The following is a 122,790-nucleotide window of genomic DNA, read 5'->3' on the forward strand; positions in this document are numbered from 1 at the left end:
GTTTATGCCAATGAAGCTACTTAAATCGAAAAATGACATGTCTCGGAATTTTCTTCTATGGAAAGTTTAAAAAAAATATATCTGAATCATTTGTCATCATCAGAACCTCCACATCTTCTTTTTTTGTACACACTGAGACCACATCAAACTGGTGTGACTGTGAATGTGTGTGAGTAATGCTTCAATATTAACACTTCACGTCAGCATTCAAACCAGTGCATAAATTACATTTCTGATATTGGGATAAAAAACGCTGTCCTTCCTCCAGTGATCCGTGGAATGGGCTCTAGTCTGTTCCATCACATTTGACAGATAATTTCATGTGGTGAAACCAAGAGCTGCAAATGTGGTTTGTGGTTTTATGCATGAACTTAGATTTATGACCGCTGTCTGGAGCCCTCACATTTCTCTTAACACAGCAGCTCTCATCCATCGTGTGATGAATCCCTTGAATTAGCGCCTCTCTTTTAGCCACTCAGCAGGGATTAGGTGCTAGAGAGGAGCCAAAGCATCACCTCCTGTAACCTGCACTGCAACATGCTTTCTCTCTTTCACACCTACTTCCTGTGCCCTATTTATGCCAAAAAAAACATGCTGGAGAACAGATGTTCAGACCACAATTCCATTTTTCAGTTTGCACATTTTAAGTAATACTCAATTTCAAAGTGTTAGATGTCCTGCACTTGTATTATGCTCTATTTGGTCAGTACATTTTTCTGTTTGGTCATGTGGTTTTCTGTTCTGGATTTGAAAGTGATTTCTGTCATTTTAAGCATTGCTTGGCATTAATGTATGTATATACTGTATATGTATACATATATATATATACCCACAGTATATACATTTTTTATTTGTTTTCTGTAGTTTTCTTCCATTAGTAAATCTTGATTTACTTCCTGTCCCTTTGTGTTTCCTGTCTCCCCATTTGCTCACACTCACTATTCCCACTTGTTTTCACCTGCGGCTCGCTACTATCTTCCCGCACTTTGAGCTTTTGTGTTTTCCCTTTGTTGTTCATCTTATTAATTTGTGTCAAGAAATCCCAACCCAGCTCCAGCCTTTGTTCCCTTGTTTCTTGTTGCACTGTGTTCTAGGAATATTAAACACTTTGTTCTTAGAATATTAAACATTGTGTTGCATTCATCCTGCTCTGTAATTGCGTTAACACTTAACAGGGTTGCATTCCAATATCCATACAATAAGCTGTTATCTTGCCGTATTAGAAACGGGGAGAAAATGTGTAGTCGGTTTTAATAGGTTTTCCAAATTTAATGGCATACAACAGCATGTATCTGACAAAAATATTTATTTCCATAAAACTGAATTAAATAATTGATTGCAGCTTCATAGCAGGCTAAGGTGTAGCGACCATTAATCATATATTATTAGTGCACAGCTACAGTATGTCATGTAATTGACCTACTTAATAAAAATGACTAATTTGCTCTTATCTGTCTTCTTTCTTTCAATTTAGCTTCATGAGGACCAGCTGAAGGTGTGACAAAAAAACACTGACACTATAACAGTTATAAGGTGAGATCTTGTAAACAACCTGTCAGGTTTCCTAATTACACTGCCAGCTGGAATAGCTCTTTGTAGTATCACTAACTGTAGACAGAGAGAGAGAGACAGTGACAAAAATAACAGAGGTGCTGAAATCCATCTTGTTCATCTTGTTTAATGGTTCACACGAGCCATTAAACAAGATCACGAGGCGAAGCACACATTGATACAAGCCTGAGGAGCAGATCTAATAATAATAATAATCAGCTACAGTAAACCAACTCTATACATACTGTATTTATCTTCCTCCTCCTTGTTTTCTTCATTATCGTCATCATCATCATCTTCTTCCACTTCCACAACCATCCTGTGTTGTGACTTTAGCTTGTTTACAATGTCAGCAGCGCAGTAGTTATGATTGCAATTATTTAAGCATACTGCATGGTGCTATCTGCACGGTGACAATGAGTGTAAATCAGCGTAACTTCTGTTTTTCACACTCCGTGGTGGAAGATATGAGGACAAACATTGACTGATACATGGGCACATAGTAGAAAATAGACATGAAACTCTGTGTATCAGGGTGTATTTGTTAAAGAGGATAGGCATTAAACAAGTTTATTACTTTTGTGCGTCTATGTCAATCAAAGCATCATGGTTTTTTCTTTTCCTTCTGGCTGTGGCTGTCTTTGATGGCACAAACTATCAAAAAATCCACTGTCTTCTATTGAAACTAAATTTTGTTGAGGTAATTCTTGACTGCTATTTAAACATTCACCTCACTATCTGTTTTCCATATAAAAATGGAACATCTCCCCAGCTCCTTTATCATTTATAGGCTGTATAAGATGCTTGAAATATGAATGATCGACATCTCATTGGCTTTCTTGCAGCCAATAGAAGGACGCTGTCTTCCCAAACATTTGATTGACAGCTTTGTTAGCCAATGAGAACCAGCAGAACGTCCGGATGTGACGCGACTGGATGCTGCCTTTGGATAGGGTAATACTTCCCCTAGGGAATGTTTTGAGTGTAACACAGGAAGTCTGTCTGACTAGACAGTTTTTTTCACTGAAAAATCAACTTTTCACGGATAAACATCAAAGGTAAGAGCAAGTGTCGATCCTTGTCCACGATTTTTTACGCAGAACCTCTCAGGGTCCCCCAATTGGGGGACCTTTGGGTTTAATTATGAAGGAGAGGGTCCATCATAGAAGAGATGTCAAATGGACACTGAACATGGTCCATGTCAGCACGCTCTTATGACAGGAAAACAGACATGGCCCTGTGTTTTGAGGATGTAATGATTACTCTTATGTGCACGAGTGAGCTGCTGTTTGCCTCATAAGCTGTTCAGAGAGAAGATAACTTACCCACCAGCTTTCAGAGACAAGTCACATCAGACCAACACTGATGTTGACAGGAACGTCTGTCTGTCTGTGTGTGTGTGTGTGTTATTCAGATATCGCTCAAACCGATGGTCCGATTGATTTCAAACTTGACAGGTGTCTTGCTACGTGCATGAGTAAGTGCACTGTTTGACATTGTTTGGATAAGTATTGCAAGAGATATCGTTAAATGTATCGGTGAAAGAATATACACTGTAATTTAGAGTTACAGTGTATAAATGCATCCTCAGCAAGCTTTTAATTGTGTCCGTGTCAAATCACTTTAAAATAATTAACTGTATGAGGACACTCTGTCTTCTATTTCACCCTATCATCACCATATGAACAGAGAAATTACACTTAATAATATATTTCCCTTAATGAGGCAGCCTTGCATGATGTCTTACAAATGTAACAAGGATAAAATTATGTAAAGTGACATAAAGGGAGAAGGAGAATGACACACATCTCACACATGCATGCATTTATTTTTGCATTTGATATATCATTTTTGAAAAGCAATATAGGCCTATACTTGACATACAAACATCGTTATTATTATTATTAGTATTATTATTAATAAAAATAATAATAATAATAACAATAATAACACTAGTAATAATACTACTACTACTACTACTAATAATAATAATAATATTTAAAAAGCGTCTATCAAGTCACCAACACACAAGTAATTTCCTATCTTAGTTTAGGAGTCTTCAAACTGGCTTGATATTTATTTAAAATATCACTCACTATGGTGCAATCCACAGTTTTCCTTTGTGTGAAGGGTGACATAATCATTTGCAGCACCAATAAGAAAAGACAAGAACAGCCAGTATAGCATGATGTGTCTGTCACAGGTGAACTATTTGGAATCAGTTTTTTTATAAGCAGTAATCATTTATCCATCTGTGCTTAATGACCTACTGAGTGAGTGTTTTTCAGTTTACAAATTAAAAATGAAAGAATAATTCTACCCTTCATATTACACTGTTGTGCAGCAGCAAATAACTGACATCAGGAATAATTGCTTCCAACTTAAATGCATATTGAAGGTGGAGTGTGTACAAATTAGGTGGGATTATTCTCATTTGGCAGAACCTATAGATAAAATAATTATACTTAGTTTTGATTGACTGCATTGGTGTTTTTTTTATTATCCCAGAATGAGCCTTTTATGAGGTGAGAATATTCAGCTACAACCTGAGACTTAATCCATAAATGTTGCTACATTTTACACTCTGCACCTTTAAGGGAAATAATGTCCCTCAGCGGCAGAGGTCATGCACTGGATGAAATTAATATTTCCAATTTTGCCTTGGACCTATACTCCCCCCTGTTTTTGATTCAGGGTCATCTATACTTTTGCCACATTTGCAGTTTTCTCTTGCTTGAATGCTCTTGAATGTCCTTCTTATTTAATCAAACGTGAGAGGTGTTAACAGTGTAACAGAATGACAAAAAAAATAGAAAATATCTTTTAATACATTTACTGCAGTTCTTTTAGGAACCAAACACTGTAGTGTAAAATCTGCTATTACTCATAACAACCTTGCAAACTATCAATTTGACTAAGCAAATAACAAAAATACACCCAGGGGAAATGTTTGCTAAAGTGATTCAAATGTAATACTATGCAGGATGGCAAGATGCACCATGTTTTTGAAAGCCTGCCACCCATAATTTACAAAGTTATTGTAAATAATGTTTCAGGCAAACATTTCTTGCTGAATAAGAAGAGATAAGATGTGACACAGAGCAAGATAGGAAGGAGGGATGTTAACAGCTTTGTGTGTGGTTAAACTCAGAGTCAGAATCTGTCGCCATTTAGGTTTTAAACAACAAACATAAAGGCAAATTAGGTAAAGATAATTAGTGTAAATGATTATTGCAGACACATTTCAATTATATATTTAAAGAAGTATATAAACGCAGGACATGTAAATTAACAATATGAAAATGTGTGTATAGAGAAACAGTCTATAGGTACAGTATGTTCAGTGTGTGTGTGTGTGTGTGTGGGGGGGGGGCATAGGAAAACACAACAACAAATCACAAAATACATGCAATAAATACCCGGGGGAAGCAGCTCAAATTAATAGATGAACAAAAAGTCAATGAAAATGTGAAAGGGAAACAGATTTAAATTTTCATTTAATATTTCTTTTTCTCTCAATGTGCAAAAACCGGCCAAAAAATGGAAACTATGCTCCGGTGTTCTTCTCACTCTCTCCTCTTAGGCGACAGAGATGCTGTTTTGAGTGAAATTACCGTAATTACCAACAATGTTGGCTTTGACGTGCAACTTTTCAGCTTTCAAAAACCGTGTGGAATTTTTTCGGACAGCACAAAATGTCGCGTAACTACAGTAATGCAAAGTTCACTTGTGCAAATATGTCGTCAGTGATGCGCTTGGTTTTAAAAGGTTAAACTCACAAATCAGCAGAAATTCAGCAGATACAAGAAAACAAACGGGGAACACTAAAATAGCAAGGTTTCCCAAAATAAAAGGCAATTCTAAGTGCTTTACAGAGGCAGACAATACATTACAGAGACAAATAGAAGTTTGATATTACATTAAATACATTGGAATTAAAATACAATAGAAGCAATGACAGTGTGATTATCAAATATGTAAACACACAAGGCTTTGAATTCATCTCCCAAAAATGTATTGATTAGCTGCTTTAATTAGCTGCCTCATTAATTAAAACAGGTCAGGTGTGAGTCCCATAAAAATAAATAAAAATAGATTTTTTAATAAGTTAAAAAAAAATAAAGAGTGTGTCCTTCATGTACTTTAAATAGGCCTGACCTTAAGTGACCATGATGTTTTATTTTTTACCAACCAATCAGAGAGAAAGTAGGGTGGGTCTTTGTGGAATTGATAGAATTGTTAAAACACCTTCACCTTGGATCGAGTTTATCCTGATCTGCCCAGAGATTAGTGGACAATTTGCAGTGCCAGTGCAGGTGCTGTGATGTTGACAGATCAATCCACCCATTACCCACCACTTATCCATCACGGTTGGCAGGTGTCCCAGCTGACACTGAGTGAGAGGCAGGTGACACCCTGGACAAGTCACCAGTCCATCACAGGGTCAACCAACAGACACCAATGGACAAATGATAGTGAATACAGTTTTCCTAAACTGAAACTCTTGGGAGGAAACCACAAGAAACCAACACACAAATTCAAGACGAACATACAAACTCACTTGAAACAGACTTGAACACACATTTAATATCCAGCCACAAAAACAAGATAATGTGTGATATTCAACAGTATAAATATTTAGGGAGGAGAGCAAGAGAGACACAAAGTGGCCATAAAAAGCCAACAGCAAACGGTCAACATCAGCATTTATTGTTCCACATCAGGTGCAGGAGTCCATTCTGCAATTCCTCTAGTTAGCGACTAGAGGAACCTCAGCCACCTCAGCATGCACACACAAACACACACATGCCACATGCACAGCCACTTGTTACTCACACAGGTTTGTGTAGTTATGTTAGCTGATAAAATTGTCTTTGTAAGTCAATTTTCTCAATCCTACTTTTTTCGCCAGTATGGACATGAAACAAGTCTTAATTTGCGTTCATGACGGTCTTAAAAAGGTCTAAAAAAACCTGTTCTGTCTGTCTATGGCCTCTGTTATTGTCATTATAGACACATACTGTACATAGACAGTACATTTGATATTGTACTGTTCATTTTAATATGCAGAAGACATTGTTACATGTCTCAATGTTAGTATAACACTCCTGAATCTTAGCTGAGTATGCAGCAAATCAAACCCATGCATGATAATAAGCCACACAGGACATCATGTCAATAGGCGCTCATTAATTCTTCCCAAGGGCACATTATGCATTCACACTGCTGCAACAATGAAAAATAGAAACAATATCCTTAGAAATGCCTCACAATAACAAATAAGAACGAAACAGTCAGAGATCATGGGCCGTTTGAAGTCACCCTTGAAAGAATGATTCATGTACTTTCGCCTTTCTCATATCTCTCATTAGTTCATCATCCAGTCCAAATTCTGTTATGCACCTAAAGTGTGGAGATGAAGAGGATTAAACCAGCGGCTGAGTTTATAAGGAAACATGATTTAACCATAATCACATTGAGAGAATCCCTGTGGATACACTCCACAAAGCACTGACACTTTGTCTTGGTTAAGTCTGACAACACTACCACGTAATTCCACGCAGAGAGAAAAGCTCATCATCAATCAAATGAAGGGGAATAATCTGCTCGATCGCCGTAATGAGTCCCACAATTAGACCATGATACGTATGTCGTATTGAACTATACATAATTAAAAACAAAACGACGGATCTCTTTTGTAATAATACAGACAATACTGTACTGCAGTTTTTACTGTAAACGCTGCCTCTGTATATGAATTAACTCTTTCTAAAGCCCCTCGGAAACAAGTGTAAGTTTAATTTTGGTCAGTTTTATGTGACAAATAGAAACTAACAATGTTAAGAATTTAGCAAGTGGTGAATAATATCTATAATATATTTCTTTCTCTTACAGGCAAAACTAAATGGGTCACAAGTATAAGATCTTATCCTGAGAGGTTTGGTGACATTTCCAGAAACAGCTGAACACATTTTATTTAAACGGGAATGAACAGTATTTCTTGGGGAAAACACGGAAATACTGTCACAGACTTTGCACACACAGCAAATACTTGTGTAATAAGTTCATATGTTGGTATTTCTGTGGCAATTACTACCATTGGTCAACAGATGATGCTGTTGACCAATGGTAGTAAATTGTTTAAATCTTTGAAAAAGGCTTTAAATCTTTGAAAAAAAAGAAGCTTTTTGTGTGATTAGACACTTACTGGCTGTTGTTGAGTCCTTTTTATTTATTTGTGTAAGCGTTCACTCTGACTGTTTGGCAAGATGGCGGTCTCCATAAAAGCCCGAGCCTAAAGTATATATAAGAGGCATAAGCTAAGGTTACAAAAAACAAACTTTTTATTTTATTTTACAGTGATTACACACATATAGAAATTTATTAAAAAAACAAACAAAAACACTTTAATCAGTGTACATTAAACAGACAATTGTATTTCCATCAGTGCCTGGAAGCATTATTATGTTTTAATTTAAGCTTTTTTTTATGTCACCAGTTTCTTTTTTTTAATTATAGTCACATCTATTTATTAATAATTTAGAGAAAGGCAATATTTCTCCAAGTCAGGAGAAACCAATTATTTTAATTAAATTGATATTGACCTATGGGTTTTTGTTAATGGAAACTAGACATACAAACAAACATATTATACTATATAAATGTATGTATATAAACCGTGAGCTGCATTTTGTTTTTCCTAGTTTGTAAAACTTGAGTTTTTAATCCTTCATTAGTTGTCATTAATTACATTTTTTGTAAATTTATAGCAGTCAAATTCGAATAAATATAAATATATTAAGTATAATATTTAGAGGAATGCTAGATCAAAAATAAAAAATAAAAAGTATACCAAAAAGCAAAACAACCAAGCACACATGCTGTATGTCTTTAATAACTTCCCCATTTTAACAAAATACATGTTCCTTGTGGGTGTAAAAATCCATACGTGCATCTGTGTTGATCTCGTCTCTATTGTCCGTATAGCAGTGAGCTCTTGCATGTAGAGCCAGCAAGGCAAAGGGCCATCTGAAGCATTAACTGCAGAGTCTCGGGTTATTAAGCATGACTTATGAGCTTTGATTGTGACCTTTTAAAAGTTCACCATGCTGTGTCTGATGCAGGCTGTGGTGAAACCATTGATTCGTCTCACAATAATCTTCCCCATTGTTCACAAGCGATGTTTTTGCTTCCGCAGATCAAGCAGTTAAGCTTTAATAGCCCACGATGACACACTTGAGTGTTTTGTAATCTCCGACGTCCAGCGTGGTGTTTTTGTGTGTATTTCCACAGAAGGTTAAATTTGACATTTGGACACTTTGAAGTATGTGGCTGCCTGCACTGTTGCGCAGAGAGGCTCATTTAATCACATTGAAAATAAAAGTCAGGAAAACCATTTGCTTGTAAATTGTGTGAAATGAGGCATAACGGCGTTTCTATACATGTTTATGAGGAAATGAATCACTGCAGATTTCAGAAAATCAAGCCTCCACTGAAACATTTTGCTGTTATTCACAACTAGTGGTTAAAGTTTGTTGAGGTAATATTTAGCAAATAAAAAACAACAACTTTCCCTTAATCCTTTAAAACCGAGCGTGTCGCTGACGACACGTTTGCACAAGTGCACTTTGCATTACTCTAATTACAGTTGCATGTCAAAGCCAACATGTGGTTATTACAGTAATTTCGCTCATGCCATTTCAAAAAGCCAGCAAATCAGTGTCTTTGTTGCCAGAGAAGAGACAGTGGGAAAAACTCTTGTACATAGTGTAAATTTTTTGGCCTGTTTTTGCACATTGAGAAACAAAGACTCAAAAAATGTTCATGTTTTATACTGTTCAAACTCAAAATATGTTCATGTACAACTGCAGAGTTTTTCCAAATAAACCTTTTTGTTTTTCTTCATTTTAAAGTGTTAAAACATAATTTTAACATGCAGTAAATTGTAAATAACTGCCAGATATTGGAAGTTATTCTGGAAAAATGGGCAAAAGCATCGCAGGATATTTTTTGGTCCTTTTATGGTTAAAATAAGCAAATCAAAGGCCAAATGGACATTTTGAGGGTTAGGCATTAAAGGGTTAATGACAAATATCTGGAAGATGGTGGACCATTTTTTGTTAATCATGGCCACTTGTGTTTCGAAGCCATGCTTGTTATGATTTGTGGTTCAATTGGAAAACATTAAAGCTCCAGTGAGGTGTCGACCAAAATAGTGGCTGCCAAAACACCCCCTCACTTTGTCTCTACAAGGAGAGCAAGAGATCAGCAATCGAGAAACCTGTGCTGTATGCTGAGTGCAGAGCAGCGAATCAGACCCTGAATGTATTTTTCTTAGCTTCTCAGCGGTTATGATGTACAGCTCAAACACCCACACTGGCCTTCTGCAGGTTTGTTTTTAGTTCATGGTTGCAGCCATCTCACGGTACTCTATCGAATACAAGTGAAATCAAAACTACTAATAAATAATGTGTATTTTATACCACTTCAAAGACCTGTTGCTAAAGGTGAACTTTGACCCTGGATAAGTCCAAATGTATATACAATAAAGGTATTTCATATTGTATAAAGTACGAGAAGTACGAAGTCCAATAAAACTGACATCATAAACTACTACTATTTTCAAGACAATATATTCCTTTATTCCTCCCATATTATTTGCTGTGTTACAGCAGCCACAAATCATAACAAGGTAGAAATAGACAAAGAAAATAGAAGTATTAATAAATATATGCAAAGAAATATGTGCAAGACAGACAATATAAAAACAAGATGAACAGCTGCACAATGTACATTATATACTGTAGCTACAATACATTTTACTAATGTTTTATTTGACGTCAGTTTTTTTTACATGAAATCACAATGAGAAGATATAATTGTTTTGACGTATAATTTAACATTTTTCTTATCAGTATTTTCAGTTCATGTCGTGTTTTCAGTTAATGCTGTTGTGATGATTTGCACTTCAGGGTCACTGTAAATGTGTGTTGTCGGCGACCCAAAAAGTTATGAATGTTGGAATTTTCACAGTTACACCAAATGCCAGATCTGACATGGCAAGGCAAATCATAAATAAACAAAGTGAAATATGAGGAGCCACAGGCGTCAAACCATTGAGGCTTCTGATGGAGCCTGTTGAAGCCTAAAAGAGGCGAGCACGTTCTCCACTTTGTGTTGTAATAACCAGCTGTCACTGATTGAACCACTCTGCCTGGAGGAGAGTGCAGACAGATGCTCTAGTGATACAGAGAATGACAAACACGTCTCCAAACATCTGTACACACTGACACACACACACACACACCAGATCAATCCAACTGGTCTGCTGTGCTTCACTGAACAAAGAGTTTAATTCAGTGTTGAGCTGTTTCCTGCATGTTGAAACAGTAAAGTGTGTTTACATAGCAGAACTTTAGATCACGTATGTGACACTAATTTTCATCAAGAAAGAGAAAATGACGGTAAAAAAAAATCCCAACCCCATCACATACATATGAAACATGTTAAGCATGGAGCAGAAGCAAAGGTGAACGCTCAGCAAGCTTTGATTGCAAGTGAATGGCACAGGTCAGACGATAATCACATTAAACCCACATGGTTCTGAGCTATGAGCTCAACTGCATGGCAAAGATCAAGAGGATTTCCTCTTGAACAAAACTATATCAATTGCTATGTTCCAGTTTAGGATTTACTCGCTGAAGATGGTGAGGAGGGACTCGTGCGAGAATTCTCTTTGATACTGCGTATCCTCCTGGACTGTAAGATCAAAGATGGGGGGAAACACAGGCGTTGCTTTGTGATTTCTGCCACACACTTAAATTAAAACAGCTGCTTTGTTCAATCTTCAAAAAAAATCACCAGCATGTAACAATGATGTAATAATCTTACTTATTCTCTGGGCAGTTGATCACTGGATTATTAATGTTAATATTATTATTATTATTATATTGAAATTTGGAAAGGAAACTCCATTTTCTTTTGTGTGTATGAGAAATTGAACATTGAACACAACATGGAAATTGGGATAAGCAAAGGCTACCACTCCTTCATATTAAGTGGAGCTATTTCTGTATTTGGTAGCTTCAAAATAGTCAATGACACAACAATATAAATTATAGTGTTGACTGACAGTTGAATTTAAACCATGAAGCCTCCACTGCCCCCCCCCCCCCCCCCCCCCCCCCCATATGTAATATCCAAGCCTTAGTGTGATAGCATGTTTCTTAATTTCTAATAAATTCAATACTTTCTCTCATATAGCTGAACGATAAACTAATAATAAAGTGTCTCCATGATCAGACTGTTAATAAATTAATACATGTTTATTCACATTATTTCCTACTTTGCATCAGTTAGTTCAATCGTCTGCCAAAGCGATCAGATAATTAGATATCAGACCCACTGATCATACATTCACACAACTTAATGAAGTGGAGTAATTCATGTGCTCGCTATATCAAACCACCCAGACGGCACGACGCGAACGACAGTTTGATTCTCAGTTTAACGACACCTCACTTGTTTGTTTATGAAGAGTCGTTGATTATATGAAAGTTTGATTATTACAATTTTATGACAAATGCTTAGTGGAAGATAATAAAATAATGATGGTGACAAATAAAATAACGTTGATCGTTGAACACTGGCTGCACATTATTGCTAACTCCTTTATGTTAATATGTTTAATTTCTCAATACTTATAATTAATAATAAACAAAACTTTTTGGCTAATGATTAAATTATGATTTGATCATTAACAAGTGGTTGATTAAAGCAATTTGGCACAAATATACTAGTTGAATGAGCTACTTGCATGAGTTACAATATCTAACTTTTCATGAACAAATGATTAATGGATAATATTTGATCTTTTTTGGAGTCATTGTAAAATCGCTTTGCAGCTCATTCAAAGACTGCGTAATAAGCTTAATTATTCACCATTTGTCAAATGTCAAATATTAAAAGTGCCTTGAACTGTAAAATATGATTGATTCATTAATCAAATACACATGTTCTACATATCAAACATATTATTACTTATTTGGTGCTTGGTGTGACCAAGATGTTCTAGGTAATAGTATATTTTCATGCAGGTTCATCTAACAGATTTATTATTTTTGTTTGATTTGTTTCATAATTTACTGTTAATATACTTTATTTTTAAACGTAGTTTTATTGAGTTTTGTAAAAGCATAAAGTCTGCATTTTCCTTACAGTAAATATTCTATTATACATTTCTGATATTACCCAAATTATCTGAGCATTTTATTGAAATTATGTTTGTATAAATGACATCATTTGTATGTATTTATCAGACAAAAGTCACACATATGACTGGGGTCTTTTATGAAACACTTTAGTGTTATGATTTGCATCAGTGTGATTGTACATCACATGCAGTTTCTGGGAATGTCTTTGAAGGTGTGTATCATATCTCGCAGGGCTGTGATGAAGGCGGAGGAAATTAAGATCATTATCAGATCCAATATCTGAGACGGAGCACAATGGCATGTTAACACCATCCGCTCCAGTCAGAGAGGAGATGTAATTACATTTCCTCAAGGATAGCCCTGCACAGAATATGAATTTCCTATCTATCGGCCTGTATGTGGCGAAGTCCCTGTGGACAAATCAAAGACAGTTTCACCTTGAGCAGCAGCCACAGCTGTATGTTAAAACATAGGCTCTGTATTTTACCATTCGGACTGGGAAAAACGGTGCAGCAGATTCTATTTTCAGCCTCAGCACATGAGCTCCAGTTGCTGGGAGGGGGTGAGGAAACATGAGGCTGGCTGAAGGTGGAACAGCTCTGTTACACACTTGGCCAGAACCCATTGACTCAGTTTAACTAATCAGTGTGCTGGTTAATGAGAAGAGATGACACTGTGGTCCCTTAACACAACATAGCATTTCTAATCCTTTTACCTGATGGTAATGGGAAAAGTCTAAGCGACAGCAGTGGGAGGTTGTGTCAGCAATCCAAGAAATTGATTAACTGCAGTAACAGGGGCGAGAAGCGGAGAAGAGAGGAGTGGTCGAGGGATGACAAAGCAGTCTGAGAATTTGAGACGACAGGGACAAGGTGATAAAGGACAGGACAGTGGAAGGGAAGGGGAGAAGAGGTGAGCAACAGGAGTGAAGGACTGAGACGGGATTGGCCAGGACGGGGAGAGAACAGGACTGAGTCATCATTATGGTAATAGGGAGCAATGGAGAACAGCCCGAGCGTGCTGACTCACTCAAATGTACTTTTAGTGAAGCATGGAATGTCATCGCACACCCCAGGGAGAGGATTATCAGTCCAAGGTTAGAAAATGTACTCTGCATTTCATTTGTCTGTGGATCTGCTTCAGGCTAGCTCCATTGTTGGACTAAAAAAAAAAGTTGTTGTGGACCAAGCAGTCAAAGGAGAAAAGGACCACAGCATGGTGTTGAATAAATAACTGGATTTATTTATCCAAAATAACAAAATTACCTCTCAAATCTCATAAAATAGCTCTCATCAAAAATACTGGTTAACATGACTTTAAAGGTTTAGAACGTAACTTATAAAGTTGTGTCTGCATGTGACTACAGCAGCCATGGCAACTCAAAGACAAAGAAAGATGAATTAATACAACAAAACAACTGCAGAGTACAGTGTTGTGTCAAAGACAATTTACACCAAAAAGACACCAGAAAAACCTGTGGTAATGTTTGTTTATCTGTATATTGAGTGTGGTGGTATAGATTTAAAATGACCAGTCTGTTGTAATTGTGGATGTGGATATGGCCATCACATCACAGAGCGTGTTGACACAACATACAACCTTCATTCATTCTCTTTCAGCCCTGGAATTTGACAAAGGCCGACAAAAGGACACTTCCCCTGTAACCTGTGGGGGTTAAATAATGTTAAGGTTTGTTACAGCAGTAACAAGTTCACCTGGACTGCTGACATCTGCAGCTCAAGTTAAAGCAGGTGAATACATTATTTATCCGATTCCACACAGTCTGTTCTTTTTTGGGGGTTTCGGGAAGGCTAAAGAACAAAACACCTCCTTCCACTATGCTGCTTTCATGACAGCCACTTTGGATTCATGAGCAGTGAGTGACGCCTGCATAGTTACTTCAGTGAAGTCATTCAGGAAGTGAGATTATAGCGAATGGCCGGGGGGGGGGCAAATCTTTAAATTTGCAAAAATAACTCAATTTGAAAAGAAGTCTATGGGAAAATTAGTCAGTGAACACTTTCCTGAGGAACTAATGGTTAAATTGCTAGTTACAGGTCCTAGTAAATAGAACATGATGTCAATTTTGTAAATTGTGTTCCCATTTAGAGGAAAGTACATTATAAAGTGCAACAGATATGCATTTATGGGCATTTATTTTCAGTTACATGCATGCAGATCAGGGATTTTATGTAACAATTTTCAAAAAATAAAAGAAATAAATCCTAAAAGCTGGAGTGGAAGTGGAAGTGGAGAGAGATTCCTTGATTTTGAACTCATCGTCTGTGTGCATTCGTTACAAAGATATTTTCCTAATATTCCTGCAGTCTCAGCTGAACCATCGGCACTCTCCTAATGAGCTGCTAATGAGTGTGAAACAGAGTGTGGAGTGCCAGATGCAGTGCCCGTTGAACCTAATAACTCTTAATTGTGGCTCATACTGTAAATTATGGCAGCACATAAACTCATGATAAGTATCAATAAGATGCCTCAAGGACTTTTTCCCCCCAGTTTGACGATTAGCATACATGATTTCATGACTGTGGAAACACTTTGATGACTTGGCATTAGTGAGCAGGGATAATGTAAAATCAAGATAAGGATATTTGTTGGGCTGAACAGAGATCCTAAATTAATGCTATCTCCACGCAACATTAACTTGATACGATGATTCCTATTCTAACTGATTTAAACCTCAATACTTTACTGTAGACAGTGGTGGATATTACACCACAAGACCACACATTTGAATTGAAAATAAATGTTTTCTATGAACACTTTACTGACACATTCAGTAACGATGAAAATCTAAAGCTGACAACTTGACATACGTTTTAAACTGATGTGTTATGGTGATGGAAAAACACAACTTCCCACATTTAGCCTTCTATAAGCCCAGATGATAGACAGACAGATTGCTTATGGTGGATATTGCAGAGGGAATAAAGGATTTTTGGTAGATGTTCTTACAGGCCAGTGGCACTTTATAGCGTCTGCCTGATGCCAGTAACTGGTCGGAGGGATGGAGGGTGTGAGATGGGTCCTCTGTGATCAGGGTGGCTCTCCTCATCACAATGTTTGTGGTGAACCAATAATTTTATTGGCCTGATTAACCATGAATCGACATTCAGCATCTGTGTGTATATTGTACACACAGTTGCACTGTGTCTGTGTGGCAATCAAGGGTGCAATAAACTCAATATGATAGTATTTTTTGGATAATCATAGTGACAGTGCAGTGTCTTTAAATGTAACCCAGCCACTACATGCCATGCAAAATGCATTAAAAACGGTGTTCATGATCCTGCTGACAATATGACACTGGTATTTTGTTTAGTTACTGTTGTCATACTCATGATTTGTGCCAGTACATCCATGACTACACCCAAACACACCCATAGTGGTTGCCCTGAAAACAGTGAAGCACTTCTCTTCAGCCTGGTTGTACATTTTATGAACAAAGGAGAAACCTGTATTGGGATTATTCTCCATGTTTGAACGCTGGCCATCTGATCCCTTCAGTATGGCAGGATAAACCACAAGGGATTAGTTTGCTGGTCTTTAAGCATGGCACACATTTTGCTGAGGGTCATTACAACTGTTGGGTCTGGCGGCTGTTGACCTTTTCAGAAATAACTTCCGTCAAACCCGTCTGTGTGTGTAGTTTCAGGACATTTGGCAGGATTTAGCATCAGCGAATGGAGCCCTCTTCAGTGAGTGCTTTAAGCTGCTGCGAGAAAACATCTGCACAATCACAGGCAGGTAGGAATGAGCTGCTTACACATAAGCCTATATGGTGCAAGCATTTAATAGGAGCCTTGTCCTTGCCATATTGTTTCGGACAAAGTAGCTTATCTGGGATCTATACTGGGTCTCCATGGTGATGTCATTTTGATGCTAACACCATTGGAAAAGCTGCCTCTTTAGCTTCCATTCAGATGATTTTATCTTTACAGCAGCAAAGATCACATTGGTCTTTAAAGTGGCCTCTGATTATCCTGGAAGAACGACCAGCACTAGCTTAGCCATTTAGGCAAAAGGGGACGTAAAAAGAATCAGCTTGTGATTGGCTCTGGCTAAGCCACTGCAAACCTCTGATAAACCTTTAATGGCCTTTGTGTTGGTTTTTTTCTGCAATCGCTGAGGTGCTCCTACACATTCACCCACATTAAGGGGCATTTTATGAGCATTTACTTTGGCTGATAACCATTATTCTGCCTGAATAGTCAGTGATTTTCTGCCATTCTCAACAGCATCTCTCTTTCTGCTGCTTGCCCTGTCATCCTTTCCAAACACTTCAAAGCCATTAATGTCACAACATATTACCGAGGAAGACGACTGAGATTCAAGGTCAACAAAACAAATATGCACAAGAATAACAGGCAGAATATTATGTGACAGCACCAGTTTCTTTTTATCCTCTAGACAGATGGCTGAAAAAAAAGATTTAAAAATGTAAATATATGCTTATATATGCTATGTGTTGAAGTTTCTATTTATAAAGCACACTATGTGAACATCATTATCTTGATCTGGATATGTCTGAAACATATCCTCAAATTTAATTTGTTTTCCATTCTAATGACCAGTATTTATAATAAACTCAAGTCTGTTCCTGCCTATAGTAAGATAGGTTTCCCTAATCCAAACACACAGCCTGATGTGCCAATTAGTACTTTATTTACTCTGCAGAAAAGGATATTTTCTTACTTCTTCTTAAAAAATAGCTTTGTTTCATAGACATGGCATGGATTTTAATTAAACCAGTCAAAGCATATTTTGCTGACGTGTAACACTGAATTTAAAATGAGCTGTGTCTCAATCCATGGGCTGTGACTCTGACTGCTGGTTTAACCCCGAATCATCCGAAACATCCTAAAAATCTTATTTCAATGTAGTTGTAGAACTAATAGTATAGTATTAGTTTAGTTAGCGCCTTTTTCAGTCATGTCTAGTTTTGAATTTTACTAGTTAAATGTTATGTAATACTGGAGGACATGGAGATGCATCAACCCAGGCACTAATGTGTGTCAAGCATGTCAAGCAAAATAATTCACTTTAAATCTCACCATTTCATAAGGAAATGTTACTGACCTGGAATATTATTTACAAGCATGAATTATCTCTGCTCTGATTTGAACAACAGAGAGAATTTGTACAAAAACATACAACTCCAGAACAATAGATCCACAACAACATTGTGTATGTGTCAACTATTCAACAAATGCAGTCAAATCAACAATTATTAATTATTCACAGCAGAGAAACACGGGTAAAATAAACCTTCTTTTTCTATTTTTAATCCACAAATATAAATGATTCAGAACAAACCCTCTTTAGATAAGGTGAAAAAATAAATTAAATGATAAAAATGCTTCTAAATAATATATAATTCTATTCTTTTTTAGTATTGTGATTATTTTGGGGTTTAATTCATTAATTAATTGAATTTGTGTTTCCTAAAAAATAGTAATAATTGTTCTCCTCTTTGCTTGTATATGCCGTTTTAGCTGAGTCAATAGAATTTGGTTATTGTTCGCTACCTACTTGCACACTGATTTATAATGCCTGGTTATCCACCTCCAGGGTGTTACTTTTTATTTCTCGTGTTCCTCTGTGCACCCCTTGATCTTCATCATTGCATGTGTGTGCACGAGTGAATCAGACGACTCCTTGGGATCTCCTCTCTCCTTAGCTCTCCTCACCACTGGTAACCCTCAGTCCTAAAATATATTATTCCCCCCATTTTAGCCATTGTATCATATTTTAATAATTCATATTATTTTCATATTGCAAATAAAGATTATTGTTGGACGTAAATGTGTCTCTTGCTCCTTAGGCTAATGAACATGTGTCGTTTATTTGGTCGTTTGATTGTAAATTCCCTGTTGTATCACTACGTCAAAGATGGCCGGCTGCAAATTTATATGGACATTAGCAGTTGTTTCGTCAGCGTTACCAATTCTTATTTTCCTTCGAGAGCTCTTAGGGAAAAAAAACCCATCAAGCGTGAAAGAAAACAAAAAGCTTACACATCAAATTCGAGAAAGGCAGGTGTGACATGAGTCAATCAATATGAGACAAATGGCGTAGGGGCAGGGCCTTCAGATCACCCTTCTCTGTAACAAATGAGTCCAGCTTTGTGAAACAGACAGTGAAAACAAATACTTCACCTTCTGCTTCAGGCGCCGCAATTTTAGAGGTAAATGACATTCCTCGGAATGAGGGGAAAGAAAACAAAAGATAAATGTGTTATTGCATGGAAGACGGAGCACACGATGCTCACAGCCAAATGCAACTCTGGATTGGAGCTGGTACAAATCTACAGTGCAGGATTAGTGCACACTGGGTCATCGTTTGTCTGTCATGAAACTCTTTTTACAGTTGAAAGAACAAAAAGCAGAGCTAAATTACTATGATGCGAAATTGTAAATTACTTAAAGCCGCATTGCGCAACATTTGGTGATTTCTTTATTTTGCAGCCCTTCACCTGAAAATGGGCTCTATTGAGCAATGCTATCTGCATTTAAGTGCATACAGTGGCAGCGCAAGGGGTGGGTGGGGCCAAGAAGCTTTAATCCCATCAAACTGCTGAGCCCTCTGAAACTTGTCGAGGGCGCTTCTTTGTGTTTTCAGTCATACCCCAACCTGTTTGTAGTCATCTTGCTTTACAAGTGCAGTGTTGCTGTTCCCTTCTTTTGTGTTGACATGAAACAAATCACTTCCCGCGTGCAGCGCAGGAATGTCATCGGGTGACAAAAGATCTAAACACCGAAACGCGGAGGGTGTGGTGTGGAGCTGATAGGCTTGATCCGCATTGTTGAACTAATTTGATGACAGATTGAAAGTAATGGACATTTGTTTAATGTTTAAAAGGTATGCACTACAGTAGACACATAGATACAGAATGTGTTACACATAGCTCTTAAAAACATGACGTGTTCCCACTGTCCTTGAGCGATCCCCCATCTTATTAAGCACTGGCCTGCTTACCACCTCATTTCACTGTCTTAAAATAAACAGAATCAGATTTGCAGAGGGATGACATAACAATGCCTCATTTTGTTCCTCCTGTCCAATCTCTTTGGATTTTTTGCAACACTTTCTCTACCATCCTTTACACAGACTGTGATAAAACCTGTGCTGTCAGCAAGAGAGAGGGAATCTCAAAGTGTCACATGTGAGCGACTCTCATCCAGCTGCATTACCTGGGAACTAAACAGCGCGTTGACAAGGAGCACATGCTTCCAGGTAATGCAGACATGAACAAAAATGTAATGTCATCATTAGCAAGTGCCCTACGCTTGTCCATGATAAAATGAGTACATGGGCATGTTGATGGGCTTATTTGTCACTTTACTGAGGTTGAATGTTGGAATCTGTCAGCATTTTATTGCCTACAAGCTCTCTTGTTAACACATTTGTCCTATTTCTTCATCTCCAGTGTCACGTTGCAGATCTCAAAGCTGGATTTAGTCCATTACTAAAGCTGTTATGTCAGGGATGCAGTCATGATTATGTTCAGCATTTTCTCCGAAACAGTAAATATGTGACAGATTTAAGCATTAAATGAGTAAATCATTTATTAATTTGATTTATACCCAGTTAAAGGTATTAAACATATGAAAGTCCTCTAATTGTCTACCTCTCGAACATCTGTGAGAGATACCCAGAGGGCCAGCAAACACCACCTATCCTTCAACAACACCATCTCATAATGGACTTTTAATGGCACTGTAATAGGTTTTATGGAGTAATGAATTTGCTGTAATTGTTGCCTTGGGTGGCAAGAAAATAGCAGCTTAGTACAGGAATCCATTTTAACTGGTCCCTGATCACAGTCATATTCATATTCTTACTTCTGCACCGTGGACAGGCAGCAGTGTACACAGAAAGCATCAATGCATGTAGTGCACTGTGTCCACCTAAACAAGAAAACTGAAAGTAAAGACATCTGCAATGGTCTGTGAGATGTAAATGGTGTCATAGCAGGCTCTATAGCACAACACTTTCCAGTCCAGTTCCTGTCTCATGCATTGAAAATGTGCCTAAAATGTTGCCCATCATTTTAGTCAGGCACACTCAAGATGCTCATGTATGGAAGTCAATTTTAATTTACTTACTTGACACACACACACACACACACACACACCACACACAGTCTGCTTCCCACAACAACAGAGGACTTACATTATTTTCCTTTAACGGAACCGTAACCGTAACTAGCCTACTACTGGTCTAACCTAAACATAACCTAAACCCTTATCATAAAACCTGTCTCATAATGTAATAATATATGTGATGGGGACTTCCTTTATGTGATTGTGTAAACAGATTTAGGTCCCCACAACATGAGTATCAACTGGAAAAACACAAACACACACACTTGGAAAGAACAGATATAGCTGTTCACACTCCATGCTGTTAACCAAACTAATTATAGGTGGTTAGCCCTAGTTAGCGCTCATGTAATGTAACTTAAGTTCTTATAATGCTAGCTAAATTGGATAATTTCACTCAACCATAAAACATTTATTTTTTGCAGTCGCTGCAGAACACCATGGTGACTTATATTAGTGACTCCTACCAGGTTGGCTGGTCCTGATTAGAGCACTGCTGGTTTCCTCACAGAGTCTGTTAATCCACGTGATGAGACAGATGCTGTGAGAGCTGATTATGTATCCCCAGTGGCAAAATAATATAGTCTGTGGAGCCTGAAGGGGTTGATGTGGTCACCTGCTTTGGCTTCAGCAGCAGGATTTGGCCACAGACAAATTCAACAGAGATTAAAGCATTTTTTATTTGGATGAGTCCTCTAATGCATAAGCTGATAATTTCATTAAACGCACTGGTGTAGCTTAGCCGTATCACTTCAGATGATACAGCGACACTAAAAGGAAGTGGATAAAGTGAAATAATGTGTGCGGTTTGATCAGGGAAAAACAATATGCTGCTGCATCTAATAAAAAAAAAAAAACTTACTGAAAACATACAACCGTGATCACAGTGTAATGCAGGCTTCATTAACCGCTATATTGTGAATTAAAAGAAGGAGTGGTGGGTAGGGAGTGGGAGTGTTTCGAGGTACACTTAAAAAAAGGAGTGTTTCATTCAGAGGTGACTGACTGTGCATCCATCTGGTTAATAAGGAAAAAGGATTTTATTTTCTAGCTGCCTGCATCGTTTTCACAAAACATAAACATGGAATCTCCTAAGTTGAAGCATTCTGTTCACATTGGCATACACCAGTATACAGCATGTGTATATAGAGTTAATATACTTAGTTAGATGCAACTGACCTTTTAGGTAACCACCGGTGAGTGAGGCATACAATATTTATACAGATTTACTGAATGAATATTTAATAAATGTTATGTGAGTAATCTTTAGATAAAATGGATTCATTTATTAGACTCAAACAGACTCATTTATTCATTTACACTTTTAATTTGCAGTTGAACCTGCACTTTAGCAGTAATTTATTTAATGTCACCACCAAAACTGACTTAATTAGAATGAGATAAGCAAATATTTTAAACCTAACAACAAACAAATAAACAAACAAACAAACACAAATCTAAATGAGCAGCATGGATGTAAAGTATGGGCAAGACTGAGGGGTTATTAGGGACATTTAATGGTACTATTTCACTTAACCCTGGTTTGTCCATTCAGGCTGCGCTAGAAACCAGTGGCTGGTCTTTGAAACAGGGGACGTTCATTTCAGGCCAAGTTAATTATACATAAATTCTGCAAACAAACAAGGAAATGTGGTAATTATGCAAAACTGAAATGCTGTAATCCTGTTTTATTTAAGTGTATATGTAATAAAATGGACTATATCGCCGAGAAAATACCACACATTGGCCAGCTGTTTGTGTACAGACTTCCCTCACATAATCCATACAGGACTGAGGCAGAAAAGGCTCCACATGTCTGTATGTATGTTTCTCCAGCGCTGTCAATCCTCCAAATCATCGTGCAGAAACCCAGTGTCCACGCCCGCCCATTGACTCTGAGAGAAGCTGAGCTTCCATGGAAGTGACATTTTTTTGTCCAATCAACTTCGAGCTGACCGCAGTGAAACAAACCTATTCTGTGCCGTCCCATAGAGAACAGTTGAAGCTGAGCTTCAAGTGGTTTTAATGCGGACTAGTGACACGCTGTAATCGTGTTCTCGTGCACATTTAGTATTGATATGTAAATACAAGACACTACATATGTGACGACCTTTTAAAGAAAGCTGAGCTGGCCTTGCTGTCTATGTGCAATAGCCATTGGTAGAAACATGGAGGCATAAGATGTTGGCCTCTTTAAAACAAGGTCCTTTTCTTAAGTTCACATGAAAGGCTTATTTTAAAGCTATGGTTACACACTTATACAAACATACTTGAGGAAAGTATATCCAATTTCTGCCAATAAAACTGTACACACTGGAGCTTCGAATGAAGGAGATGCTTGAATGCTTTCAAGTTGTTCAGTTAGGAAAGAAGACCATTTTCTGCAAAGATGAACATTCCTTAACAACAATTGACAGCTTCTGTGAAGCCCAAACAATTAGTGTCAGTACAGAATGTAGCAAAAATAATGCTTATCATTTCACAAAGATCCAACATGAAAGGCCAGATCTTTTGTATGTGTAGCATCTTTGTCATCTGTAAAACATTACATAATATTTATAAAGGACCTTCTTTGACAGACTGGCAAAACCGTAGTAATATCCTCCCCCCAACTAATTTAAATATGTGCTTTGTCTTGTGTTGCTGCTTGCACTCACTCAAGTGACAGCACCCCATACTAATCAATCTTAGACAAGTAATTATGAACAAAGTCAGGGGGGAGAACGTGATTATACACGCTCCACTTTGCAGGCATTTCATGTCAGGACAACAACATTTAATAGCAAATCACATACACATTGCACACATGGCAAACACTGCTCCCTAATTTCATGCCAGCGTGCAAGCAAATATACACTTTTCATTCAAATTGCACTGGGTTTAATTGAATGAGTTCCCAACAAGCATGTATGTTGGACCCCCAGCATCACCATGTGTTGTGTCCCTGTGGAAAATAGTAGAAGCTGTGTTGAACGTCTGCCTTCATCACACAACGGTACTGTGTGGTATTCCTGCACTCCCGAGAGGTTTAATACCTTCACCTCTGCTCACCTGAGCCTCATCTGGTCTTACATTATATAAACTTAACCCTTAGTGCTCAAGCTGCACCGATCTGTGCCACAGGTGCACCGTGCACCCATGGTAGATTGCAGTGGGAATAATACACAACGCCTTATATGTACATCCTGGGTATGTGTGTTGTTTTTCATTGTTGAGTCAAACCTATGATTCATTTTATATCACATTTTTTAGTATAACATAGCAAAAGTTGCGCAGGAGTCACAAAATAGACCATTTTCTTTATAAAAATGAACCAGGTCAACTTTGAACTGTGATGTTTTTCCAATAATAGCTGAAAATGGATGTAATATCAACAAGTATGCAGTTTTGGATCATTTCTGTGCACTATTTTACTTAACCAGTTTTTATTTGCTGAGTTACTTTCTGACAGAAAAGGACATCTCTGGAAGTCTCACTTTTAACATCCTAGCACAGGCAATACATCTTGTCTTTGTCTCATATTTATTGACATTTTTGGTGTTGGTGTCGCCCATTCACACGCACACAAGCAAAAACATACAATTTTAGTATATGAGAGGTTATATTTGTATTAAGTGTCTTCCAAAAGATCCACTGCACTTTAATTAACAACAGCGTAGCACAATAGAGCATAAACAGTTACTAAAATGAATGTGAAAATGTCAGCAGTTGATTACATTAACTCCATTTTCTCTCAGACTCACATCCATTCGTTTCACTCTGTGGAAAGAGAAAATGAGCAACAACCATGTCGACATGAAAATTCATTCTCGTGGCTTCGCTGAAGCATTGCCGTTTGTATCAACACAAGGTGAACGATGCATATTTCTTGGACCGGAACTTTTCTCCTTTGGGTGTCTTCCTCCTGCACGTATTATTGATAAATCTTGGCACAAACCGCCAGCAGCTTTTTAAGAGATTGCAAGTTTTGAGGAAAGCCAGTAGATATTGATTTAATTGTATATCGACTGGCTCAACGATTTCCTGTGGCCCTTCATATAAACTTGATTACTATACCGGCAATCATTGTGTGGTCTGATTGGATCAGGTCATTCCACTCTTGTCCTCCCCCCCTCTCCCTCTGCCCCTCCCCGAGGTTCTATATCAAGCCGATTGATTTCTTTGTCTCCACATCCTCTGGACTCCTCTGTGTGCCTCAGACCAGAAAGCAATGTTTTAAGTGCTTGTTTGGATCAATCTAATGTGCAGTGATAGCACATTTACAAACTGCTGACTGGTCTGCGAAACTCATTAATTTACCGTACACTGTTTTCCAAAGACCTCAGTGCTTCATCGTGTACATGCAAGTTAACATCTACATCCTGGAAAGCTACGAAGCCCACAGATACACTTTCAGTGCTGCAAGAGCATATTAATGGACAGGCCGATTAAGTAATTGGAAATGAACTTCCATTTCCTACCGAGGTGTGGGTATGTGGCTTTTAACTCATCTCATACACAGTGAACTCACATAGCATTGCTACTGAGATAAAAAATAAATAAATAAATAAATCTCCCCATTTTGTATGATTCTTATGGGAAATTGATGTTCTATTCAGTGTACTTCCAAGTTTAGTTAATAGTTAATAGTTAATTTCCCTGCATGTCAAGAATAACATGCTTACATACCTCCACAGTTCATGAAACATTAAATGCCTGTCAGAACATTTACTGCAATAGTGTCTCAAACATGGATTTTAAAGAAGGCTTTTGTGTTTGTTTTTATAACAGTTGTAACGTTCACCAATCGCACACAAATTAAACCGCGATTGGCCATTCGAGGACAGACTACACAATATTTTGGTCTTTTATGATGCTCACTAAGTCACATTAGGCGACCACTGAGCCCTAAATTCATACTGTGACACGACTGGGAGGCAAACACGGTGGTAACCGACCTGACCAATCATCACGACTGAGAAGAGCTGGACGAGGATCGGGGGGATCTAGTCGTCTGCCAGAAAGAAGACTTAAAAAACAGTGTCGTCTGAGGAGGACACATGGGTGACACATGCTCCAAGACAACTTGTGATAACTTTATCACTCCTCTTTCGCTTTGCCATCTTCTTAGTTTATGCTCATTATTTTTGTTCATATAGAGCAGACAAAAACCATTGTCGAGGAATTAAATATGCAACATGCTAGACTTTCTGTTAGGAGGTCATGAGGTGTCCCAGACTTGCCCTTGATTGATGTTTATGACCCACTTCACGGTATAAAATGATCAGTTTTTGCAGCCGGGGGGAGCCTTTGTGTTTGGCTATTTGGAATGGAAAACGGTTTTACTGTATCATCTGTCCTCAAACATGGGCATGTGGCATGTCAACTTAGTAACGGGCAAACAAAACATTCATAACGCAGATTTTCATCTTTGTCACTAAAGATCTTGGATACCACTGATCTGGGACAGCAAGATAACAAATTTGCCAAGTGATAAAGAACTTCTTTTTGAGAACGCTATTAAAATGAAATTGAACACTGAGCTCTTTAACTGATTGATGGTGTTCATGGTTTTAATTCTTTATAAAGTGTTCATTTCAGTGCCTGTCCAAAATCATTTTCTGTATAAAGCATCAAATGTGCCTTTGACAATAAGCTATGAACAGATAGCTGCAGGTTTCTGACTTCTTGCAAGAATCTGCCATAGTTTGACATCATATATGAATATATTAGTGGCTTTATTGGAAAATGTACATGTTAATTTTGATAGAGACAGTCATGTTTCTTTGAAGATTAATAGAGTGGTTGTGTGTCTTGTGAAGTACAGTATATTTGAAGAAATATAAGTGTAGAAAACCCACAGCTCTCAAACACGTTTGAGGAAATCCTTTCAGAAACTCTTAAACACACTAAATTACAGCTTTATTTCAAGCTTATAGTTAGCAATACCATTTTAGTCTATAACTGAGACTGCAGTGACAGCAGTGACCTTTGTGCTCATCTATCAGCTAAAAGCCTATTATGCACATACGTGCTAACAGACTTTACCCTTTTCTTCTTGCTCCTTAATATACAGTTTTCTGTGACCCAGAATTACCTTTTAAATACTCAGTTACATGCAGATGTACAATAAGACCTTGTTTTTTTCTTTTTTTTTAAATGTCAACCAAAGCACACTGTATTACCCAAGAGACCTTCCATTTATAAATGGTCCTGAATAAAGACTATATCAGCAAGTGAAAATAGCATCATACATATGCACATTTATACCTGCAACATTTAATCTTACTTTATCTTCACAATTAGAAGACCTACTTACAGTATACTGAAGTTAAAATAGTTACCTAATGCTTTTGGGCGATGACATTTTTTTTTTTGGTTTGGTTTTTCTTGCTTATTAATTTAGGTCATCAGATATAAAGCTCTGTAAGTTCATTAAGGAGGACGTCTCTGTTTTGACCAAAGCCTCATTCACATTCTTCCCTTTTTTCCTCTCTTGTGCACGTCCTCACCCAGTCTGCCCCAATAATGCTGCAATGCAACCACTTCATTAGCCAATAATCTTATTGCTGTCTTTTTAAAGCTGTAGTAACTTGAAAATATGAATATGTTCAAACCATTGTTTCAATGAGTTCCCGCCATGCTGATGAAGACTTTCAGTCCCACAAGACACGTTTCTCGAGTCCCCACCAAGTCAAAAAGGGTTGCGGTGCCCCTGAGCATTTTTCCCAGGTGTGCAGTGTGGCTGCCCACCCCTCCTAATTTTAGGATGGGGATGCAGAGAAAGAATTTCCCTACTAAGGAAAAACAAAAACATGTTGTTTCTCTTTTTATTACATGTTTAAGTGCAATAAATACTTCTTCATTGCCACCAAATCTCTACACTTTTATCTAGCCCACCATTCTTCATCCCTCATTTGTCAGAAGCACATTTCCTTCAGCTTAGATATCTCTTTCTTGAGTTAAAGATAGACTTTCAACAAATGATTCTGTTTAATCAGCACATTATTTTATTCACTTTGTAATAAACTAATTTTCTTTCCTGATTAAAAAGATTAAATTGTCTTTACAGTTAGTAAGTTAATTAATTTGTATTGTATGACAAATGAGTTTAGCTTTTATATTTGCATTGTATTTACCTTACCTGGACACTGCAGACATATTTTGCAACCTAAATCCCTCTCTTGCTTACTGCCTCAAATTCAACCATAATGGAAACCATCTGTGTCTAATTCAGTGTTTGGTTTGATGGCAGAATTATTCAAGATTTTGTTTGTAAATCTCACTTTTATGTCCTTTAAGAGTTTTTTTTAATATTGGCAATCAGTGAGGCAGCTGTGCATCACAGTCTAGACGGAAAGAAAGTGGCCAGTTAACAGATGCAACTAATGTGGTTTCAAGTGTCACTGAAACAATTTGGCATCTTAAAAATGATGCTGCAGACTCACCATCAGATGGTCAGTAAAATGATGACAGTAAAACGCAATACACATCTTTGACTTTGGCTAAAGACGTGAAAATTATAGGTGAGATAATCCTCCAAGGATGAAAATTGAAAAGAAGTGTGTTTTGATTAAATATGTCCACCCTAATTACACTGTGCCTCTTCTGACGTCTCATTATTTCACCTTCCCATCAGAGAGCGTTTCTTTATCAAAGGGAATGAGTCATGTGTTGCCGTTGAGCTCTTGAAATTCATCAAGGGGTAGTTTTTTGCTCATCCAATTTTCAAGCCTGTTGCATTATTTCTAAAAGGGAAATGTTGTCAGGAAGAAGGAGGTTTATTGGTTTGTTTCTGTAGTGTTTCTATAAATTGTCTTTACAAAAAATGCAGCCCTGGGGTTTTCAATCAAAAATGATATCAGCGGCATTCTTAAACCTCTCAGATTTGGAATCTAAAACACTGGGGCAATGTGGGGACAGACATCCCACAAAAATCACACTATAATGAACTTGTTTTTGCCCACAAAAAAAGAGAAACTGGTCCAGGACTTGTGACTCCTAACATCATGATTTTCTTTCACAGTTCCTTTGATTTTCATCCTGAACTTTCTCCACAAATGCTGCTGCTGCTGCTGTAAGGCCCCTCATCTTATCAGGGAGATCTCTGACACTTCCCTACACCTGTTTGTTCCTTTGCCATCTTGTCAATGGATTCAGCAGCATGATGACAAGTTCTTTACTGCGCTGCCAAGCACAAACAAACTATCCACCTGTGTCCGCCCGTGGGCTTTCAATTGCACTGACTTTACCTGCTGAAAACAACGATTAAATAAATGTCTTTCAATTTGATGTCCATAGGTGCAGTATGACAATGTTTAAATTATAAAGCTGAGTTTAATGCTTTTATATAATGTGTGATAGAAGTGGTAGAACTCAACCAACAAATGGAGTAGAAATGCTTCATGCTGGCCAAATTGTTCATGTAGAGTTCCACATTTGTGCATTTGTACATATTGTGTGATATCAGCTGACATGCTGCGTGGGGAGTGTATGAATAAAACACAAGCGCAAACATATTTATATGTATAATTTCTAGTGGGTGAAGAAATATCCGACTCGCTTGCCCTGCTGACTTGCAACACTATCCTTCAATTTGTATTTGAATGGCAGGAATGGAGTGAAAAGATACAAAACCAAAGCATAACATAGCAATTGCAAAAGACATGTTTGTATCCCTGTTTGCTGCACAATAATGAAAGCCACTGGTAGGAGGTTTTTTCAACAAAGCAAAATTAAAGAATCGATCACATCAGATTAGATAAAATATTTGTCCCACATGGGGGAATTTGCATTGTTGCAGCAGCCATCAATCATAAACAATAAAGTCATAAAGATTATTAAATACTTCAAAATATGTGCAGGAACACAAGATAAATGACAATACCATCACTACAAACAGTATATATTAGTAAAACAGTGGAAGACAGTGTTTATGGATATAAATAATAATATAATAATATAATTGCAGAACTGCACAGGGAAGGTAGTTTTGGTGCGGATTAAGCAATCAAGCATTTATTGTTTGATTATTGCAATTATTGCAAATTAATTTGCCATAGTAGCCGGGAAAAGTACATTTGTTGACTATTATTATAAAGAGTGGTGGTGGATGTGGATGTCATAAAAGCAATGCTGTAATAGAGGAATGCTAGTGAAATTAAACTTGACTTTGAGTTTAACAAAAATCTTCCCCACCACTGACTCAACAGTACACCATACATTATCCAAAGCTTATTTGCCACAACCTTGAATCACACTGTAGTTTACAAGTACTTAAAGAACAAATCTCCTGTTAGAGTCCCGTTTGTTGCTTTCCTGTTAAATGAATGTGTTGTTTTGTCTCCCCTGTCTGTCCACTTTGTTCAGGCTGCACATGGCTGACCCACTTTCCTGCTCTTACCTACCAACACACACCGGCTGGCTGTTCATCACGTCGACTGCCACTCATCGCCATAAATACATCTCCCCACCAGTCCTCACCAGTTTGCGGTTGATACTTCAGTAGTAAGCTCCTTGGCCAACATTTGTGAGCTTGAAACCTTAGTTGCTCTTTGACGTTTTTCAGCTTTATCTTTAGATTCACCTGTCACCTGTCCAGCAGGTCAGATCAGAAACTGTAGCTAGGATTCAGTTTATCGCTCTCATTATTTGTACTAACTCATTGAACTCGACTCAGTCTCCTGTGTCTTGAAACAGCTGCTGAACCTGAGGAATTCTAAGTAATGACCAAAACACTGCCAGCATCCCTTGATGGCCTCCTGCTTCTCAGAGACACAGAGAGAGAGAGAGAGAGAGAGAGAGAGTGAGCACTTAGTCCTCTGCATTCGATTTATGTATCTTCTGTATTTTGAGTTATGTGTTATATACTGTATCTCGTATATCTGTGTGTTGCAAGATCAACACCATTTGAGATCGGTAATTCAGGCACGTCGTCGGTCGTTTAGGGAGTGCTTGATTTGCTTTGCTTTCTAGTGGCAGAGGATGCCATATTTTCAATATCGGAATATCATGTTGATTTAATCACGAAAAGCCAAACTCTATTGTGCAGCCCCACTGAGCATCGAGGCTTATTTTTAGCAGTAGAATCCACTCGTAAAACTTTTCGTGGGTGCTTCTTCTTTCTCTAACTGGCCTCCCTCTTTAACTTTCCCTCACTCCTCTCTGTCCCCCATTTTTCCTTTCACCCCAACCAGTTGAGGCAGATGGCCACACATTTTGGAGTCTGTTAAACGGGAGTTTTATTTCTCTCTACTGATGTCTAGTGTTTTCTCATTATGTGAACTGTTGGGTTTCTCTTGTCTCTGCTGTAAATGTTTCTGTGCAGTACCTTGAGATACTATACTATAAAGGTTGTGTTTAGCCAATAGGCTTAATCAGCATTATGTGAACTCATTTGAACAGTTTGAATGTCACATCCATCTTGTGATGACTTTCTCTGGCACATCATTGATTTTGACTTTTGGTTCAGAAGCCAGTGTGCTTGGATTACAGTTGATCTCAATATCGTTTTACTGTTGACAATATGTTCGTTTTGTCCCAGAGCGTCACAGTAAACATCACAGTTATGCATTACTGATAATAGACAGCAAATAAGCATTAGTAATCCAAGCAAATTCAATTACAGTACGTTTGTAAATTAAAGTGACGGTGGCCAAAGGGGCGGACTCTGCTCCTGAGGTTGGGAATTATTGATGTCTGACAAAGAGATAATAAACACTGGGGAGTTTGCTCTTGAAGCTATATTTCACTTGTGCGAGGCTAGTCCATGTGTGGTTTCATGTGAGTATAGCCATAATAAAATAACACTGTGTATTCATCGTTATTAATTTTTTTCTTAAAATACCTTCACTTTATCCCTTTTAATCACAACTACTGTGTCCTGTATCTACTGTGTGAACATCTAATCTCAAATTGTGTATTGACTCATGTACAGTGAATTAAAATGACTCTGCATTCCAGACCACTTTGTCGATTTTCACATGCTGCGAGTGAAGGGAGGAAAGCATACATTATCTTCCTTTCACTGGAGGAAAGTTGGTTGTATGGATGTTCGTGTCCTCTGGCCCAATCCAAACAAGTGCAGGGCTGTCTGATTTATTTTACTTTAGGGTTTGCACAAAATGGCAGTTTCATGATATCGAATTAATGGAGTGAGTGAACCACCTTGGTCCCCCATTGATTCCAATAAGACAAGGCAGTCAAGTGAGAAAAGTAACACAGCTGGGCTCAAACATGCTGAGCATAGAGTTTCGGGGAAGCTCAGGCTTTACCAATGACAGCAATGGATTTTAGATTACATGTAGAGTAATTATGACTAAAAATGGATGAATGTAATATATAGAATTAACCTAAAACCAGTTTTACACTGTAACTGATTCATTATATTGAATAGCATGTTGCAATGGAGAGAAAACATGCTGTGTTGACAAATGTAACTAAGGGCTTTTTGTCTCTATTTCTAGTCGATCCATTATGAATTGGAAATTTGCAAATTTGAAAGCACTACTTAGGTCAAACCGTTGCCTCTGTCATACTTAGATAAATAACTAAGACAATAAAAACAAAGTCGCTTCACTACTGCCATTAAACTTCGATTAATAGAAGGAAATCTGACAAGTTTGGAGATTAATAGAAAGCCATAATGAAGTAACTGATGCCAACTGGCACTGGATGCTTGAATGGTTTGATCTTCTGACACCCCCATCTGTGGTTCTGACGAACAGAAAACCTCACTGCAGGCAGCTGGTGGTGTTTGGGGCAGTTGCAGGTTGATGGCTGATGTTATGGCCTGGCTTTAATGACAGTGTTTAATTAAATAAGCTAAGTTTAAATGTGTTGATCACTGCAGAGTGGGAGAAGCAGGAACAAGAGTTGGCGGACGTCCTTCTGACTCAGCTTGATTTAAATCAGGATAATGACATTTGTTTTTAGTCACCAGAAAAGGTTTACTAAGAGATATATTATTGTAAATATCCATTTTTGCACTAATTTCTGACAAGTTTAGTGAAGTAGCATACAGTACATTAGCTTTTCCGGTTTATTCCCAATTCAGAGGCAAATGTTTTTCAGTGTGGTACATTTGAATGTTTTGTCCTGTCTGTTTAAAAGGAGGTGTTCTCTCTCTAGTGTTGTTTTGTATAAAAAAAATATTGTAGTTTTGTATAATAAAATATTGTGAGATATTGTAATATCCAAGTCCATACAAATTCAAACTTTTAAACGTGACCCTGCGAATGAAACATATTTGTCACAGTGTTTTTTCCACGTCAGAAGGAGCTGACAGAAGAAACAATCAATCCTGAAATCCTACTGATATAACACATGTACATGACAGCCTTTTCACCTACAGAGCTAAAAGTAGCTTTCACAGTTAAGGTTGTGAAGGTAAAATATGGTGTGTATAGCGGAACAGGAACTTGCAATCAAGATCCTATCATTCTTCATCGCCCTATTGGTCACAGCCACTTAATCACAGCCACAAGGTTTGACTGAGCAGCTGAAGTCCTTGGATAGGGCAAAAAATATATCATTTTTTAACTTTGAAATTGACTAGAACCTGAATTGATTTATGACCAGCTTTGGTAAAAATCTAAAAAAGTGACCTGACCAATAAAAATGCCCATAATGTTTTATATAATTAAAATTGATTGACTAACTATTTAAGGGGCCGTTCACAGGCAGCATCTGAAAACCTGTTTTTTACTGAGTCTCGCTCCAGTCACATCTGTTGTAATTTGGACTTGCAAAGACAATTAACCTCAGTGAATTAATTAACACATTAATCTAAGAAAAATAATCCAGAATAAAGACCAAAAGATTATCAGAACTGCACTTCCCTCACAGCTAAAAAGAGAAAAGAACAAGGCGTGCTGTGTCTGTGTACATTCTCTCCTTGATTCAGGAACTTCAGTTTGACCGACTTCTGCTGCTCGAGTATCAAAATACACCCTCTGCTTTCCAAACTGTTGAGATATTTTCATCTCAATGCGACATGGATGCTCCCTCAGGGATGTGGGAGCGTTTTCCCTCTTTGTGTGTACGTCTGACGCACAGCTCCCTAGAAAGCCCTATATTTATGTGTGCAAAAGATGAATCGCCATAACGCAGCGTCTGTGTGCTTGCACATTGGAACGACAGTTCATCAGTAACAGTGTCTAAAAAAGGGAGATTCAAACATCCAGTGTCGCCTGCATCACATCGAATGAATGAATGAATGTCACATTATGGGAGGAAAAGTGTATTACAGCTAAACCTGGAGACCAGTGCTATCTATCGTCATGTAATTAAATGTTTGTTGACCTATTGAAGCCAAAAGCTTCTATGTTTGATCTATTTCAGTATATATTCAACGTGTAGTGAACAATACAACATCCTGAAGCATGGACTTTTAGGTGACCCTGAACAATGTGCTGTTTTATTTTTTGAAATGAGCTGCATTTCACACCACCTGCCATTATTTGTATTCAGGAGAAATCAGAAAACAAGCAGCATGTTTTGTGTTTGATGACCTGTGGACAAAAATCGGAGGTGTGTGTGTGTGTGTAGTTGGGGTTATTTAGCATATTAATAGAGCCATGAATACTAAATGAGTGAGATGAGGTGAGTTGCATCCAAACAGCTATAAGCTCATGAAGGTATACTTTTTGTGGACATTTAAATCTAATTTTGATGAAAGGAGACAGTCCTTTAACAGTTGGAGAGGAAAAAGAACTGTCTGTTTGTCTGCATCCAAAAATAAAAAAAACAAGCCTTGTTTTTGAGGGTTAGTCCATGTGGGCATGCTTCTCTTCCTCCTACTGCTGCTTTAATTATTATCACTCAATTTTGCAGGGCTCTCTCAGTCTTCATTGTCAGGCCTCATAAGAACATTAGGTAACACTTTAGATTAGGGAATACGTTTTCACCATTAATTAGTTGCTTATTAGCATGCAAATTATTAACATATTGGCTTTTAATTAGTCATTATTAAGTACTTTAATGACTTATTCTGCATGGCCTTATTCTACAACCAGTAAGCCATCAACTAAGAGTGTTCCCTTAATAACCTCAGAATTATTGCTTATTAGTGGTAAGTAAGGAAGTTGTTGTATATAAATTACAATCTCAATATTCTTTGCTATGGACTTTATATCACAAGAATAGGAAAAGGAGGCAACTTTAAATTAGGGAACATGTGGTGGTTAATAAGCGTTCAACTACAGTTGCATTAGTAGTGATCAAGATGTCACTTCGGTATGGGGAACACATTCCAAGTAACAAATACTAAATTTAGAGTTATTTGGACACTTGTAGTTTTGTGTTTTGTTATGTAAGAACAGACCATATTCATTAGGTGTTATTAAGGGAGAATAACTATTCTTGTGATACTACCACCTTATAAAGTCCATAATAAGCAAAGCATGTTGAGATCGTAATTCATATACAACAACTTCCTTACTTACTACTAATAAGCAATAATTCTGAGGTTATTGAGGGACAACTCTTAGTTAATGGCTTACTGGTTGTATAATAAGTCCATGTAGAAAAAGGCATTAATAAGTACTTAATAATGACTAATTATGAGCCCATGTGTCACTAATTTGCATGCTAATAAGCAACTAATTAATGGTGAATATGTGTTCCCTTATCTAAAATGTTATAGAACATTAAAATGTATACTAAAGTGCAGCTCCCATTGCAGAACCATGGTGGATTTTTGATGCATCTTAAAAGTGTATCTCTCTGGTAATGTGCTATAATTCATTTCCGCCATATACACTCCAGAGTGCAGGAGGTTGTTAAAAAAGAAATCATACGTATAATTGACAGCATCATCAAAATTATCACATTCAGTGACTATTCCTGGACAGCAACTTCATCTCTGTATGGCATTTTCACTGGAGGTGGCAAATTGAATTCGTGAACAATCTACATTACATTATCTCAGCTGGAATTCGTTCTTTGCACAACAATTTGCAACATCACAAACATGTACTTTCACAGAGATAATGTGTCTTTGAGAACTGAATGAGAATAAATCAAGCACAGGATTATCCTGTACTGCGAATGCCTGTTCAAACACAGCAAACAGATTGTGTTATTATTAGATGAAAAGCAGTGAGATGTGTACTGATGGTCTGCCAGCACAGAGTTGTGGAGTCAACATTATGACGAGATGTCCAATCTGCAAATAAATAAATTAACCAAGAGAGGTGTGTGAGCATCATGCCAGTCTTTGTTGTGTGGAGGAACTGTCAACTTACAAAAGTGGAGAGTACTGAATGAATTGTTCATGCACAATTCATTCGATGATAATTCGAGGCCAAGTACGCTTGAGGGCAAAATGAAGCGCACACCCACGACACTATTCTCCATCCTGTTTCAAATGAACTTAAAACTTTCCTTATAGTGATGCTCATTGGTGCATAGTGAAAACTGACTTCACCACACGGAACAAGAAGTTCAGTGGACTGAATATGCACTTTGTAAAGCCAGTGCACACAAGAGCAGCATTAAATATGAATCAAGGAACGCACACATCTACATGTATTTTGTCCTAAGGAAAATGTCTACTTTGATAGATCTGAGTCCTCGTGAATATCCGGGGAGCCTATACAGGCTTTTACTTTCTCTGCCTTGTCCACTGTTGTGTCTTAATAAATGAAAGTAATCGTGTTGAAGTGGGAGAAAGCTTCAGACATTCCAGCACAACACTGAATATTTCATTAGGGTTTCCAGTGTTCCCATGCAGCTGCTAATGATGATCCAAGCCTCGTCCAAACCTCTTCCATCCCCCCTAACACTTTCGCTTCACTTTTTCTAATAATAAGAGAAGATCATTACAGCACCAAAGAGTTGAGTGGCACTTGCCCACTGCCCTTTGCTTATGAATACATCACATGCACACATTATGCCTGGCGGAACATCATTATAGAACATGTAGTTCTATTTTTAACCTATAAAATCTGTGTTACACTGGTTAGATTTCTGGAGGGACAGACAAAAAACTGAATATTGTTTTACATATCAGTTTGAGTTGCACTAGCGTGTCAGTCACAAATGTATTCTTGAATAAAGCTGAAGATACAAACAAAGAGGAAGTAAAGGGGGAAAAAAATCTATAAATAACAGACACCATCTGTCAGGTTTCCCAGCCTTGGGCCTTTTTTTCTACAAGAAGTGATAGGACCTTCGACCATTTGTCCTCACACACTTGGGATTGTCTTGTAAGACGGTTTTGTCCCAAGGCTCCTGAGCATTCACATCATCTTGTTTGTAGCTTCTACATTCTCATTTGTCCTTCTGCTACATTTTTCTCTGCAACCCTCAGGACTCCAATAAATGTTCGGGACCTCTTGGTGTTTGACATAAACAATCCTCCTCCACACTCGACTCGTCAGGCCTGGCGCTGAATTTCTACGCATTCTGCACATCAGTCATGAGAGGACGGGCTCGGTGTCGCACAGTCATGTGGTGATCGTGACCACGGCAGCTCACGATCTGAACACCGCGACTTAACTGTCTGTGGTCACGTGTGCGGCATTTCCATTTAGTATCAGAAAGATTAAGATCAATGAAGATGATGTTGACACAAAATCTTTTTGTGGTGGACTTAGCATATAAATGGAAAAGAAGATTAAATCGCCAACAGCAAGAGTTCATTTTAATAGCCCGATATGGCTTGGCTCCACAGCATGGAGAGAAAATGTCATTTGTTAGCAACTACGGATATTATGTTGTTAAGCGGTTAAAATTCTATAAAAGTCTATAAATGGGGAAGCTTCCACTTCTCTAAAACAGACATTTAAGAGACTGTTGCTGGGATGTTTGTTGACATTGCTGTGTGTTGCTAATTGTCAATCTGCAGTTTTAAATGGTCACAGATAAGAGATAAGAGATACGTTTCCCAGTTTGCTGCAGGTCACAAATGTGGGAGTACAAATATTTAGAAAAGCCACCAGTGTGCCACTCCACTGCTTGTGAAAGGAAATCTGTTTGAAGGGAAGTCTATGGCACAAAATGTCAGTAAACATATTCCTGATTTTCAAGTCTTCTTTAATAGAATATGATGTCAATTAAATAATAATGTTCCCATTTAGGGCTAAGTGGTTGGTTTAGTGGTTAGCTCTCTTGCCTTTGCAGCAAGAATACATGTGTGTGGGTTTTCTTCGGGTTCTCTGGCTTCCTCCAGGTAGCCAGAGAACTAGGTAAATTGGACACTCTAAATTGACTATAGGTGTAAGTGTGAGAGTGGATGGTTGTTTATCTCTATGTGGCCCTGTGATGGTCTGGCGATCTGTCCAGGGTGAACCTCGCCTTTCACCCGATGTCAGCTGAGATTGGCACAGCAGGTGCAGTGCGTGACAGTTGGTATCATCCAATGGGAGCCTGGTTGCAGGTGACATCTTTGAATTTCCAGTTGCAAAATGTCAACATGGTGCCCACCAAATCAGGACTCTGGACTGGTTGCCACTTGACACAGCCTCTATGAGCACCATCATCATCATCATCATCAAAAAAACATGAAGCATCAGAAACATTTAAGAAAATGTCACTGATGTTGAGGTCTCTGCAGTATCTCATGGCGATAAACACAACCTTCAATTTACTGTGATGTTAGTTTCAGTCAAAGCTGCAGTGTCACCAAAATCAGGAAGTTGCCACCTATATGGCAAATACATATGATACCATTCAGGAGAGTAGTTGTAATCATTCATTGTGTGAGGCTGTAAAATAGCGCTATCATAGCCCTTGTGATGGATTCACCTTTTGTTGCTTTCAGAAAGCATTTCAAGTCACTCTCTTCTCCTCCTACTGTGTACAGAGCTCTGCAGGAAATTTACACCCTCTGATGTGCAGATATTTCACCGGCTCCAGCTCGCTGTGTGTGTGTGTGTGTGTGTGTGTGTGTGTGTGTGCAAGAACTGGCTAGAGGCTGTCACCTAAGGCTGAGCCTGGGACACCGTTACTATGGTAACAATTCTCCAATTGGATGACAGACAAGAAAGACATGTTATGGGATGAATGTTTTTGAAGACAAACAGTAGTTCCACCCCAGAGGGAGCATGTGTAAGTGTGTGTGTGTGTGTGTGTGTGTGTGTGTGTGTGTGTGTGTGTGTGTGAGTGACAGAGATAGAAAGACTATTTATTCATATGAAGAAGTGCAATTTTTACTATTTTTTATATAACAACTGTATGCCCTGTATTGATTGTGCCAATTTTAATTTGACACATTTTATTTGAAACCACATTCAGATTTATTGTTTAATGATGATAGGCAATTTTATCATAAGATTTTATACCACATTTCTTCCCAGTGAGCAGTGCACTGAACGTTAAATGATCAATTCACAGCCAAAACAATAAACACATATAATCATATAAATTCAGGTAGTGAATAGTTATCCCCTTTGACTAAGATGGAGTCAGTATGTATTTGCATATTGACAAATTCCACATTTAACAAATATAACAAAACAAAAGGTCCTGAAGAATCTTCAAAAATTATATCCTGTAAAAGTTAAAGAGAAGATTTCAGTGAGTCATTGGATTAAATATGACTTCTTTAGCGCTTCATTAAAAACATCTTAATTCACACTTTGAAAAAGGTGGAAGAGTAGCTTTGAAAAAGGATTTTACATAAGAAAGAGTGAACACATGCACTCCATTTCAAATTAGTAATATCCTGAACAGACAAAACCAGGATGCTGAGCTTTATTGTCATCTCAGGTGAGCTGCGTGACTGGAATGGGAAATTAAATCACTCGGGACGTGAGTATAAATATGCAGGTAGGTATGTAAATGTGAGGTGCTACTTTGAGATCTGCAAAGCTACTGTCTGCACTTTGCAGAAAGCCAAGGCTCAACTGTGTTTGAAAACATCAGTTTCGGCCACAGTCTGTCTCCTGATGATGTATCTCGGCTCATAAAGCTTCATCTCACATCACTACTTTTAACAAGGAGCGGCTTGTAGATTCACAATGTGAAACAGAGACAGTAGTGGGAGTCTAAGACGTGCCTTTGCTACGCATCCAGGTTAATTCAAGACATTTCAAGTGCAGCGTTGAACATGGATGCACACACCCACTGTATTGAAATGAGTGGTCTTCAGAGGAAAGCAGCTACGCCTCCAAGTCACACTGAAATAAAAGGTCATTCTCAAGATGTAATTACCTCAATCTGTGCTGAGACCTCTGCATTGTGAACGTGGAAATCAAAATGTATGAGAATGGGAAGTTTTATGAAACTGTGCCCATGTAAGTTGACACATATTTCACGTAGAGATCAAAACTGTGCTACAACTCTCAGGGGAATTTACATCCATATGTTGTGCAGAATAAACAGGGGAAAAACACCCGGTTTGAAATAGAATGCCAGTGCTGTCCAGTCAGAGGTTTAATGTTGGAAACACTGAAAACAGCGCACTCTTAACAAGGATGTGTCAAAATTAACACAACCTACGTTAAATTCCTACTCGTTAATGAGTTGAATTTGGGACAACACTTGTTGTGTTAACTGATTGACACATTAAGTGTAAATAATATAACACACACACTGTCTTTGTAAGATAGATTAACACATATGTGTAATAATGTGTAAATAATTAACACATGTATGCGTTTACATGAAATAATGTGCAGATATTAACACAGATGTGTTGTGAAAATGACAGTAATCATAATACAATAAATAAATATGCCACCATATTTATTTTAAGAAATGTATTTTTTCTTAACATGAGACTTAGTCAACATTTAATTTTGATATACATCTCATCTGCTACCTCTCCGTACTGTTAACCAGTGTAGGCTGAATGTTACAGAGTATAGTCTCTGTATTAACTAAGATTTTTTTTCAGCACACACACAGTATGGACAGGTAACAGATTATGAGGAGATAATCATTGATTTTGACAAAAAGTTATTGTCTAAATTCTCCAGAATTACCAAGTATGCCTTTAAGGACTTGTAAATGTATAGTCCCCCCCACCCCCCTCTTAAAATGTGTTTGTAAGGAATGGTTTTGGGAGAGAGATTGGCAAAAATGTGTGAAGGTAAAAAGAACATACCGGCACAAAGTTCAGTAAGTATGACATTGCCGACTTCACACTACATCGTCTTGAGGCTGCAGCACCCCTTCCTGAAGCCGTTGGTGGAAGCAGGTGTGTCAGAACTTGGAGAATACAGTGGCAAAGCTCATCTTCAAAAAAGATACAGAGGCAAAAGGATTTGCACATTTAGAATAATTACATTTAAATGATAATTAATAAAAGTACAACAGACTAGGACAGCAAGGAAGTCATAAAATAAAACTACCTACCATCATTCTGTTTTCCAGTTTGATCTAACAAGGAGGACACTCCACCCTTCTCCAAAATGTCAATGCGTTTCAGTTTTGGGATAGTGGAGGACTCCCACCTCCGGATGAACAGCTCTGACTTCCCATCGAACAATCTTCCAAACTCAACATCTAGCTGGTACATGTGTTATTTACATAAAATAAATTAACTTGAATGTTAAATAATTGACCACTTTCATGATTCAAGTTCAGTCTTACCAGGCTTGGAATGTCTATGAAACGAGGGTACTGTTGGACAATGTCTTCAACTGTAGGTGACTGGGTGCTGATCCAATTTCTGCGATGGTTGAAAGTCTTTTCCATTGCCGTCTTGATCGGACCCATGTTCTCAGGTGATAGCTTCATTCTCTGAACTCATTGGCTGCCAGCCATTTTCAGAGCAGTCGCCGAATTGACGTCTATAGCAGTCAATGGCAGCCAGATACACAGCTCCCCCTCTGGCACAGTGGATGCTCTGCATCTCTGCAGCTACAATGAGAGTAGTTCTTCTTCTGCAGTTGAATGTACACAACCATATGTGCCCGGACTAGCTACGGTGGTGAGAGGAGTGGTGAGGTATACTGATGACAACATCAACATACGGAAGTGCCGATCCGCTTCGCAGAGCCCAGGAAAACAATAAAACCCTATTTTCTCAGCAGTGGCTGAACTGTTTGTTCTGAAACTTTAGGGTTTCATAAACGAGGTAATGACGCAGATACACACACACAATTGGAGCTTCCGGTCTATGTCGCCTTTAACTGTTGGCCTTATTCGTGCGAGGAAAGGAATGTGGCTTTGTGGCCCTTTGATATTATTTTGTTCTTTAGATAGAAGGTGCTGTGGACACTTTTGATATCTTTGACAGCTATGATAGAAATATATAGCAGTTGGTGGATGTGTCCGTTTTAGAAGCTGTACTAAGTTTGGTGTAATAAGGTCACACTACGTGATGTTAGATGTCTTACTGTTTGAATCTATAGATCGTCATTCACAACCTTGGAAGTAAATGTACGTTCGCCACTACAACTCAAAAAACCTCACATGAACTTGGATCTGGGTGCGGACACGATCACCTAAGGAGGACTATATTGCGGGGGACAACGCCCTGGGAGCAAGAAAAGGCTTAGAGCAGTCAGCTGGTTAAGCCTGGACAAGTTGGAAACCACTGAGTTTGGTAACTCCTCTGCAAATATTACCTTGCTGTTACTGAGACTTGTAGCCAGCAATGGCAGATTTACGAAGCGGTGATGAGGGAGGCTTTATTTTATTGTGTAACACAGTGCTGTATAATTATAGGCGATACTTTGATCTAGAAATGATATTTAAAAAATCAGTCTCCAACTTCACAGGCACTTAGTCTGACAAGCTTCTTTCTGCTGTTGGTGGACAGTGTGCCTGTCAGTTGGTGTTCAGTCAGTACGTCTGGAGCCTTTTTTTCCAGAACAGATTTCAGCTGTGCAACAAGGTCATTCTACAAAACACAAAAACAAATCCCTCAGTGACCTGAAACAGGGTGCACACTTCAAAAGATTGACCAATAATGAAACACATTCCGGTGTGTTGAAGAGGGTGCCGACTGCAACACATGATGTGCATGAAACGACACATTTTGCGTTTTACACATCTACTGTGTCAAAAAACAACACATCTTTATTTAGAGTGTAGATGTTGTCTGTTGTTGGAGTTATTTATTGATGTAAATATATGGCTGGTGCTTCTTCAGGGAACAGTAAATGTTTTTTTTTTTTTTTTTTCCTCCTTCTGCTCATCACTTCCCACTAACTGTTATCAGTTCAGGACACCAGGCAGGTATAAAAACACAGACAGGAAGGCAGGAGCAGCCACAACGTAGCAACATAGGGAACAGCTGGACTCCAAGATGAAGACGTTAGAGAGGCTTGTCCTCTGTCCTCTGTGTCTTTGACCTCCATGTTACCTTCATGTTGCAGCGTGGAGGTAAGAGACACTCAGCTTTATACCCGAGGTGGTGCAGTTAGTGATGGCCAAACATTCACCCTCTGGGATTAGTGGACACATCAACAACAAGCAGAGTGTACAGTGTTTTGTTTTTCTAACAATGTGGTCAGATTCAAATTGGTCGGGTAAATGAACAAAATGCAAAGCCAAAGGGCATTTTTTTCTATTCTTGTAAGGAATAATAAAATATTAACTATGATGTGTGCTGTTGCCTTTCTTGGCCAGGTCACCCTTGTAAAAGAGATCTTGATCTCAATGGGTCTTTTATCTGGTTAAATATTTGAAATAATATAAATGAAATGTACATGAAATAACTTACTTGTTCCTGTCTTTTACAGATAATCTTAAGAGTCCTTTCAGGGCTTTTCTTTAAAATGTACATAGGTTGACAAGATTAATTTAGTAAAGACTATTTTTAACTTTATCTCATCTCATTTTATTTGACTTTGTTATGCGTTGCGCTAAAAGGAATACAGACAGGTACACCTTTAAGGACTTGTAAATGTATAGTCCCCCCCCACCCCCCTCTTAAAATGTAATTGTAAAGAATGGTTTTGGGAGAGAGATTGGCAAAAATGTGTGTAGGTAAAAAAGAACATACCAGCACAAAGTTCAGTAAGTATGACATTGCCGACTTCACACTCCATCGCCTTGAGGCTGCAGCACCTCTTCCTGAAGCCGTTGGTGGAAGCAGGTGTGTCAGAACTTGCAGCATGCAGTGACAAAGCTCATCTTCAAAAAAGATACACAGGCAAAAGGATTTGTACATTAATTACATTTAAATGATAATTAATAAAATTACAACAAACTAGGACAGCAAGGAAGTCATAAAATCTAAACTACCTACTATCATTCTGTTTTCCAGTTTGATCTAACAAGGAGGACACTCCACATTTAAGATTTAAGATTAGATGACCAAAAATCATAAAAAATATGTTTTTCAAAAAGAAGCGAGTGTGGGAGCAGAAGAAAACATCATCAGTGGAAAGAGAGATTATATCAACTGATTTACAGGAAAGTACCCATTACTACTTTTGATCTATGATTCCTTCTTGATCTCCTCTCTGCCAATGTAGCTGTAAATTATCTGGATAATTAATAACTGGAATGACCATGTTGTAACATTTAATGTACTAAAATCAGTTGGTGGCAGAGTCATATTTCCTTCATTCTTTCATTCATTTAACAATGCACAATAGTCTGCTATGTGGACTAATATTCACTGCTGGGAATAGCTTTTATACCTTAGTGAGGAGTTGGTATGTTATGGTAATACATTTACATTTTGTATGGAGTGGAGTATAACTCATTGTATTAGTACAATTCCTGTATGCTTTTATATCAAAGTTGGACGCTAAAGGCAGAATGAAGGACGTATTCAGGGCTCCATCTATCACACATGAGAGGGAAATCTTCTATTGGGTCTCATTCCCCAAAGGACGCCGCAGACTGAACATAAGTCTGTTGGGTATACTGGGTTTCTACCACTCCACTTACAGAGCTGTGCTAAGCACAAGTAAAGAGCAACTATTAGAAGAAAAAAAGAAAAAATACAGTCAGTCAAGTCAGTCAAATAACCTTATCTTATATCAAATGTTTTCTAATTCTACCTTCTAATCACAACACAAAGCAACATATGTTGTCATATTATGAAATTCTTTCTAATGCACCCTGAAAGTGCATTGTTTCAAAACTCAGAAGAGTGTTAGTGAAAAACATGTTGTGACTGTGGGCGTGGGAGTGGCAGCTCTGATTCACCTGTACCTGTTACCTCAGTCAGTGTCAGATCGTTGGTTCACTTAGAGAGAGAGCGAGAGCCAACGTTGTTGTTTTCTCGTGTAGTAATTCTCTAGTCTCCCATGCATGTGGTTATTTTGGATTTAGTTTTATCAGGCAAGTACCTTGCTTTTGGTTGTAGTTTCTTTTTACAGTGTCCAGACCTGCTCAGCTCAGACTTTGTCCCTGGCGCATTTTGTTTTCTTTTTGTAAGCCTGTGTTATGTTATTTGCTTATTTGCTCCTAGCAACAAATCAATACTTTGCATTGTTGTACATATGTTAAATGATTTTAATGTGTTGATTTGGGTGAAATGACACTACTTAGCTGCACTGGTATTGCTAATTCACCCAACACACTATGGTTCTATAGTTCTTACACTAATGTACTGACCTAAAGCTGTGGATTTTGAAACAGTGGATCATTCATCAGTGTCTGACCTCAGTGTGTCCGGACACAGTCAGACAGTGATGTATGGAGCCTGTCTCATGTTCCTCCCCTACTGGATGAAACAGCTTAAAACATTTAGCTGTGCTGTATCTCACTTTCTCTTTTCATACCGTATGTGTCTCCATAGGACACAAATTTGCAGATTTTCTAAAAGGTTTTGTATGTGTGTGTGAGTGTGTGTGTGTGTGTGTTCAATGCCTAATATAGTTCCAGCAAATGTGGCATCTAATTAACTGTCAGGACTTTGCCAGAGAGGAATGATTGATAATGTGGAAGGGTTGTATTAATAAAACCTAGCCAAGCAGAGTAAAGCGTAAATGTGGGAATAGGGGCGCCTGTGCTCTGGGGTACTATTGCACGCAGTGCGTCTGTGTGTGTCAGTTGTGTGAATTGATATTTGCTCACTCCTGGGGACTAGAGATTGGGACAATTTAGCAGCAGTGTGCAGCCACAGTCATGCTGCAGAGTCATTTGTGATTTACTGTGTAATTGGCCCATAATTTGCCAGCTGGTACATATTTAATATGATAAATTAAGTTTCCAATGCACAAAAAAATAAGAATTGAGTAAACCTTTCTCATCTATAAATTGCATGTGTGTGTCACCCAAGATGTTACATACAACTGTTGGTACAATGTGTAAATAGCAGCTCAAGCAGTTTTGCCAAAAATGCTGCTCCTCTAACACCTTTGTACGCTCAAGATTGCTTTGATCGCTCGATTTTTATTGCAAAAAAACAAACAGAAAACATTATCATGTACAAATCACAATACAAGGGGGGAAACAAATGCACCGTCTCAGCTAGTGACGCAGGAAATAACTTTTTCAACCACCTAAGAAGTTTTGAACCAAGCAAAGCAGCCTGTGCTGTTGACTCATACATGAATGCATGATGTGTGTATGCTTGTGTTGCCTTCTTTGAGCAGAGATGTCTGCAGAGCTGAGTTTGAGTGCAGTGGCCTTAAAACTGTCACAGGCCCCACTTTCATTGAACATCCTCTTTCCCCTAAGTGAATCAGCCTGTCACCATGTCCTTACTTCATCCTTTTCCTATTCTCATGTCTCACTTTTCTCCTTCACGCCTTTTCTGTGTCCCCCCTGTGAGAGGTTACGCCCACCCTCCAACTCTCCACCACCAATATCATTAGTGCCATGACTCCATGTGACTCACTGACAGGTCCATCTGCTGCTTCCTCGCCAACCTGGGTATATCAGCTCATAGCATAGCAACACATTCACGACGGGGTCATGACATGGTTTTGGTTGCTTTGGAGGCTAAAGAGAGGAAGGTTCACATGGTGACATTCAATCCGTGGTTCAAAATCGTCTTGTGGATGTTGTTTTTGATTGTGTTACTCTGCTTTGTTCAGGACAATGTCTCCACCTGAAAGGGAACCAGTGCAAATGAGTCATCAAACGTGTGCACTATGGTATGACAAAGATGCTATCACGCTAAATGTCTCATTGCCATGCAGTATTGGGAGGCAAGCTGGATAGAACAAGTCAGGGTACAATGATTCAGCATTAAAAGTCATGTCATCAGTTCTCAGGGGTAATAAATAGTGAAATCCATTTCCATGATAGAGCTATAAATGTCCTTCTTTTTAGCCTCTGGAGTCTATTTCTTATAATTCATCTCTCACTGGGTGGTGAATGCTGGTGAGTAACATGCTTCTCTTCATGTTTAACCTCAGAGAAGTACACCATGTCACCTCTGTCAGTTCAGTAGCATATTTTAACAGGAAATATTAATGTGACGCTCCTCTTTAGAACTTAGATTGGGCCGCACATATCTCTTAACAAGCAGCAAGAATTTAAAATAGGAATGAATTCTATGGACAATTGTTTTATTGGTAAACAGTGATTTTCATAATTACAACACACATGTTGTCCGGTGAATGCACACTTACGAAATACACAAACTACTTATCTGGCGGACAGTTAAGAAGGTGAGTGTGTGAGAGAGTGGGCTATGCTTCAAAGGAACAGAAAGAAAAGTAAAAAAAAAAAAGTTTTACCATCCAGGGTGTACATTTTTAGTTGAAATGATTTTCATTTAGCAAAAAGAAAAAATCTGTAAGAGTATAATGGGAGGCAGAGCCTTCAGCTATCAGGCTCCTCTCCTATGGAACCAGCTCCCTCTGTGTATTTAAAGTTAGTCTTAAAACCTTCCTTTTTGATACATCTTATAGTTAGGGCTGGACCAGGAGAAGCAGAACTATCCCTTTGTTATGTTGCTATAAGCCTAGAAGGCTGGGGGAACTTTTATTGTACACTGAGCACTCACTTCCTCACTCCCACTACATTAACCTTGTTCTTCATCTTCTCTTTTCCTCTCTGTGCACTCTCTCCGTTCTTATTCTGCTGGCACCTGTTCACATACTGTACAGAACGCCTCATGTCTCCATTGATGATCAAAGGAGGAAAAACAACCATGTTTTTAAAGAGAAGAAGGTGGCACCCACATGTGTTGTTCCAGACCTTGATGCTTCAGGAGTGAATGGGAACATCTTTACACAGTTACTTGGTGCATTGACTGAAAAGGACAATATACCAAGAAAGCAGGATCTTGCAAGATGGCCGCATCTACAAAAGGATGACATTTCAGAGACGGACAGCAAAACTGAGCTGCTAATTAAAATGTAATGCCCCCAAAATCTTCTCTCTGGGAAATAGTAAACAGTCAGGGTAATGGACCCTACGCCGTGAGGACACGGGTGTGATGAATAGCCAAAAGATGGTGAGTCCAGTGGATATACAGCAAATAGGATGTGTGTTGCAAACAAAAAATCACGGCTTCACAGAAAGAGCTTCAGAGGAAAAGGGAGAAATATCACATCAGGAGAAAAGATTCCTCCTAATTGCAAATGAGCAAATGTTTCATTATTGAATGAATCAACTATTCTCTTCACTAACCCCTCAGGAAGGATGAAGTGAAGATGCCAAACAATTGACACATGTAGCTATGCAACATCTAGAAACTATGTAAGCTGCATTAAACCCACACACTTTGGAAAGCCACAGTCCTCCCAGTGATACCAGCAATACCGATTAAATAGTAAAATTCCATACGTGAAATTGTCTTAAACAACCAAATACAAAATAAGTCTGAGAGTCAGAGGAGTGTTTTGGATATTACACAGCTTCAGTGTGTCTCTGTATCTATATTGCCCCAGCACATGAAGGCGTCGAATGGCTGTGTCTCTGACCATACTGCACCTTCTGATCCGTGAAGCACAGTGATTGTTAGCTCTGCAGTTGTTCTGCAGTGGGTATCTCTTTGTCCATAAAGAGGTAGGGAAATGTCCCCTATTTTCTGGCCCAGCACACAGATGGTGAGTGTCTTCTCTGAAGCATAATCTCTGAGCAAAGCTGAGATAATAAAAGTTTAATACTGTAAAATCCTTAGGTCTTATCCTTGCTGTGGTGATACCATACATATGTCTCAACATCTAGGGGGAGGGGTGACCAGTGCCTGCGGCCAGATGTCCAGATGATGTGGCAAGGCTGCTAAGTTTTCCACTTTGTCAATATACACAAATGGTGATCCGTATCTTAGGGCACTATCAAAATCTAATTATTTCTGCCTTGGACCATGACCTCCATCCCCAGAAAATTTCAAATTTCATCAAAATCAATCTTTTTTTTCTATAACTTATGCTGTGCACATCCTCCCCAAGTGTTTTTTAACTTTGGTTCTATGAAACTCATGCCGTAATCAGTATTTGAAATTCAAGAGAGCTGTATACTGTAACTCAGTGTCCAGTCTGCACCAACGGCCATATGGGATGTTCAGGATACTCATACAGAGTTTATTTAGAGGTAGATAGCAGTGCCTGAGTCATTGCTCACTTAACATCCGGCTCCTATGATGGGTTTTTTTCTTTATCATGCTACACTGTGGTGTACTCGGGGGGGACAGTAATACCAAAAAGCCTGATAGAAATCAAAAATGGGATAAATAGGCTTTGATTACCTGAATGTCAGCTTGATGCTGTGGTTGGCATACGACCTCGCCTGTAATTAAGAGAAGAAATAGCAAAGAAAAGCACAAAGAGGGCAAAAAATTAGACTGCTCTGAACAGTTTATGTTATATACCTGTATATTTGAGCAACAAAGAGTGATATTATTAGATATATAATAATATATGTCTGTCTGTGTGTGTTTATGGCAATATTATCATTTTTTCTCATATACCATTCTGCTCTGTCTGTTAAACTAGACGAAATGCACTCTAGCTGTTTTCTAAGACAAGCTAATGGGGAAGAGGAGGGAGTCTGCTGATTAATGCTGTAAATGTATATATATATATATATATATATAGTCTTGCACTGCAGTATATGGTAAGGTGCAGGTATTAAATATCTTGAACTCTTTGAATGAGACCCTCTAAGAGCTCAACAACTAAATTGTCTGCTCCATCCTGAAGTCCTGACACTGGCCTCATAGCCTCAGAGAAACACGCAAATTAGACAGCAAAGCCTCATGCTGTCTAATTTGAACACCCTCTATTGAATACCAAGTGCCTAACTGTGATTTCTGCAGGAAATTATTTGCTGATGAACACAAGATACATCACTGTGCATGGAAGTATAAAAGCCCATCAGGGAAATGCAGTCACAGTCTTATTGTCTTTGAGAAATATACTCAGTGCAGCACATCCCCCCTGTTGTGGCATTACAAAAAGAGCTATTATACCCTCTAATTAGCCAAATATTCTGACCCAGATATAATTGACTGGATTTGGAAATAAAAGCCGATGTGCAGGCAGGCAACATGTCTCTGAGGGCTATCTTATCAGTGAGAGCAGAATCCCCATAGAGGCGACCCGCGATCAGTTCTCTCTCCTCCCCAGACAGATTATAACCAAACTGTACCATCTGCTGAAATCCAACCATAAGTCTTGGAAAGCTCAGCTACAGTTTTCACCTTGTAGTGATTATGAGGATTTGTTCCTTGTGTCACAGGTTTTGTAATGCAAGTTGTGCAAATGCAGAAAGGTCTCTAATGGTCATTTATGTTAACGTTGACGGTCAACAGTCACTGCGTTAAAAGAGAGAGTCTGGAGTTCCTATTTTAAAATGGCTTGGAAGTTTGGCACAAATCAATAATCCTGCTCCTTCCCTTCTGTGTTCAGTGGCTATGTGTCCGCTCTCCCTCTGTGCCGGCCGCAGTGTGGTCACCTTGAGAGAAGTGGAGGGTGAGGCCGGGCACTTTCCACAGTCTCAAGATGAAGCGTTGCCTCTGTGCCAAGACCATTGTCCTCCACCTTTCCTCGTGGGTGTAGCAACTACGTGTTGTCTGGTTGGCTGGGCTGCAGGGGCTGATAAGTGCGACTGTCAGCTGACATTGATTGGGTATGATAGACAGTATCTGAACTCATTAGGCTAATGAATGGTGGGGTGCTGTAAATGATCCTTTAGGAGGAGAGGAGAGACTGACCTTCTCGAATACTCTGAGGATAGTAGAGACCCAGGTTAGCTGTGTCAGCACTTTTGCAGCACTGTATGGATGATTTGGGCCTTAAAACAAATAAACTGTGTAAACACTTTAACAACAATTTTGTGGAGTGAGCATGTGGTCAGGAGCAGTTTAAAACTTTAAAAGAATTTAAAGTTTGTGTTGACTACACAAGACAGAGTCCTAAGTATCGCCTATTTCCATAAAAATGCATATGGGATTTTCAAATCTTGTCTTTGTGTTTGCTGTAGCAGACAGAGCTTATTAAAGACATGAAAAGTATCATCCAGAAATGATACTGGACTACAGTATGCAGATGCTACTGACTTCATCAGAGTGAGGCTTATTGAATACAGATCGCATTTCAAGTTGAAGTGCACTGATGAGCCAACTGATGTGCAGGATTAGAATTAAATGAATGATTTGACAGTTTTAATAAATACTTTAATACATACTTTTTCCACTAATGTTGTTAGTTTCACCTGAGTCAAGATGTGCAAGTCACCTGAGAGACAATGTCTGCTATTGGCTCTGCTATTAGCAATTTAATGTTGTTGTCTTTGCTGTTGATGTGTTCTGATCTTAATCCAGGTGTTGTCCAAGTATCTCAACTATAGTGGCTTGGTGCAGTTCCTGTGAAAGAGGCCAGGTTTCTGAGACCTTTGTGATTTGCCAGTTTTTAGCTGGTCTATACTGAGTTGTTAGGTTTGTGCTTAGGAATGTAATTGCTAATTTAAAGAAGTTTTAATTAAGAAGTCAACAGGTGACTTCTTAATTACTTTACCATCTGCACTGAAGAAGCCTAAATACTTCCACAAGCAGCTTTTCAGATGATTTGGTGTCATGACCCTTTGATCAGGAGCTTGCTTTTGCGCTCCATTTTCCAAGCAAAACAACAGCTATTTTATTTTAATGAGAGGGGCCAAGAGGGCATTCGACATGGTTTTACAGCCAAGGTTTGCTCACAGTGCTTTTTTGCTGGACTGCAATCACTTTAGACTTATATTTGAAAACTGAATGGGTTTTTAAGGCTTGTGTTTGAAGTTTCCAACCAAGTTCGAATGGAATATTCTTTTTCAGATAAAAAGTGACAGCATTTGTGTCCACCTAAATGCATGTGTGTGTTATTCAAATTCCACTATATACAAATCATGTGACGATAACTGCAGAAGAACAAAGCACATAAACAATTCACTGAGTGGGATAGAAAGGTAAATTGGAATGTAATCAAAAGTGAGGTCCACAAAAAAAAAAATCATATCATACTAGAGGAGCGTTTCATACGGAGTAAATTCCCTGTTTGAGAGAAATCTGCAAGCTCTCCACAGACAGTCACTGACACACGTGACTGCCTTCTGAAATCACTTGATCAACAAATCTCATATACTTTGTCTCTGCCTACAATCCAGCGATGTCCCTCAAGCCCTGCAGAGCGAAGTATCCTGCAGCAGCGATTCCTCACGCATGTATTATGCAGTAAAGACCATCACGTAGCAGAATCTGTTAAGTGCAGGAGGCCCATACATGGGGAATCTTTATTATGGATTACATGTGGGGCATTTGGCTTTATTGCTCTAGTTCCCTGAAAACGATGGAATGTTTTACTTAGTAGCTTGATAAAACATGCGATGTATATGGTGTGTTAGTGGAAAGTAAAACAATCTCTGTCCAGTTACCACAGTAAAAGTGATGTCCCTACACAAACAAACAGCAGGGAATGTAAATGGGACCAGATTTGTTTTTATAAATGTCATGAGGATGTGTTGTCACAAACATGTTTATACAATATCAACCTGTAGTGACCACAGCATTATTACATGATAGGTGTAGACACAGGGTGTTCATCAGGGGTGTCAAACATACGGCCCGGGGGCCAGAACCGGCCCGCCAGAGGGTCCAATCCGGCCCACAGGATGAATTTGTTAAAATTTCACACTAATCTAAACGTAATGTCAAATGCTCCAGATACCCGTGACTAAATGTTTGTGCCTTTATAGATCCATTGTGCTGTGTAAATAGTAAATTTAGGCATGATATTGTTGAAATTGCACTTATATTTCTCAAGAAATTTCATGTTTTGTAAAATTATCCTGGACAAACAAAGGAGTTCTTGTTAGGTTATTATGCTATTATATTACTATTTTTACTGGTCCGGCCCCCTTGAGATCAAATTGTGCTGTATGTGGCCCCTGAACAAAAATGAGTTTGACACCCCTGGTGTTCATGGTTTGGATTAACATAGAAAACCTTTACACACACAGTAGGTTATCAGTGAAACCAAAATCTATACTCATAGCTTTTTTTGCATAGAATCCAGTTTCTAATGCAACAGTGATGCGATTAACTGCTGTTGGTGAATGGAGCATGTTAATTAAAACATATCTCTTCGACAGAATCTTTCAGCGCGTCCATTTTATATTTGCAATAACAATGTTGCTAAGGGCTGGTGTTAATTCATGATTTAGTTGCATTACTTTAGTTTCAGGCAACTTGTTACACATGAGCAGCTCCCCCTTCTCTTCACATTCTTTTCTCTTCTCGTCTTTGTTTGTGTCCTTCATTAAAATATATTTCTTATCAAATGACTTTTATTGTCATTTTGAAACACTGCAACAGACAAACAAAAAGAGATACACGCATGGAGACAATACTCTTTCATAAACGCTGTTTGGCCAGTTTCTAATTAATTTAGACGCAGCTTAATGGATTGCACTGAACTAATCTGTCACGAAAATGTGATGTGATGCCATTGCTTTTTGTTTCTGATTGGTAAACCTGTTACCAGTTCTACAGGTGATGTGATTAAGTCAGTGAACCACACATGACTAGAACACTCAAGGGCTGAAAGATGGATGGATCATTTGGGGCTGTGTTAGTCAGGTAGTTGTACCTGATTGCAGGTCCTTCAGGTGACTGGACAAACTTTGACTTTCTCTGCACCATCCAAGTCAACCTGTGCTCGAGACTTGACCAGTGCCAAACAAGGAAGCCGAGAAATCAATGCAGCAATAACACCAGCTTCACTCCTTGGCCAAATCAATTATGGTCTGAGATGCTTTTTCTGTCTACAGTTTACTGAGGCAGTTCACCCTCTTATAAGGTGTGCTTTTCCATAAGCTCTCTTCATAGCATGTTGTGCACCGGCTTCTCCACCTGTATCTCACTCACACAAAATCCCCAACCTCGCTCATTTTTTTGAAGAAATGTAGTAGTCTTTGTTTATCCAGAATACGATTGGCTTTTCCCAGTGGATCAGCTGTTTTTTTTATGCTCACAGTATTTTTAAAGCAGGTAAAACAACACTTTGAACAGGTGTGATGAGCAGTAATCATTAACTTGATTTTGTTTTTCTATACGTGTAGACTAAAGCAGACATACGAAATAGGTCATTTTCTGTTATTTGCATACAGTTCCCTGTCATCTTTTCATTTCTTCCACCATTGTCACTGATACAGTTCTGTTGTAGTATACTGTATTGTAGACACAAAGGTTTATAGTGTATCATGAATAAATACATGAAGAAGGTTGGTACAGCTGCATGATGATTTTCTTTTTTGTTTTCTGGACAGCATTTCAGCACTGATATGGAACCACTGAGGTTTTGGTTAGACACACACACACAGGCATATGTTTTTTCTAACTTATTCATGGATAGGAAAAAACAGTTGACTCTGTCTTCCTTTCATGTCTTAAATAAAAGTATCTATTACCAACAGTGAGAAGACTTCAGTGTTCAATGTAATACCCTGTGTAGAGATCATATGGAACATTTCTTCATAATGGAGGAAAACAGCACATTTGGATAAGTAAAAGTCCTTAATGTATCAAAAATAAATTCTGAATTGCTACATTTCAGATTTCAGAGTTAAATAGTAACTTCATCAACAGTTATAGTTCTTACTATGACCCTTACCCACAATGCATCCATACTGCATTACTTTTTGGCCCAAATATTACACAGTTGGTAAATTAGCAGCGTTATTTGCAGTTTGCACATCCACTGGTGCAGCTGTTATCATGCTGTTACGTACATAGTGTTGAAACAGCACAATTACTCCCACCAATGATCTGCTTGTATTAAAACACCGTATCCATGAAATGACATATGAGTAATGCTGCGTACATTTTGACCTCTCAGCAGCAGCAGCAGCAGCAGATTAAAGCAGTGTTAAGGCTCCACGGACATTAAACTGCACTCTGTTTGGAAGAGTTAATGATCATAAAGCCTGAAATAAAATTAGAGTCATTCTAAAAGCAGAGCGATTTGTAGACATTTCGAGGTCATAAAACTGGGCTTGTTATCAGAGAGTACGAGATTTAAATTGCTGGACCATCTGGGAAAAAGAATAAAGCCTCCTCCTCTCCCTTGGACTGTTAATGTGCCCTTAATTCAGGCACAACGGCCCTCTGCTGCCCAGTGGCTCACTGTAGTAAAGGTCAAAACGAAGTGACCACCGTGTCTGCCCTATGAAGTCATGGGCATGTCATGGGCATTTATCAGATGCTCCTGTATGTGTTATGTTTTTAACACCAACTGGACCCTGTCACAAGACATCAGAATAATGTGCAACTTCAATAATCTATGCTGTCAAATGTGGAGTCGGACACGTCACTCGGACACGTCACTGACAAGTGTCGAAACATCTCCCGCGAACAACTGATCCTCTCGTCAATAAAGTGGATTGAATTACCATCCTCGTCTTGAGCGAAACGACGGAGCCCAGCAACACACAGAATCACTGTCACACTTAACATCACATCTGCTTGCTGCAGCTGGTGGAATAATTTACTGTCAACTTCTGCCACTTTTCATTCATAAACAAATCGCAATTTCATCTAGTTTGAAAGTAACTTCCAACTATTAAGGGACAGTGGAGCATTAGTGAGATTTTGAATGACATTATCAAGTATAACATATGACAGACGGAGTCACACTTGGGTGACGCATGTATCATAATTCCTCCGTCCGTCAACTTCTTTCATTCAAGATTGAAAGAAACATATTTTGCTTTAATTTCTTGATTCCTTCGGTGCGGTAGAACTGTGTCATACTTTCTTTGAAACCATACTTTCAGTTGATTAGATCATTGATTTCCAGGTAGCTGAGGATTTTTCCTTTCCTGCACTTTCTCACAGATTATTTTCGTTCTCCAAGTGCTCTCCTCTAACTAACACTGTCAATACATTTAAAACTAACCTGACGTGCAAGTCAATTTTGGGCTTGCACGACAAAACTTGCAAACTTTTCAAATACAGAGGCTGAATGTCATGTTATGTATTATTGTTCAGCAGCAATAAAAAGAATAAACATTAATTCAGACTTAACGCTGCAACCATAATGAATCTATGGGGGGAGGTGTGCACATGGAGAGAACCGGGATTAGTAATGTTATTTGCTGATCCAGGTGCAAATCTTCACAGTTTAGTGTTAAGTGTTGAAATTTGAAAACTTTGCTCACCTACTCCCTATGTGGTCAAACACCAGCGACTGCATCCAAATTTTGCCATTGGTTTTCTTAGACCATTGGCTGGAGTTAGCCTCAGAAGAGGAGGTCAAGTTACCCTTTTAAAAGTCAATAACTCTTGCACATAACTGTTGAGATTGTGATTGATTTTTCCTCCAATATTATTAACTCTAAATTGAATTAAATTGCAAAAAATTTAAACATCTGCTCATTTTCTGTCACCGTCAGATTTGTTTGCAGGACTAGAGATTTTTAATTCTCCGCCATCTGTTTTCAACACACCTGAAAAGCAGGAGACACCTGCGTGGGGAAAAATAAATTAATAAATAAAACCAAAGCATGGCTTTGCTGACAAGCACAGATGCAAAGCTGCTGCTGTTGGATTCATTAATTGAGGGGGATATTGTGATGCAGTGAAAATAGCCATGAAAGTGAAATTGTCTTTTTTTTCAAAACACAATGATCTGTGTTGGATTTTTCAGTTCTGGGAAGCCGGCACAGGGTCACTGAATAGATCATCTAATATATGCAGCAATTGTGCTGTTGAGTTCAGTCTTTTGTCAATTTACAGCTCCACTTCCACAGCGCCAGCCATAATCATATTTTTTCTTGGACTCATTTGGAACCATTTGCCAAAGCATACTGATGAAACTACTCCTGCTATCCAGTGGGCAGAAACAACACGCTCATGCTCTATATCGCCACCTGAAATCACACCTTTCACAATCTTCACAAAATTAATGCAGATTGCAAATGCAGCTGTATGTTGTGTGCAATTCTGGGAAATATGCATCTCAGATGTGTTTCCATCCCAATTAAATGTGTGAGAAATCATTTGCATAATCAGTGAAAAGTTTGAGGAACGCAGTCTAATGCATATGCAAAATGTGAAAAGCGGAGCGCATATTTTGAGCTTGACAATATTCAGCTAATTTTGTCTTTTGTTGATTTAATTCAGGTGCATGTAGCGCACAAACCTCCTGCAGAAAAGATCAGACTCAGATCTCACAATTGCAGTCTGTGCTCATCCATTTTATTAATATTTCCTAAATGATATTCCACCTACAGTTTGACCTCTGTGGCTAATGGATGAGGGACACTACACTAACAAGCAAAAGCAACAATGAAGTCAGAGGGAATCATTATGACCATTTGAAAAAGGTTATCAGTAACTATGTCCGGCACGTCCATGTTGCATTTGTCTGCGCCACCTTTAAGAAGAAGAAGAAGAAGAAGCTGAGTGACACACAGAGTGAATGATTCATATGCTCTGGTATATTAAAGCACAAGTTAGACAAGATGGTCAAAAAAAATTGGGAAGGGTTAAGTAACTGTTGGGGCTACAGATGCAGTCACTGTTTTATTGAAATCCAAAAATTCTGCTGCTTCAGATTTATTCTGGGAGTTGAAAAGGTCACACACCTTTTCCTTTGGCAGCTCACATATCTCAGCATGTGTTTTCTTGTGTGTCCGTTGTTGCCCGTGTGTATGTACAGTACATAACAACCTTGCCTTCCCAAAAATCTGAAAGCCAGGATCAACTCATCAGACACTGAATTCTCCCAGTGGTGTCGGCAACTTGCAGTCCAACTGTGGTGCAAAATAAGTTTTTGGAATACGTGTGAATGGGGCGAACGTCTCTGAATGACAACTTGTAGACCCGCCAGCTGAAACACAACGATGTGTTTTTCCTCTGCTGTCTCTCCGTTCAATAACAGCCTCTTGTCAGCACTGTAAAGTCACAACTCCCATGTGCTAATTTTGAGATTATGGGAAAACATTCAACCTCCAACCTAACATTACTTATTGCAACACTGCACCCTCTATCACCATATTGGGAATGGTTTTGTGGGTGAGGGAAAGTTGGCTGCAGTTTCCAGCTGCCTTTTTCTCTTTCCTGATGTCATTTTGTCCAGAGCCAAATAGTTGTGCTCACTGAGTCGCTGCCTCTATTGCTGGCTTGACTCGAAACCCTGAGGTGAGTTTGGTTTATTACTTTTCTAATATTTGGAAGACTTTCTTTCATTACACCGTCCAGAGAGGACGCAGCCAAGAGTATTACACCAAATCACAGCCTGTAATCATAATCACAGAAACCAGCAAACTGTAAAAATGTATTTATCTATCCTGGGTTTTTTTTAACCAGTAGGTCACATGTAGATTAAAGTCTCTTTTTTACAAATGAGACCTAGCTGAAATAGGATAAGTTATCAGTGACGTCATACATACGACTGGAGAACCACGTTAACAAATCACATCAGAAAATGACAAGTACAAATAATATAGAACACTGCACAAGGCAGCAGCAGCAGGTATTAGGAATAAGGTATTATGAGTAAAGTTTATTTAAAGTCATTTAAAGGTCCAATGGGTAACATTTTGACAAGGCAAGGGTTAAGAAGTGTTAAATATAAAAAAAAAAAAATGCCTCAGATTTTGGAAAATCTGAAGTTTTTTTGAAGGAAAGGCACTAATTCATTTTTCGGTCTCGTTTTAAAAACTGCTGTGGTTGGATTTCTAAGACCATCAGGCAGCTGGTTCTCAGTGCTGTGTAGTGGCTAAAAGATGCTACTCCTTGTAATATTCATATTACAATTGTTTATCAGCAGTAATTTACCATGTTAGTATGTTTGTTTCAGTGTATAATTGCTTCTTTGTTTTTCATGGCCTTAGAATGAACCTTTTGTATGTAGTTTATACAAGGACCTTTGGTTGAAAGAAGCCGCCATCTTGTGTTGCCACATTTCTACAGCAATCAGACAGGAAAAATGAGTGTTTGTTTTGCATATTGAAGTGCAAACCTACCACATAAACAAAGCAGCACATCCTTTTGTGGCATGTGAGGGCCACTGTAGATCTCATGAAAAAACAAGGTGAGCATTTCTTAAAATCTGACACCCTGGTGGACCTTTAAAAGGATAAAGTGCTGTTCAGCCGGTATATGTGGTCAGAGGGTAAAGAATACCGGACACATACAGTGTTTTTATCCATCATCTGCTGAGCTCACTCACAGATGCAGGAGCATCAATCTGTGGTTTGTGGCCGTCCAGGATTTGCCCTTGTAAACAGGCAGCTGTTTGTTGATCTGTCTGAGTGACTTATACGCTGAGGACCCTGCTCCAACTGATGGCCTAATTCAATATAAGTACAGTCCCCCCTCTCAGCCTCCCTGCTGTTGCCAAAGACAGCTGTTCATCGGACAGACTTGGCCTCCCACCACTTCCCTCTGAGCTTTTGAAAACACTGCAAAATATATTTTTTCCCCATGAATGAAACCATTAAAGGATGATTCAGCAGCACTCTTGCATTCATCTCTTTTCTCCATCCATTTAATTGCGGTTAAAAGGTTATATTTGACATTTAATGGAGCCTCCTTTTCCTCCAGCTAAAAATAATGTCATTTGTTCAATACACTTAAAGTGACAAACTGTAAGTGTAATATAACTTTGAATATATATATAATATGTATAATTTTTTTTGGACGTAATCTTAATGATCATAAGTTTCATGTTAGTAGGACATGCAGGCAAAACAAATCAATTGCTTGCCCTTCTGTGTCTTTGTGCCAAGTTACATTTGCTAAGCTACAAAAGGACAATCATATTAAGGAAGCTGTCAGAAGGCAACCAATCACGGCCTGCTCGATTTCCTACGAGTTCCAGTGTGGTCGCTGTCATTGTTGCATTGCATTGCTCTGCATTGTTTTGAAATATTGCATCTCCGTAGCCAAGAGAATAGCATATTTAAAGCAAGACTTATAGGACATTAGAATAAACGCAGATGGTGTTGTTCTTGCACTGCAATTGGTTTTAATAGCATAATGACCAGTTTAAGCCAAAAGCTGTCTATTCCAGCTTTAAGTGGATAATAAAATCAATATCCATTTAGCCAATATCTACACTGCCTGTCATCTGAGGGTCGTGGTGGGAAGCTTGAGCCAATTCCAGCTAACACTTGGCGAAAGACGGTCAGACAGAAGCATGTTAGAAATCACCACATCTAAAAGTCGAATAAAGTTCTATTGGAAGTATTTAAATATACAAGTATACAACATATCTTTAAATAAACTGATTTCAACCAGAATCAACCAAAAGGTTGATGCTGTGAACTTTACAAATGCAATGTTGTTTTAATGATTCACGGACGTAATGTGTTTGGGGAATTTGTGTTATTACGAAAAGTATCATGTGTGCGCCCTGAGCTAATGCTGCCAATGGCCATTACGTTATCACACACCCAACTGACATCATTTCCTACATTTGAGTGAAGTAACTATGACAACAACAGTTCAACCGCCCACAGATGCACTACACCCGTCTGGACAAGCACAGCAAGAAAGACCCAACTCTTAACCCTTGCAGATAATTACACAAACCTGATATTGAACTCATAGTATTATATTGATTAAACCGTCATATATCGACGTCTGTGCAGTAAGTTGAGGTAACTTACATACTTACTGCTCATTTGTTATCAAGAAACTGAAGCAGTGAAACTTTACAGTCAGTCCTGAGGACGACCTGTGTGGTCTGAGCCCGGGTAACACACTCACCTCCAAATAATGAAACAGCACACGGCTACATACACAGAGAAGCTACAACACAAACCTAAGCATGAATTGGTTTAATGTTCTCTTTTGCCATCACATAAAAGCCAGTGTCATTTATCCACTTACTGTTGTACTGGTCACAAATATGTATAATTGCACTCTCTTGAATGCTGTTTGGGGTAATAACTGTGTCTCCCATGCATTTTTAATGCTGTTGTCGTCGTTCCTCTTCTCTGTGACTGTGTGCCTCTACACGACATGAAAAATATAACTTTGTAAACAAGTTGTACAACATGGAATGAATTCAAAAATATTTTGATGGATAACAACTCCAAAAAAGCAAGTCTATCTGTCTCACACTGAGACATAGGGGGCATATAAAAGATGCTTACTTTTTTAAAAAGTCATTTTTGCCTGTATGTCCTACTAACGTGAAACCTTTCATCATTAAGATTATGTACCCTGCCTGAGTGTTCCCTGCCTTTCGCCCTGTGTCAGCTGGGATTGGCTACATTGACCCACGACCCGCAGGTAGAGGATAAAGCGGTGGACCATGACATGAATGTCAATCACCGTGTGGCTGGGAGGTGATGTTGGATTGCCATTTGTAGTGATTACAATATTCATGAGGATGTATTGTTGAATATCAAAATGGAAAAAATAAAACTGTGTGCATCTACCTTTAAATACATCAGAGCACATTCCTTAAACCAACAGTTCTGGAATTGGTATTGTCTATTTGTGTGTGGCACACTCTTTCAATGAAGCATCCCCTGTTTAAGTGATACTGACATCGCTTTCAACGTTGATTCTGATTGACTTCAGTAGATAACTACTCAGGAAAAATGCCCAGAGTATTACACTCTGTGAATTCACCTCCTAGACATCAAAGTCTGTCCAAAGATTAGCTATCAATGGAGGCCCAATGAGGCCAGTGGGGCATGCACACAGGGCCGGGCCCCGGTACCAGCAGTATATTGGGCCCCTTCCATCTTCCAGCCCTTGTCTTGTGTGTGTGTGTGTGTGTGTGTGTGTGTGTGTGTGTGTGCGAGGGAGAGAGAGAGTAAGAGAGAGGGAGAGATTTGTTGAACTCCACTGAATCTCTCTTTCCCTCTTATTAGGCCTGAAAAGACACACCAGATGGCTGGTGGGGGAAAAAAATCATACTTCTCCAAAAAGGCGAGAGGCACCACCCACAGTCATGGCACAGCTCTGTAAGATTCAAGTCACTCATGGCATAGTTGTACGTACACACACACACATACATGTATAAAAACCCACTGGTTCATGTTTGACTTGCATGTATGAATTGCATGTTTGACGTGATACACATACCAAACATACTCATTGATGGGTTATGTGGGGTCTCCTGTAAACACCTGACCTGCAGATGATGACATGAACACTCCAAATAAAGGAACGACTGAAGCAGAAGTTTATAAGAAATCGCCCTATGTCAGCGACACAGCTTGTGTGGAGGACAACGCGGTAGAAGATGGGTGTGTGGGTGGTTTTCAACAATGTGAATGCAAAGCTATAGCCATAGATTATTAAGCAGAGATTGGAAACAACTAGCGGGACTCTTTGATAATGTAAAATTTAGCTGCACAGTGGTGGGTTTCCCCGTGTTGTTAAGGCCATTTTCAGATTTCTGTTGTTTCAAAAATGAATATACACTGTGCTTCATGAAGCGTGCAGTTGCATCTATTTAAAGGTGACATCAAATGCTTGTATCGCACATATATGTTAGTTAGACCTTAGTTATGGAGGTCTACTTACATATACTGTAATAACTTGTTTTCATGGTCAAAATCCTCCTTGCTGCAAACATGCCGATCGAAATATCTCCTCACTGACGCTCTCGTCAGCCGCACTGTTTCAGCCAACGACAGTTTTCCCACTGTCCTGTGATTGGCCAGGTACCTGGAAGTGACGTAATTGGTAGGCCAGCTCTCAGATACACAGCTCCCCCTCTGGCACGATGGATGCATCCCAGCGGCTACAACGAGAGTAGTTCTTCTTCTTCTGCGGTTGAATGTACGCAACCGGATGTGCCTGGACTAGTGCCCGCATCAGGAGGAGCTACGCTGGTGAGAAGAGTGGTGAGGTTTCCTGATGACATCATCAGCAAACGGAAGTGCCGTTCCGCTTCGCAGAGCCCAGGAAAACAATAAAACCCTATTTTCTCAGCAGTGGCTGAACTGTTTGTTCTGAAACTTTAGGGTTTCATAAACGAGGTAATGACGCAGATACACACACACAAGCAGCGTTAATTGGAGCTTCCGGTCTATGTCCACTTTAAATAAGCCACATAAAACTAGCCAGAACCCCGAAAGCAACAGTATGCAACTTGGCGGATCCCTTAAAATAACAGCTTCAAAATAATTTTGATAGGTCTGTTCTTGGACTACGTAAGTGTGGTGAGTGGGAAGAACACAGTAGTATAACTTAATGATAAAAGCAAGTTCAAACGTAATGCTGACCTGAGGGTCATTTAAAATGACTTATTAGAAGTTGTCAAATGCTTTCATCTCAGTGTACTTCCTATTGCAAGTTACACATACCCAATTAACACTGGTCAACAAACACATGGGGTTTTCGCCACTAGGAAAGTGTTTCCGCGTAATTCATTCACGTGTCCATTCAAATGTCTGCAATTCACGTGGCGTTTTATTGGCTTTGGTTCAGCATCAGTGGGACACAAGACCTGGGTGAATGCACCAATTTCTTCTTCATCTGCTTTATTTCTGCGATAAATGCACCACTTTCGGTGCAACACTGCAATTCGTGTTTGCTCAATCTCATTTATTTTATCAATCAGATCATCAAACAACTGATTCCAAGAGAGACTGAAGGTAACATTATGACTGAGGGCTATGAAGTTATTGTTTTTTTCCTCCGGCAAATACGTGACATCACATTTCTCACGTTGGTGATGCTGGGGCAAAAATGCACCACAGAGCAGAACAACCACAAGCAATGGAAATCATTGCCGTTAGTCGTAGCTTCACTCGGATTTAAAAAAAAATCCTGGGTATATCCATTCATTTTTAGTGTGAAAGATGATGTAATGTTCCTTTAAGACGTGTCTTTTTCGCTGAATAAAAATGATACAAACTCAATTATGTTATTGTAGCTTCAGAATATGTAAACAAGATAATATTAAACATCTACAAAACATCAGCCACAATATGAACAGGTAACTGGGTTTGAATGTTCCAGCTGTTTGTGAGTACACTCATAGACAAATTCTACTTTGACCATCAAACCACCTCTTTTACATTTTGGTCTCACCCATGCTGAGGCATCATCCTTTCCAGTAACTTGTTGTGTTGAACACCCGTGTGTCACACACTGTTTTTTTTTTTTTTTTTTTTCATTCAGCACCTCAAGCCAAGTCCGAGTGAAAGCCTGAAGCTCAAAATACTGCATGACACTTTGCAGCAAAATGTGGCATGCACTCGCTAAATCAGGGCTTTTCTTCGGGCTATCCAGGCTTATAGACATGCACACATTATTGTGTTAATTTAGTGATGTCGTTTCTCTCTTGGCTGTCACCTGCATATTTATATACTTAAGTAGTCTGACTTTTAATTTACAAGACATAATTCAAAAAGAAAAAAAGGTTTTGAGTGGCATTGTGCTCATTTTCATGCATGTAATGCACTCAAAAAACCAAAACCATCAGTCTCTAAGCCTCTCCCTTGTGTCATTGGTGGTGCAAGGTCCAGAAACATACTTTCCTAAAGCAGAGCCACCTCTTCCTGTATCAGCCCTCCAGGTTGAGCTCCTTGTGAGAGCCAGGTTTGGTCTCCAGGCTGGCTCAGAGGAGGTGAGCTGGCGGAGGTACGTGTTTTTAGATGATCATACCAGACGCTCTCTCACCTCAACAAGAGACAGGCTCTTTATTCAGAGACGTCTGAAATTAGATGATGGACATTTTACGTGTCTGCTTGGCTTTAGTTTAGGCTCTGCCAATCTGGAGGACTAGAGTATGCTGAGGACGCCCTACCGTCCAGATCAAAATTACAATTTTCTCTGAGCATGCATAATTTTGTTCAATCCACACATTTCTGCAAAATGTTCCTGAATGTATGCTATAATATTATGCAGTCAGTCGTGCAGCCCTTTAAAAATTAACATGTTGCTGTTTCCTTATACAGTGATTCTGCATATGACCAAGCTTCTGTTTCTATATGAAGAATCTGTGCGGTAGGGAAGCATCTGCCAAGGAAAGAAATAGAGGCTAAAGCTTGTGTAATTGTTCGTCCTTTACGTTTTTGGCATTCCATCCTCTTCTTGGACTCCTCATCTCCATCCTTCTACTCTTTCTGCCTCTCTTCCCATCTCCCACTCCCAGAGCAACTCCCCCCTTTTTTTCTCTTCTTTTGCTTTCTCTCCATCCCCCTCTCTGCGTTCTGTGCTGCAGCCCACCCTGCTCCAAGCTTCAATGGTACATGCCATTAGAAATCCCATCTCTGGAAGGGAGGAGGGGAGGGTGGTCTCAATCTTAGCTAAGAGGCTACTTCAGTCCCCCAACATAAGCACATTCACAGATGTCTCTGCACGCGTAGAGCTGTCTCACCCGTCACGACGGAGTAGCCCTCTTCTGTGTGAACCAATGAGCCTTGGACAGAGAGGGACAGAGTGATACAAAGAAACGGGAGGGGGAGACAGTGCAAGAGAAAGAGGAGGTGAAGAGCCACGGAGCAAAACACATACATCGCTGCCTGGGAGACTCTGACGTCTCCCCTCATGCGCCTGTTTCAGCGTGTGTGAGCACAAGAAGAGCAGAGAGGGAGGGCAGGAAAATAAATCCCAGGATCTTGTGTCCTCTCTTTGCTTTATATCACCTTCTTTTTTTATCTCCATCATCCAAGGCATGAAGGCGGGTGTCAGCTGGCACGGCAGAATAAAAGAAGGGGATGCTTTAAACGCTGTATCTCTTTCGACAAGGGAGAAGGAAGAGGAAGGGGGTGACAACACACGGCAGGGACAAAAACAGGATTTCTAGAATGAATGGGAGTCGTTCTGCCGCATTCACTGGGAATAGCAGTCTCACACAGATGTCTCTGAATGAGGTAAACATAATGATGCCAATTTATCTTTGTTTTTCTCCCCTCTGTGTACCCGATTGGTCGACAGGTCAGATTCAGAGCTGAGAGCACTTGAGAGCATGCTCGTGAGCTTGACAGAGATCACCCAATTTCCATGCCGATCAGGCTTGGAACAGCAGAGGGGAGATTGCCATCTTTGTCCCTGTGTTGGCTGTGCACAGCAGCACTGTGGAAAAGAGAGGGTGAAATCTATGTATGTTGCATGCTGCAGAGGGGTTAGAACTGGGGGGAGAATAACAGTCACTGTCAACCTGATGAATCACTGATAATCTTCATGATGAGCATTTGGGTGCTGAGATCGCGGAAGGGCACAAGGTGATTGTGTCTGATAACAAGACCGGCAGAGCTGTTGCAGCAAAAGGTCTGATTAGAATTCAAATTCTGTGATTTTAGTAGATACATGCAGATTAAACCACCAGAAGAGATCCCTGTCATAGAATTAAAATCACTGAGTTAAAAAAAAGCGATGGAACAGGATGCTGTGAGTATTTTCTAAGGCAAAGTCTGTCAGAGTTTTTTCACTGGTGACCCTGGGGAGCTGCACATTACTGTCCACAGAGAGAATAACAACTTGTCCACAGAGGTGGAGGAAAAAGGGGAATTGGCTTGAGAAAAGGGCTGCTTGAGTTGGACTTAAGTGGGCTGTAGGTTCTCATTCCTGACACCTGCCTCTGAAATCTGGGCTCTTTGAGAAAGGTTGCTGTTGTACTGGTTGTTCTTTGGACCAGCACAGCTACACAAGCAACTTTGATCCTGAGACTTGGAAAGAAGAAAAAGTTGCATTGTTTCAACCTATATTGTCCACTAATGTGACAGACATGACACGTCATATGTTGGCTTTTATAGTTAATTGTGTCTATAAAAACAGGACATTTAGTTCCAGTAATGCAATGGGGGCAATAGAGCAGTGAAACATGCTTTGGCAAAAATCAATGTTGCAGGGTTCAGTGCTTTATTCAGTGTCTTTAGTGAGCAGGAAATCCGAGTCATCTCATTGGAAAATTATACTCATTGTGGTTATGGTTCCAAAGGTCTGGGCTCAAGTCATAAGTCCTTATTCCTATGTCAGTACACATCAGCCTCTCTCTCATATGAAGTAGCATGCTGACACCCATAATGACATCAGGCAAACTAGACAAATATGCGTTCTCCCAAGCTCATATTTTCACAACCAAGCTGAGTGAAAAGTGGCAACTAAAAAGCAAGGGGCATTTTTTAATTAATACGTAACAGGCAATATTTTTTGTAATTGTTTTTTTTTTTGTTTTCAGTGAGCAATAAGCGTTGAAGAATGATAATGTGTATTTCTGGTATTATAAGGAGGACTGAACTCTGATCACTGCAGGGCTGTGCGCCTGTTACACAAAACAAAAATCAACTGTATGTGATCCTCTCTCTCAAAACGACCTCATCTGTTACACGTTTTATTTATATAATAGCGGCAACACCTGGCACCCCGCTCCTCAGCCCATACAGTAGCCCCATGCAATGGAGCTGTGTGTGTGTTCCCAGCTGCTTCTCACTTGGGTGAGCGCATGCTTCTATGGCGCTGCACTCACTGACCATGTACAGTGCATATTTAGTTTCTGCTCAGTTTGCATGTGTCAGCACATAGCGTCCAGATCTCATTTATGGAAGCGGACTGCTTGTCATTTCATTCTGCGTTCATGGTCGCCTCCGTCCCCTTGGCCAAACAAAACACAAAGTGCTGAGGAGCACGACACACACACACACACCTAATGTGTCTGCAGTTCTGCCACTGTGCATTATGGGCTATAGAATAGAATGCAGTACAACACATGATCAATGATCAATTCATCTTTTTTGAATTTACATGCATGTTTTATAACCATCAAATCTCATTAAAAATAGCATAGCTTGACTTTATAGCTCGACGTAAGTATAGCATTTTATAAATAACGCTATTCTTTCTCAATATCCTACAGCTTTTAACTTCAACGTCAACTTAAATATGCATCATAACAGCAATTCATGATATACCGATACTTATGTTAGTGACAATAAGCATTATTACTCTTTAAATGATACCAAATCCCAAAATAGCATTACACATATCAGACAATGCACTATTATCACAATCTTATCTGAAAGAAGTGCACATGCTGCATGTCCATGTGTGGAGTACACATGTTCAACACTGGTGGCACGTTTCACACATCGTTGCACAGTGTAATAACGTGAATGAAGCCCTGAGAAGACAGAGGGATTAGACCTTGCACAGAAGTTGTGAAAGCTGTTGACAAAGGTTTGGAGACGGCAGCATAGGGTTGTCACAACATGTCTGCCTACACAGAGAGCTCACAGATTGGAGGATTTGAACCAAAATTTCATGTGTGTTTGATTAGGTGTTAAGTGTGTGTGCTGTAGGTTTCTCCTTGAAGGTGACTGAATCTCACTGCAGATTCATAAATGAAGCTGTCAAGCTTCAGGCAACAGAGGGGCGGAAAGAAATCATTGCCTTTATTGCATATGAGAGATAAACTAGATAGCTGAACAACCCTCAGTGTGAAGTGCATGCAGTACAGCATGTGGTTAGGTGCAAAATACAGTCTCTTATACATTGCTCTCATATAAGGAAGTTCTTTGGAAAAACACTCAGTCACTTTGCACATCCAGATGTAAAAGCCACTGCAGGTTTGGGAATTCAGCTGCAGACCATAAAGACAAATCAAGTGCAGTGATTACAGTAGGGACCATTTCCCTGGTAAGTTTCCATCATCATGAATATTAATCATAGCTTTCCAACTGTCAGAATCGACAGCTATCATTGGAATGTACTACATTTCTGCTGTACAAGGAATTACTGGAGGAACATTCTCATGACTCATTACTGATTCATACATTTCAGGTACTCCTGCAAGAAAATGCGAAAACACACATACAGTCTTATGAAAGAAGAGTATGTGAGGGCATGGTTTTGACCATGAGCCATGATGGCCCCAGAGGCAGAAGTTTGAAACACACTGCCCTTTATAATAGAACTGCTTAAAGACAGAGTTTCAGTAAAATAAAGGCTAAGAGCAATCTGTTGGGCCTTACGAGTGTGATGCTTTACCTCTGTGGATTACACTCCATGGGGCACTTAAAATCTGTCTGGCTGCCTATTAAGACAACCACTATCCTAGCTCATTAATGACCTGCAGAGGAATTAGAGTAAACTGTGCCTCTGCCGGGTGCTGGCTGAGACTCTCTGCCGTCTCCTCCAGCAGCTTTTTCACCCTCCAGGGACAGCAGTTGTTTGCCTGAGGTACATTAAAGCAGCTTGGAGTGACCAGCACCAAGGAATAATTAGATGTTCAATTACTCTAAACTAGCGAATTTATCCTTACTCTTTTCTGTACAGCATTTTCAGCAAAGGTTACCAAATGTTGTCAACGTGTAGGTCGCGTACCACTCACTTGAATTGAGAAACAGGTTTGAAATGCAAGGATGATTTAGGGAATGATGTGGAGCATTCGTGAAGGTATAGTGACAGAATAACAGTGAATGAATCGCGATTAAAAGTTTGCTTTTCTTCTAATGACTAAATCAATGAGTAATCAGATTTCAGACACCATTGTTTAATTGTATGTTTCTTTTTAAAACACAGAACTACACATAGAGCTATCTGGTTTCAAAGAGATCGAGTGCCAACCAGGTCATCTTCAAGTAGGCTCAACATGGATGACTGCCATCCTCTATGCAACAACAACACGTGTTGACATACATACAACAAAAAATCCACCTGAGAAACTCATTCACGTTTGATAAAGAGAGAGAGAGAGAGAGAGAGAATGAAAGCACAGACAGTCACGCAGCGTAGGTGTTCAAACAGAAGTCGCCGGACAGCTGCCAGCATATTACGGACACTATCGGTGCCTAGACTGGTTAGTTTGCCACTCACTTTCCACTCGTTGACCTCTCTGGTCTCAGCAATTAGTCGCCCCTCTCAAGGCAAAGGATTGCAACTTCCAGTCATTGTCAATAAATTGTGCTGTGACATCTAGGTAACCTTTGTTTTATCGATGGTTCCGTCGCTCAGCTTCTTAAAATGAAACCTTCCGCCCAACAATCCCTCACCTCTCTTCATCTTCAGCTACTCTCTCAGTCTCTCCTACAGTATCTGACTGACTGCAGGCAAGTGACTGTTTCACGCGGATAATTCCCAGCTTTCATGTCAGAGGTCAGTGCACACCAGAAGTAATAAGCCTTGCGTTAACTCGTTAAATAATTGTATCGCCTTTATCTTGGCGGTAACAGTTAACGTGTTAACTTTGACAGCCCTTAATTAAAGGCTATATATATATATATATATATATTCTTATTTTATGTAATTTTGTGTCATATCATTTCTTGTATGAGAACACTGAGCACTTGGAAGTCAAATTAGAGGACGTACTTGTGAAAACTCTCCACAAGACTATATTATTATGACTATTTCAAATTACTGCTCATGTGAATGAAGGAGATGTTGAGGTTTGAACACTAATAAAAGGAACAGCTTTATTGTTTCACTGTTTCACAGGATCATTTATTATGTTATGTTAGAAAAAAAAATATAGGGTATTACGGACAGCTGGCAGTGTGATGTCAGTTGTGCTCATATTCATCAGGCCTGAAAGAGATTAGGAGACTAAGCAGAGATGAGACTGGGGGCACTGTATACAGTATGTACAGTCACATAGTGTACAGTGTAGTAGACCCCCAACACACATGCACACACACACAAATAAGGAACACACAGTTCACAATATTACCAGGCACAAACAATAAGCAAAGCTCCTGACCCAGCCCTCGAGCATTAACTCCTCCACTGTCAAACCATATTCTGCAACTTACAGTGACCAAGAATAGAAATCACCTCTTCTCCCTCCCATCCTTCTTGCCTGTCTGCTGATATTTTCTTTCAATGCAGAAATTATATAACATAAGAGAGCGAGAAGATGGAGCCTGATTATGTTGAGGTTTTGATATAAACAGTGTGATGAAGACAGCGCAGCTTGTTCGGCTCAGAAAGAAGGAAGTGTGAGGCTAGAGCATATCTAACAGTAGGTGTCTGTGGTCAGTCACATAAAAAGGTCGTCTCTTGTATCACATTGTCCTCACAATGATAATGTGACCTGACAAGGGTGGTGAGTGCGGTGGGTGAGGCTTGTGTTTGTTAAGTAAAACATAATATACACTGATGTCAAGAATCAAACGAAACAGGAAAAATAAGGCAACGGGATTGATAAATTAGTTCCACACAAAGAAAATGTCATAATCATAATCACGCTTACCAAAGTAAGAATCTGTTCATAGAAAAAAGCTGCTACCAACTGTGAGTTATCTTGTTGTGAGTCTTCTACAGCTTTTCTTTGTTTGTTTTTTTTTTCTTTTTATACTCTGTCTGTGAAACATTCAGTTCCTTCCAAGAATCGTTGTGGCAATTACTCACTGATTACACAACGACACAGCACAACAAAAAACGTCTGCGTTCCGAGGCAGGAGCAAGCTCTCAAAATCCTGGAGAATTTGACATCATTTCTCCCATTCTGGCTTCACTCCACTGGCCCCCAGCAGGATCCATTTTAAGCTGTTACTGTATGTTTACAAGTGTCTTAATGGCCTTGCTCCGCCTTAACTCGCCGACCTACTTTCTTTCACGGCCCCTAAGATCATCTGATCCCAAAAATGAGGCTGAAGCTCAGGGGGGGAGGGCCCTCGCGGTAGCCCCTCCCAAGTTGTGGAACGATATGCATCTACACATTAAGCAGGCCTCATCTTTTAGGTCAAAATAGCTTTAGGTCAAAAGTGCTTGTTATGCACCAATGACACCAGAACAAATTCCTTGTATGAGCAAATCGTACTTGGCTATAAAGCTCTTCTGATTCTGATTCTGATTCTGATTAGCACCTGGTAACACATGATGCTGATTGACAAATGTTGTTAAAAGTTGTAACGAGTTAAGTGTTGTTTCCTAGTTTTTCAACAGATCACACACCGTATATAAGCATCAGGGTATAGATTACTGCATTCTGTAACATCCCATTCCATCTCCGCTGCTCTATGCGTAGAACAAACTGACTTTGTCTCCCAACATCTTCCTCCAGGTCATCTCTGATCATGCTCACCTCATCTGCCGCAGGAGGCCTCCATGCTGTGCTCGTGTTCCTGGACGTTTCACTGTACACTTCTAATTTAGCCACAGTGATCTGGAACGTGTACAGGGATTCGCCTTCGTTTATGGCTGCTGCTGTTTGGAGCTGCACTGCATTTTTTGAGAGCACAAAACATGTGATATATATTGGCAAAGTATATGAGAACTGGAAATTGAGATTATATATTTTTTTTTTGCTTGTATCGTTTTTTTGTACTTGCATTGTTTTAGTAGGAGATTCCTAGATGTAAGAAGTTCATGGTCTGGTTTTTAAGAATGATTTTGAGACAGAGTGTTTCTAAATGTTGTAGAAGAACCCTGGTCAAAAATAAGTCCAAGGTTAATCGCAGCACAACTGAAGGCCAAGGTACTATTGTGCAAAGTAGGTGTCAAGTGATTGTCAATATAATGTGCAATAATTTAACGTCTTCAAGACATTGCTGAGTCATAACTCACTGAAACTAGTGTGGTTTTTTACTCCTAATGTCATGTTCCAGTCTCTGTAATAAATCGTCTGATTAGCATCAGCATCAAGCAGGTCGAACCAATGACTTTCATTTTCTAAATGATTTTGTTATACAAGACCAATCTCATTTACAATCTGATGATAAACATCATGTCATACCAAAACAAATGACTTCAACCATGCCTTTTTTTAATTTAAAGCTATATCCATACATGCTAAATGTGCTGAATGAATTTACTGCCATAGGAAAATCATCTTTATCCAATAATACAAGTTTCTTCTATGGGGTAAGCAGAGGTAAAATAGGCATACATTCCCACTGCATAAATACTCATTTACAGGGGGGATTTACTTTTGATTTGAAATATATTGTGTCTATGCCACACTGTTGGTGTAGTGGTTAGCACTCTTGCCATTGCAGCATGACGACCCGGGTTCACGATCTGGTCGGAAACAAGAGCCTTTCTGCATGGACTTTGCATGTTCTCCCCGTGTGTGTGGGTTTTCTCCGGGTTCTCCGGTTTCCTCCCACAGTCCAAAGACATGCAATATAGGGATTAGGCAAACTGGACACTCTAAATTGACCATAGGTGTGAGTGTGAGGGTGAATGGTTGATTGTCTCTATGTGGCCCTGCGATGTCAGCTGAGATTGGCACAGCATCCCCCAGGACCCTCATGTGGAGGATAAGGCAGTAGAAGATGGATGGATGTCTTTTTTTGTCTGTCTTATAGAAAACAACTAAAATAAGAGTCTTAGCTCGCCTGGTGTTATTGCTCTTCTCGTTGCTTGCATGATATTTCATTTGCAGTGTGGCGCCAATTACCACTCCCTCACAGTGCTGTGTCTCTGAATCATTGGCATGCAAAGTGTTCCTCGGTTCCCTCATGAATGAATGGTGAGATGCTGGTGCCTATACGCCATTAAAATATGGTCAGTCCAGCTTTCCATTGACTTTTATTAATAAGAAATATACATTTTCAGACAAACCCTCTCAATCCCTGCCGCCTGAGCAAAGAGGAATTATATAGTTTATTGTGTAAAGCAGTCAGAAATCTATAGTTCTGTCAACACTAATTTAATGTCAGAAATTAAAGGTCAAGGTGGAATTTATCCACCATCCACATTCATCGTCATTTCTGCCATGAGCTCTGATTCACAGTAGAGAGCAGGAAGCCCGAGCTTGCATCAGCATTCATTTGTTAAGTTTCTTGGCTATAAAAAAATTATTGCTGTGGACAAACTGCAAAATATAGATAGAGAATTTAAGCGTAAACTGTCCACGCTCTTAACCAGTCTCATAATCATTTTGTAAGTGATGTTTGTGTAAAACCAAAGAAGACTATGACGTTGGACTCTTGATAAGATCTATTGATACGTTCATTTTCAATTCTCAACATGGAGGAACACTGACAGGTGTCCATTCTCATTCTCCTGCACTTACTTAACCGTCAAGTTTGATGCACAGTTTTGATTTGCAGTCCTGAGGGCTGCAGCATGGCAACCCTCAGGCTACAGCTACTGAGTTCAATTTGTCTCTTTATATTATCACTTTGAGAATATGTGGGAATTATCTTGGCAGAAGTTGAACAATGGCGCGTACATTCACACATTGCAATCTGTAGTTTGTATGAGCTGGGCTTTAGTGCCTCCTCAAAGGATGTTCTGTATTTTTATATTAAGACGAATCATTTTAATGGGCAAAAGAGTATGGGATATATTTTTTTTAGTGCCTCTGAACTCTGATGCTGTGAAATGATAGTTTATGCCTTTCTAAAAATATTCCAGTCGTGAATAGAGAGCAATGAAATGTAATATTTAGTTCTTGGTTAACCCATTTTAGCTCTCGAAATTAAGGCATCTCCTCACTGTGTCTGTGCGCCCGTATTGCTCTATTTTCATTCTTGAATTATCATGTCACACACTCTGAGTAGCTGTATTAAATATTTCTCAAACCAGTGGTTAGTTTGAACACATTCCGGGAGCTCATATCATTGTTCAGACTTCACGTTGAGCTACTGGGTGTTTCAGGGATGGTTATTTCTGTCATGCAGGTGATTCCTCAAATGGTTGTGTCTGCTTTTGTTTTTAACAGAACAGTGCGCTGAGGGACCTATTACACTGTCTCCACTCAGAACCCCAGTGCAGTTTGAGAGGATTTCACTGAGAATGAATCAGTATTGTAGTGGTTTTGTTTCCATGGGAGACGTAAGTGAATGTCTTGTTTATGTCTGCTTGGTCTTTGTGAATTACAGAGCAAACAGAGGAAAAGAATGTTGCCAGATACCTTTGTTTCAAATTACTACTGTGAGATGTTGCTGAGTGGATAGATTGGTAGTTCCATTAAATGCCGTCTAGGTATCTCTGAACGTGTAATAATTACTTGTGTGGCTGCTGGCACATCTGTGTGAAGGGGCGATTTGTCAAACATGCTCCGCAGTGATCAAAGTGGCAGAGGCAGAATCTGGTACTTGGCCTTTGGCACTGGCCGGCTACAGTTTGATAGTGTTCCCATTGTCCTGATACAATTTATGAACACAACAACAAGCCTGTAACTACTATAGTTTTACTTTTATCTAGGTTGTACTGGTTCCTTCTCCTCTTTTTTGTCTACTGTTACTTTCCTTTTTCATTTAGCTCTAGAGTTTGGGGCTCAATTATCTAATAAACTGTGTATAGATGACCTTAGTTCAAGGTTTGGACAATTTAATAAAACAATAAAGGGAAGACATGAAAACACAACATTGTGGTAGTGCAAACACAGACACAGTAAGCATCCAGTTAATTGCTCTTCTGAGATTTGGAGCAAGTGTGTTTGTTCATGTGTGTGCATAGTTTTGTAAGTATATGTGTCTTGAAACTGGATCATTTGATGAATGCCAGTTTGCGCTCAGCTCAGTGCAGCTTCATCGCAAGATAACTGTAGACATTACATGTTCACACTGAGGTTAGACGTTGAGTTATAATTCACAGTGGGTTGAGGCCTGAAACAAATGCCCTTGTGTGATTGATTACGCGCTACAAGCTAATGAGATAAACAGAGGCTGCATTGATTCAGTCGGGGGAGCAATCATGCCAGAAGGGTTATATGCAGCCGTGTGCAATGGCTTTATTGACATGCTCATATTCAAAGACCAAGTGAAAGAGACCATGCTGTGCTTTGGGCTGAGAGCAGAGCTGCATGCTATAGCTCGTCTGCCGCTTGGAGCGGCTTTTACCCACCACTGCAATCAGGGTCAGTGCTTCTCAAATCAAACACTAGCGATGGGATCTGACAAGCTGGAAACTCATCACTAAGTTTGGCACTTACTGCCAAACAATCGCTGCTGAGGAAATCTTTTTTTCTCGTCTGAGACAAACAAGGCTGCGCAGCAGGCAGTCATGTTCTGACAGATGGGCATGAGAGAACATCTTTGACAGTGGTTTGTGACAAAGTAAATTAAAGGATGGACGAGCAGGATTCACCACAGTGGATTTTTAAATCTCTGATTAGCATGAGAGCAGGAAAAAACATCCAGGCTCCTGGGGGGACACTCAAAGGAAGCAAGTTTAATTGATCGGTTTATGTTTTGTTACTCGCGTCTGGTCTACACACCACGGGACTCATGGAGGTGAGTCATCAGTCAGGGGGAAATGGGGGAGCTATAGTAGAGAAGAAACTGGCAGCACTGATTGTTTAGCTTCTTTTTCTTTTTTACAAGAGGAACAATGAGACCAGAGTGTCTGTTTTGTTTATGATCAACTTAAAGGAAAAGTACTAAATCAAACACTGCCAAAATGTATAACAGTCAACCTGCTGTATTGCGTGATCAGAAGCCTTTGGGCAGTGGAGCGCAGCAGGGCCATTACAAACCTTTTGACAAACATTTTGCAGAGAAACATGTGGCTCCTTTTTTCATGTAAATCCAAATTAGCCCTCGAGTGACAGTTTAGGATTCTGTGCGTGAGCAGGTTTGTTTGTATGCTTACACTGTTTGAAATGAAGTTGACAGTTTTATTAAATGTTCAGGCATAACAAAGGCTGGATTGTAACTGAGGCGTAATCAAAAATTAATAAATGAATTAAGAAAACAAATAAATACAATTTACCCTGCTGCAGTTCTTTTTCTTTTCCTAACCCTCGTCAGGTTGAGTGGATTATAATCAGGTCAATAGCATTAATAATGTTGAAATGGCAAAGCAGCTATTTGCTAAGTTCCTATTGTTCTCATCATTCAATTTACTGAAGCCTTTTTATGTGTGTGAGAAATGATAAGTTTATTAAAAACACCTCTTTTCATAGGCACATTTATCAGAAAGCATCCATATTTAAATTTAAAGTGCAACAACAACAATAATAATAATAATAATACTAGTATAACAATGCCAAATAACATTTGTAATTTCCAGTGCCAGCTTACTGCATTCACTACGCTAATCACACCACTAATAATGACCTGTGATTGACAGCCACTGACCAAATGTGGTTTTCTAACATGGTGAGTTCAATTACAGCGAGGGAAAACAAGCTTTATGACCACATACAAAGTAGGGATGAAAATCAATATGGCTCCCACCACACGATACTGCAAAATGAAATGCATGTATGTACTGATAATAGATATCTATTTCTGGGTATGTGGTTCACAAGCTTTAAAAAATGCTGTGAAAGATAATTGACGAGAGCACAGGACGCGGCCTACAGCTAATGTCTATGGTTTCCTCACATTTAAAAGACTGTGGTTAAGAACTGTCTGGTATAGAGTTCGCTGACGTCAGTGGCGAACTGGATTGAATGGTAAGATGAAGACTGTGAATAAATGCAGTCAGGAATAAAGAGAGAAATAGCAACATATGGTCTTTAGCATGCTGAGAGAAACAAAGCAGCCTTGAGATGTCTCACATTATTTTTTTTTTTATCACATGCTCTGCATCTGACTTCCTGCTGTGCTTTGTGTGTGTGAGCCTTTCATGTCGGCGTGCGTGTGAGAGGGTCACACGTCTCGATCCTTCACATATATTCCCGTTGTGAACAGGTTGTGTGATATTTGCTGCTGTCTAGGACGCCGTTATCACTCTCATAGCCTGCGGTTGTCATAGAAGCTGACACAAAATGAAAGTGAACATAGGCAGATGACACAATTGTGCAGTTTTATACATTTATAGTCAATGTTTCCCTTTCAGTCAGCCTCACGTTTGTAGCTTCTACAACACAGGTGTCTCAGCAGCCAGTGATTATTAACTAATAACAATGAGGCATTACCCGCCAATCAGTGCAGAATCAAACTTGTTTTTGTTATATTCAGAACTAAACATGATGTTTCTGAACCCACAGTTAACCCAGACGTCATGCTGCAATATGTTGGTTTCATGCACCATTATATGTGACCATGGAAACAGTTTAGATTCAGCTACAGCTGTGAAATGTGTCATTCTCTTCTCAAGCAACGTAGAGGAAGCTAAGCTTTTGCAAGAAAGCTGGCCATGGTGCAATAAGGGCATTCATTATGAATTACTTTTTTCAACAACTCCGTCAATTGTTGATGATGCAATAGTAAGGGAGGGACATGTTCATGGCCAATCATCTAACTTTGGTCTCCTTGGACATACAGTACCTGGTCTAAGTCGTCAAAGACTGAGTCCTCCAAAAGATGAAGCCCACTAATTCTTCTAGACACCATTTTCAAGGTTTTTGGAAGACTGTAATACTGAAATGGTGTACATGCACAATAGAGAGACTTAAAGACATTCCCACACCTGATTTAAAAGTCTAAAATATACTGTGTCCGATTCTCCACCAAAAAATACTACTACTTTTTTTTCACACCACAATTCTTCTTAGTTCTTTTGAAATGTAAGCCTTTACTCTGATGTTTTGCTTTCAAAGTCTCATCAATTTTTATTTTAGTGTGAACAGTGCATTCCTCGGAGTCTCTCTGAAAGTATGAAGTGCGGTGCAATTTGTGCTTTGTCCCCGTTTTGGTTCGAGTAGAAAGACTCAGAGGGAAGCTAGAACTCTCACAATGTGGTTTGTGTCTGTCAGACTTTCACAACCCAGTTGTCGCTTCACCATTTTCCCTTTTAACTTTCTTCAAATGAATGTGTTTTGTTTGGAAAATAGACTACCTGCAGATTCTCCGGCATCAGTGGGATCTTTTTCATCCGTGCATTTTTGCAACGTCTTTGTTATTCTCTCTTAACACAGCATCTGTACAACGGTCCAGTATGTAGCTACATAGTAAAACAATTAATGATGGTAAGAACAAAGTAAAGATGTAAAAACTACATGATATATTATGTATTAACAGTTGTGGTTTATTAGATACAAAGCTTTGCACAAGCTCAAGTGCTAGAATATCAAAAGAAGCTTTGCAAATACTGTACGTATATCACCCCCTCTTGCAAATAGCTAGTGATTACACTTTCAGTAGCATTTTTGCTGACACAAGCAAAGTGAGACGATTATCTACGTGAGCTAGTGTTGTTTCTGCTGCTGCAGTAAAACAAAGTTAAAATGTTGCTTTGGTTTACCTTGGACTTTGTGAAATCAAAGGTTAGTAATGATACACACAGCGATTTTGTTGCGCTAAATCTGCCAAAAGGCTTCATCTTAGGTGGTTTAATCCATGGTAATCCGTCCAAGTACACTGTGCCTTAAGTAGCTTCACATAAACCTATCATCTAGAGCAGCAGACGGACGTGGTGTAAAATGAGCCAATGTCTTTTTTTTTTTTTTCATGCAAAGACAAAAAGAAAGAGGCCATGTGCATTCTAACACAAACACAGCATAGATCATTAAGCCAGTGCAACATTATAGACCCATTTTAGAGAAACTCTGTCATCACAGGAGACATACAACAGCTCTCTGCTTTGCAAACCATTCAGTCAATAAAATCCATATACTGCTCTTTATTGTCTACACGCATACATTATTAGTGCTGTGAATATTGTGAGTATTTTTTAGACCCTTTTATATCTTTCACAACTAAGAGTTGCTTCCATTTAGTGTGTTCCTGTTGTTGTAAACCCTGCATTTCATAATTGTGCAATCATAAATCACTGACACCTACACAAAGCACAGCAAAGCAAAGCAAAACAAAAATAACCGCTCTGGAGTTGAAATTATGTAAAATGTGCACCTACATCTAAATCAGGACAATAGGAACTAATAAGCCTTGATATTTATTCCGCCATAGTGCCTGAATCCTAGTAGACCTTGTGTGAGCTTTGCAGTCGAAGATATCCTTTAATCAAAAATCATTTATGCACCCACACAGCTCAAAGACAATGGAGATACAAACACAGATCTATTTATTTTTTGTTTCACTGCTGACTCAAATCTGTACGGCCAAGGTTAAGAGATGTATGCATGACATTCCTTCACAGAAGAAACAACAGACTTTCTTACCTGCTCGAATAGACCGTGCACCTGAGCCTTTTCTCAGGGGCACCAGCCTACATTTCCATGCTGCTGGCAGCCTTAAAATCATCTGTGTGGGCCTCCATTCTGCCTGAAGGCACCAAGGCACCACCATTTAAGTCTTCGTGTCAACGACAGGGCCCCACTTTCCCCACTACAGTTTGGAGGTCATTGTGAACACGTAGCTGTAATCTCACATGGTCTCACCTTGACATAGACAACCATGAGGCTGTAATGTAATTGCAGCGTTGTCAGATATTAGGCAGATGGAAGTGATGCATGGGATGAGCTGCAGAGGCAATACATCCATATTCCATTCTGTTAATTGAACAGAAGAATATGAGGGATGGAGAAGATGGCGGGTGAAGATAGCGAGACAGAGAGCGAAATAGGGAAAAGGGAGAAATGTTGCAGTGATATTTATCTCCAGATTAACCTCTGCTGGTATATGAGAGGTTAATTCAAAGCTTGTGCATTTCAACTTGAGCCTCATTTTAACAGTTTCGAAATAACAAGCTCGTGGAAATCAAAATGATTGTTATCACAGTTGTCACAGTGTCTATAGATTATGATGTTTAATCCAAATTGCAATTACAGTACAGGCATTCATTTCCCAAAGGGGTGAGACAGATGTGACATGAGCTGGAATGATCAGCAACTGCAGCTCTAAAAGAAGCAGGAGAGATGAAAGGCTCATTTGTGATGTGTGTTAGGTTTTCTGCTGCAGCTGCAAACACACATCTGAGCTCCATTCTTTTGTCAAAAGTGCCTTGTCAACATGTTCACCTACACTCTGCAGTGTTGGCTTACGCGTGACAGGAGAGGTTGAACGAGCAAGACCAGTGTGTCTGACCTAGTCAAGTCTGAGCTGTCACAAAGTTTCCACAAAAGTACATTTTAATCTTTAAACATGTTGTCTGCTTGTGTTGCCTTCAGATGTTTTGACTGACGTTTTCCCCCCCAAAAAAAGCAGACTTTATGTTTAGAGCTTAAACCTTATTGTTTCTATTAAACTACTTCCTGTTACACAAATAACAGCCCTCATTTTGCCTTTTCATAGACAAATACTTGGAAAAGTAAAGCCTCAGTCAACATGGAGCAGTATGTGTCTTTGGTGAAGGATTGTCTAGAAATCAAAGCTATTGAAGTCCAACTCCTGCCACAAGTGCACCTGATTTGTCACTGATGTCAGACAAGATGTCTGAGCTCCAAAGGCCGCCCAGAAGGAGTTGTCTGCCTTTAATTCTGTACATCCACAGGAGGTGATGGATGGCAGCGTGAGGACTGAAGCCCTTGCTGCATTCATCAGCCCTAGACAACCTCTTCGGGCTTGGTGGCCCCCATGACAAATGGGGACCGAGGTCCTTGTTGAGGGTTGAATAGGGTATGGGAGCTTTGGGAGAAGTCCCAGCTTGACCAGATAGGACAGAGTCCTTATTATGAGAGCCCGTATCTACACATGCTCCCATGGCTGCTTATTATGTGCAGAGTTCATAAAATGCTTCTGAACTTTTTGTCTTGAGCAATGAATTGCATGACAAATTGCTCCTTGCACTTTAAGCCGGGTTCAATAAGGCCCCAAATTGATACTTTCAAATGTGCAGTGAGAATGAGACAGATGCGGCTGAAGGAGGCTGTGGAGACTTGTGTCGAACGTAAATCACATTTTGCATTAGGAGCTGTGCAGAGGCATGGCAGCAGGGAGAAATGATTCTATTTGAAGCCCCTGTATCAACTGGAGGCTTCAATGCATATTGTTAGAAGTGTGTTGAAATGGGAGGAGAGAGAGCTGGTTGGAGAGGAGAAAAGAGACATTAACTTGGACGTCACAGGCAGGAAAGAGGAGTAATGCGCCGTCCTTTTCATACCTTGGAAAAGTCTTCTGAAAAATGACTGCATTTTTAAACAACCTAATTCACCTATTATGTCTGTGTTCAGTGAAGAATTACAGATTTGATCTGCGGCGGAGCCTCTTTTAAACCTTCAATCAAAATGTTATATTATCTGCAGCCTCGGAAGACAGCGTGCTGTATCCAATCTACTGCTGAACCTAGAAAACAAAAGGCAAATTCCCTGTCTCTATGAAATAGCCTCACATATTCATTTGTGTGGTACGGTGACACAAACTCATTGGCAGAAAGGACATTATGTTAATGAAAGCCTCATAGTTTGAATCTTGATGATCTGGTTGATATTTTTGATTGTGTGCTGGGGGATATGAACAGAAATAGGACAGCACTCCCCTTCATTATTATTTTAGGTTACATATCTTGTTCAAGGGCACCTTGGATGGGATTGATGAGGGGAGCTGCCTGTTATTTGTTTCCCTCTCTATTATTACAGCTACCATTTATTTATTTAGCTAGTCGTGTGTCACATTTTTGTATCATTCCATCTTCCTACAGCAACCATTTTAAATTTGAAAGTAAATGTTTCCATAAAACTAATTGTGCCACTGAAGTAAACGGCATCACCATTGTGTTCCTGGACAGTAAATCACTCATCTTACAAACCTACAGGGATTTTATATGTGTATCACATTTCTCATCCGTTTAAGTGTCTGTTCTTTCATCTGCTAGTAAACTGTTGTTGTATCTTTCAACCTTTGTTTCACCTCACTCATGTTTAAGAGAACTGGAGATAATACCTCGAGCTAAAGTTTGCAGCTGTCTTACTTTATTAGAATAGCTCACCTGCAGTCTATGTAATAGTTAGCGGGTGCTCCGTTGTCCGTCTTCATATAGTGCAAAACATAAATACAAGCACATTCCCCCTATTTTAGCCCCATTACACCGGCCCATACACTTTAAGATCCATTAAACAGTGTCTGTGCACATTAGACAGGCCTCTTCTTGGTCTGTCTTTAAATATGAGCTCATCTTCTTGGCCTTCGCTGCTATTGAAGTTGTTGATTTATTGTTTTTTATTGTACGGCCGTTTTTTTACCCATGTTTAATCTGTATTTTATTGCCTCGTGTGAGCTTTTATTGGATTAGATTGGACTGGATTACCTCCACCAGTCGTGATATGATGCATTTCATATCACGTATGGTGTCACTCTGTGTCACCACAGACAAACTTATTTGACAATGGTTTGAATGTCACTGACATCAAACAGCTTTAAGAGTGCATGAATCGATTTCAGAAATCAATCTTTCTTTGTAGCACAGTGAGTAGTCAGTTGCATTCATCTGCTGTAGCTGGTAGCTTTGTCTGTGTGTTGCAGATGTCAGTGTCTCCTTGTGTTGAGTTCTTTGGCTGGAAATGAGTTGGAACAGGTGCTGCTGAGATGTAGTAAAATGTATAAAATGATCCAAAGGAGAACCATTTTACATTAAAGTCGTTTGCTTCCATATTCATCTAAACACGAGTGAATAATGCAAGTTCACACAGACAAGGACATACACACATTGTGTTGGCTTAATTATGAATTGACTTTGACTCTGACTTTCATTTTGCAGCTTAAACCATCCATGACCCAGATGTAAACCTCTTTATGAAGAATGATTTGCAAATCTTGTTTGGTTTGATGTTTGCACATGTTATTGATTGTTTTTCTGGCTGAGTGCCTTGGGTGCTAATCACAGTGGATATACTGCCTTGGTGCAAGTTTAGCTTTGTTTACCGAGCCAATGGTTTTGCCTTTGTTTAAGTTGGGTTTTTGAGATTTGCTGCATCACTAAACATTAAACTACATGATGTAAACAGTCTTGTTTACAGTAACATTCACAGATGAACGGAACTATTCACATCTAAATTGTAAGAATACACTGTTTGGGATGTTGTATCAATACAAGAGTCCTGGATGCCACTGAAAGCAAACCCTAGAAAATGTCCACACGCAGAAATGCAAGAACATTTTCAGAAAACATTCAGGTGATGAGTGGTGTTTACTTCAGGGCATGGGCACAGGGGCAGGCAAATTTCCAGAGAATGTCACGCTGTATTCTCACATGAACTGACTTGGATATTTTACAGATATTTGACCAGGCAGCTGCAGGAAAAGTTCTGAAAAAATGTCTTTGGTGACATTTGTGTGTGACATTTGAATTCTCACACCAACTCCACAGTTGTGTTTTCTTATTTTTCTGCAGGTCATTGTCACTTCGCTTTTCTGATGCTTTTACAAGAACATTTAAGTTTGAAATGAGAAACAATAACTACAACAACCTGAGAGCTTGTGCTGCGTTATATTATTTGAAATAAAATAAGAGTAAGCTTCAGACCTGAGAGGCCAGAGGGCATCTCTGGCCTCTCACACTGGGGCATTTTTTGCGGTAATACTGTGGATAATTCTTGGTCTTTTACCCACCACTGCAATGCTTCCTATCATTCATTTTAATACAGCCTTGTTTCTGTCTTGAGCATGCGTTATGCAGGGCTGAATGTCCACAGGGTGCCTTAGATTTCCAGTCTCAGTGTGACAGGTCAGTTCCCCAAAAGAGGAGAAGTCTAATATACCTACAGCATCACATCAGACTTTTAAATAAAAACATGTAAAAACCTATTCACATATGGACATATATACAAAGAAGGTAAAGTGGGAAATGCTTAAATGCCATTGGTAAATTGATTCTGCAAGATAATCACAACTGAAATCTCTCCTATCATTAATCTGCTTAATGAAACACGAAGATCGGCGGATATATCATTTTTTTATGCAAATAGATTCTATACCCTTGAAACACATCCAACACGTTTAATCCTAGTTAGCAATTAGACTACACTTCTTTGTAATCTGTTCTGCTTTGTGGGCATATCCTCTCTTCATTACAGCAGATGTCTCACAAAGCACTTGCAGTTAGAACGCGGATCTTCTTGACGGCAGGAAAATCACACCTTGCAGATGATACAGTTGCTGTTTCTACTTAAAAAAACCTGAGATGACATGTTACGGCTATACAACAGTGAAGTGGGACAACAGAAAACGAATACTTGTTCTCATTTTCTCATGAAGGCTCCCCAGAACTGGCAAAGGAAAGATGCTCCTGTAGCCAAACGATGGTCTGTTTCGTGGGTTTTGATCATTTTGTGCTTGGCGGCAACAACAACATTTTATGTAAATTCAAAGAGTAAAGGTCTATCACAGAAATGAATAAGAAATTCACAGATCTTTTAACAATGGTTGGGTTAAAAATAATAAGAAAATACTTGTTAAAAGACTTTCAGCAATAGGCAAGGCAAATGTATCTGTACAGCACATTATCATTCATATCATGTGTGCTCAGCGTGCTTTACAGAAATAGACGAAGCACAAAATATTAATAAAATCCTAAACAAATGAGGCACAATGGAAAAAATAAATATGTTCCGGAATGAGAAACTGACACAATAATACTTCACAATACAATGCAGTATCAATATGGTAATAGTATGGTAATAACCTTGAAAAACAGCCATGAGATTATGGTCATACCATCCTAATTTGTCCTAATTTCTACAGATTGTACAATCAGTGTAATGGTATTGCTAAAATTGTTTCTTCTCAAATCCAAGATTAGTACCATACTGTTACAATATTCTAACTGGACTGTACTATACATTGTGACCACAGACACCGTAGCCATTCCTGTCCAATCAGCTATCAGGCCCATGAATCTGCGCTTAGCATCGATTCAACCAAATCCTCTCTGCAGTGTGCGGTGTTTTCCCTGCTCTCCTATTAACGTGCACTGTCAAGTAACTCCCCACTGTTTCAAATGAAGATAAAAAGCAACAGCAATTCCTGCACAACTTCAAATCATAACACGCACCGCAGTCACCAGCTGCCACTGTGTTGTTTTGACTGTGGAGGAAGCATCGCGTCGCAGGAACACTGAGGTCAAAATCTGCTGATGGAATATGAAGCGGTGCCTGAAGGAGCACTGAGTGAAGCAGAAAGTGTTTCTGTCAGGTCTGCTGATGGCAGACGCAGGAAAGCGTCTCGTCGTTTGTCTCTGTTCTGATCGGAGCTGTCAGTGGAGACTCATTTGGTGAGAAATACTCTGTACACTCACACAGTTTCTGTCAGAACTACTCCTTCTGTCTCAGAAACAAAGAATTAAAAAAAACGAATGAATGGATGGATGGATAAAGGGATGGAGATGCCGTGACGGAATTGTCAAACATGTCTTTATCCACACGTGGCAGGTGCTACAAAGCAGCACCGATTCAACAAGGACAAACATGTTCCTTTTAATGCCTCCCCTTGCAATTTAAGGGTAGTGGAGCCCTTCAATTTCCCCATGCCGCTGTAATTATGCAGACAAGGTGTATGAACCATGTGATTGTGTTCTACGGCAGAAGGTATATTACCTTTTTAAGATGTCAAAGAGAGAGCCTCTGGGAGCAAAGTATAATTGCAGCTCGCAAAGAAAACTGGGACCGTGCTATTGTTCAAGTGTAAGGTTTGGTCACACTATTCTTCTGGATGTGTTTCAGTAAATTGATTGAGAAATAATTATACTGTATGGTCATTATAGCGTTGTGTAAAGAACAAACCTCATGGTGGCCTAAGACATTTCCACCATGCTGTACATATGTTATGTTAATATCTTTTTGTGGTGAAAATGTACCTATTAGTGCTACATGTTGAAGCAGCAGAGAATTCTGACTTTAATCTCAGGATTAGGGCCAAGTATGAAAAAACTAACAAACCTGGGGGGAGAGGGGTAATCTATAAGAAAATAAAGTCACAGTGGGCATTTTTAGCACCACAGACAGAAACAGATTGCTCTCACCTAATCTCATAAATCTGCAATTTATTTCTCGAAAAAATTATCTTTTTTTTTTCATACTTGGCCCTAATACGCTGTCATACTTCCATATGAAGCAGTTACATTTTTACAGTATTAGGGCCACATGTAAAAAAAAATATGAAATAAACGATAAAATAAAACAGCATGAATTCTGAGATTAATGTCATAATTCTGACTTTTTTCTCCAAATTCTTTCAACATGTGGCACTAATACTCTTCCGTAGTCAGACTTCAAGTTCAAACACCCAGAAAGATTTTTCCCTATTTTGCTTTGCTGTGTTTGCTATGAAACCCTTTTTTTTTTTACTTGAATTAATTGAATTAATTATGTGACAAATTACATTACATGATTACATAAATTAAACCAACATCTCCTGTAATAAAGACACTATATGTATTCTATTTCATATTGTATTTCAAACGGGATGGAACAAGCTGTGTCACTGCTGCATACTATTATTGGCATTTAGCTCGAATAGACGTTTTGGCTTGCATGCATATCCATAACATCTCACTCAAGTGCAGGTTTAACAATTAAGACTGTGGATAAGGAGTGATGAATAGCTGCCTTCATTTTAAATGCATCATTAAAAACATAATCTGTCATGTCAGTAAATGACCTGCAGTCACGGAGCTTATGATGTTCGCTGAAGGGCCGAGGTCAGAGGAACGATAATCACAGGTCATGATCCTGTGAAAGGACAAACCGGATGAGATGAAGCGATAAATATGGCAGGCAGCATAAGTGTGTTGTCTGTCCACAGCAACAGCCACAATTATTGTGATAATAGCCCATAAACATTCAGTGCAGGGAGATGAATAAAACTGCAAGACCGGCACACGTCATCACCTCCAGACTTTTCCTCTGAGTGTCAGGTGACCCTCCTTCCACTTCCATAACATTCTCCGGGCCCGAATCAAACATGAAGCGAAGCTGCAGAGGACAAACAGCAGTGAGCTTACCCACCGGCCAGGGGAGAAAATGACCCCTTCCTTTACTGTCTCTCTGGGATCAATTGAACCTTTGCAGGAGCTGAAAATGACCCTGGGAGGTTGAGCGACAGCTGTGAGGATGAAAGGCATTGAGTGAAAGGTTGTGGATGCTTCACTTTTGGGAGTGAGTGTGCTATTAGTGTAATGGTACTTGAAAAATCAACACTGGCCTGTCATAGTGGCCGCAGTGAGCGAAAGGAAGGACTGTGAGTCTACTTTGTGGAGCTCAGAGTGAGCGGGCTTGTCATCAAAAGCAATACATTATTCTTTTTTAGGTTGAGAATGAATGCACGAGTAAACTGAGGAAGCTGGTGGCAGAATTTGAAACAGAGTAGCAATGTGTTCCGACAGGACAGAACTAGGGGCTATTATCTATTTATACCCCAGGGTCCTGTCCTGAGATTTTGGCTGTTTCACCCAGCAGCACCTTCAGGCTGCCAGTGTTATTCCTGTACGGCTCCGCAGCTCTGGCTCAGACTGAACATTCTTCACAGGGATCAGTGTATTCCAGAAAGGGCGCACGCGTGTTTGTGTGTGTGTGTGTGTGTGTACCTGTTTTTATATCACTGTGGAGGTTTTAACCGCACAGACACCAACCCATGGGGACTTGTGTCTCAAATCTAAAGTCCCTGTGGGCCTAAGTGACTTTATAAGGATTAAGAATTTGAATTAGGGTTGGGTTTAGGATTGGGTTCAGGTTATGGTAAGGGGAGAGTTAAAGGTTTGGCATTCAATTTGTGGTGGTTTAGGTTAGGGTAAGGTGTGAGAGGATACAGTGTGTCACACAGTGTGTGAGTCGTCCCCAAAGACATAGTGAACCACACATGTATGTGTGTGTGTGTGTGTGTTTGTGCGTGTGTGTGTGGCAGGGGGAGGAGAGGTAATATGACGGGGATTGCCTGTAAAGCCACAACCTTCTCCTGTCCTCTGTCTCTGTCAGACGTTCTCCTCGAGGGGATCAGCTGGTAATATCAAAGCACGGCTTTTCAAAGGTGTTTGCCAAATCCCCTGGAGAACCATTTGAACAATTCAATCTTAAACTGAGAAACGGAGAATGTTAGTTTTATCAATTCAAAAGATTATTTCACAGCTTTTGCAACTGAAAAACAACTGACAGATGGTAATTGTGGCAAGTTAAAATGACTTCACGTTCAATTTAGTGAAATAAAACTATTTACTCTTACAGTGTCCCTATACTGATAAATGAAAGTTTAATATTAAACAAACATTTATGACACTTTATTCGTTTAGTTATTTTGAAGGTAGGCTATATGGATTGCAGGAGGATCTACCTATATCTTAAATCCTCACCATAGCCGTGCCAGTTCGCTTGCAGTGCAGTCAGCATTACATGATATGATAACTGTGGCCATAACTGGGCAGGTTTAATAGCACTGGCTCTCAGCCAGGGCATCGAGGAGTTTTGGTTCAGCCTGAGCTGCAGGAGTCGATGCAGCTACAATAATGCTGCACACAAGGGGGACACTCTGCAACAAGGCCTGTTATTGCAGGAATTTATATTTAGTGCCTTTATTGATGTTTCATATTTATCTGTGGAACCCTCACTGCTCACAAGTGTGTTGGAATACTGGACTTTTATGTTTACATCATTTTTAGTAAGTGTATGCCAAAGAGTACAGTAGCATAACTGAGAATGAGGAAGGACAGATTACATTTAGGGGCTATAACATGAATCCCTCCAGATTAATGGAGGGATTCCCACAATTGTGTTCTCTTAATAAATAATAATAATAATAATAATAATATGATAAGTGACACGAGGTCTGACAGTGATGAGTGTAAGACAACAGCTACGTGTGAATAGAGATTTCCGCAACCCGCTCTTAGCTTTTGTAGCACGCCATCAGCGCCAGCTGCCGAGCGTCGCCATGGCAACCAATGGTCAGGCTGAGCTCAGCGCAGAAGCGTATTTGGTCCTGAGAAAGACCATAAGCTGAGAAGCAAACAAAGACTAAGCTGTGATGAGAAAACACAGCTCAGTATTGACACACATATGCAAATTGTCCCGCTTGTGTGAACTTTCTGCTGCATCCATCACCAACATCTCCAGCTATTTCATCATGTCAGCACACACTGCGTAATTAAATTGTATACCTTGCAGAATGCGTAAGGCTGTCTGGAGATTACTGCTGTGAAATCTTTCAAATAAATCACCTTTGAGATAATTATAACACATCATCACCATTAAGCCTCTGACATTTCCTTTAATCTTTAATGTGGGTATAATTAAAGGCTAACATTAAATTCAACGTGCTGAATTCTATCCAGCTGATAATTGACTAAATGGGTAATTATAATTTAGCTGGATGCCTTTAGCTGGATGAGTTCTGGGGGCACAAGGGTGACCTGTATGCTTGATGGTAGTTCTTGTGACAGTACAATGTGTGCACTCTGCAGCTTGGCCTCATTGAACTGTCAGGAGCTGTGGGGGACGCAGCGCCGTCAGCCCGCCTGCCCACCCTCCACCATCCATGAGATCGATCACTCCATGAGAAACCTAACCACCTCAGCTCCTCCAATTACTGCTGATGGGTCACATCTTTCTGTCAGAACAAGCGCTGGAGCCACACGGCACCTTTCAGAGCCAGAGCGAGGCAGAGAAAGGATGCAGTGGTGCACTTGCAGTGGAAACAGGAGGCAAAGAAAGGAAGACAGAGTAAGAAGGGAAGTGGTGACAAGTGTGCTGAAAACCTCCCATGTTGAACTTTGCCAAGACGGATGCTGAACTTAGACCCGCCTGTGCATTATTAATATTGACCACTTACACAAGAATAAAGAGGCATTTACTCATCAACTGACGTGCCTGAATTAATCATAGAGCCATACTCAAAGGCATGATGAATTCTCTTTCATGACAAACCTGGCAATTTTCACTTACATGACAGATGTCTTCAGAAAGAAGGCGGCCACCAGCCTCGTCATTATCTTTGCTATTAACTGACACATCAAAGATTCAGCAGAGGATGGACTCGTTCATCTCGTTTCTTTATTCAGCAGGGCAAAGTTCACATAAACACATCTTAAAAGACGAATAATCCTATCCCACACAGTATACAAATTATGTATGTATGTATGTATGTATGTATGTATGTATGTGAGGAGACGGGGGATTATGGGATGTCTGCAGTGCACTCTTGCAAAGGTGTGACCCTCCCAGGATGCAAAGATACACATAAAAAGCTGTTTCCAGAGTAAATTGTAAAGATATAAGCTCGCGGTTGCTATGGGCAATGAACTTAATGCATATACAGTATATGTGTGTGTTTGTGTTATAGTCCTGCCTTGGACATTATTCCCTGTGGCTCCATCATGGAAAGGACTGTACACATATAGCTTCTCTTTAGAACTATAATATTGTATAGCCTCTTTCACAAGTATGGTTAAACCAGTAAAAAAAATAAAAAGGCAATTAAAACTATTTCAGTGGTTGATCTGCCCTGTGGTGTTTTTTTGTTGTTGTTGTTTTTTCATACCTGCATCACCCATGCATGAACTGTGACATCACAGGCATGCCAGAGAAAGAGAAAAAACAAAAAAACGCCATAGCTTTCTGGGATAATGTCATTGGGTTATAATTTACATCATGTACCTTAGTCATTTAGTCATTGTCATTGATGGAATTAATGATAATGAGTGTAGTCCCAAGATATAATCATTAATGGTAATGGCAATGCTGAAGGATAGGCTATAATGGTGCACCAGAAAAGGCACATGGGTGACAAAAATAGAACAAAGGAAGAATACATTTGCATGATGACCCAGGTCTCTCATTCCCACTGATGCCAATCGGAGTGACTGTCAATTAAACACATTTCCGCTGGAAAAAACATTTAAACCTGGAATTAAGTGGGTGTTTTTAACTGTTGAGAATGCAGTATATGTGTGTAAGTATACGGCTACAGTGTTAGATTGTGTGTGTGTGTGTGGGTTTCTGTGCACAAGTCCCTCTCTATATGTGATGATAGTTCACATTAACAGGTTTCTCGTCAGTCAATATAAAGCGCTCTGTCTGGTCTCGCCCTGCATGCAGTCCCTCGGCTACATGTCTTGTCCTCCATCGGTCGCTGTCAGATGCACAGACCGTCATGGTCAGCCCACGTTAGAGCCGCCACAGCCTGCCACACAGAATGAGCCTGTTGGGAAGTCTGCGAGTCTGCACCCACACACATATGCCACAACGGTGGCTGCACAGTATTCGAGTTGCCCGCTGCAGTTTGGAGATTGTGCTGTGACTCCTTGAAGTCCTGAAGGAGTTTCCGAGTGCCTCACAGATGTTAATAACACATGAAGTGCAGCACTCGACTGCTCAGCGACGCACTGGATTGAATTGGATCCAGAATTGTTGTTCTTCCGAACAGTTGGGGACAAATTTGAAACTGAACATGAGAGCACACAATCAGTTTAACACCAGACTCACGTGCAGCTGGGGATGTTCTAGATGTTTTCCCTTCACTTTTGGACAGTGTGGCACGGGTTAACATTACGGTAGGCAAGCTTGTCCGTCCTCCTGTCAGGAGGACACATGCAGCTTGAGGTCCTTGACCTTTTTGGTTGCTACTTTCGGTAGGTGATTGCAATTTGAGTGGCTCTGCACTGAATGACCTGCTGGGCAACTCAATGTCTTGTACAATATCATTTTAAAACACAATTTTTGAGCAACTTTGACACTGTTCTGTTTACATATGAGACACAATATACTATTAGCTATTGTTTATGTATTCAATGCGCTTGAATTTTTTGTTTATTCACATTTGTATTATTTCCCCTCAATCTTATTCATATTTATTGCTATGTTGTATAAATATCTTTTTTTTTTTTATTTAACGACAGAAATTGTGTGCATTGCAGTGACGGCAATGCACACAATGGCCATGAAAAATAACGGCCATGAAAAATAACGCCCAAGGGAAATGCTGAAATGTATATCTGACCTTGGCAACGATAATTACAGAGGTGTAAATGTGGTGTACCATAAAATGGACTGATTTTGTCAAGCACTTGGGATATCAGCTCATTTGTGAGTTTATATCCAAGGCCTTCCAAAAGAATCACATTTCTGAGCTCCTTCAACCACTGATGTAGGCGATTATATGGTGTTGTGTCCATTGTAGAGTTCACAGAAAGTCCAAATATGGCAATAACGGTGTCAGGTGTTACTGTTTTGTTATATGCATTGGGTAGTCAAAAATAAGAGATCAGAAGGAGTGGACCTTAAGAAATAGCCAAAACTGCTGAGTTAAAGTATCCTGTTTATACTTATTGCATAGGGGATGGACAGTAGGATATATAACATGGAGCCTAGATGTTGTGTAGTGGAGCTCATGTACAATTTTAAATTGTATGAGTCTAAGTCCTGTATTGAATGCACTATTTTGTATCATTTGAGGATGTGATATCAGTCATTTCAGCCCCAAACTCATCTGCTCAGGTATTTTGTATTTTAGTGTCAGATAATACAATATGGGCTGTAGAAGAGAATACAGAAAAGAATACTTGTCCTTTTTGATAAAGTGATGGGATTTTTACTCCAGCAGGATTGAAGATATAAGTGCGGAAAACGACGTACATCCACAAGCGGCCTATTCAATCTGGAGCCAAGAGTAGTTTGGGTGCAATGGGCATGTGCACCAAAGGGAGAGGACATTACATTAGTACATTAGGGATGTCTTTAATGTGCAAGTAAACTAAATTGATTTCAAAACAAAAGTATGATCAATTGTCAATCATTTGCACCAATTTACTTTTGCAAATCCAAAGGTTTTGCTTGTAAATGCCTTGCATTCATATGTGTCTCGTGTGTGTGTGTTTTTTCTTTTTAAATAGCAGTTTGCCACACATGTTTTTGCCTCCACACTTTTTAAAATGGAAGTAGACACACAATATTTTTATTATTATAAAAGACATGGATATCCATAGGTTTTGGATAGTAACCAATATCAATGTAAGTTATTTGTTTTATGGTAATGGCAGTTTGAACAGCTGCATGTAGCAGTGGAGACCGTTTAAATTTTGTACTTATAGAATAAAATACCTGCAAAAAATGTAGTCTTCCAGCTTCTGTTGTGTCACCTCAGAGCATGTTTCAAATTCTGTGGCTTGGGTAACTCTGTGTGTTTCAGCTGGCTCTACAGAAGGGCCATTCCCCATGGATTAGAGATAATTATTTTCTTTTCGTATAACAACCCTACTGAATTTAGATTAGACCAATAACAAACATGCAACACTGCATGCCCCTCTGCATTGTATCCGGTCAAATGGGCTGTTAATATGCCCCGACCCTTGTCCCATTTTTCCTCACATGACATCACCTGGTCCCCCTCTATAACCTCAGAGGCTGCCCACAGGCACACAGAGGAAGTCTCATCAATAATGGAGAGTAGTGGCTGTGGGAGTCATGCAGAGGAATTATGGTAGAGTGAGTGAGAAGTGCAGTTTGTGTGTTTGCTCGACTTCTTTTCAAATGGACATTTTCAAATAATGCTACCCAGAAGGCATATACAGGAGGAATATGGCTATTAATAGCAGATAGGCTGAATAAATTGTCGGACTGAAGCAGTGTTTTAGCATCAGTGCACATTTTTCTGAGCTGTTTGTCATGTTTGCCCCTAGAGAACCGGGCACACGAGGCAATTACACAGAGAAAAATATGAATATGCACTGTTCTTTTGTTCTTTTAAAGGAAAGAATGTTGTCTGTTGTTTGATGACAATGTAAAATAACCATGTCCTGACTTTGGCTTGGCTCTAAAAGCCTTTTCCTCAAGGCAAAAACAAATATCTCATCAATTTTATGTCTGTCAAGCAGCATAGAATTTAATCTCACCAGAGCTCAGAGGAATAGATTCGCATAGTGGTAATCTCTCCTGATAAGTGTCCAGATGTAAACAAAAATTCTGTCACAAGGCACACAGAATGACCCAGAGGCTGTTATAGTATGGCAGGATCTCCTCCCAGCTGCCATCCTGCTCATTCCCCGTCCTTCAATGCCCCTCATTGTACTGGGAAGAGGAGGCCCATTCTTACTCACACCTCTCGTGCTCTTGTTTCTCCAGCGTTCAGCCCTAAGGATGACCAACTTACTCAGAGAGCTTGGATGTCACCTGTGTCCCCGGTTTCACCGCATTTGACTGCCTTCAACGCTCTCAAAGCGGCACCCATTGAGACGGGCTGGGAGACCAAGAACCCGACGACACAGACGCAAGTAGGAGAGGAATACACTGGAGGAGGGGCCTGCGTTCACTGCAGACAAGCAGAGGGCTGCTTGTGAGTATCCTATTGTTCTCATTGTTGTGGTGGGAACACATTTTCATACAGCTGACCAGTGCAGTGCTCATGCATGTGTGTGTGTTGAGTACAGTGAATATGAGCTGCAGTTCAGATGAACTGGTTTCATTAGTCTAATGAATTAATCTCACATATACATCTCATATTTTTTATATTTATTATATTATATCATATATATGTATTTATATTGTTTATTAATAATCAAAGGGCATGGTTGAAAGGCAAAAGTAGGATGCAGACTCTCCTCTTCTCATCTCTGTCTTCCTGCTTTCTGTGTGGCTTGCACTAGTTTACCAGGAAATCCAGCAGAATAATTAGTTGGAGGACAAGGGCAGAGTGACCTGACACATCCACTTACCCCTGCTGTCTATGACCCCCTCCACCCCCCATCCAGCCTCTGATATTATTAGAGGTTGATATATATAAGTAGGCATAGCACATGGGAGCACTGGGGAGAAGAGGGATGGAGAGGGAGGACCAGAGAGGTGTTCAAGAGACCTCAAGAGCTGTGGCTGCTGTTGAAAAAGCCATAGAAATGTAAGATTAGGGGATTTAGGGACTTGAGGAAAATATCTAACAGCAATTTTCAGTGACATTGCAATGGTGATATGTGATATACTCTAATATACAGTAAGTCAAAGTGAAGCTTTCACTGTGAAGCAGATGTAAAATATGTTTCCAACATGTATGCATTATATTTGTGAATACACATAGAAGACACAGTTGAATAAGTCTCGCATTACATATTAACACTTATTAACAACACTCTACATCCATGCATCAAAAAAAGAGATATCCACCATTAAGGGAAAAAAAGATCCCTTAATGTAAAGCTTGTTTTTATTCAAACTGTGGCTGAAAGGTGGCGATTCAACACTCGCCCTTTTTGGGAAGACAGAATTGTTTGCAGCGCCATGTTTCAACTGTCAAAAATGTACTTGTCATATTCCTGATATCACCTCAGTCAGCTGTGATTTAAGTGGCAGCCAGGCAAACAGTTTGCTCATGTGTGGCTCCATCACGTGAGGACAGGCATGATGTCTCCCCACCAAGCTTATAGAGCACATAGCACTGTAGCATGTAAAGATTTATATGGCACTCTCAAGCCCTTTAATTGGCATGAGCCGAATTAGCAACGACTAATTAACATAGCAGCCTTAGCATCATGGATTCATAGACAGCTGTGATTGCTGTCAGAGTGAAATTAACTCTTTCAGTCTCCAGGCAAATGTTGAGACATGGCTGGCAAAAACACACTCCCCCATCACACACACACACACACACACAGTCACTCATCCACATGTATATGCAGATGAGATTCGTCTGTTTCCTCTGGCTGTTCTCTGTTCTCGGCAGAGCTGTCACACATGCTGCATCTTAGAGCACCGGGAGACTGGGGTTGATTCAAATTAAACTGAGAGGATGTCCTTTCCAGGTCTACACAGGGCCACCGAGACATATGTGTCCCCAGGGAGATCCCGACAAAAAGACAGCAAGAGAGAAGGGTGGGGGCAGGGAGAAATTGTTTGTGAGAAAGAAAGAAAGAAATAAGGAAGAAAATTGTGTGTCTGTGTGTGTCATAGTTTGACAGAGATAAAGGTTTGTACACTGGAGCGCTGTGACGAAAGAATTTCCCGCAAGGGATTAATAAAGTATATTCTATTCTATTCTATTCTATTCTATTCTATTCTAAAATAAGAGAAGAAAAGGCTCAGAGAAGCTAAGGCCACCAGACACACCCCAGAATATAATCCCTCTCATGCCCTAACCAGCAGATTCAGAGACTGATGTTTGTCAACATTGATCCCTTGGAAACTTTTAATATATTTACATTTTTAACATGTATTTTCTGGAGAAAAGACATTGTGGAAAAATAATGAACTTTTCAGCAAATGAATACCATCACGAGAGCGACTACTCGACATGTTGTGCCTTCACTATGTGGGACACAGTGATGATCACTTTTCAATATTGTCATAATGAATTGATCGCTTAATCTCGAAATGAATATGGCCATACGAGTAGTGGCTTTTGCTCTGTGTCAGCGTGGATTGGCTCCAGCGCCCCAAGACCCTCATGTGGAGGATAAAGCGATAGACGATGAATTAATGGAACTAATGAGGAATTATATTCAGTGTATATTCATATAAAGGAATTAATGGAGAGTGGGAGAGGTGGAGTGAGAAAGACAGCAGAGCAACAGCCCCTGCATTTAAAAAAGGGGGAGGAGTCTGAGACAATGAGCCTTGAACTGATTGGACAAGAGAGTGATGTAAGAGTGAACCAGTGATGCAAGCATGGACTAAAATAGCCAATGCAGTGGCACGTGTTTGACCAGAGAGGCAGTAGATTTTTATCACAACATGTGTAAATGCAATACTTTAACTTTCACTTGAAAAAAGTAATTTAGGGGTTATTTAAAATAATTGAACTGAAATCGAAATGTTTCACAATAAATATACTGTATTTTGCAATTCCGGCTTTGTTTTTTTTATTCAAACAAACTCACATATTAAATTAGATTATAAAAAACAAATATGTGGATTATTTTTATAATTTAATCATAATGTCATCATTGTGTCTACGTCAATCAGACATAGTTTGTTCCTGACTCTGATAAGCACATGTCACAATTTTACTGCTTTGTCAATGTCAAGCAGTTTGATGTATAAAAAGCAACAGCAGGGTGTGTTAATCTGTACTTTATCACAGCTTAAGTATGCAGACTAATCTCCCAAACAATGATACACTACACCAGCATCTAAATGGCAATACACATAGTGCAGTAACGCAGATAACAATATCCTGACCTATAGAGGAGATTTAGAGCAGACCACCATTATTGTTTTATTATCCCACCTACAGGCATTGTTATTAACAGTAATAACATCCTGTCACCCCCTTACCCTTGATGATAACCATACCAGAGACTAAGGTTTGAAACTAAGAAAATGAGAACATAAATGATTAATTGAATTATTAAATGTGTCTTCCCTGAAACAGCATACGTTTTTTCCCTTCTAGTTTTGCTTACAAACCATATCATCCATAAACGCCGTGCCCAGATTTCAGCTCAATAGGTGTGCTTGTTTCTCTTAATGCTGGGAAAACATTGTTCATCATTGTCACTCATTTTTTTGCAGCTTTTCTCTTGCTGTTTGTTGCACAAGTTCTTTGTTCTGCAATGAAACACTCTGCTCTGCATAAATTCTACATGCCAAGTTGTCCCGTTTCAATTTCGGCATTAGCTGCCGAATCATTCTCAGACTGATGATTAAATTTAAAAGTGTGACGCACAATAAGTGTGTGATTACTTACAGGGAGTGGAAATGAGCAGTTCAAAGATAATAACACACACTTTGGTGGTTTTAGGCAGGATATGCCAACGTTGTCTTGCCCTGATGTCCAGGGTTTGGTATTTATTATAACTCCATTCTACTTTCTATTTTAACTATTTTTTAATAAGTGTTACTAAGTGTTAATATCTTTTCATAGAGTAATTTCCTTTTTTGGTAATGCATGTTTATTATTTATTATCTTTATCTTTACTGTCTTGCTGCTGTAACAATGTAAATTTCCCCACTGCGGGACAAATAAAGGACTATCTTATCTTATCTTATCTTATGTAGCAGTGTGTGTAAGTCTTTAAAGATTTTAGATGTACAGTTAATACCCAGTGTGTATGTGTAAGTAATTAGTGACATCTAATGGTGAGATGCAGAGAGTAACAAAGTACAGTGAATGACAAACTGGACAGTAATACAAAATCGGCAGAAAGAGCAGTGACATCTGCCTGAAGAAAATATCCTGATTGATGAGTTAATCCAGTTACCTGTGCTCTGACACTTTAAGGTGTTCCAATTCACTTTTGGGGATTTTTTCGTGGTGTAATTTTCTTGCAACGCTTGAATTCTGTAGACTAAGCTTAACTGTATGACCAGGTTTCCTGGTAAGCCCTTTCTTTTGAGTATGGCAACAGTCTGATTCACAGGGAATTCAAGGCAAATTCATGTTATTAGTGTTGACACAATCAGAAAATTGGCTTTAAGTTGGGGCTTTCTTGTGTTTGTGACACTGAAACCTGATGATTATCTGGTGAGGGTTTGTTTGTGTTGCAGTGGACATACACAAATATCGTAACCTGTGTTGTTTTTTCCCAGGCCGCAACAAGCATTCATGCACCTGCAACGTTTAGAAAGACATAGATCCTCATCCTGTATCATTAGCAAATACCTGGATAGTTAATAAATATTTGCCTGTGCTGAACAAAACAATGAGCATACCAAATGTATACAGTGGTTAAGGTGTGGACACTAGAGTGGCGCAACTGTGACTCAACTCGGTAACAGCGATGTTTACTCTTGTTATCTCGCGGCGTCTACCGCAAACATGTTTTTTGGAGCCGTATTTACTTTTCTTTGGTGACGTCCAGTCGCTGGTCCTGCACTCTCAACGTGTAAAATTATCCGCTATCAGAGTCGTCTCAGTGCTCTCTACAGCGGACTACAACTGTCTGCTCTGTTTATGCTTCAGGCTTCCTCTTCAGTCATTGCAGGCGGGACTTCCGGTACAAGGAAAGCGACGCTTGTTTTGTTTGTCGGGTTTGACCCTGTGTGGCTCCTGTAGAAACATGACTTTGCGGTAGCGGCCTGTGACCATGTTATTATAATGGCTTATTCAAACGCTACGAAAATTATACAATAATAATTACTATACAGCGAATACATAACGCAGGTGTTCATTATATGGATAGTAATTCGGTTTTTGCTCATACATCCCTAGGAATACTACAAAATGTATCTTTAAGGATTGAATTAAAAGGAATGCTGCATAATCATTGTGTGTGATTACTTACACAGAGTGGAAATGAGCAGCTCCCAAGATATTAATGCACACATTTTGGTGGTTTTAGGAGACTCTTGAATGCAACAGTATCTAGTTGGCTTTTTCAACTAAATTACAGTTATGTTTGTTCTTTTTCTGTGTTCATTCAGAGCAAGCACTCAAATTGCTGCCATTCATGATTAAGTGTTTTAAGTGTTTCAGTTTATTCATTTCTGAATGCTCTAAACTGGGAGGCAAAATGTGGAGACTGTAGAGTGCAAAGCTTTTTCACACGTTGTCATTGAATTGCAAGGTTAGAAAGAGTAAAGGTGTTGTGTCATGATGCAATCGTTCGCAATCTCATTGTTGAAATGAAAAATGTCATTTACAATTTCCCTCTTGAATGCTGAATTATTCAGTGAGCAGTGAACCTGGTTTTGAATGGAAAACCATTCGCTGCACAGTTATTGTAACAAACACAGCAGACGCAGGATGTATGTACACAGAACACCAAATCATGTTGTGAAACAAGTATTATTTGTATTTTTATGAAAATCTATTACACACTTATATAAACACATACGTACACATGGGCAGTATATTCAATAACACTCCAAAATGTTACTCACTGGACCTTTAATCCTGAACAACATTGAACCAGATAGGTGGGATTCAGCAAACTGCCAGTCAAATTATTTTGTCCAATTTTGTGGAGAAGAAAAAGGACAAATACATCATACTGTCAGCTGTAACGTGGAAAATCAGACACAGCAAACAATGACAGCAACAGGGAGTCATGTTGTTGTTTTTTTTACACTGAATGGCAGAAATATGAAGACGACAGTAAGAGCAGTGACATCTGCCTGAAGAAAATATCCTGATTGATGGGTTAATACAGCTACCTGTGATCTGACACTTGAAGGTGTTCCAATTCACTTTTGGGGCTTTTTTCATGGTGTAATTTTCTCGCAACTATTGAATTCTGTAGACTAAGGTTAACTGTATGACCAGGTTGCCGGGTAAGCCTGAGGGGGTGCTTCATCATTGAGATATAGCTGCATACAATTAGCTGCATACGCAAGAAATGGGTGTGTGGCCACATAACTTTTATATTTGTTTCCAAGTGTCACAAACCTCTTATTTCTAACTTACTACACTCAATGTAAAAAAAAAAACACAAACACAGATATAGATGAATAGATGTGGATTTCGATATCATAATCAGAGCACAAACAGCCATCAGGAAGTCCACACGCACTGTCCCGAACACCGATCTAACTCCACAGAGGCCTCAAAATTTCAAGCATGATGACCCACACATGTCAACATATCGTTATAAGCTTCACTGCTATTTGAGACAAATACCATCGTCAAACCATGGTCAACTCATGGTAATTAACACCAATTCATCATATCATTATCACATAAGAATGTGTGGTTGAGGACAAAAACATCAATAATAGGGTCAGTATCCAGGGATGTTACTCTCTTAATATTTACAACCAAAAGTGCAAGATTGGCTCGGAAGATTTGGATACAGAACCCCAGTGTCGTTGGCAGCGGTTACCTCCGTATTTAGAGGTGGAATATTGGTGCTTTCTGGTGCTGGCTCTACTGAATGTGCGCAAAATTGGTATTAAGAATCGCTTAAATAACTTTACACCAAAGTGCCTTTCTGGAGTTGCACATGTGCGCTTGTGCAAAAGCATAAACGCTAGCATTTTACTTCAAGGGGTTATGTGAACAACTGTATAATAAAATTCAACAAAATTCAAAACATTTCAAATTACTGATAATAAAATTGGTGACATTTTCAAAGTAATGATAATGTGAAAATCTGATTAGACTGAATATATCATGAAAGTGCTTTGGTGCCTCTAAGGGGAGCTGAAGCACCAGCAAGTCACTCCTCAGCGCCGATTAATCCACCCGCTGTGCCAATCTAAGCTGACATAGAGCGACATGATTAGCTGAAACCTTTTCACACACTTTAATGTATCTTGTAATGTGAGAGAACATACACACATTATAAGACATTATTATAACCAGATGAATGGCTCTGTTAAGCCAATGACCTTTCATCTTCCCAAATGTTCAGACTCCATCCATCCAAGTAGAAATGATTTTGCTAAAGTAGAAGGTCAAAGAACCAGAGACTTCAGCGACACATTCATCAAAGTCATGATGACATGATGGCCTCAGAGAGGTCATACACACATGGCACTTCACTGGTTACCAATCGTGATGAATTTCATCTGGTCATTATTTGGATTTTAATACAGTGAAAGTGACAAATAAGAATGAGGATTTACCGAAAGCTGAAAATATTTATGATAATCTATAGACTGCTTTCGATACACTGGCATCTGATGTCAAGTCTGCAAAGCAACTGATAGCGTCACCGTGCTTTAAGATGAGAAGCATCCACCGAACAAGGTGTTCTTGAAGTCCTCTGGGTTGTGCATTCAGCAGAATTTAAGCAGCGCAACAAGGCAAAAGATAAAAACTGATTGACTGAATGCTGATCGGAAAAAAAATAAACAAAAAACTGATCATAGTCTAATCCACAACCCACACTCTTAGTAAATTGTGCAACTCTCTCTTCCTGGGGACTTTACAACTGGGTGGCCTAATTGGAGCCATTTCCACATATAATGTGGAATCCCCATGGGGACTCATTATGGACACAGTGCTGAGTGACCTTAGCTATTCTTCAGCCAGCCGTTCATCAGGTTCCTATGGTTCCATCCTATGACAGATATAGTGCAATTATCTTCAGCCTAGCAGCTATTGATCCCCATATTAGAGAGAAAAGTTGCATGGACTTATGTGTTTGACAGTGTCACTGGGGGACACGGGCCTGGAAACTGCAGGAATGACTCAATGATACAGTGAATGTGGAAAGCAATGTTTTAACTCCACACCCCATGTAGTTCAGATATGGGTAGCCTCCCTCAGCGATGCACACAATGTTGTCTCTAAGACCAGAAAACACACTTTTGTGACTTTCACAAGTGTATAACCTGCACGTGGTACCCTTGCTTTAATATCAGAGACTTCTCGTGAACACTAGCGACCTTTAAGTTGTTGTTTTGTGTTTTATTTTGTGCATTTGTTAAATGACTATAAGATAAACTGTACATGTTCTCGTAAAGCAGATAAATCTTCTAGATAATAAGCTGCTCTGCCAGACAACCTTCCTGCCTGTTAACCAAATGTTTGATCACTATAAAGTATCAAACAACTCTGCCCTGTCCCACCCATCACCAGTTTGACATGAATATTCATGTCAGCTGTTTGAGCCTTCTTTTCCTTGTGTAGCCAACAGTTTTTGTCATTTGCCTTTGCCTTGTTTGCTGGACACCATCTTTCATGTAAGTGATACTCACTGATTTGATCATTGATTTAATTTACTGCGTTCGTTACCTGTTCTGTTATAGTTATAACCTACAGTTTGGCACCCAGCAGTCATTTACCATTGCTTAGCAACAATACAGGTGGAGAAAAATGAAGCTTAGGAGGATGATTTTTTTCTTTCATTGAATTGTTTTAAAAACATTGTTCTTATTCAGCACTTAAACTTGCTAGATTAAAAGGACGTTCATTTAGTCCAACAATGACTGAGGTCCTTTCCCTCAGTATTATCAGATATGTCATTGTCCTACAGCTAGGTTTTCATGGATACTTGCCCACCATCCATGAAGCCGAAAATCTCAGCAGAAACAGTGGCGCTCATGGCATTGTACCTTTTGTCATTAACCCATATGCTAGTCATATGCTCTTTAATTTGGCAGTCGTTGCTCTGTTGAGCCAGTGACATCAGAGCCATGTAACAGCTCGCGTTGAAATATCAAGGGCGCAATGTTTTTACAACTTTGCTAACGTGCTACTTCATTAGGCCTGCATTTGACATCATCCCTTGTCTGACATTTTACGACAGATCTTTAAATGTCAATGCTTTTATGGTGGTATTCAAGAAGTACCACGTGGTATAACCTGCTGATGATATTCATTTCAAACTTATTAGATGCTCACAAGAGGGTCCGTGGTAGATGAATATAAATCAATAAAAAGAGGAGATGGTTACGTACCACGTGGTTAATCAAAGACAATGGCGATACATCTTGCCAGTGGATGAGTAACAAAATAAGCTCTTCCTAGGGCCGATTAAAGCCTCTATCAGGATAATGTGAATGCTGTTAAAAGATGATCATATATTGAAAAACATCAAAAGCGAAATCGTTAGTTGCTGTTGCATGTGAGGGCATCATCTTGCATTCATGTAACAAATAGCAAATGGAGACAAATGATTCATGTGTGCAGTAAGCGTGGTGAAATAATGAATAATAACAATGATTATATCTCCACTGATTACAAAGTTGAACGAGTTTCCACCACAAATGACCTGTCTCCTGGGTGCCATATTTAACTGGCAGCTTGTTCTGTATATATGCTAATGGAAGCATTTCATCAGCATACACTGTATACAGCACTGTGGCAACACACTGAATAATTATGAAATTAAGAAAATACCAGAGCTGGATATGAGCAAACTGACATGTGCATTGAGTCAATAATTATTATGTGTCAAGTTTAACTGCCTCTGTCTTTAAAACCCCTTCTTATCCTGGGGAAGGTTCTGCTGAGCATACATACACATCTTGACACTTTAGAAGCACTCAGTTGTCACATGTTGATCGCAACATTTACTTATTTTGCCCACTGGTTATCTTGAGTTATCTTGCTTGAGGCTAGTGGTGTCCTCATTTGTCATTTTTCATATAATCACTGATAACCGTCAGCTCTCGTATTCCTCATAGCTGTATAGTCATGTTATTCAAAACACAAACTCAATCTAATATTACACCAAATGATTAACCATCGAAGATATTCTAATATCGAGCACACGCACACACACACATAGCGGCCGATGCTTGTTGCGCGTGATGCATCTGCAGACTGATTGCATTAGCTGTGGAGATACCAGTGAGTGAATTCTGAGGCTTGTCAGAATTCTATGAAAAAAATATTAAAATTGACTTTAATCTCAGAATTTTGCTCAGAATTCAGTCTTTAATCTCAGAAATCTGACTTTAATCTCAGAAGTCTGACTTTTTCTCAGGATTCTGACTTTAATCTCAAAATTAATTTTTTAACATGTGACCCTAATACTCTTCTGTATGATGCTCATCTATTTTCAGACAAGCAGTGAGTTTTCTTGACAGATGCTCTCCAGAAAATAAGATTAATCCTGTCTCTTAACGTTAAATCTCTATTTACACCAATTACTTCCCAGCCCAGCTATACTGTCAGCTCCACCGTCAAATCCCCCAGGTTTAATTAGCAATGATCAGATTCATAATTGTATCTATTTTCCTTCCACAAGGGCATAAAATTAGTGGATTTAGGTACTGGGAAATCTCTCATCAGGGAAAATCCATATCCCTGATCTCAGGACTCAGGACTCAGCAGAGAAGCACAAGGAAGTTTTGAAGAGGGAACGTGCGGCAGAGAGTTGAATATCTAAATTCCCTCTCAGGAGGTGGGTTTTAATGATCAAATCAATCTGGAAGCTTCCTTTGCCGACCTTTGACCATATAGAAGACAATCAAACTTGACTATCTAGCGGAAGTAAAAGTCGTAACACGGTTTCCGTTTGTCAACCTGCGGAACGATCATTACCGGCATAATCCCCACCCGGCCAAAAAAAAAAAAAGGGCTGGGGTACCCCTGAGTAAGGTACCCAACCCCAATGCTCCCCGGGCGCTACTCAGTGTGGCAGCCCACTGCTCCTAATCCTAGGATGGGTCAAATGCAGAGGAATACTTACAATTGTTTATATAGCATGAGGGGAGGTCACATTGTGGGTGAAATCAATGCCTTCCAGACCAAAACATAAAATAAATAACTAATAATAAATGCTGTCCTCTCCCTTTTCATTGTGAGGTGCTGTTTAAGTGCTGTTTAACAACCATGAATCACTACTGAAGACTCTCCAAAGGCTGATTTGTATTGATTTAATGTCATTTGCAACAAAAGCGTAACACTGTTGATCATGTTAATCGTATGGATATCTATATGATATATTACTGAATGATCAAAAAAGGTATTTGTTAAGGTCAATGTTGCTGCTTCCTGTATAACTAGTCACAAAAACAGAGTTTACTGTGGGATAAAAAAAAAAATCTGTTGTGCCAGACATAATATTCAGAGCAAAGAAGGAGTAACCTGGTCTTTGTTTCCTCTGAAATTAACTCTGGTACAAATAACAAAAAAATTAAATGTGAAATTGCTAAAATATAAAGGTTGTGTCTTAGTTTTGATTCTTTCTTTTTTTTTCAGTATTTTTCAACTTTCGTTGAAAGAAAAAAAAAGTTATAAGTAAGGTTATATAGTTCCTGCATTCTTAAACTATGACCATAAAGCAACAGAAGTTTGTCACACAAGGAGAAATTACAGATAGTAAAAGTCAAAGTCAAGTCTATGACATAGATTTTTTTCATTTCACTGATCATTTAAGTTGACCAGCAACGTGTCCATAAGAATTTGTAAATATTACAGTTAACTTAAAGATCAGTTTAGATTTGAGCTCCTTAATGAGTTGATGGCTGTCTGGCGCGCCCGTAAATTATATCTGACAACCCGACTGGATGAGGAATTCAGAAATTCCTCATCCAGTCATTCCTCTGTAATCATCTCTGTGCTGTCACTTTGTCTTGGTTGTAGTCAGATTATCAGTTTAACAACCAATGGATGACACATACATCCTCCCACCTGCACAGCCCTTCTCACACAGACATAGTGTGCACGCACAGAGTGGCATAAGGAAAATTGTTAGCTAGCCTGTGGCCCCGAGGACATGGAGCGTTTTATGAGTGAGAAACATGGACGTCTCACCCAGAGACTCAGTTGCTGAATTTGGCCGACTGCTCGCGTTCACTTGTCAAAAGCTGTGAGGCCCGCACATCTGGTTCAGAATGAACGCTGACTCATCAGTGGAGTTTTATACTTCTAATATGGATTCTTGGATCAGAGGTGAGGTTGAAATAAACCGTAGAAAAAGATGAAAAATGGTGCAGTGCCTTTTTGTTTCTGTTTTAAAGGAAGCTTTGAATCATTGTCACCGCTTTGAAAGCAATCACGTTCGCTGTTAATGAAGTTAGTGTCAGTGACTTTATTCCCTTTTTAATGCAAACAAGCAAGTGACTCCTTGTTCCAGCCAACAGTGGTGTGTGTGATGGGATGTGCCGCATGACTGATTACATTTAATTAGAAGTCCTAAAAGCTAACAAGATCTAGGTATTAGCTGAGAGGTTTTATATCATTATCAGACAGTGTTATTGATTCCTGCCATGGTCCTGTTAATTTAGCTCATTTTTACTTCTTCTACTTCTCTTGTCTTCTCCCACATCCTCATTTCCACAGGGCTCCATTATTATTTGTCCCTAGATAATTCCATAGTCCTCAGACACTTGATTTAAACCAGCATATTACACCAGGTTCTTCCACATCATCATTTATCATTGTTTTGCCTCCTGTATTAGCGCGTTGTGTTTTTTTCCTGATTGGTTTGAGGAAAGAATCAGCAAAAGAAAACAAAGCAAGCCAAAGCAGGAGTAATACCAAAGGGTGTCATCCTAACTATAATCCTCCAAATGTTTTCTGATGTCGGTGAAAACCATTTTGAAGCTTGATTTACACACACCCCCCCCCCCCCCCCCCCCCCCCCCCCCCCCGAAGCTCCTTTGTAACCCACCTGCACACATTTTGGTAAACAAACACAATCAAGCAATCCACTGCCGTGTTAGATGTTTTTTGACTGTATGTCATCAGCAACACTCTGATTGTGACAAGAACTTTGGGGTGCAGTGAAAACACAAACCACACACATCACTGTAAATTATTTCCCCCCGGTAAATAAGTTCCTGGTAATAAAAGATCCTGGAAATGTTGGTGGAAAGGGGACTAAAGTCTCCCTCGACTGTTGAGTTGCATGTGCTAATACAGCAAAGCATGTCCAGGTTTCAGTTTCAGGACTCTGCAGTCACAGTGGAACGTCAGTGAACTCAGCCAGCTGTGAGAAGCGACATCTTGCTCCTAGCATTGGAACTGTGAGTTTAGGTGTGCCCAACAGTAAATTAGTCAGAGGACGTTGAAGGCAGGGTGCGTCAGACAAACCCCTGGTGTTTTCAGCAAAAGAGAACCTGTCTGAAGACTGGCGCTCTTAAATCTTTGAGCATTGCTGAGAAAGCACGATCCAGGCGAAGACCAGAGCTATCAATCAAGGCCAATGCTCACAGCTAATGGCTTATTCAACTTCTCCTGAAATAAAACAGCCGTCTTCATTTAAATCAAGCTTGAGAAACTGCACACTGGCTGCTGCACAGACTGTATCTCACAGCAATTACAGTGATTGTGCTGTCAAGATTAGCAGAATGAGTAAACAAACATTATATTTCAGCAAACTCTTATTAATCATGCTTTGGACAGTTTATGATAATATTAAAGTGTTTATTTTTTCATTTATCATTTATCATCACCATTGCACTTGGTTTCCATCGGCATTATTTAAGGAAACTAAAGAATAAACATACACATACACATATGCAGTGTTTCCACGACATGGTCCCAGCTCCCCTCGCCTTGGGCTCTATGCGGTTTGGTTGGTTTTCCATGACAGTATAGTACCTCTTCAACGTGGGCAGAGTCATCACTACATGGCTGCATGAAACGGTGACTTCGTTTTACACACACACAAACGAGTGACTAGTGACTTGTAAAGCAGTTGCTTGCAGTGTTACTGAATCATTAGAATCAGTTCATTAAAAAGATTAGTTCAGTACTTCCTCCATGACGCCGTCTGACACAGTCACTGAACTGCAATACAGCGGCAGGGTTAGTGATGCATGCAGAATGCAGGCTTTCAGTAGTGCTGTCACTAAATACACCGGACTCCCCCTGTTAAATGTGGAGATTTGAGACATTTCTTTGGTAATTGGCGGAGATTTACGCACGTTTTCAGGATTGTTGAGTCTTCTTAACTGATCTACAGTCCAGCATTGTTTGCTTTGATTCTTGTGTTGGACGTCTTTGCCAATTAGGGTTAGGGTAGGGTTAGGGTTAGGAACCTCGCCAGAACATATACTAAAAACAGTTCCAGGTACTATCACTAATGGATACGCAAAATAACCGTGCCGTGACGAGGCGAGGCAAGCCGCGCTAGTGGAAAAGGGGCTATAGAGTGTCAGCATCTTATTTTTGCTTGTTCATTGTGATCCTATTGGGTTTCACCATAATAATTGTAAGGGCTTGACATTGAGTGACTGTATGTTATAAATCAGCGCTGTTCAAATAAAATTGAGTTGAATTAAACTACATAGTTGTCCTTAATCTTACAAGCAACCACAGCATTAATACCGTAGCTGCCTTCCCTGCATTACGCTATTATTAGCTTGTCTCAATGCAGGCACTCATTTCATGAGGACAAGATCAATTTCTGAGACTCGCTTTATGGCAGGTGTGAATTGGATTGATGTAACCTTTCATTGAACCTAAGCCTTGGATGTGAATAACATCCTGGGAAGAACAAGGAAAGCAGAAACAAATCATCTTCAAATCGTATAATCTAAAGACCAATCTCCACCAAGTGGTACAGTTTGGTTCAGTGCATTGTGTTATTTTTTTGTTTTCAGAAACACTGCACTGTTACACTGATATATGATTTAAACCATGATGCAGCTATCACCATCCAGACTAGTTAAAACGCAAGCCTGAAGATCCCTGATATTTGTATGACTTCTATTCTAAGAACCCTTTCTTCAGATGAGTTCAATTAGTTTGTGTAGAAAAGACGCTCATAAAACACTCAAACCAATCCAATCCTTGGTGCACCCTGGTCTTGATGACATGTAATTGATCTAAACAGTACTGCAATGAGTCTGTTAAGCGTCTTTCACACTAACATTCGTGGGTTTACCTTATATTAAATCTGGGTGAAGCCACAATAAGGTGTCACAGATGTAGGTAGGAAAAAACAACTATGGAACTACAAGGAACTATGTAGCTCTTATTGCTAACGTCATGTGTAATGTCTTTTAAATGATTGTTTTGATAATCCAAATGATGAAATAAACGTTTTATTTTTAGTAGGTTAAGGATCACGACAAACATTAATGCTATCAGCAATCCTCAAAGATGCACCTTCGTTTATTAAAGTTGGTGGTGATGAATCTGTGCTTTTAAATCCATAGTCAGGACTATGTGCAAAAATAAAACCCCAGAGAAACCTTTGACAGATCCCCTGCGCTTTGCTAACCGACTTCAAAAGCAATTAAGCCTGGTGAAATCAATGGCTGCAGATTCAAAATGCACTTTTAATGACACCTCTAGGTGAAGCTGTTTTGTGGGCCTGTGACAGCAACATCAATAATGATCTATGCAGCAACTTGTCATCATAGAGTCCCCAGATACTGTATTCAGGCTTCCCACACTGTGGTTGGCATCAAATTCAAGGAGTTTTCATGGATTTCTCGAGGACCAAATCCCTCATATTCAAGGACTGCATATGCTGATAGAGCGTAAGACGGGTGGACAACTTGCAAGAGCCACGTCCACTTTTATTGATTTGCAGCACTCTCTGAATCTGGCCAAGTGATTGTCCTTAGGATCTTGGGCAAACCAATCTTTTTAATTTTCTTTTGTGAGCCAAAGATCTTGGATTTTGTATTTCCCAGACAATCGCGTAATTTGCTCTCTCTTGCTCATTTTCAGCCCTACAAGTTCTAGATGCAACAGCATTGTGAGGTTATTGTGAGGCCCTTACATTTGGTGAGGTGTTTGGCTCGGAGACTTTACACTGGCCTGAGTGTGGCAGGCACTTGTACTATACAGTGTTTCCTTCAGTGTATGGAAGAAAGGAAATCAGAAGCTTACGTGCATAACAATACCTAACAGCCATTGTAAAAACTTTCTATCTGTGCTGTTTAGTCTTTTTTTTCACCTCAGTGATGACCCCGCCTCCCTAAGCCTGAAAGAGAAAGAAAAGGCCAGCTCTCCTAATGATAGGGAGGGGGTCATCACACATCACTGAAGATAGATTTTATAGCATAATCCTACTTATGTAAACATTGACTTTATATCTTTAAAAAAAAGACACATTAAACCATTAAACTTGATCGGTGCAGTCATGCCATTTCAATTTGATTCTCACAGTGGTTCATTTCTTGCATGCTTAAATGAGATTTCTCAAATAAATACAAACCTGAACCAGCTGATATGGACTCAGAGGAAAGTGCAGCTTTGCGTAAGAGTCAAATAGTGGAGACATCGTATCCTGTCATTTGGCAAAAAGTGACATCCCTCTCCTCAGGAGATGGCACCAATGAGGTGACTGGATTGACAGAGCCTCATGGCCTCAACCTTTGTCACTTGTTGACACGCTGAGCTTTAAATCTGAAATAAATCTGTTTTCATTTAATCTCTGTCTAAACGTAGCTCCGTATGATGCAGATACCTCTGTGGCGGAACAATGTTTTATTTAGTTTTGACGGAACAGGGTCACTGAATCTCTGTCACTGTTTTTTTTTTACTTTCATTAGCATTGTTATCAATATGGTTGTCTTCAGTGTTTAAAATGCTGTTTCTCAGGACACTAATTATGACTAGAAACTTTCATACGACATTTTGAATGTGGCTGCTTCTCGCTGCACATTAACATGCTGTCAACTGCAGGACTTTAACTGGTGATGAAGTATTTCTTTTCTACACTGCTGTATTGTGCTGATGAAGTCCTCATGTTTGTCAAATTCACTGACAAGTGAAACTCCTCGAACAAACTTCATTCTGGGATGAGTTATGCTGCACATTTTTGGTAGAAAGAGAAACTTGATGAATTAGAATAGAAGCATAAGAGTCTGAGAATGACCTCCCTATTTCGAAGCAACAGACCAACATTTCCAGGTGAAATGAATATTATAAAATGTAGATTGATAATGTTTCAATGTTGTTTTCTACAGGTAATGCCAAGCCAAATAACCACTCCTGGAGATGCCGAAGAGAAGAGATATTCTTGCCATTGTGTTGATTGTGTTACCTTGGACTCTGCTCATCACTGTTTGGCACCAAAGCGCTATCGCTCCATTTGTCGCCATCCGCAAAGGTACGTATTGTGCTGCACTGTACTTCACAGACAATATCAAACCTACAGTGGGTCCTTGAACATAACACTGCACTTCAGCTTTAGACAACAAGCGATTGATTTACAGGCACTCACTGGCCAAGACCTTCAGCTTTATTCGGTCTCAATAACACTTTCAGTCAAGTTACCATCACATATGGTTATTTTTTTTATAATATCCCGTACCATTCATATCAAATGGGCAGCTGTGTCACATCTGTGTTACTTTCCTTCAGCTAAAAATAATTGTATTCCACATTCACGGTTGGTTCATATGCCATGGTCATGCAGAACACAGTACGTCCATGTTATTTTATCCATTTCGGTTTTTAAACATTTTCCAACGTGAAAATAACATGCGCGTTTGATTGCCTTCATCAAATATCGTACATCCACACATTTCAACACCAGTCTGAATCAATAATACACACCCAAGAGCATTCCTTTCATCCCCCCGGGGACCACAAACCAGCAGCACAAAATGTCAAGTAGGCTGCAGAGTAAACAAACCCAAATTAGAGCGACAGCAAATCAATAGAGCCCAATAATGTCATGAATGCACATACAAGGGGTTAACTAACCAAACAGGTTTACACAAATGACCCAAGGCAGTCTGGACTAGTGAACAGTTCCAGATGTTTTTTTTTCTAGGTGTTTTTAATCATTTGGTGTTGTAGGTTGTATGATCACTAAAAATAGTATCTGTCATTTATTTGCTTCACCACAACCTCGATGGTAAAGGTGGCTACAAATAAATGCATAATGTCATTTTATTTTATTTTACAGCGATACACAAAGAAATTTAAATACATATACTATCCTTTCTCCCAGTGCTACCTGAAACCAACTATGCCAAGTGGCATCCTTTTGTGTGTGTGCTCTTTTTGGGCAGCAGGCTCACTGGCAGTCTCTGTTGAACATCTGGCCATCAGCATTTTGTGTTAATCTAGATGCTGCAGAAAAATCCTCTTTGTGTTGAAGGTGAAACTTGAGCACAGGCAGAACAATGCCAAGGTTATTTCTTCTGGCACAATTTAAAAATGAATTGTGTTCATTATTCTATTATCATCTTCTATTCATTGTGAACAAACAGGGCCCACATATCACAGCCCTATCACTGGAGTACACTTTAAGGGAAAAATCTGTTTGTTTCTTTATGTTTATAAATGTGTAAATGAAGGTATACAGTTTTTGGAAACAGTTCAATAAATCGCAGCCGTAACATGACGGCAGTGCAACTGTGATGCTCCATGATACATGTCTACTTATCTTTTGTCATTATTATAAGGTGATGCGTCTGTGGGGTACATCACCTACAGAAACACCACCAGTTTCCAGTGCTTTATAAACACATGGAGCACCATGTTTCGTCATATGCAACACAACCTCATCCATTTCATCTTTAACGGCCCTTGACCTTTGCCTTCAGTGCTGTACAGGTTCAGTTGTTCTTCAAACAAGAATGTAACCCAACATTTTAAGTGAGCCCTTAAATAACAGTAAGTTGTTTTACAGCCTGAACCATAATCTGATTTTATGCAAACACAAGGCTTTTGCCAAGAAAAAAAAAAAAAGCTTTCAAACTGCAACACCCAGCTTGTAGCGGTAGTGGATGCAGGGCAATGTGTTGTGGATCTCAACATTAAATAAAAAGATATATCTGCTGGATCCAAATACCCACATTTTCTGTCTTTATAAAGAAACACCCAAAGACAACACTGGGGAAAGCAGGGCTCCTCTCACCTGTCCTCCTCCTTGCGCTGTCTCTCTGTCCATCGGCTTTGTGATCCTCTCACGGTGCTTTCACTTTTTGCAGCCTGTCACCTCCTAGTAAAAGAGATCTTTATCATTCCAGAGAGGCTTACAATCCGCCACCACCAGCTCTCAGGTACACTTTACCCCCATTGGGTTTAAGTCCCCTGAGACAAATATACAATGGACAGCACAAGTTTGCACTAATACCTTACATGTGCTCTTATCTCTGCAGATGATAGAGTCGAGGGCAGGGGGGAGGCAGGTGGCCAGGCGCAGGACTCCAAGGAATACTGTGCCTCTGATAAGTACATAGTGGAGGTGGTGAGGACAGAGTACGTGTATACACGGCCACCGCCCTGGTCCGATGTGCTACCTACCATCCACATCATTACCCCCACATACAGCCGACCGGTGCAGAAAGCAGAGTTGACGCGGCTAGCAAACACCTTCCTCCATGTACCCAACCTGCACTGGATCCTGGTGGAGGATTCGCAAAGGAGAACGCCTCTTGTTACACGGCTCCTTCGAGAAACTGGGCTTAACTACACTCACCTCAATGTAGAGACGCCCAGAAACTATCAACTGCGGGGTGACATTCGTGACCCCAGAATCCCCAGAGGGACCATGCAAAGGAATCTGGCCCTCCGGTGGCTGAGGGAGACTTTTAACGCTAACAACAGTCAAGCTGGAATCGTCTACTTTGCTGATGATGACAATACTTACAGCCTGGAGCTGTTTGAGGAGGTTAGTACTGATGCTGCTCTGTCATTCATAATCATTTCATACTCAACCCCCATTGATTTTAATGGACATGTGCATGTAACAGAACAGTGGCAAATTAAATAGTACATACTGTGGATGAGGGATCATTTTACGAGCACAGGTCTCATAGCAATTATGACATTTACGGTTGATACACTGGTGCGTTGTGAAATGTTCACGTGTTTTGCTCAAACACGACACGACACAAACAGGTTAGTCCGACTATGACTAGCTCAATTTTAGTCGGACTAATGTGTTTACATGACGTTAAGAAAACCAAATTATTGTCTTAGTCTGACTAAAACTTAGCACGACTTTTAAATGCACGGACTATGTTCACAAATGGAAGTTCTGACTCGATTCTTGCCATTATCCAGTTGCCTCCAAACTTGACAGGGCGAGACGAGTCAACGCCACTTTTATGTTTTCGCCATCTGTGCTTCAGTTACAAAATGTCCAAGCTCTGCCTGCCTTTTAAATGCCACATCCGTGATGCCCACTTGAGCTTGAAAAAGAAAATCAAATGAGTAGTGCAAACAGTGATTAATTATTCCATTTGAGACACTGAAAACTGGCAGATAGATAGATAGATAGATAGGCCCTTTTCTGCCACATACTGCAGACATCGGTGACAGATTATATAAAGGAGGTTGAAAAATAAATTCTCTGATACTTGAAGCATTTCTTAGCTCTTAACAAGCAGAGTCAGTGATGTGAAGCTGGTGTGAAGTTTGGGCATGTAATCAGTACATCTCAGGCCATTCATCTTGACATAAGTTGAATTACCTGAGAGGACACGGTCTGGGTCCTCGGCGTATTAGCCTTGTTGCCTTGTTAGTAGTGCAGACAGGGCCTGTAGTAAATGGAGCGCCAGGTATTGACAGGGTCTGTCATTACCTTTCTCTGGGAATCAGCTGAAGTGCTCCGTCTCCCCCAAGACCCTCCATCACCTCCAACAGGCCCATTTATGTGTCAGCATGAAGGCCCAGAGGGAAGAGAGTGGAAGAGAGAGAGAGATAGACAGAAGGAGGTAAGAGTAAGATACAGGAAAGGAATGAAAGAAAAAGGAGAACTCAAAGGACAGAAAGCAAACAGTTGAGTGAAACTGTGTTATAGTTTCCGGAAAAAATACTCAGAATTTGAGTTATTCTGCTTATAACACAGGTAGCCATATCATTGACTCCTTCAGTGTAAAACATGGATGCAAGATTCATGTGCACTGCTCCATGCACTAAAAATAGCTTGAATATTTTGCCCTTGCTAATCTAAAATGAGATATTGCTCTGATTCTGAGAGTACAGCTTACAGCTTGTGATCATTTATATAGGCTGACAGTTTGCTGTGAAAAAGTCTGCATCACTTTCTTTGAACAGACCAACAACTGCCTCAGGGGAAGCACAGACAAAGTATAATATAATACGCATAGACATTAGATCACATTTTATAGAAATAACAATGAAAATAAAATAGGCTCATGTAGATTGAACTGTCCAGCAGGGATCAAATTGTTCCGCTTTATTCAAATTGACAAAATCTGTTGCACGTCTGACATGAATATTACATTTTTTTCCGCTGACACACAAATTAAGTAGGTGGCATTAAAAAAAAAAAAAAACCTAATTGCTGACCACGCTCATGTTTCTGCAGCAGCAGCAGTGAGGAAGCAGTAGTTAGTACACCAGCACAGTACACTTCAGATCACTTCACACAGAAGTCTGCAAGTGCAAAAATGTCCCGACTGAAACAGTTGTAATTATAACAACGTTCCATTACATCTGGTGACTGCAAATGTTGGCAAAGGAGGACGTTGCTGTTGCCAGATCTTAGTCTTGCAATCAAGGAACAGCAGTGACTATGGAGTTGTGATATCAATGTCACATACTTTCCATCCATTCCATTTCTCTCCTTTAAACTTTAAAGTGATTACTTTATGCTGCTCCTCTGAAACATAGACACTTCCTCTCCGTGAGCATAGTTTAAACAAAAAAAAGGCACGCCTGAACAAACTGAAACAGCAAATAAACAAACAAAAAAAGTTGGGGAATCACATCATAGTTCTTTCAGAACGGGGAAAGCGCAACGTTGCTGCATGTTGATTTGGTTAATTTCCTCCGCTGGCTGCCAGCAAAAGAGAGATTTGTGCTGCTTTACTCAGGCTGCTGTTAGTATTTGGGGTTGTAAGGCAAAACATTCCCAGGAAATTTCCAGAAACTTTCCATGAAAGCACTAAATATTAGGAAACTTACCATGGGAATAATAGTTATTTATCTATCTTTCTAATTGGGCAGCACAGGTATGTCTTGATGCAGTACCATGAGTGGCCACTGGAAAGAATTATCTGAAAGCCAGACTCTTGTAATACATCCATGGCATGTGATGGAGGGATGCACAGTGCACGTAGGGGGGTGTGGCCTCAATAAACCTGCAGTAAGTAGCATGCTATGTGCCGGTTATTGAGGAATAGCATTTATATTGAATTGATTTAATCTGATTGTTTTAGGCAAGATGATGCAACAATATGTTATTTACCCAACCTTCAATTTAGAAAATGTCTACTTTATTCCCTTTAACTCCCATGGAAAGTTTCCAATTCCCTATATCCCCTAAGTGACAAGCCTTTGGACATTTCCTGTGAAAATCTTGATTAATGCTTTCTTTCAGTTTAAGTCAAACCTCTGTGTGAAAGGGAAACGTGTGCAGGTGACACTGGAGTATTTGGTGGATGAGGCTAGTGAGAGAAGCTCCTACGGTTGTAACAGCTGTTTACTCTTAATCCATTGCCTTTATGTTAATGTTACCGCTAGAATGATGAAAAAAGACAAACACAGATAGATTCGGCAGAAAAATACAGCGCACAATCTCATGGACACAAGCATAAGAGCACTTGATCTCTCTTCCATTAACACCCAGTGGTCATTAAGACATGTGATCCAGCCAAATCTTTTCTGGATGCCTGGCACAGTGGCATTAGCAGCCAGCCTCGTGCTGCTCAAACTCTGCTACTCTCTGATCCCCCCCTCAAACTGACCACACAGCAGCTTATCGGATCACGCACCGATCCAACAATGCAGCTCAGGTGCAAAGGGCTATTTGCATTTCATTTGGACAAGATATGTGCTATGAACAAAAAACACACGCAGGATGCACACAGATTTTCTGCATGCATGCTTGCATATGTATTAACTTCCTCAACCATACTGGTTATTGTACATGCACTTGCACACACCTTTATTTATAAAAAAAAAAGACCTTCCACCAGCGCGTCATTATTTCTGTTGCACGGAATTCGATTAAACGGCTGCTGTTTCCGAACCTTACTCTTCCCTCATTATAAAGCTTACCTTTTATGACTGCAGAGGCTCTTGCAAATGGCACTCACTGATCACTGAGAAGCCGAGAAAGAGAAGGGAGGCAAGATTGTTTGATGCTGGAAGATTAAAGGACGAAGAAAGAAAAAAGAGAGGGATGGCAGGGCTCTACCTTGAAAATATCTCAGCCAACCAGCGACGGCAGCCGCTGGCTCTAATGGCTTTGCTCCTCCAAACCCTCTTGGCACTGTCCATGTTTATGCCCTTTAAAGATGGTTGTGTGCAATTAGCTCATTGTAGGGCAGCTGTATAATAGTTTGTGTGTGTATGTGAGAGAGAGAGAGAGAGAGAGGGAGTGCGTCAGCTGCACGGCACAGTGGCTCGGTCAATATTCACCATCTTTCAGAATGAATAATAGCAGCAGCTCTAAAAACCCTCTGTCCACAGTCTGCTGTAACAATGGCTGCTGATGCTCAAATGCTGTGTCTCACTGTCATGTAGACTTTTTCAGATGACTAATCGGCTCTCTCGCCTCCTCCATTTCTCTTCTCGACACTCCCCTCTCTAGATAAGATCGACTAGGAAAGTTTCGGTGTGGCCTGTGGCCTTTGTGGGTGGCTTGCGGTACGAGTCCCCCAAGGTCAATGCAGCTGGAAAGGTCTACGGCTGGAAGACGGTGTTCGACCCCCATCGGCCCTTTGCCATTGACATGGCTGGCTTTGCCATCAACCTGAGACTCATCCTCATCAAGCCACAGGCATATTTTAAGCTTCGTGGGGTGAAAGGAGGCTACCAGGAGAGTAGTTTGCTCCGGGAACTTGTCACACTCAATGACCTGGAGCCTAAAGCAGCAAATTGCACTAAGGTAATGTACTCTTTTTATGATTATCCAGGCAGATTGATTGGAGCAGCACTGTTTGTGGGAATACTAAAACTGATTTTGAAGGAATAAAACCTGCTGCAGCCAGTGAAGCAAATATTTAATTACATGTCCTAAATGTGATGATAAAATCCACCCTGCAAATAGCAGATACTCCACAGGACATTATTAGATGATACTAATGATGGAGGCTCAACACTGACCCATTTTAGCCCATGTGAAGCTTGATTAAACTATAAAGTTGGGAGGAATTTCAGTGAGCACCAAACCCCAGGGTACCAAAGGGTTTCATCTTCAAAGAGTTAATAAATTCATCATTAAAAAGTAATTAACTGTGTCAGAAACAACCAAAACAAAGTTGGATAATTTGGGCCCCAGACAGTTTTTAGATGGCGATGGGGTTAGAAACTATATGGTGTAGATGAGTTGCTGGAAAACGCACTAACAATAAGCCACATCTACAATTTGAAAACTTATGGGTAAAGAAAATACAGTAGAATTTGATCCATTGTCTATTTTTCACAATGTAATAAAGAAAGAGTTTTATGCCACTGACACAACACATTGATGATACAAACAACAGCGCTACTTATAAACAAAAACATAATGAGATTCACTCCAGTGAATCAAAAGAGTAAAGAATGTACTTCCAGCAAAAATATGAAGGAACAAATAGGATATGTGCTAATTTATGGATTCTTATTTCACACTATAGATATAAAAGTAGAATCAATCTTCTAACATCTAACTCGCAGCTGAAAGTGTCATTTAAAGCAACGTTAAAGTTAACGTTTGCAAAGTTCAGTTGAGTTTATTTGCCAATTATTGGAGATGAACGCTGATTGTCATTGTTTTTCAGGCCTCATCAAAGCAAAGCAACGCAGCGCAACTTTAACTTTCACCTAATAATAATAATTTCACAATGGTTTCGATGGGTCACTGACTTGGAAAAGTGAGAATTGAGCACACAGTGAGAAGTGTGGAACTTAATGAGAGTCAATAATGACAGACTGAAATAATTAGAAAACCACTTTTAATGTGGTGTGGTCACTTTCAACGACCCATTTCATTTTCAAAAACTTACACAAGGGCCTTGATTTTTTTCAAATTCACAAACTTTCAAGGATTTCAAGGACCAGTGGGAACCCTGTGTATAACTCTTTCTTATAATCCACCACTTCTAATGCCAGCTTGACTATTAACCTCCCACAACACCTGAGCAAAGTGGGAGTGGGCTCCTGGCACATCTCAAACATCTATGCGTAATTCATGAACGATGCTACTATGAGATGAAAGGGGAGATGAGCTTGACACTGTCTTCCCCCTCCCCCGTTCCCTTCACTATTCTTTTTCCTGGGTGTTTTTTTTTTTGATCCAGCCACTCTGTGGCTGGATCAACAGTCTGAAAGCTTGATAAAACAATAGCATTCCCAGAAGATCTCTGGGAAGAACCACAGTGCTTCGCAAAGCCTTAAGTCCATACTTTAACATATGCTTGTCATTTGAAGGAAGTCATTAATCATGTCTTTAGGTGACATCCCATAATGCAGGGTTCATGTTCAGGTAGTTGTCTATATGGTGAGATTCATGCATGTTTACAACATGTGTGCTTTTGCAATACTTTATTTATTCTATCTATTTATTTATGTGTAGTAGATTTATCATTTTATATTAAAAACAGCACAAATAATCTGTGATGTAGTGGAAAAGACATATTCAATTGTTAAACTGCACTGCACAACATGGATGAGCTCGTTGCTTCATATGTTAGATATTGATCATACGTTGGATCACTGGTAAACAGATGTATATCTTGTCAGCATGCACTTTTTTATTTCCACTCTAAGGAAATGTTGTGTACAGAATGTGCTGTTGGATCATGAGGAAGAGTGGGAGCTCAAAGGAAGAGTAGACTGAATGAGCGCATTAATGGAACAGCATGTACTAACACTACTGTTGTTTGTGTTTTCACACGGTTTCCTCACCAGATACTTGTTTGGCACACGAGAACGGAGAAACCTGTCCTCGTGAACGAGGGGAAAATAGGATTCACAGACCCTAATGTGGAGATCTGACCGTTTTCTCTCAAACCACGGTAAATAATTATGTTTGTAATACCTTCGTTTGCTGAGCTCAAGCCACGTTCTGTGTCAGTTTGATTTTACATACAACTTAATGTGGGAAAAAATTGAAAGATGTGTCTGCTATTTAAATGCCAGCAATGAAATGAAGTGGTTCAGACGAAATGAAGGCTTGGAACACTTTCTTAGAATTTGTTAACTCTCTCTGTTGCAGGTGGTTGGGCCTTGGATTTGCAGAGATGGAAAATGCCAGAGTCTCTTGACGTGCAAACCAGTGCTCATGTCTTAATCACCAAGAATAAAAAGGAAGTGTGGGCCTTTTATGGGGGATTCGATCCTCTACAACGAATATATATATGTATCATATTAAAGCACAGATAAGTAAGAGGTGGCGGGGTTTCTTTGTCAGGACTAAGGTGCAGAGGACATAATGGACGCCATTTATAGGGAGTCTGTGCTGATGGTCATGACCTGCATCTTAGGCTGAAGACAACCAACAAAAGAGACAGCACAACATGAAAGACAAACAACCAGCGGATTTCACCAAACAAGCAGGTTAAAAAGAAAACACTAAGGAAATTAAACAGATTTTGTTTGGCTCTGCTCATGGTACAGAAGAGAAATTCATCTTCAATGTTAGGACATGGCCTACATAAGTCTGGATTAAAAAAAAATGGGAAGGGAAAGAATGTTCTTTTGATAACTATTAAATGTTTGCTTTTATTTAACTTAATGGGACTGGGTCTTTTGCAAGCACTTGACTTACTTGTTAGTTCAATACTACTGACTTTTACGTACATTTACTCTTGGGTTTATCATCGTTCATTTTATAGTGTCATTATCAACTCATGCATTTAAGCCACCTGTACACATGAAGAGAGACAAACATCAGCAAAGATAAAACACACAACTGCTTGTGCTATGATGGACTACGGCCATTATTGGTTAAATTATTAATTAATTAGAAAGTAGATCTCCTGCCAAACATACATGTATATTCTGACATAACGTCATTTACAAACAAACATTTTACTGGATATATAGATTATTAGTCTCTTTTGCAAGTGAGACATTCCGTAGACCTACTCATTTATTTGGACAAAAACATGTGGAAAATAAGATACACATTACAATTCTGAAAGTAACATGAGTATCGTGAGTTGATCCTGAAGCTCAAAGAAAAGAACATTACAAATCCACTTGCCCATAGCAATACACTTTCACTCACATATGGCTTTGTAGCTTTTATCTAATTTAAATTTAATTTAAAAGTTTCTAAATTTAAGGTCAGAGTTTTTTGTTAAACTAACAATGGCCCTAGTGCATCGTCGTACTTTTGTAGCAACAGACATGTGTAAATAGTAATTTAAAAAGAGAACAATCAGAGGAGTAATGATAATTTTTGACCAAACCATTGTGATGTCTTTATATGTTAAAAAAACAAAACAAAAAAAACACTGTCCCTATTCTCTCACTGGTGAATTCCTCACAACTATATACACTGTAGGTTCAAAGCATGGAAAGAGTAATAGCACATTACCACTTTCATTCGGTAACACAAAGTCATAAAGAAAAACAAGAAAAACATCAAATCGGCAACATGAGAGGCTCATGACCACTGACCTATTACTTCACGTTAGCTTCTAATACTCTGACATTGTGGGGAAACAGTAAGTGAGTTAACATTTCCCCTCGTCTATGCACGCTCATTTACTGCATGCACATGAGCCACAGGTTAACAAGGGTCAGCTATGTGCAGGAATAATCATGTGCAAGATGGTCCAGCATCAGAGCCCAACATTTAGGTTGTACATAATATGTCGGTCCCTCTCGTCTCTGAAATAATACACTTCAAATCAAAGATTTAGACACTCGGGCTACATCAGCTGACCCTTAGTACCAGCTTTCAACAGCTGGAGTGAGTTATCAATAATAGATTTAAATACTTTATGAATGGCCCATAGAATTAGGGTTAACACATTCAATTA

At 39.5% G+C, this 122,790-nt stretch overlaps 1 protein-coding gene across 3 annotated transcripts; it reads left to right on the forward strand.

Moving 5' to 3' along the window:
• Positions 1-65,414: 65,414 nt before the first annotated feature.
• On the forward strand, positions 65,415-121,458 carry b3gat1a (beta-1,3-glucuronyltransferase 1 (glucuronosyltransferase P) a). 3 transcript variants are annotated; one of them, XM_058633742.1, is made up of 8 exons: positions 65,415-65,944; positions 94,786-94,996; positions 111,856-111,998; positions 113,833-113,904; positions 114,004-114,515; positions 118,410-118,706; positions 120,710-120,816; positions 121,017-121,458. In XM_058633742.1, the coding sequence occupies exons 3-7, from the start codon at positions 111,887-111,889 to the stop codon at positions 120,794-120,796; spliced, it is 1,080 nt and encodes a 359-aa protein (XP_058489725.1). In that variant the 5' UTR covers positions 65,415-65,944; positions 94,786-94,996; positions 111,856-111,886; the 3' UTR covers positions 120,797-120,816; positions 121,017-121,458. The 3 variants fall into 3 exon arrangements, with proteins under 3 accessions (XP_058489725.1, XP_058489726.1, XP_058489728.1); XM_058633743.1 differs by having other exon boundaries at positions 113,872-113,904; XM_058633745.1 differs by lacking the exon at positions 113,833-113,904.
• The last annotated feature ends 1,332 nt before the right edge of the window (positions 121,459-122,790 follow it).

The sequence above is a fragment of the Solea solea genome, chromosome 7 (assembly GCF_958295425.1).
Source record: "Solea solea chromosome 7, fSolSol10.1, whole genome shotgun sequence".
Lineage (NCBI taxonomy): Eukaryota > Metazoa > Chordata > Actinopteri > Pleuronectiformes > Soleidae > Solea > Solea solea.

Excerpts from the sequence above, each read along its gene's own strand:
- b3gat1a (XM_058633742.1), top strand. The coding sequence starts at position 111,887 with ATGCCGAAGAGAAGAGATATTCTTGCCATTGTGTTGATTGTGTTACCT. Across the intron at positions 113,905-114,003 it reads CCGCCACCACCAGCTCTCAG|ATGATAGAGTCGAGGGCAGG; the intron begins GTACACTTTACC and ends TTATCTCTGCAG. Across the intron at positions 118,707-120,709 it reads AAGCAGCAAATTGCACTAAG|ATACTTGTTTGGCACACGAG; the intron begins GTAATGTACTCT and ends TTTCCTCACCAG.